The 144,179-nt window shown below is 34.0% G+C and overlaps 6 protein-coding genes across 6 annotated transcripts; 2 read left to right on the top strand and 4 right to left on the bottom strand.

Moving 5' to 3' along the window:
- Positions 1-41,894: 41,894 nt before the first annotated feature.
- On the bottom strand, positions 41,895-42,221 carry LOC137398064 (octapeptide-repeat protein T2-like). The gene has a single exon (XM_068084167.1). It carries the CDS (start codon positions 42,219-42,221, stop codon positions 41,895-41,897), a length of 327 nt encoding a protein of 108 aa, XP_067940268.1.
- A 563-nt stretch (positions 42,222-42,784) lies between these two features.
- Positions 42,785-43,885, bottom strand: LOC137398063 (germ cell nuclear acidic protein-like). Its single transcript, XM_068084166.1, has 2 exons — positions 43,706-43,885; positions 42,785-43,510 (listed from the first exon to the last, which is right to left on the bottom strand). The coding sequence occupies exons 1-2, from the start codon at positions 43,883-43,885 to the stop codon at positions 42,785-42,787; spliced, it is 906 nt and encodes a 301-aa protein (XP_067940267.1).
- Positions 43,886-61,408: 17,523 nt separating this feature from the next.
- LOC137398062 (octapeptide-repeat protein T2-like) lies at positions 61,409-88,046 on the bottom strand. The gene is made up of 3 exons (XM_068084165.1): positions 87,800-88,046; positions 86,933-87,272; positions 61,409-61,700 (listed from the first exon to the last, which is right to left on the bottom strand). Exons 1-3 carry the CDS (start codon positions 88,044-88,046, stop codon positions 61,409-61,411), a joined length of 879 nt encoding a protein of 292 aa, XP_067940266.1.
- A 181-nt stretch (positions 88,047-88,227) lies between these two features.
- On the bottom strand, positions 88,228-89,241 carry LOC137398061 (neurofilament heavy polypeptide-like). The gene is made up of 3 exons (XM_068084164.1): positions 88,999-89,241; positions 88,731-88,891; positions 88,228-88,432 (listed from the first exon to the last, which is right to left on the bottom strand). The coding sequence occupies exons 1-3, from the start codon at positions 89,239-89,241 to the stop codon at positions 88,228-88,230; spliced, it is 609 nt and encodes a 202-aa protein (XP_067940265.1).
- Positions 89,242-90,018: 777 nt separating this feature from the next.
- Positions 90,019-101,442, top strand: LOC137398060 (putative adenylate cyclase regulatory protein). The gene is made up of 7 exons (XM_068084163.1): positions 90,019-90,224; positions 91,919-92,059; positions 95,098-95,238; positions 97,132-97,272; positions 98,511-98,651; positions 99,841-99,981; positions 101,439-101,442. Exons 1-7 carry the CDS (start codon positions 90,019-90,021, stop codon positions 101,440-101,442), a joined length of 915 nt encoding a protein of 304 aa, XP_067940264.1.
- Positions 101,443-117,253: 15,811 nt separating this feature from the next.
- LOC137398059 (leucine-rich repeat protein lrrA-like) lies at positions 117,254-126,060 on the top strand. Its single transcript, XM_068084161.1, has 7 exons — positions 117,254-117,288; positions 117,836-117,976; positions 118,562-118,702; positions 121,185-121,325; positions 123,655-123,795; positions 124,505-124,645; positions 125,715-126,060. The coding sequence occupies exons 1-7, from the start codon at positions 117,254-117,256 to the stop codon at positions 126,058-126,060; spliced, it is 1,086 nt and encodes a 361-aa protein (XP_067940262.1).
- The last annotated feature ends 18,119 nt before the right edge of the window (positions 126,061-144,179 follow it).

Genomic DNA, 144,179 nt, shown 5'->3' with positions numbered 1-144,179 from the left:
TTTTTGTGCTGCTCATGGGACAACTGAGATAGTTGGTTATAAATAACTTCACTGTATTCTTATCTAGCCACTTGATATTAGCAAATAGATGCTCAAGAATTAAGTGAGCTCAATAAGTGAACTCAACATGTTAAATGTCCTAAGTCTTTCTATGACTTAATCTATTGAAATACTTGAACTGAATTGAAAATGGCCTTATTTGTAACACTGTGAAGACAGTCTACTGACTCTGTATTCTCAATGCTCGAATAAAAGACCACAACTTTATTTTTTGATATCAATGCTTGTTTTCGTAGTCTGGTGAATATTGCTATACTCGAACATACATACCAATAATGTATTCATATCTAGACTAACAATAGTAAAAAATGACTGATTGTGAATTAATCTAGACAATTATCACATGCTTATTGGCATGTAATAGTTGCTCATGGTGCACTAAACTGCTATAGTACTACTAATAATGAAAAAAATAACACGATGAGGGATTTTCTCCCAAAAGTTCTTGGATTTGGAATTCAACTTTTCATCTAATTCAAAATAGTGCTGATTTCTGAAATAGGATTAATTCGGGTATAGCTCTAGTCTCACCAGTCGCTTTGACAAACATTCAAATATAGTTTTTGTCAAATACATGCAGGTTACTCACATTTATGATAACAATTGCGGTAAATCAAATAAAACTAATGTTTAAAATTCAACTTTGAAAATTATTTGAATAGTTTTAAGAATTGTACAACCGTTCAGTTTTTTCAGATAGTATTATTGGCAGATACATAAAATGACACGAAGCGGATTATGTTATGTTTAATTTTGAAGATTCCCATATTTTGCTGATTGCCAATATTCAGCTTATACCCGGCCGTTCATTGTTTTCTGAGGTTGACATATCAAAAATGCAAGGGAGGAGAAGCCGACTATAAGTGAAGCTAATTGTTGGTAATGCATTCCCCAAGCAGTTTCAAAGGTATTGCTACATACAAAAAACAATGCATCATCGAGAAATATTGAAATATTTGCCATGGCTGCAATTTTCAGAGAAGCGTTACATAAAATGCGTTATACACTTTGATGCTAAAGACTGTTTTCATGCTCTTGAATGCTTTTGGTTTACTGATCTAATAAATTTATACAGGTCATATTTTCTATTGCATCCATTACATACATAATATTTTTATTTACTAGAAATTCCACTGTCATACAGCCCACGACCAAAGTGATATTGGAAAAAAGAAAGGGTACTGATGGTTGAGAAATGCAATATTAGCAGTCAAATAGGATAACTGCAATGGTAGCTGTAATGTACTGGGTGTTATTATATACAACAAATAGTAATAATGAAAGGAAAAGATTATATGTTTATATCTCTCCTCCTGCAAAAACAGAAATGCAATATTGGCCAATATTAGAAGTAAAATGCATTGATATTATTAGAATAACCAATATTATTTATATAGTAATAATAAAAAACCAATGCACAATTTTGTTTACATTTCCAAACGGCATAGCTAACAATATCACGAAGTTGTGATATTTATATAGATTTTTAGAAAATCTGTACTACGTAGTCATTGTCCTGTAGTCATCCAAACTTATAATTAATAATTGCAATAATCTCATTTGAACCGTTAGAAAAAATATCATCGTCATGCCTTTACTTGCGTTAGATTTTTAGAAAGTCTGTACTACGTAGTCATTGTTCTGTAGTCATCCAAACTTATAGTTAATTATTGTAATAATCTCATAAGAAACGATAAAAAATATCATCGTCATTTGCTTGCCTTTACTTATACTGCGTTGGACATCAGTTAGAATGTGAAAGTATTTAAATGTGTTGGCAAATGAAAATGAAAAAATTGAAATCAGCAAAAATGAAACGATTTCTGTACTCCTATGTTAATGGCCAAAACCTTCGGCAATTCGACAATGCTATAGACTGGTGAAAAGTGCACGTTATCTTTTCGTGAAATGCGCAAGACATCGTCATACTTCATCGTTCTGTTATCTGTTCCTCGGCGTTTTAATTTCCGGTCTTAACTTTTATTAAACCAAGCTTTTCAAGTGTTTTGTGGCGATTTTCGTTGAAATTAATCTGTCTATTTGTGTATAATCCGATCAGATGGGTAAGTTTTAAGATATTATCGAAGGTTTACAAAGACTCGGTAACATATTTAAATAGGTTTAAATGTGCTTTGTATTGTTATTATACTTTAACGACTTTACATTCCGATGCTTAAATTTTTTGATGAAATTTCTTGACGAGGGTTCGTCTCATTTTTGAATAATAATTTTCGTAAGTTGTGTGCGCATGCATTTATCATAAAACTCCCACACTTCCGCTCCGCTCGTGTGGTCGTGGGAATACTAAATAAAAATATGAAGATATATAATAAACAAAAGGGCAAAATTTATTACATACTACATGTACATGACGGCCTCCACAAGCAATTTACTAATAAATGCAACCACTCAAATGTATTAGGCAACAATAGCAGTTTACTCATACAGCAATCTTACTAATCTCCCATTTTCAATTGTTTTTCAATCAGCAGATAAAATGGGTTTTTAATAAAATGCTAAGACAAAATGCTAAGTTTCTTCAATTTGTTGGGTCCGAAAAATGGCGTCTCTAAACCGAGGTTTCTATACCGCTATAGTTTCTTCACAAGTAAAACATAGATAATTGCTTACACAGATATTTACTCTGTTCATTTTATTATTGTCAGCTTCTAAGCATTAATGGAGGAGTAAACTATAAGAGCTACACATACGTTTTTATATTTTGCAACGGAACTCACACATAGTAGTTTTTTGTTACAAAATAGACTACAAATTGAAAAATGAAATTCCAAGCCACAAAACTCTTAAAAATTAGAAAATTGATGGCGATTCACATGAAAAATGTTTTTGTGCTTGCAGTAGGCAGAAGTGACCACTACTTTGAGCTATGGCCAGCAAAGTCCCTGACTCGAATCCATCTGATGACTCAGATGACACAGAAAATGAATCACCAGGTAAGGATCTTTAGGAGACTTTATACCAATCTTGATGCATGCTAAGTTGTAGATTGGAAATCGTTCATTGTTAATTAAGAACTTTAGAAAGAGGTGCATACATCTATCGACTGAGAATAGACCGCAATCATTTCTATTTAGTTAGAGCTATAAAAGTTTAGAAGAATCAACACCTCCTGTAGGTTAAGAGTTGTTAAGTTGCTAGCAAAATCATATCATTGTTAAAGGAACAGTTATAAAAAAACTCAAAATGATGCAACTATGATAAATCATGAAAATAGCTCAAATATGCAGTGGCGGTTGAACTTGATGGATTTTTTCATTAAGTTGATTACCACAAAATTAAGAAAGTAAGGTTCTGATAGAAAAAGCTCGAATGTTTCCATTTCTCAAGTTTTGCTTGGAACTGTTTGGTCACGGTTTGAGTGTAATGTTCTCCTTCAGACTAGTAAGATTTGACTAATATGAACCAAACCACCAAAATTACTTTAAAAAAGTTTCATTGGACATTTGGCATAGAGTCAGTACTGCTTTTCCAGTTTTTCAAAGGTCATTTGTAATTTGAGTCGGTCACCCTTCTTAATCAGAAGATAAACTGCTGTTTTTAGTATTATTTGTGAATATTTCTCAGCTGAATGCAATATGGAGTATGAATATTTATGAACATATCACCTATATCTAGTTATTTTTGATAGACTTGCACCTGAAATACTTTTTGGCTTAAAAAATAGCGTAATAATAACAACTAATAATAACTGTTCAATCATTTTATCAACCTGATATTGTTTGAACCTAAAGTTCTTTCGAATAATTATATATCTTTTTTTTATTATGTATGGTATAACAATTCTAAAGAGATAATGGCTATGTAACAAATAATATAAAGCAAAGAAGTTGCTGTATGGTAATTGTTATTGATCTATTTTACAAATGAGCTCTTTGCTTGTTAATGAATAAATTAAATCTTTTGGCATCTGTGCTGCATAAAGAAGATGTTTCAAGTTGTATATTGTGGATAGTCTGTATTGTATAGGATCTTCCAAAGCTTCCATGCTTAAGCGTACTTTGAACTTTTACTAATTATGACTAATGCAAACAACCAAGTTTGATTGTTTTTCCAAATTGATTTGTTAGCTTAAATTTAGCTTTTATCATCATTACAAACCACTGCTGCCATCAGTCTTTGTTTAATTCCAGAGAACAATGTGCATAAAAATACTACTATCATCAAACATGAATTGACAATTATTTTTAATCTTTTTTACAGCACACGAACTTGAGGCATTCTCAATCGATGATGACCAAAATGTGGATGCCCCTTTTGAGGATCTCTTGCATGACTGTATGATTGAAGGTAAGTATCAATGTTTAATAGCTTGATTATGTAATCTTCTTAAAAAAAAAGTTAGTCGTGAAAATGTTAGTTTTAAATTAAATTAAATTTTTGAATAGAATAATGTTTAATAATTCACAAAGATCAATATGTCTAATTGAAAACAGAAAACCATCCATCAAGAAAGCTCTGCTTATATGTAGTTAACTTCAGGAACCAATATGTAGGTAGAACATTTTGTAATCAGAAACTGATTTTATCATATAAACGGTTCAACTGTTCTAAGTCTTTACAAAACTAGGATAACCATTTGTATAAACTATAATTGTATGTAAAAAATAAAACGCCTAATATATACATGTTAACATTGCAGTTTCACAGAATATTTAGGAAAAGTTGTTTTTGAAAAAATACTTAATTAGCAAGAAACTTTGAACGATTTGGTTGTTTGCTCACTTTTGTCATTGACCAACTATAAATATTATGAAGCTAAGAAAAACTTACAGAGCATTCGAGAATGGCATTGACAAGAAACTCGTATTGTATTATTGTTTTGGATTTGTTTTGTCAAAAATAAATTTATTTGGGCACGTTTGCAGAAAAACGTTTTGACCTCAACATAGATGTTATAAATATATCAGTTTGCTAAAACATAAGTGTTCCTGACAGTATGTGGTACTGGGTAGCCCTATATTACAAAATGAGCAAAAATAAACAACTTGCAGTTTACTGTCATTTGTTAGCAAAATCAATTAAGTGAGAAACGTTCGAAGTTGTATCAGCGAGTAAAAAACAAGCGCAAGAACAAAACAAACAGATCCAAGTATGAATGGCCTTTTGCCTTCTGTATCATTAAATATTGTAAATACATGTAAGTTGAAGCAAAGTTTCTTCCTAAAGACATTTTGTAATTTTAAAATTTGTTATGGAAAGGATTTGGTAAGTAGAGATGCTATACTGAGACAGCACTGTCATTAGCTAGGTTCATTTTTCATACAATTCTTTTTATTGATTTAATTTGTTTATTACAAAAAGGTGTATCAACATGACAAAGCCTAGGATTTTTAGCAAACATGGTTACAGGAGTGACTAACTTTTGATTATCAGAGTACTTTACTATTGAAACGAGTTATAAGGCTTGAGTTTATTTACTCTAGCAGTAGTCTATGTTTATGATAAGCAAGTCTGATTGCTGTTTTATGATAGTATGTCATCACCTACATGCCGTAAACCCTTTATTTAAACACCATGGAGCGCTATTTGTTTTACTCTTTGACACTATCAACGATTTGAAATCTTTGATTTTTCAGTACAAACTCTTCACTGGTTTTCGGGTTTATCGAAATACTGTGAAGTACTGAGATTATACCTCGTTACTGGCAGCATATATATATATATATATATATATATATATATATATATATATATATATATATATATATATATATATATATATATATATATATATATATATATATATATATATATATATATACCCATATACCCATATTTCTATAGTTAGGAGTTAAATAAATATATACCAGTTGGGAGGTTCCAGAATATAAGGGATTAGGAGTTAACGCAAATATATAAGGGCAAGCCTCCTTAATTGTGTAAATTATTCATATAGTAGATATATATATTTATTTACCTCCCAATTATTATATATTTTTATGGAAATTTTAGGAGAATATATAATCATACACTATATATTCATCTACTTATCATACTTTATATACTTGTATATAGATTTTAGAAAAACTGTCTAAACTTGGACATTGTCTAGAAAGTTATTGTAAGTTACCTATCACTTTAAATGTAAAATAATTCATACCTTAATGAGTATGCCAAAATAATGATTACCAGTTAGGTGGTTGCTATAAATTACACATAAATTAGAATGTTACTATTGTAACCTATGCATCAGAGCATGGCATAGCTTACATACCCTTTAGTAAGTTACTATAAATTTTATATCATTTAGGAGGTTGCTAGAACTTATATATTATTGCAGAGGCTGCTATGGATTACATATAATCAAGGATGTTGCTATCACGCATAGATCACCTAAGAGTTTTCTATAATTTGAATTTCATAGTTGGTAGCTATTATTTATATATCAGGTAGAAGGCTGCTATGTATTATATATTAATTAGGAGGCTGCTATTTATATATCATTTAGGAGGTTGCTATAACTTATATATTATTGCAGAGGCTGCTATGGATTACATATAATTAAGGATGTTGCTATCACTCATAGAGCACCTACGAGTTTGCAATAATTTGAATTTCACATAGTTGGTAGCTATTATTTATACATCAGTTAGGAGGCTGCTATGAATTATATATTAATTAGGAGGCTGCTGCTATTTATATATCATCTAGGAGGTTGCTATAACTTATATATCATTGCAGAGGCTGCTATGGATTACACATGATTTAGGATGTTGCTATCACTCATAGATCACCTACGAGTTTGCTATAATTTGAATTTTACATAGTTGGTAGCTATTATTTATATATTAGTTAGGAGGCTGCTATGAATTATATATTATTTAGGATGCTGCTGCTATTTATATATCATTTAGGAGGTTGCTATAACATACATATCATTGCATAGGCTATTATGGATTACCTAAAATTTAGGATGTTGCTATCGCTCATGATCACCTAAGAGTTTGCTATAATTTGAATTTCCCATAGTTGGTAGCTATTGTTTACATATTAGTTAGGAGGCTGCTATGAATTATATATTAATTAGGAGGCAGCTGCTATTTATGTATCATTTAAGATGTTGCTATAACTAACATATCATTGCATAGGCTGCTATGGGTTACACATAATTTAGGATGTTGCTATCACTCATAGATCACCTACGAGTTTGCTATAATTTGAATTTCACATAGTTGGTAGCTATTATTTATATATTAGTTAGGAGGCTGCTATGAATTATATATTAATTAGGAGGCAGCTGCTAATTATATATCGTTTAGAAGGTTGCTATAATTTACATATCTTTGCATAGGCTGCTATGGATTACCTAAAATTTAGAATGTTGCTATCACTTATAGATCACTAAAGAGTTTTCTATAATTTGAATTTCACATAACTCGGTAGCTATTATTTATATATCAGTTAGGAGGCTGCTACGATTTATATATTATTTAGGAGGCCGCTGGTATTTATATATAATTTAGGAGGTTGTAATAACTTACATATCATTGCAGAGGCTGCTATGTATTACATTCAATTTAGGATGTTGCTATCACTCATAGATCATCTAAGAGTTTGCTATAATTTGAATTTCCCAAAGTTGGTAGCTATTATTTATATATCAGTTAGGAGGTTGCTATGAATTATATATTATTTAGGAGGCTGCTGCTATTTATATATTGTTTATTAGGTTGCTATAACTTATTTGTCTGTAATTATAACTTAAACAACTATAATTTATATACCAGTCAGAAGGTTGCATGCAACTATATAACTTGTATTTTATAGCGATATACCTTGTACATATGTAAAAAGCTATTTAACTTACATATAAGTTCTAGAAGTACCTATGACATATACAGTGTACATACTTCAGAAGGCTATGATCGATTATGTACTATGTTAAGAAGGTAACATAACTTGCACACATTAGCTAAGAGGCCATAAAACCTTGGTCTCTTTTAGCAACTTATACGCAAAATGACTTCTCTGACTTAGGACATGTCAGAAAAGTAACAAAATTATCTAAAAACACTTACAATACTTTACTATAGAATCTACTGTATTTTTGTGACTATTGGTGCGATCATGAGTTGTGGGCAAACCGGCCTCTGTTGCACATTTCCTTGTATATTTGTTTTTTTCCAAAATAATTTAATTGTCGTTAAAACTTGCATATTGTATTGTATGTTAAATTTTAAGGTAGGATGCAATAAATACGTACATAAAACAACAACAGCCACCATGTTTGATACCAAAAAAACTCAATTAGTCAAGTACCATAGAGCGGTTGCTGCTTAGTCGCCAAACGGATTAAATTTATTCAGACATCAAGTTTAATGCAATATTACAAAAGCGTCAACAACATGAAGACCCTGCTGCCAGTTTAATTTCGCAGCTTTCTTGAGTAAGTTGTGGGCTTGGGCGTAAGTCATCACTATAATTTTCCAACACCATATCTTTTCAATAATATCCAATTGTGACATTGTTGGTAGTTTGCCTATATTTTCCAATCATGGCTTTTTGAACTCTCCAATTTTTCTAGGCTGCATAACTTTCTGCTTAGTAAAATAAATGAATAATGTAACTCTTTATTTATAAATATGTTTTATGTTATATTTTCTGATTTAGTCACATATCGCTGCTGCACTGCATACAAAAAGTTAAACAAGTTAGTTGGAAACAATGCATGGACACAGCTCAGTTACTGTGATTGTTAAAATGAAACACACACATTTTTTCCTTGCTGTGCATATTATCTACAGTAATAATATGAATTACTTGCACAACATACTTAGTTACTCAATCTAACATACAATAACAGCAATGTCTTTCTATTCGTCTTAAGCCACTCTTAGAAAGTTAAGTAAAAACATTTTCCCGCTCGGGAATGGAACCTGGAGTGTCAGGTTGCAAGACGTCACGATACCACAACACCATAAAGTGGGTAGACTCCAAACAAGCCCATTGTGTCTATGTAGAACCAAAGGAAACCATTGATTGGACATGTAGAGCAAATAAAAATACAATAACGTTCTATCCTGAGGGCATTTTCAAAACTTCCTTTTGACTGCAACTTATTGTTAGCAATGATCAGTCGGGCTGAACCCAGCACGGCACAAAGTTTTTCCTAACTTTAGATCTCTCGACTTTGGGTAGTTTTTTTGATCAATAGTAATACTGAATGCTATTACTCACATTTTGCCAGTAATAATAATGCCCTGAACTGTCAAGCAATTGATAAAACATTCTACTCAGACACATTCACTTAAATTTGGAAAATGACCCAGAAAGAGATATTTCTCATTGTGTAGTGAATTTCTGATTGTTTTTAGTCAAGCACAGCGTTCTAAGTAATTTTTTTGGGCTTGTCGGTTTGATAGTAAGTTGTCAGTAGACTGGCTGCTGCGGCATATTTCCTTATATTTTCGTTTTTCTTTAAAAAAATTATTATAATTTATCTTAGAGCTTGTTTCTTGAATAATACATCATAGTGTACAGTGCAGTACAACAGATAATATATATTGTCAATATCGTATTATTTATCATAGTCATTGTTTTATGCACATTTTCTGTACATAAAATAATAGCTAAGACTGCTTGATACAAAATAACTATACAAGTGCATTACTGCGGAGTTGGTCTCTTTCAGTCTCCAAAAAAAGCACATTTAATGAGAAATACAACGCAATGATAATAAGAAGGTTCAACAACATAAAAAAAATCAGCTGGCATTTTTTCTCGCAGCCTTCTTTAGCAAGTTGTTGGCTTGAGCCCAAATCACCATAACACATCTGTTAGGCAGCGTTGAGTGTATAACATCCAACACCGATCTTGTTAGCAGTTTGCCTGATTTTTCAGTCCAGTGCTTGTCAAATTCTGCTATTTCCTCTGCAATTTACCGTTTTCTGCTGACTGAAATAGTAATTAATGTGAATTATCATTTATAAAAAATCCGATAAGCTATGGATTTTGATGAATCACATATCATTGCTCAGCTTCATTCAAAAGTTAAGTAAGCTGGTTTATGTGCGGCAAGTCAAAACAGAATTGACGGTTTCTCAGATACAAGTGAACAATAAGGACATAAATGCTCGCTTGTGTCATTTCTCATTTAGTAATATCATACTTAATCGATGTATTGTTATTCAAAACACACATATACTGTAGAAGGTACTTTGATGACCACCTCTATATACTACTTTAGTAGCTAATTATGAAACTAAATAGTGTGCCACTTGTGTGCATGTGATAGAGCAGTTTGGATTTCTATTTGCTTCAAACTATTAGAGAGATTATCAGGATTAACATTCATTGAGCAGTCTCAATGGCCAATGTTCTGAACGATTGCTGCTAAACTTAGTGTGACCTGACTGGGTAGCTATTTATTGAGTCATTAATTAGGCTAATACTTGACCTATGGGGTCAAGCACTGTGGTTAAACACAGTGCTTGATCCCATAGGTCACCCCATAAGACACCCACACATTGTGCAGGAGTTCATTGAAACCACTAATGCCTAGATTGCTCTAGATACCTAAATGCCTCTGACTAGTAGAGCTACATATGTTTTGTAACCTGACAGCAGCAGAACACAAAGACTAGTGTCAGCATTTATGTAGGCAACGAATTTGACTGAAATACTTGAAAAGCTAGACACATTTATTTTTTCCACAGCATTTGAGCTACAGCAAAACAATCACACGTGGTTCCCATGTACATTGGGTTAGTTTAAAGCCACTTATCATAATATTACCTACATTTAATCTGATGTCTGAAAATTACTCTTCGGTATTGATAATCCATGTATGTCACTCTGCACTTATCTAAAATCAATGCACTTTTGATTAGATGCCACTACACAAAGAGAAATATACACTTGGGTTCTTTTTTAAATTCATGCATTAGTGATTTGCAAATATATGAAAGCAGAGCCTCATTTAAAACTAAAATCTTTTTGCGTCGATATTTCCAAAGTTATGCTTGCTATTTTAACCTTGACCCAAAACTCCAATATTATAACATTCTGAAATACAGTTGAATCGACATAAGGTAGAATCTTAATTTGAAGGCCATGTTCATTTGAGTGCTACTCTAGAAGTGTTGAAAACTAGAGTGTCACCCTTTAATTGACAACCACTTCCAGTTGACTGCCACTTCAACATTCTTTGATCTTTGGATCCAATTTTGGACATGATGGATAGAAAAATGTTGACAAATTTTTACCAATAATGACTCAGTTACAACAATAGCAATTAATACTTTTGTCAATGCATATCGAAGCGAGTTTTCTAACTTCTAAGCTTTACAATGTTTTCGTTAAAGCTTTGAAAGTAGCTCCATGGAAATAATTAATAACTCTATCAGGCTGATAATAATTTTATTGTTTAAGCGGTATTGATAGTTTGGCATATATGAAAAAACGGTTTAGCAAATACGATGAAATCTGTACTACTATTTGAGGCTAAAATTTCTTGTACATGCTACAGCATTAGAATAATCAGTTAACAATGGCATTTTGCAAGCTCAACCCCCAGTGTATATGTTATCACTGGCTCACAGCTTAGTTTTTGTGTTATATAGTTTTTTATGTGTTTTTCAAAAGAACCGTTCACTTGAACGGTGGCGTTCTATCTTTTACCATCATCTATTATAGTGCAGGTCTAATAGAGGGGCGTTTAAATGAATGGGGGTTCAATTAGAGATTCCATAATATTTTATTAACCCTTTCACCGCTACATGCGCATTTATGGTATTGAGAGTGTTGTCCAAAGATTTCCCTGTAAAATTACCCTAAACTCACGAAGCAATTTTAATTTTTTGTTTAGAACTTTTCAACATAAAAAGAAACATTTTTTCTTTCTGATTTTCAAAATATTTAGTGCTATTATAGCTTTCGCAAGTACATCCAGAATTGAAAACAGATAATTACTTATGTTGATGACATTATTGATGATTGTTGATGACGGATTAAGATTTTAGTGATTACACATATAATTAAAGTAGCAGCTCCAATAGTGACTCCAATGGTGGTCAAAGTAATAGTTTCGTAAGAGTAAGGCACATGGTAGAGCATTTTTTTTCGAGCTTCGAAGGGATCGTAGCTTCACATAGCTTTAGCAATGCATGAAGTGGGAATGCATTGAGTTTTTTGAATAGTACTATTTTTTAACGTGTTGGAAAAATAAAATCTATAACAAAAGTGTTTTAGATAGAGTTGAAGCTAATAAAGATTGAACATATATTATGAAGCACAATCGACAAATTTTGCCACTATAATTGGAAGGGTTAAAAAATGCAGTGCCATGGCATTCAAACAAAGGTTTTATAGTAATCCTATTTCTTATAAACTTTTTGAAATAAAACTTTTATTAATATGGCGCGCTCTTGTGTAAATTAACCGTTAATCAGCAACATTCCCCCCCTTCAAAAAAGCGTCCAGCTGTGCTTCGTACCATTTTCTATCTGGTGGATATAGTGCTCGAATGCGGTGACCAGGTTTCTACGAAAATAAGCAAAACAATTCGAATAGCCTAAACAGCTGTTATGCAGATTAGAAATTGATGGAAAGATGCCTGATGTTTTTAGGTTTTTTAGCAAATCCGTGTCCCTAACTCCCATTACTAAAATTCCATGGAGCAGTAATATTTTATCTCATGCGATATTCTTCTAGAAAATTGAAACATAGATTTTAAAGCTTCAACAATTTAAGGGGTTTCATTTACTCCAGTCACCTACTTATGACCCCGCCTCTAGTTTAAATCCGTATCAAATTACAACTAAAATGCATCAATTTGTTAATTACAATTAAAATAATACATTATCATAACGTTATACTGCCCTAAGCAAGCAAAATTCCATATCTGACAAGTTTTTAAAAATTCATTTTTTTGTGCTTATATGTAAGTTAGGTTGAGATCTAACATGTCTCAAAATTTCATATATCTGAGACTACCAGAAATAGCATTTTTCGCTATGTGGAAAATGCCCTATTCACATTTACCACACATAAAGTCACAATCAAAGCGCTCTATCCGCAGATACAGTGTTTTGATTGGCCTGAACATACACAAAGTTGAACATCATGAGCAGCGTTATTAAATCAAAGAGTATATAAACAAAGGGAAGCAAAACTGAAGCATATATATTTGGTTGCTTTAAAGCAGCTTATACAAGCTAGTGCACTTCTAAGTGCTCAATCTTATTGCTATATTTTTTATCATGATATATTTATTATGACAGGACGATATCTAAGTGACAAAAGTCTTAATTCAAATCTCTGACTCAGAGATTTGATGAAAAATTTGTTTTAATTACATGTCCATGAGAAGGTTTTGCTTTTTTAAAATCCTGACATTATTGCACTCAGTGGTTTGTTTTAAATTATTTTCAATAAAAGCGTTTGATCTTATTAAAACCACTATTTTACTTACTCCTTTCATTTCATAACATCAGGTTTGAATGAGACCTAGATCTTTGATCATCTGTTAACTTTTGAGCTAAAGGATGGCTATTACAAAGCTTTAATCCAAGTGTTGACTGGATGAGTAATAGGAATTGCAACATATCTCCTTAGTTTCACTAATTGCGGATTAATATCAAGATTTAAACTTGTAATCCTTTGATAATCCAGTCATAGCAAATGGTCTTGTGGCAAACTAACAATGAGAAACCAGTCCAAGTAAGCAATCAAAACGCCTTATCTGCTGGGATAGGGCGTTTTGATTGCCTAGTGCCAGCTTAGTAAATTGTCATTTTGAGCAAACAAAATGCTCCAAGTGAAATAACACCTTTGATTTTAAAATTTCCCGAAAAAAATTTCTGGTAAAGATTGTTGGATATCTCACCATAGTAAATCAGAAAAAAAACAATTAAAATACTGCTAATACTGATGCCAGGCTCGACCAAAACGCTTTTGTGCTTGCGCTGAACAATTTAGAAATATCAAGATAGGGCATTTTGCTTGCTCAGGGCAGTCTAGTACACTAATAATTTTACCTGTTTGCTGCTATCAATCTGCTAACACTACTAATCAGAATAAAAAGCATCCATAATTATTTTAATGCTTTTTAAAAAGTTGCAAAAGTTAGGAGCATCGACTGAGTCACAGATATTCATCATTTGCTGGCTACCATGCTATATGTTACCATAATTATTTTAATGTGTGTCGATTAATCTCACAAAGCTACCCTGGTGTATACTAACAAAGTTATCATTTTATGAAAATTAGTAATAATTTCATTCTTTTAGCATAATAAAGTTGGGGTTTCTTGAACTTTTTAACTTTAAAATATTACGATCCTGCAATTAAGGCAGTAAATCCAAATCGAAAATAGCTGTGAAAACCTATGCATTGTTGTTTGCCGTCGCAATTAAATGACATGAGTAAGTTGCTTAGAAATAGTATTTAAAGTGGCTCGCCCTAAAGATCAAAAATGGCCACTACTGGTCTAACCTTTTGAATTGGTATTGAGGTGAAGTAAAATACCCTTCATGATGCCTTTTCACCATAATATGGTACAATTAATTCAATGACAAAATTGGCAAAAGTAATATAAAACACTTAGCAAATGTGATATGCTTAGTCTGTTCTTCTGCTGCTGCAAAACCCTAAATGGCTAGACGCATGAAAAAAGCAAAAAAATTAGCGGCTACAATCTCGCTGGAAGGTTGAACTTATGTGATAAGTCTTTAGGTTGTGTAGGAATGGGAGGTTGACTTTTTTCTTACAATACATGTATATTTAATCAATTGACTAGCATGCAAGACGATAGCAAGCCGTGTCACATTAGGAGAATGAGTCACTTTAAGCACAAACCACAATTGCATAAGTACATAGGTCATTTCTGCTAGTGAGAAGACCTTGGAGAATAAGACCACATTATGCAATTCTGTGCAGATTTTATTACTGCAGTTATACTTGTGCTGCAATACTTCTAATAGAGTGAAAAGCAAATGAGCCACCCAACCACAACCTCCTTCATTATAAAGTTACCAATAATAGAATAACAACATTAGATCTCATTGGGAGGCTTAGGCTATTGAGAAGCAGAAAGTGAATTAGCTGAGCAGGCACTAGTAGAACACACATAATAAGAGCATAAGCATCATGTTTTACATGTATGCAGGCAATGAATTTATGTACAATTTCACTACCAAATTTTTTAGTAAAGCTAGACACCTTTGGCTAAAAAGTGCTAGAGATAGGTCAAACCTAGCCAGTGACAAATCTCATGTTATGCATCCTTGTTTGGACACTTTATTTCTAAAGTGTTTAATGCATTGGAAGTTTAACAAAAAAGTGTGCCAAGAATGCACAAAGAACATTGACAGCAATAATTGCATAGTACTGACAGCAATAACTGAATAGAACATGGTGTTTAATTAAAATGTAACATAAAAATAAACGTTTTATTTTGTTTTGGTAAGCTTGCAGCAAAAATCTTTGTTTTGCACATAAAATATTATTTTGCTCCAAATACTTTACGAAACAAGTTATAATAACTTTATTGATGTAAGTTGTACTGAAATTATATTCGCTACAAGCACCAATGGAAGTCAAAATAAGTAATAAAATTCGTACAGACCTTTTAAAAACAATGGCCTCTGCTGCTACAGAACAGTGAGTAGACCCATAGGACAAGAAGTATATGTTCTTATACTGCTAAAACTACCTTTTGTTCAGAAATCAGATTTGAAAAGAGCAATGAATTATTATATGCATTGGCAAAATGTTTGTGACGGTTAGTAAACAAAGCTGGGTATTGCACATGCTGGTAATTTAGCTAATGTAAATAGATTTCCTACACTATCTAATTGAAAGCATCAATGCAAAATCTAGATACATGTAAATACTTACTAGCCATAGTACAGCATGACCTTTTAATGTTTGCCAACATAACATGCGTACCACTTTGAGCATCTTTAAATTCTATTAAGGTGGATTTAATTATGAGCTCCCCTTGACATTTTAAAGTATTAAAATTGGCAAATACAAATTGCATTTTCAGAGAACTATTCAATTCAAGTCATATGCCACAAAAAATTCTTCTGTGTTGTTTGTAGTATATTGTAAAAGTGCTAACACTACATTTGTTTTAAATTTTAAAGTTTACACCAATAATTGAGCAAATTATGTAGCTTATTAGTAAAACTTTTATTAACATCAGCAAAAAAACTGCATACATTCTGTCTGTTACCGAAGGCCAAAACAAATAATATATATTGCTGTTTATATTTTTAACAATAATTTTGCAGTTTTGTGTTTGTATTGCAATTTGTATGAAACCTACTGCATTTCGGGTTTGAGCAACTATGAGTTTTAGTAGTGTTCTGACCCTTCCTATCGCGTGTTTTTAACATTTTGAGGTAATAATGAAAAGCCATGAGTTGAATTTCTAGCAAACTATTAAATGCAAGTCATTGCGCAACTTCAGCAGCATCTTATATTTATCATTCGCCAAACTCATTGTCTTGAATCATCAAAGTTCACCAAATCATTCAAAAGGAAATACATATATTTGTATCTTTAATTCTTCTATAGCTGAACCCTTTTACTGTCACCCATGTACAAATTAAGCTACCGGCCTACTGCTGGCCATTTCACCGAAAATTGCCAATTTATGTAGCTTCATGATATGTATACAATTTTTTCAATTTCAAAGTCTATCTAGAACTTTGTTGTAATATATTTTATTTTGTTAAAATGTTAACATATAGGGCAATGCAAAAAATCAATGTACCTTCGCTTTGTGCATTGCTTAAGCTATGTGAAGCTACAATCGGTACGAGGCTAAAACGATGCTCTACAATGTCCCTTACTCTTACAAAACTATTACTTTCACTATTATCAGAGTCACTGCTGCTACTTTAATTATCTGTGTAATCACAAAAATCTGAATCTGAATTGGCTATAATGTCATCAACATACGTAATTATCTGTTTTTTGACTTGCGTGATACTTAACAAAACTTACACAAAAACTGTCCGTTTTTAATTTGGAAATTCCCAAACAAAAATTTGAAACTGCTTCGTTATCTTAGACTAATCTTTCAGAGAAATCTTCAGACCACACTGACAATACCATAAAAGTTTTAAAATCATCGATTATGTTTTCAACAAATAATAAAATTAAGTAACCACGCAATTGTTGGAAAATTGACATAAATGTGCATACCGCAGTCAGTCATAGATTTAGCATAAATGTGCATACGGTAGGGAAAGAGTAAATACAAACAAACTATTTGTCCATCTCATGCCTCTAAACATGGTATCTCAAATCTGATAATTACTCTCAGTGTTGGCTGAGTAACTAAAAGTGGTGATGGGTAACTATAGAAAACTATTCATTTTATATAATTATGCAATTGCTAAGCTATTGCTACCGTATGACTCATAAAGACTAAGAAAAGCAATACTAGATCTCTTTGCTATGCTACATTCCTTTGATTGGTTTGTGCTATTTATATTATGTAATCTGCCAATAATAGATTAATAGAACACAAGAGTGGCGTAATGGTTTATGTAAGCGTTTGAAACAATACAATGCGTATAAAAATTGACAACTTTTCTTGCTGAAGCTATGGCTACATCAAATTACCATACTTGGCTCGCATGTATAATGTGCTAGTATAGAGGAACTTATTGCAATATCACATACCTTTAGTTTGATGTCTGCAAATCAATCTTTGGTGTGGGTCATCAATACTTCTCATCCTGCACCTATCTATAACTAAAGCATCATTGATTAGTTGCAACTATACAAAGGAAAATTACTTTTGGGCATGCTGTTACATTCTTATGTCAGGCATACATATGCTAGTTACTGTAGAATTAAATTTTTGAAAACATATTTGGTGTTGGTGTGTTTAAAGTTTTGCTTATCGTAGTAACTTTTCCAAAACATCAAATCTTACTACATTTCAAAATACAACCTTACTGATATAATGTTTTATAGTTTGTAATCTATAATTACCGTATATGTTCAAAAATATCATAAAATTTGGTAGATGAAACCTTGATTATTTTGACATATTTTTTTATGCAAACCAACGTGTAATTAGCAACATACCTTATCTAGAAAAGAACATCCAACTTTGCCTAATACTCTCTGCCATCTGATGAATATACTGGTAATAATGCTTACCAAGTTTCTACAAAAAATGAAAAGGTAATTCAAATAGCATGAACAGATATACAGACCAGAATGAATGCAAAACAAACATTTTAGTTCACTGGTTAGGTTTTTTTGGCAAACTTGAATATCTGCCTCTTACAACTGAAGCTTTATAAAACAGCTAAGCTCTTAATTACTACACAATTACCACACGATATTCAAACTAAATACTAAAAGTTTTAGAATTCAAAGGCTTCAAATACCCCACTTACTTGCTTATGCCTATGCATGTACTACTATTACTTACCAAATCATAACTGAAATTTGTAAACTCTCACTATTCATGATAACAATAATACAATAACATAATTATCATGATATTTTAATAACAGTTTTGACTGTTGGTAGAACCACATTAATAACTTTACTTATCATTATAAAAAGCATCAAAAATTATTATAATAATAACTGAAAATAGAATAAAGTTGGAGAATTAACTGACTCACTAAAATAACTATTAATTGTCAGCTGACTAGTCTGTGTTGATGTTACAAAACTAAACATTTGTGTAACAATAATTAGGTCTAAAATTAGGATTTTACAAGAACTTTTGATATTCTCCTGTTTATGGTATTATAATGCTGACCTTTCTTGACTTTTCTATGCAAAACAATATCAGCAGTTGGATGACATAAACGAGTGTAAAAAAATATATGAAACATTATATATGCGACATTCTTTAAGAATTATAATAATTGAAACATACATTTTTCACACTAGTCCTAATTTAATATTAAATAAAATTTATTCTGCTTTTCTACAACTGTATGTTTCAAGTAAATAAACTGTAAGTTGACTAAAATAGCATGAACAACTTACCAAATGTGACGTGCTCCCTTACATGTAGTTTTTCTGCTGTTACCAAGCTCTAGTTGACTACATGGGGGAAGAACCAATAGTCGTAACAGGAACAGCAACATTATAGCAGCCACATCTCTGCAGCTGAAAAAATAATCTCTCGGGTATTGCGTTTAGATGCAAAGTTTCAAAAAAAGATTTATTTTGTGACTGGATGCAACGGCAGCGAAAATATGAATTGTAATGATTATAGAATTACTTAAACTTTTACTACAGCCATGCTTAAGCATCAGTAGAAACCAAAATATGCAATTATTGTGAATTTTCACAAAAAAATAGCAGATCAATGAGAAACATTGCAAAAAAGGGAGTGCTTAAATGGCAGTCTTGAACACCATAAACAGGGTCAGCAAATAAATTGTAATGTATTGTATGTTGTTAATATATAACTTTATTTCTCAAATCTAATAAAGCTATCCAGAATATTAGCAAAACTGACTGTATCCGACATAGCTGCTAATTTCTTGTATTGGCTGATGCTTAGTCATAAGGTTATTGCAATATGTTTTTAAATAGATTGTGCTATTAACTGAAACGATACCAAAACACTTAAAAGTAAGTATATTTTAAAATTGTTATATATATATGCTTTCTAGTTCCATATATAAGAGCCTCCTAGAGTTTATAATTTGTTGATAGAAAAATACACATTTTTGTTGGATTTGTCTCCTCTTTTCCATATATATGAATATATATATATATATATATATATATATATATATATATATATATATATATATATATATATATATATATATATATATATATAAGGCAATTATGGGAATCATGTTTAAAATACTTCTATAGGGTTGTTAAGCACTATAATCACTGCTAGAATTAGGAGGCTCCCTAGACGCCTCCTAATTTTTCTGAGCTTCCTAACATGGATTGTATATTGACAGAAGCCTCCTAGTTGGGATATATGTATATATATATATATATATATATATATATATATATATATATATATATATATATATACATATATAGAGTGAAACTCGGATAACTCAAACTTCAAGGGACTGAGCAAAAGTGTTTGAATTATCAGAGCGTTCAAATTATCAGAGCACTGTCACAAGTCCATGTATTCACTTATTTATTAGTAGATACATGTACATATACAATCTATAATATAAATCAAAAGCACAAATGGCTTGTTTCAAATTAAATGCTTCTAATGTAAAGTTTAAACGTTTTTTTTTTCAAAAAGTATAGAGATTTTTCTATCACTTGAGATTGGTTCGTTGTTTGAGGTGATGTTATTGCCAGGACGTTTTTTAGATTGACATTGGCAAAACTTGATCGATGTTGAAATGCCCAAAAGAAAAGACATCAGTACATATACAAACTATAATATAAAGCAAAAGCACAAATGGCTTGTTTCAAATTAAATGCTTCTAATGTAAAGTATAAAACGTTTTTATCAAAAAGTATAAAGATTTTTCTATCACTCGAGATTGGTTCGTTGTTTGAGGTGATGTTTTGCCAGAACGTTTTTTAGATTGACATTGGCAAAACTTGATCCTTGTTGAAATGCTCAAAAGAAAAGACATCTTTTTCTTTTGAGCGTTTTACCCACGATCAATTTTGCTGATTTTCTTGAAGTTTATGCAAAGATTACCTCACTTTACCTCGCTTCCGAAGGGCGATCAATACGCAGATGTTTGGTATGAATCAAATTTCACCAAACCTTTAGAATAGTCGTTGACAAAAATATTTTGCTGATGGTAGTAATAACGACGCTTATGAATTACGAAAAGTTGAGGTTTACCTCTATGGCTTGGAATAAAGTGATTTCTAAAGCGATAGCAACCGTTTCGGCAGCCATTGCTCAAAAAACAGTTCGAATTAACAGTGTTGAGTTCGAGTTATATAGAGCCATTTATCATTGCATGGGAACGGACCAAGCAAATCCATTCGAGTTAACCATGTGTTCGCTATATCCGAGGGCGAGTTATCCATGTTTCACTGTATATATATATATATATATATATATAAACCTATATCTATTTTTCTCAAAGTATGTATGTGTATCCCATCAGGTATACATGTAGTTATTATTAGAATAGCTGTAGCTGGAAAACACTGACGCAACGTCATGGCATACTGTCATTACAAGTATACAGAGTATTAACTAGTTTGCTTGAATTTGCTATTGGCATTGTGGCAGGCTAACGGCAAGTGCTGAACAACTCTCATTACTTCTCATTGTGTACAAGTAGATTTTTAATATTATTTTTCCATGGCAGTGTGCCCGGCTAATAGAAAATGGTAGGCAACTCTCATTAATCATCATTGTTTATAAGCTGATTTTAATACCATTTTCCATTGGCAATGCGCTAAGCTAATAGCAAGCGGTAGACAACTATCATCACTTCTCATTGTTCATAAAATGATTTTTGATACACAGGCAACGCCGAGAGGCACAGCTAATGTATTTATATTTCTCAGAGTTAGTATGCCTTTGTATTCGTTCAGCTATTTGTTATTTTGGAAGAAAAATTTCGTACAGAAAAAACATTTGATCCCCAAACCTCTCGTTTACCACTCTGATGCTTTACCAACTAAGCCGCAGAGGTATTTGATTTTCCAGCAATATCTTTTGCTGTATAGGAGCAAATACCATGATGGAAAGTCATGGTGTACCGTCAATAGAAGCTGCATTTCTTATTAATAGGCTTACTCAAACTTTCCATTAGTAGTGTATCAAGCTGATGGCAAGTGGAAGGCAACTGTCATTACTTCTCATTGTTTACATGCTAATTTTTAATACCTGGCAACGCCAAGTTGCTCAGCTGAAGTTAATTAAAAGACATTTTTCTGTCCAAAAGAAATTTAACCCGGGCATTCAGGTAGTCTATTTAAAAGAACCTCAGCAAGTTCAATACAGTTATATAGCATTGCAGCTGTTTCCAGTCATTATTTTGCAAAGATCATGGGTTCTTTTCTGTATGTAATTGTTTCTTCGAAAATAGTTATTAAAGTTGGTAGTTGGCCAAATACCTTATCTAAATATTATTAAGTACTAATGTTCAATTATTTTTACCAATGCGTAGTGTTATATTTAACTGGAAATGTGAACTATGCACTATTGACAGCGTTGGAGTGCATAGTTTACATAATTGACAGCATCTAGGCAATGCGGGACATTCAATTAGTTCAAAGGTAAAATAAAAGCGTCGGAAACGCTGATCGTTGATATTAATCATCATTATGCGATTTTGCAGGACATGATTCAATAACGTCTGTGAACATCGTCCAAGAGGTGGAAGAAGTTTCTGCACCAATTATTAACAACGCGTATGCAAAGCCTTTCTTGAATGAAGGTGAGAAATAGACAGTTGTGTTCAACAATTGAACTTCTTGCAAGAATATGCCATAGCTCATAATTTAAGTATATCCACCTGCCCATGAAAGGTGATCATTTGCTGCAGGTTTTAGATTTTTGGTTCACAAAAGCCTAACATCATGAGTTTATGCCTCTTCAAAAGTTATGTTTATTCCAATCTGCTACATTCCAATCAGTGTATGTTTATTCCAATTTGTAACCTTGGCGACTGAAATACAAACCGACCGCAACCGTTCTCACTTTAGTGAAGATAAATATTAATTTTTTTAAATTTTAGACACGCATTATGTTTGTATTATTTTTCTTTCCAGTATAGACTTGGCAGTAAAGATGAACTTATATTGACCTTGAAGTTGTATAACAATTATAATATGTCAGTAATATATTGGTAATAAGTCAAATATTATCAGACCAGGTTTTATGCCAGCCAACTTTAAGTAGCTGCAGGCATTAGTATTTTGCTATTAAATTATTGAGTTTTTACTTTTTGCTCGATTTTACAAACCTAATGCATGCAGAAACATCATTTTTGCTGCTTCTGAAAACTTCTAATTTTCTTGTGTACAAGGTGATCATTTTGTACATTTGTGCTACTACATTATGCTAATACAAAGCATAATTTGAAAAACAAAAGTGTAAAACAAATTTTGCAGTTGATAGCATTTTAACATACCACGGTATAACAGGCAGGCTAAAAGGGATGAATCGAAACTCCAATTGGACATGAATATAAGCATATTTAAAAAAATGAGTTTGCATGAAAATTCAGACTATATTTCCTATATCACCTCTGTCACGTGTGCGCGCAACTGAACCTATATACTGAACATTTTAATTTGCCTGCATAGGATTATATTTTGCCTTTCTTTTTGTTACTGTCTTTTGTCATAGTCTTTTCAATGTCGATTAAAATTTACTATCAATGTTTAATTGACATACTTTATTCTGCATAGTTCTATGAATATCCTTTTATTTTTTAGTATGCCAAGTTACAGCACCTTTACAGGCCGGTTCAACTTTTCAAAAATTTATTTCAAAGGTTATTTGGGATACAATTTGAGCTTATATTACATAGTACTATCAAAACAGAGTCGTGTGAGCGTCGGTGATTTGGTTTTAGAGTTTCTGACACATCCTACGCAACTTCGGAATTCAGGTTGTTAGGGTTCAAAAGGTTAACGAATAAGAAGTTCAATTAAAAAAAATATAGATCACTAAATAAAATCATTGGCAGTAGTTATAGAAGTTTGCCAAATCAAAACAAGTTTTAGATGGATAACTATATAAAAAACAGTCATACGCTATAGTATTATTACTGTATTCAATACATTATTCACAAATACATTATAGCTTTAGTGTTTGATACTTTTAGTAAATTTAGTTTTACAGTTACTCAGGACACCACTTGAGCTTATATTACATGGTAATATAGAAGTATTTGTTGTACTAATTTTATGGCAAAAGTCTAATTTATTTAAAATGACTTCATGCTCATTAGTCATTTTGAGTGCTGCAATATCTTTACAGAGCTTCATGCAATATATTTAACACTAAAATAGTTTAAATTACTCAATGTGGTTAGTAATCATTACTGAATTTTGCAGATCATGTTACAATAAATTCTTTAATCAATGTGCAAGAAAAAGAAAAAGATTCCAGAACTTTCAATAACAACCCGTTTCCAGAACATCGTTCAACTGCTGGTGAGGATCGGTAATGGTATCTATTTGTAGAAATTTTTTTGCAAAAATATTATCTGGCTCATTTTTTTATTCATTTGTTCTTTATTGGCTAACCAGCTCACAATTCGTAGTGATGAGCAAGCCAACCGCAAGTAAAGTCAGAAGAGCTGTCTTAATACTGTCTCAAAAGATGCAATGTAGACAATATAGTTCTGTCTGTGATGTGACCCAAGCAAAATAATTTAATTAAAGTACTGATTTTAATAAGGATTAGAAAAATATAGAATAAAGAGAGAATGAAAAAAAGAGATGTGTCCAACCTAAGAGTTGCATTTGCTGTTTACAGGGAACTACATACCAGCAAGCTTTCAGGAGCTACTTGATTCTCCCATTTTCTTTAAACACCTGGCGGATCCTTCATCGTGCTTTGAAGCCCTAAAACAGTATGTTTTGCTCATTGATAGCAATTCAATATTTTTGGTTTTGGTATAACTTGGATTTCTGCAGAAAATATTTTTGTTGTTTTAAAAGGTTTTGTGCAAAATACAATTCACCCATTTTTGTTATTAAATTTTAAGGAATCCTGCTTGTTAGTTAAACTTTTGAAGCCTGACAACCAGTATACCAGCCTTTATTTGACTTGGCTTATAAATGTTGATTCTAAGCATCAACAGTAACCAATCGAATTAATTCTTACACAAAGCGGTAATCAAAAATTTTAATTCCATTTTCAACCAATTCCAAATATTTTATTTACTTGCTTCATTATAATAATCATACTTAGATGACATCTCAAAACAAGTTTATACTACTCGCTTGTTGGTATATGATGATTAATTGTGATGCAGATGAAGAATTATATGTTGATAGGTATGGTTTTGCAGCTATTTTCGAGTCATAAAACAATGATGAACATCAGTTTATTAGATATGCTGCTAGTATGAAGGTTTTTAAAAGTATTTAAAATCAAACAAGTTTTTATGGTTGTAGTCCAAATCACTCAAATAATTTTTTGGTTATCTGATGACATTTGCTTTATCTTGTTGGACTTTTTTACCAGTGTTTTACTATTAGATTATGAGCATATTTAGATATATTTGATGAAAAATTCAAAACTTGATATTGTTAGGCAATTTTTATAGGAATACTTACACCCATTGACAATCATGGACGAGATTAAAAAGATTAAACATTTTAAACCATTTGCCCACGTCTCAATACTCAAATAACTCAAAAAACCAAATTTGAAGATGAGTGTTTGGAGAAACATTCATCATGAAACTACAAAGGTGTCAATAGCCAAATAAATGAGGCAGTAACTAAATATGAATTATGGTTTTTAGTATTTTGCATTTATAAGAAGTAGTGAGATGGTATTTACTTTGAATACCATTCATTACTTTGGGTCAAACAAGTATTAATTTTGTTTGTTGTTGTATACTGAGAGGAATTAAATCATAATGACTTGTTTTAGATTAAAGATCAGACATGGAATCCAGCGCCTCTTTGTTTCTTCGGCACCTGGACAAAAAGTCTGTGTCTGTGGAGAAGATATTGAAAGATTCCGTCACGAGATTGAAAATGTTTTTTCAGGGTTTGAAGTCAGAATAAAAAACCAACCGTCTTGTGAAGAAATTCCATATATTTCATGGCTAGTTCGCCTCAGAAAAATTTTTGCAGAATTTCAAAATCAATTTTCAAAAAAAAGGCGAGTTGTTCAAAAAGAAGCTGAATGTGAACTAATAGCAACAGCTCAAGAGAAAAAGCCTGATGGAAGCCAGCTTGAAGTAATGTTTGCTATTGTTCCGGCACATCTGCTGCACAGTGGCAATGATGAAAGCAATCAACCATCAGTTTCAATAAACTTCGTTGAACCTGCCTCTAGGCCATTCATCTACACCTTTGTTGAAGATGAGACTCAAACTTGCAAACTCCAGACTACTCCAATTCTCAAGTACAGAATCACTACAGAAATCCAAAATGACCAACAAGGCAACTCTCATATGAATGACATTGCAGCTCTGAAGTTTGAACCAAAACCAGGACAAGCCCTGAATGCTGCTGTGAAGCCATTGCCTATTCCGAATCAATCTTGCATCAACTTTCTTGCTGAAAGGCAATCTGTAGTGATGGTGGGAGACCAAGTAGGACGGATCGTTCCTTCGCCAATAGTCATAGGAAATGATTGCTGGGCTCTTGGGCTTCACCTTGCCTTTGTGATTCCTTCTACAGAATCCAGCCAAATGCAGAGGTTTGTAAACAGAGATGAGATGATTTAAACAAAATTTTAATCGATTGGTTCAAAAACTGTGTAACAAACTAATTAGAGAACTTTACCTCCAATATTTTGGTAACTTTCTAACTTTCATATGATTCAATTTCTTGTTCAAAAGTCTTGACTCACACAGAATCTTAAATAGGCTAATACATGTAGTTTGTTTTACACAACTTCCTCATTCAACTTCTTGATCAAAAACTTAATGAGCAATAATTTAAGTTAATAAGTATCTCATCTGTAAAAAGTCGATTACTAAAAACTGAACTTATGTGTATCAACGAAACCATGATACTTTTTATATAAATCATTTTGCCATTTGTTTAACGCGTATTTACTAGCTATACAACTAATTCAATCACAGGAGGTAGTTTTGATATATCAGAGCCCAAGGTAGCTATGTAGCCACAATTTTAGTAGTTTATTTGTGACTACTACCGTACAACTTCTAATTGAACGCCATGGTGTTTAATTTTCAACCTGTCCGCTATATTGGCAGTATATTGAAGGTGGCGGTTAAAAAGAAACTGGTGTTGTATTTTTCAAATAGCTTTTCAAAGTTTTTGAAAGAAAAATTTACCCCTTTTTACAGGTGAAGAAATGTTGCCTATATTTTCCTTCTCATTTCCATGGAGCAATATTAAACCTTTTGGATGCAAAAAATCTGCTAACTTACTTCTAACTTGTCAAACATCGCTCCATGAATATGCATTAAGAAACCAAGTAATATCTCTACCAGTCAATATCTACCGCATGCAATTAACCAGCGATGATATTATAGCCTCTGTACTGATTTGCAATTAGTAGAAGCTTGAATTTCTATTTAATTTTTAGTTTGAAGGCATATTTTTATTTTATTACTATTTTTACTAATGTTGCATAAAAGCTCATTGCTCTCGTTAATATGTTTGTCGCAGTATGCAGCCAAAACTAGTTTTTATGTGCAATAGAAGATGGGTTAGCAGTGTCGATCAATTGTAAGATAAGATTACCGCGATGGTGCTATCAAAAACATGCTATACATTTGAAAATTTACAAGTTATATTGTGATGATCTACCATATGCTGCAACTATAGATTTATGAATAAACAGCATAATTGAATCATACCTATTATACATGCGAAAACAAAAATTATGTTGTTAAAACACATGTTTTCATTGTTTGTTCGGTAGCTGCACCCTGAATGTTGCTTTCAATAGATGGAACATTTTTTGGTTGTCCAGTATTTTCCACAATGTATTTGGACCTCAACACTTTTTGCCTTGCCGAATTAGTTAATATTAGTGTCTAGACAGTTTTTTGGAAGAGCAAAGCTGTTACGCGATGCATTAAGCGCAATTGCAATGCAATTAAGTTTTGCTCACTAGATATAACCTTGGGCATCAAACTAATTGTTCATCTACCACCGTAAATGTAACCGCTTTATGTTTTCATATATTTCAAAATATTAGGACCTCATTTAACAAAAAGCAACTTTGAGCCTGAAACAGTTATTAATTATTTCTATGATGCTGCTTCCAAAGATTAACCAAAAAAATAAAAAGCTGTAGAGTCGGGCAATGAGAGAATTACTTTTTGTTGGGGGAAATGATTCATTATTAATACGGATTGGTAGACAATTCTCTACTGATCAGATGATATTAAAGGTTCATAAAAATTTAAGTTTGTCAAAGCGGCTGTCAAATAGAAGTGGCGTTTAAATAGAAAATGACGGTCACATTTTTCACCCTTCTCTCAAAATGGCTGTCAAATAGAGGTGGTGTTTAAATAGGAGAGACATTCACTTAAAGGTTTTATGGTAACTGCTTTTACTTGTTGGAATAATCTTTCTCGAAAACTGAGAAAATGCATTGTAAAACCTAAGAAAATAGCTTGCTATGTTTATGGAAAATAATATATGACAAAACTGCCACATTGATCTAATCACCACGTTGTTTTTCATAGTGTTTGATTTTCTTAAATGTTAATTCAAGGAAGATAGGTTAAATAACTGACATTTTTATGCTGAGTGTAAGTTTCAAATCATCGGAATTTTTTAGAATATTGTTAGGTAAACTTCAGCCTGTTGTGCTTGACTGAGAATAGAATTATTGTCTGTCACTCAAAAAAGGATAACACTATGTATCAGGTGCTAGATGGTGCATCATGTCTATTGCTTATACATTACTAGTGTATATGTACATAAAGATTATGGTTGCTGACAGCAACATCAATCACTGATGAGAAAAAAAAGTGTTGTAGAGCTGATCTCTTTTTTCTTGATGGCTTTTTTTGGCACCATAATTTGCACTTCAGATGTTCGAAGAAGCAGATTCCAAAACTGTCAAAAATTTATTTCTATGATTTAATAAGAATGGATGGTCAGCTTTTGTCAGCCAGGTCAGTTTTTATGTCTTTGAAAATGTTTACTACTATGACAATCACAACAGCCAAGCCAATGTGTTTACATACGTATACATGTACATGCATATATATTGTATATATACACATATAAAAATATATATGCATATATACATGTGTATATGTTTATATGCAAAAGCCCTAGGTTCCCTTTATAACCCATTTACAAATGTGAGCACATTCACAATGACCTACTGGGTGTAAGAGTATTAGTATGTAAAAATCTTGATTACTTGCATTGAGATACTTTAGATCAACAACTTTAACTAAAACACAGATGTCTTGATTTGACTTCTAGATAATAACTTTGCATTTTTTGAAAACCATTTCCAAGCACTCTAAATTTATTTGGTTAGGCATGTATAAGCCAATTTACAATAACCAATATTTTTTAATTGATTTTCTAATAAAAGTTCGGTAAATATTATGACCTTACCACTAGAAGATAAACTTTACGTTTGAAGATGTACTAACACTGCTCAATACATTGATTTGCAGAGTGATACCTAATTGATTTAGACAATGTTCTCATAGGCATTTTTTAATTTGAAAGTTAAGATTTCTGACTTGTTAAAAAGTAATATGAGCCTTTTTAGAACAAAAATGTATTTAAAAAAATTGCAATCTTTTCAAACTATAGGTGATGTCAAAACGATGATATACATGTAGAATGAATCATCATACACATGGACATTCGCATAAACACATATACACCCACATAGACTCACACATTTAGGATGCCACCTCGCATTTACTGACACTCTTGCTTGCACTGTTATTGTGGTCATACAACCATGCTAAACCTGGCATTTTCCTAGTGCTTTTTTCTAGATTTATTTGCTAATGTATAAGTATATAGACGCTGAATCAAATATAAATTATATTTGAAGGTTTGAAGAAGGTGACTGCGGAAAGATTTTACACATTCGACACAAAAAGGGTCAATGGATGCCAATCGCTATGTTGGTAGGGAAATATACAGTAGAAATACCAGAGTATGGGTCAAATGTTTACATTGCTATTATTCTGAGTGAAGCTCTGAATGAAATAGAGAGAGACTTTGGAGATATCTTCACTGATATTCAGCTTCATCCGACATCATCTCTCTATTCTGGTATGACAAAAGCTTTTCTCAGCTTTTTTCTTGAACGATTCAACAAATACGATATGAACATAAACAACGTTTTTGTAATGAAAAGAATTTTGTTAGGAGATTAAGAGAAAATTAGCTGACCACCAACCTTTAGTTTGACAAACAGCAACTCCATCTTCGCTACTGGTTTTGAAGATAAGTATTTCAGTGTTTTGTACAATAATTTCTGAACTGAGAGAAAACATTCATCTTGTCATTTTTATTTGTTGTGGAATTAATTTTGGCATACAGAGTTTCTGTGTATCTGATATTTTGATGTTCATGATAAAGCACATACACTGCCACAGTTTAACTGGGGCAAAAAATTAGTTGATTTTGTATGGCAAAATAAGATTTGTATGGTGAGGTGAAAACATCATGTTCAACTTTGTAAGATAAAACCACTGTTTACCAGGGTAATCATACCCTGAGGGTGCACTATGTATACATTGCTAAACTTGTAATCAAATGCATCCTCAATTTATCTGTGACTGTGTATAAAAGGTTGAAAAATAGAAGAACACCCTTTAATTAAATGTTACTTATATTAGCCTGATACTGTTATTTAAACATAATTAGTCTTTACGAACCCACCGCAGGAAGTGATCAGTGGAAAAGTGTCCTCAAAATCAAACTAGTGAAGGCTTCAAACTATGTTTTCCCACTTGAAGCCTTCAGGCTTCTTCATTAAATACTGTGATTGCAACACCATATAAAATATCAGTAACTGTATTGAACTAGCAGTAGTTCCCTTTTTAACAGGGCTTTAATATTTCAATGCATATGAGAAAAAAGCTTTGGCTTTTACAATAAAAAATGTGCTACTCCGCATTTTAAGGCTAGAATTTTGAGGCTATTTTGATTATAGATAGTTTCTTTTTATTTGCACCATAATTTTTATTCAACAAATTTCATTAAGTGAAAGTTATGCTCTGATAATACCTGGTGATGCATGTATTAAAATCATGGTTTGTTCATGTCATTGTTTTTGAATATGTATTTGTAGCATTTGATAGACTTTTATTATTATAAAACTTAATTATTTGTCAATTTATAGCATATTATTTGATAGCGTGATCTTGGTAATCAATACTCAGACCACGATAGATTGAGGTTCGTCGCATCTATTCTATCGCACAATAAAATGCACTTTTGGCTGCAAACTGTAACAAACATTGATGAGTGCAATGAGCGTTTATACAGCTTTATTAAATATGGTTTTAAAAATAAAATATGCCTTCAAAATTAAAAAGAAATAAAAAGCTCTGAAGTTTCAAAAACTGTTACGCAGATCGTAAGGGTAGTGTGTGGTTTTGACTGTGTGGTGTGGGGTGCGTGGTACATGTACAGCATGTGTGATGCATGGTGCGTGGTAAGTGGTATGTAGTGCGTTTCATGTGATGTGTGTTGTGTGTGGTGTGGGTTGTGTGAGGCATTTGGGGTGTAGTGTGTGGTGTGACATGTGGTGTTTGGGTCTGTCTGCATGTTTACGTGTGTGTGCGTGCGTGCGTACGTACGTACGTACGTACGTGCGTGCGTGCGTGCGTGTGTGTATGTGTGTGTGCGTGTGCGTGTGCATGTGCGTGTGCGTGTGCATGTGTGTATGTACATATTTTAGCATTGTTTGTATGCAAGGGCGTGTGTGTGTGTGATTGTGTGTAAGGTTATGTATGCAGGCCCGTGTGTATGCATATGTTTAGTTGGAGTATGTTTATGTGAACTTGTGTGTGTATGTGTGTGCGAGTGTGCATTTGTGTGTGTGTATGTGTGTGCGAGTGTACATTTGTGTGTGTGCGCGCGCGTGCGTGCATGTGTGTGTGTACATGTGTATGTGTGTGTGCACCTATGCAAGTGTGTGTGTGTGGGTGTGTGGTTGTATCTGTGTGTACTGCCCTATGTTGGTAAAACTAGTTATCAGACGAAATTTTAGTTATTTCGCTCGCCACCCTAGAGTTTTTAACCAACTGAGCTAATTTTTACAACAGACATGTATTGCAAGACAAAGAATGTTCCTATTTATTTTCAATAATCAAAGTAAAACCTAATCCTCAATAATCCCATTAAACTAGTTATGCAAGCAGAATGTTGAGTGATTAGGGCTGGTATTATGCTGGAATAACTAGCTAGCAAGATTTACAGACTTATGAATGCAGTTATGCAATGCATGCAGCCATGGCATCTGCTGGTAAAACTAGTTAAAAGGTTTGCAAAAGTTTTTATTATCTAAAAACTAGAAAAGTTTTTGCATAGTCACTGTAGATGAAATTGTTTTCAGCAGGCAAAACTAGTTTCTGGCTAACTTAGACAATGTTTGTGCGTTATTGATATCAATTTGCGCTTGAGAAAGAGTCACACTAGTACTAATTTTCATAAACATTGAAATAATATTTGTGGTGGTTGTACTCACTAGCCAAATGTATATATTCATAAGAAAGTGATCTACTTTACTAAATGACAAGATTGTTAATATATTTTGTGAATAATGTAAAAGGTAGTATCATAAAAATTAATAACAGATGAAGATATTAACCAAGTACATAATATAATTACTTGGTTTGCAAATGCATGCTTCCCACATGTGATGATATTTATAATTTTAACATGGCATAACACATTTAGTTTAACAAACTTGCTATGAGGTTCACCTGTACTATCACTCAAGTGGTAGGTGCAATAAACCTAAAATAAGAATATACAATCTGCGTGTACATGTTGCAAATATTATATGCATTAAAAATAATAAAAAGCTGTTGAATGTCATCAAAATTTCCATTGACATGTAGTATTATTGCAACAGTTGGTTTGTCTTAGGTTGGATTGAATTGTGTTACAAAAATTCATTGTTGGCTAATCGATGTGCATCTATATTGTAAGCGCCAATCGAGTATTGTCAAATTTTTTTTGATGTTACGTGTTAAACAGCTACAAAATAATGACCGCACCGATTGCAAAAGTTGTTGCCTAGGAAAGTGTGCAGACTTGAGTAATGCTGTTGTAATAAAATATTGTAGAACAGAGTACTACTGATCTTTTGATTGTGCCACCTATCCTCGGGTTAGTGGACGTCTTGTCAGCTAAATAATGAATAAAACTTGTTTGCTCGATATAGGGAATGTTCAGAAACTCGATATAAATTTGATCTTTATGGCGCTGATTGATGACGGCAGTGCACTCTCTCCTCCCTCTCTCCCTCCCTCTCTCTCTTTCTCTGACACTCACTACGCACTCTCACTGCATGGCTCATTCAAACAGTGTGTTTCTCTTCCATACTGCAGCTTGCATGGGTCATATTTGCAGATTCACAAAATGCGATGTGACAGTGTGGTATTGCCTTAAATTTTATATACTGTGACTATGTAGATATTTAATACTTTTGTTATTTTTGGTTAATAAAAACTTTTGCAAACATCCTAACTAGTTTTACCAGCAGAAACCATGGCTTCATGCGTTGCATAACTGCATTCATAAGTCTGTAAATCTTGCTAGCTAGTTATTCCAGCATAATACCAGCCCTAATCACTCAACATTCTGCTTGCATAACTAGTTTAATGGGATTATTGAGGATTAGGTTTTACTTTGATTATTCAAAATAAATATGAACATTCTTTGTCTTGTAATACATGTCTGTTGTAAAAATTAGCTCAGTTGATTAAAAACTCTGGGGTGGCGAGCGAAAAAACTAAAATTTGGTCTGGTAACTAGTTTTACCAGCATAGGGCAGTGTAGGTGTGTGTGTTTTGTGGGTCTTTGTATGCATATGTCAATGTGCTTATGTATACTTGCTCATGTTTATGTATCCATATAGATTTATTTATATGTACATTATATGCGTATGCATACATTTTGTTCTGTTTTATTTTTTCAAAAGATAAGAAAAAAAAAATAAAATAAAATAATGATTAGGCCCAAAATGCGCAGTAGCATTGCTAGTCAAGGCGCTGGGCCACAAGTTAACAGTGAGCAGCCAGAAACCATTTACTCATCTACGCATATGTGTACTTGTCTTTGTGTAAAAATATTTGTACATCAACCTGCAAAATTATTTGTGTATTAATAATAAGTTACAATTAAAACTGTTGTGGAGCTACAAAAACTAATCTTCTAATCTAATCTAAGGGTGGTTTTATTGTTTTTGTGGCATTCGTCTCACATAGCTTTGTTGAGTCTGCCGTCTCTCCGGCTTTGTTTGACGCTGATATAGATTTTTATGGTACTTTATGGCCATAGGCAATCATTTTTTGTTACACTCCATGCCTATAACTATTATGATTTGTACACTAAAGCAAAAGATAGTTAAGGTACATCATCACTGTATATACAGTTTAATATGTTTGGGATAAATAATTACTTTTAAATATAGATGATGAAACTGAACAAAATTTTGAGGAAAACCTTTGCATATCAAGTGAGGATGAATTCAAACAGAACAAGGAAAGGTAAATAATCATCTCAAATATTTACAATGGTATCATAAAAATACAAATATAGAATTATTTGCAAAATAATCGAGCTAATTCGCAAAAGGCTTGTCTGAAGGTGCAAGTTGTTTGGCTTTGAAGCGTTTACTATTCCTTTGTTTACTATGGTCATTTGCATTGTTATTTTGAATGAAAGTCCTTAGGAATAATTCTAAGAGTATTATTTAACACTTTTACTGCCAACCATGTACAAGTTCTGATATTGGCCTAGTGCCAGGCATTTTACCAAAAGTTGCTGTTAGCGCTTCATTATATGCATACAATGTTTTTTTTCAATTTCAAACTCTATTTAGAACATTTTTGTTTCATATTTTATTTTGCAAAAATTTTAATCACCATTGCTATGCAAAAAAACCAATGTCTCTATCATCTCTGTGATCATAAAGCTATGTGAAGCGATGATCACTGCGAAGCTAAAACTGCCCTCCACAAGGTTCCTTAATCTTACAAAACTATTAAGTTCAACACTATTAGAGACAGTGCTGCCACTTTAATTTTCTGTGTAATCACAAAAATCTGAATCTGAATTGGCTGTAATGTCATCAACATAACTAATTATCTGTTTTCTGACTCGTGTGGTAGTTAACAAATCTTACACAAAAAATGTTTGTTTTAGGCTGAAAATTCTCAAACACAAACTTAAAATTGCTTTGATGTTTACGGCTATTTTTATAGATAAATTGTTGGATAACACTGTCAGTTTCATAAAAGTCTTGAGGACCGTGGGTGGTGTTGTCAACAAAAAATAAAATTAAGTAGCAACGCAGTTGATGGAAAAGTCGCAAAAATGCGTCTACGGCACTCGATCCTAAAAACCGCATGAATGCATCTTTGGCAGCGAATAGGGTTAAATCAGGAAATATTAATATAGAGTGACATTGCGCATTGTACACCTTCAGTCGTCAGACATGACTTTCTGCTACAGGTTTGCTTCACTAATCAATCTAAAGGAGTTGGAAGTCAAGGAGACCAAATTGGATAGCAGTGATGTTGAAGCTTTTGAAAGACTCACATCTTTGAAAGAGCTCACGCTGTGCAGATGTAAATTTCTGAAAATGAGGTTAGTTTGCAATCATGAACCAGTAGGCAGTTGATTGGTTGGTTTAACCCTTTTACTGCCAAGAATGAATTTATACATTTTCTAGGGTCGAGTGCCACAGACACATTTTTGCGATTTTCTCAGCAATTGGATAGTAACTTCATTTTATTATTTGTTGACAACATAACCCACAGTCTTTGAAACTTTTATGATTTTGACAACATTTTCTAAAGATATCTCTATAGAGTTAGCTTAAAATATCGAAGCAATTTTAAACTTTTGTGTGAGAAGTACTAACCTAAAAACAAACAGTTTTGGTGTATGTTTTGTTAAGTCCTGCACGAGTCAGATAACAGGTAATTACTTATGTCGATGATGTTATAGCCGATTCAGACTTATATTTTTGTGATTAAACAAATAAGTAACATAGCAGCAGTGACTCTGATAGTGATGAAAGTAATAGTTTTGTAAGAGTAAGGAACATTGTCTCTTAGCTTCGTAACGATCGCTTCACATAATTTTATTATTGCACAAAGTATATATACATTGAATTTTTTGCATAGCAGCGTTATTAAAATGTTGTTAAAATAAAATATGTTACAAAAATGTTTTAGATAGAGTTTGAAATTGAAAAAGTATTGTATACATATCATGAAGAAATATCAGCAATATTGGTAAAATGGCTGGCACTAGGCCGATGGCCTAGTTTGTATATGGTTGGCAGTAAAAAGGTTAAGCAAATGACTGGAGCATACGTTACTAAAGCAGCTTTCTCATTATCACAATGAGATAACAAATTAATTTTCTGCAAAATCAAGCTGTTTGGGAGGTTAAATTGTTCAAATTACAATAGTGATCGTAAGCATGGATCCATTTAAAATATACACATTATTTGTTATTCGTTTTAATTTCTTTAGTATAAACCCTTTTATTGCCATATGCACATTTATTTGAAAGATATGGGCAAATGCTGTATGCACAATTTTGACAACATCCGAGCATTTGTGTAGTAAATTAATTTTCTTATTCATTGACAACATAATCGACAATCTTTAAGACTTTTATGATATTGGCGGTGTTGTCTAAAAGTTTCTCTATCAAATTAGGTTAAAATAATAAAGCAGTTTAAAACTTTAGTTTGGGAATTTCCAACTTAAAAAGCAAACGCTTTTGTGTATGTTTTCGTAAGTACCTATTGAGTTAGAAACATGTAACAACTTATTTTAATGGCATTACAGCCAATTCAGATTCAGATTTTCATGGTTACACAGATATTCAAAGTTGCACCACTGGCTCTGATAGTGGTGAAAGTAACAGTTTTGGAAGAGTGAAAGACATTGTAGAGGATGGTTTTGGCTTTTTAGCAATCATAGCTTCACATGCATGTAGCTTCAGCAATGCACAAATATAGATACATTGATTTTTTGGATAGTAAGTTTTTGTTAACAATTTGGCAAAATAAAATATGTGACAAAAAGGTTATCGATAGATTTTAAAAGTAAATAATATTGTATACATATCATGAAGCAAAATCGGCAATTTTCGGAAAAATGGCTGGCAGTAGGCCGATAGCTAACATTGTACATGCATGGCAGCGAGAGAGTTAAGTAAATTATGACAAAACGCACACCAATATAAAGCTAAGGATTTTCTACACATAAATATTATTGAGTATCAACTCATATTCAATCAAGAGCTGGCTAGCAATAACTTCATACTATGCAAAAAATTCAGCAAAACTAGGTTAAAATTCATCAACAAAATTGGCCATATTTAACAGCTTTTTTAACTTATATGTACAAGTAACCGTATTAAAGGAAGTTGGTAATCTGTGAAGTATTAGCAGTGTCTCAATATTTCCTTTTTGAGCCGTTGTTCTCAACCACAGGTTTGGATAAAATTGGTGCCCAATAATCTGGCAAAAATTTTTGAGAATCCCTCTAATGGCAGAAAATGTCTACAGAACTTACTTATTAGATGGGTATACTTTTGGATGTGTATACCTGAGATAATCAAAATTAAGTTCACGAATACATGACAAAACTTCTAAGTGGTTCAATAATTATGATCACCACTTAACAATGTGATAATGAAACAATGGGCATTCGGTTAGTTTAAGCCAAGTTTTTTCAAGATTTAAAGCACAATGAATATGTACTGATCAACTCGCCTAGTCTTTAACTCCGGAAAACATTTCCCTTCAAGTACAATTTTGTAGCTAGTACTTCTAGATCAACTTGGCCACACAGTAAAACTTGTTTTATTGCTTTTGACAGATTATTACGGACAATAAACACTTTTTTATAATATTTAAATTGCTGTTCACTGTTAGTTAAAGAAGAACTAACTCATTGCAGTTCATGTTACTTAAGACTCTTAAATTACTTGTTGTTACTGATTAAAATTTGTCTTTATGTGTGGTGCAATTATGTTTATTCCTCATTGTTTTTATATATGGTAGTTGCCATAGTTTTTGTGACAGATTACCTGGGAAGATCCAACATCACAACAGTTAAAAATGGACTGTGATTTGAAGTCGCCAAGGTCTAGATTTGATCCAATGTTTTCTGTTTTTTCAACTTTGCGGATCAGTATCGGACCTAAAGATTTTAAGTCAATCTGATTAGCTAAGAGAATACTCTTCATTAACATGTAATTGCAGCCGCTGTTAAGGCGTATCATATTCTCTTTTCTTACTTCAAATATTTACATTATTCAATTAAACCTAGTAGTTTATTGTTAAACTCAGTCTGATATTTCGTTATAAATGAAAAACAGTTGAGCAAAGATTCTGAAGCTGACGACATCAATGTGTCTCTGCCTAAGGAAAAGTACATACACAAGTGGTGTTAGCATTGTGTCAAAAAAAAGGAAGTTTAGTTTTTCCAAAATTCTAATGAGCTAGTCAAAATCTAAAGTGTTGCCCTCTATGTCAACGCTATCTCTTAAAACATTTCATTTTTTGTAATAATAAATGTTTGATACGTCTTAAAGAAAGCAGAAAATCAAAACATTTTACAAAAAAACAGTACTAGCCATTCGTCATCTATCTGTATCCAGGGGTCAAAATGAGAATAAAAGAAAAAATTTGATGACACTCCTACTTGTGACATTCAATGCTTGACAAAAAACAAATGCAACCCTACTTGTGGCATTCAACATCTGTCCACCGATCAAGATTAGTGGACAGATGCTGTAACACCTGTGCAAATCTATCACCTCTTTATTTATGAAAAATACGCAGCTATCCTATTCTTGGCTTTGTGGACACATCTGACAATCTATTGAGATGAATTAGATTGATGCAAAAGTTGGATATATTTGCATAATAAGTATAACACTATACACCCATGGTTGTAATTCAGATTTCTCTGCTCATCCACACTTAGCTGTTGCCAGTTTAACACTACTAGATAATTCAACATGGTTATTTAATTGGGTTACTAAAGTTTATAATCAGTTAATAAAGATCTGGGGAACATATAATTTAATTTCCGTATAAACTTTGCAATGCTTGCAACTCATAATCACTAAGATATCTTTTTCAAAAGTTTTACAACACCCAGCTTTAAACTTGAGACACTAAAATTTTTCATAAACTACAAAAGCTTTATAATGTTTGAGAGTTGTTTGGCATATATAAACTAGAATTTCAGGCTATATAATTTTTGTGTATGTCATTGCTAGTAGGCAAAAATTATGCCTTTTTTCATATTTCAATCATTCTGTGTTGGCTGCTTTTTGATTTTGCTAAAATAATGAACAGGTTGAAAAGTTAAATATTTACATAAGGCAACTCCCTTGTCTATTTTGCAAGTAAGTCTTTGTTTTTCTTTTTACCTTACCAGTTTTTTATAATGCATTTTAATACTGCCTAATACAATGCATTTATTGGCATTATTCTCGTGTGTTTTTATAATGCACTGTAAAAAGAAATTATCAGCTTTCAGCATTTGATTATCCAAAGTACATTTTGTGTGTAGTAAGTATGGTTAGGCTTACAACCTGTAGAAATAAATCACAGAATCCATTGCATTATAGGTTTTGCTTCAACTTGCAGCAACTAACATAATCTTTCCAACTCCACTAGATTGCTCTGTTATAGAATATATTCACTGCCTAACCTTAAAGAACTGGACTTCTCTTACTGTACAATGCATTCGGTCAGCCCAGTTGCCATTGAAAATCTGTGTTCATTGGAGAAACTTGTCATGTGTCATTGCAACTTTGTCAAATCACCTCTCAGGTATGTAAAAGCATGAACAAAACTCCCCATAACTTACCACATAACCTAGCTGATTAATCTCTTATTAACTTTAAGTATATGACAATTCCATCCAGTTTTAGAAGGGTTTTTGGGAATTTTTTCTAAAATTGAATCTTAGTAAAATAGTTGGGAATATATCAGCAAATTAAATTTGATGAATATTTGTTATAATCTCACAACTTGCAGTTGGAAATTCAGTCCAACCACTTCCATTTAAAAAAATTCTGAAAATGTTCAAATATTTTTTCTAAAACATAATGATTACTCATAAATATATTACTCTTCGTAATTTATATTCTGAATAGCCAAATTTGATGATGCTCTACCTTTCTCATGGTCATGGTCTTAATTAATGTTTTTTGGCTTATATCTACACATACTGCTACCAGTTTAATGCACCTAAAAAATTGTTGTTCTAACTTTGTTACCCAGCGTTATATTAGTGTAACAATTATAATGTAAAAACGCTAATGTTCGACCTCTGTATGAGCTTCATAACACTTCCAACTCATACTCACAAAAAAGTTTTTGTCCAATACCTTGCATGATGTTTTCTGCCCTTAACTCTTCTTTTTGCACTGCTTAACTAGTCCATATTACCATCAAAGCAATTTTTCGGCAGAGCTTAATTACTACACAATGCATTTAGCTCAAAAACAGCGCGTAAAACCTTTACTCTCTAAATGCAACCTTTGGTCTAAAACTCGTCGTTTATCTAATGTCATAATTGTTAGCCGTTTTTATATACATGTACTTCGAAGTATCGATACTGCATTAAAAAGAGATTATTGTTAGCACGAGACAGCTATTAATTATCTCTATGGTGTTGCCTTTACCATTTTGGTAATGGTGCATCTTACGTTGGTAAAAATCGCATACAGTGTGCATAGAACGCATGTGCAACACACATACAAGGAACTAGCAATGCACATACAAGGCACTAGCAATGCACAAACATTGCAGATACAATGCGCATACACTAGCATCGCTAAGAAACAAAAGCACTCTTGGTTGCCATACAAAAGAGTTGTTATATTTTAGACCTCTTTTAAAACAGATAATATTAGAATATCTCGTGCAATTTTTTATACCTATTTTATTAACAGACTATAAATATAAATATTTGGTTGTTAATGCGTTGTTAATTAATTTTGTCGGCGTTGTATCCACAATGTATGTGAAGACTTCAGCGGAAAAACGATCAATGTCAAATTTGCTCAAACAGGAGATATAACCATTTTAAAGTTTAAAAACTTGGACATTGATCAGTTTTGCAAAGAGCTAGTTTATTTTAAGAGATATTCCTTGACCTGGATCATTTTTGCTGAAAGTTTGTCACAGAGACTAAACTTGGTGGCCGAAACTATCTAATGGAAATTGAACTCAGTATTTTGAGAAAATGTGACATTGATCGTTCTTGCGGTGAGGTCTTCATGTGCATTGCAAGTGCCTTGTGTGTGCGTTGCTAGTGCTTTGTATTTGCATTGTATGTGTGTTTTACCGATCTAAGATGCACTATTACAAGTTTAAAAATGACACAAAACTTTGAAGTACACACAAGATGAGATAATTCATTGTTATTGATGTAATCAGTTCATTATTAACATAATTTCGTGGACACTTTTTTCCTGATTACTTGATATCACGGGTTCATAAAAATCAAAGACTGTCAAAGTGGCGATCAAATGAAGATGTCATTCAATTGGAGGGTGGCTTTCTGTTTTTTCAACCTCTCACAATGGCGGTCAAATATAGGTGGCGTTCAAATGGAAACGGCATTCAATAAAAATATAACAGTAAATCAAAGAACACCGGTGTACGTGAAGTCGGGTAGACTCATTAGGCCATACACCACACCAAAGCTTGATCAACAACCAGTTTGGGTACTAGCTGTTTTCTTTCTTCAAGGCCACCATTTGACCAAAATTCAGCCAAGCTGATAGTCAATCTGGACACCAGGCTGGCTGGGTCCAACTGCATAGCTTTTATGAATTTTCGGTATATCATTTTAGCTTATCAAATTTTAGCCCTTTCACTCCCTCTTTCCCCCTCATTCTCCCTATTTCTCCCTCTTTTCCCCCTCTCCCCCCTCTTTCCCTCTCTTTCCCCCTTGTTCCCCTACTTTCCCCCTCTTTCACCCTCTCTCCCCCTCTTTACCTTTCCTTTCCCCACTTTCCCTCTATTTCCCCATCTTTCTCCCTCTTTCTCCCTCTCGCAACCGCCTCTTTCCAACTTTTAGTCCCTTTTCTCCGATCTTTTCCCTTCCCTTCCCCTTTTCCTCACGTTTTCCTTCCCTTCCTCTCTCTTCCCTCAATTCCCCCTCTCTCCTTCTGCCTACCCCTCTTTCTCCTCTTCTTCCCTTATCCCCTCTGGCCTCCTCTTTCATTCTCCTCACCCTCTTCCATTCTCTTTCCCACTCTTCCCTCTTTTCCCCTTTTTCCCCCTCCTTCCTCCCTTCTCTGACCTCTCTCCCTCCCCTCCTCCCCCTCCTCCCCTCTTTCCCCATCTTTTTCCCTTGCTCCCCCTCTCACCCCTACTGTCTCACTCTTTTCCCCTATTAACCATTATTTTCCCTATTTTCCTATATTTGCCTCTATTTTTTTCTTTTGCTTCCACTCTTTCTTCCTCTCTCCTTCTCTCTCTATTGTTTCATCACTCATTCTTCTCTCTTTTTATCTCGGTAACTCTATATATCTTTTGCATTATCACTTTCTTGACTTGTCGCTCTCCTGCTTTGTTGCTCGCTCACTCTTTTACTTTCTCTCTCTCTCTCTTGTTCTGTAATCTTCCCTTTGTCGCTCTCTCTCTCTCTCTCACTCTCTCTCTCTCACTCTCTCTCTCATTTTTTCACTCTCTTGTTCTTGCTCTCTTGCTCAATCTCCCCGGCTCTTTCTCATTCTCTCTGCCTTGCTGTCTCTATTGCTTTCTTGCTGTCGATCTTTTACTCTTTGGCTCTTTTGCTCTCTTTCACTTTTTCGCTCCTCATTGTTGCTCTCTTGCTATCACTCGTTCTCGTTTTCTCCTTCACTCTCTTGCTACACTGTTATGGCTGTCTCTTTCTTTGTCTTGTTATTTCTCTCTTTCGGTTATTCTCTCGCTCAATCTTTTGTTCTTTATTTCACTCTCGTTCTTTATCTCACTTTCTGTATTTATCTCACTCTCTCTCTTTGTTTCAATTTTGCTGTTTATCTCACTCTCACTCTTTATCTCCCTCTCGCTTTTTATCTCAGTGTCACTCTTTATCTCACTCTTTATATCACTCTCACTTTTTATCACCCTCCGGCTCATTATCTCACTTTCGGTCTTTATCTCACTCTCTCTCTTTATCTCACTTTCGCTCTTTATCTCAATCTCAATCTTTATCTCACTCTCGCTGTTCATCTCACTCTTGCTCTTCATCTCACTTTCACCCTTTATCTCACTTTTTATCCCACTCTTGCTCTTTTTCTGACTCTTGCTCTTTATCTCACTCTCGCTCGTTATTTCACTTTCACTCTTCATCTCACTCTCGCTTTTTATCACAATCTCACCCTTTATCTCACTCTCGCTGTTCATCTCACTCTTGCTCTTCATCTCACTTTCACCCTTTATCTCACTTTTTATCCCACTCTTGCTCTTTTTCTTACTTTTACTCTTTATCTCACACTCACTCCTTATCTGAATTTTGCTTCTTACCTCACTCTTGCTCTTTTTCTCACACTCACTCTTTATCTCCCTCTCAATATTTTTCTCACTCTCACTCTTTATCCCAATCTCACTCTTTATCTCACGTTCACTTCTTATCTTACTCTCGCTCTACATTTAACTCCCACTTTTTACGTCACCTTCACTCTTTATCTCACTTTCACTCTTTATCTCACGCTTGCTCTTTATCTCTTTCTTGCTCTTTACCCCTTTCTATTTAACTTTTCATCTCCATCTTTCATGCTTCTTCTTTATATGCCCACATTTCCCATCTGTCTCGCTTGGTCGCTCTGTTTGAGAATATGCATATCCGATACCAAAATTGTCTCGACAATCGGAGATGCCTGTTGGATTCTTTTTCAAAGCAACACTCAGCGATTGACTCAAGTCAAGGGTTTCATAAATTATTATCTCAAACCTGCATCCCGCCACACGGTGTCGCAGCCCAGTACAAACTATAGTCAGCATAAACTCCTTAACCACCATGTTGCCAATGTAACTACAAGTCCAGGGGCAAACACGTTCATCTAAAGACCGGAGCCTTGTAAGAATATCAGTCACAATTCTCAGGCATCTGACGGTCATTATCTATTTGTAATGCACGGCTTTTTATTTAATCACTAGTCACTTTCACAGATCCTTGAAAATGTAGACCTACACATAAGCCTTTAATCAATTAAACTAAAATAACACTCTGATTTTAAGAGCTCTCACTATATAATGTCTTTTTGTTTATTTCGGTCATGAAATACATTTTCTAAAAATTTTCAATTTTTGTTAAAACCTGAAGTCTAAATATTTATGTGTCAAAGCCACCTTCATAACTTTTGTCGTTATATGATAAACATGTCAGAATAGAGTTTAAACAATTTTACTTCTAGTTGAATTTAAATAAAAGTTATGTAAATTTGCACTAATTATTATTCTAGTAATTTTTACCTTTGATAAATGTTGGTAAGGATTTGATACTATGTTTTAAAACATACGTAACCAATTTGAACTTCAGTCTAACTATTCGCCCACATACTCAAATTTAAACCATCACAAAATTCATCACTCAATAACGGCATTATCAATTACTAAATTACCTATGGCTCCAATTCATTGTGAATAGGTGACCAAGAAATGCCTACATGGTACTTCTCCTTTACGCTTTTTATAATTAAGTGGTTAGTCTGATTGGGTCAGTTAAAGCCAGTTTTTTTATCTTGGTTATCTTTACTGTTTAGCTCTATGTGTACAGATTATGCCTATTCTCTTTATTTCATTTAATGTCGGTCTTGCTCCTGTATCTCTTACATTGATTATTGAAGATGCAAAACATTGTTTCTTAGGTCGTTTTGCCTAAAATTGAAAAAAATGAAATTACTCGTGTCACTCAAATAGTGTCTTAACTCGTCAGTACCTTTCTTTGTTATATTAATGTTTTCAGCAGTGTTGATTGGGAACTATTTGCGGCAGCTAAAAGCTTCTTGTGTCAACGATGATGTCATTCAGCTTTTTTTTTTACTAGCAATGCCTGACATGTACGGGTAATGAATACTGTCGTACCTTTGAAATACATAAAACAAAATTGATAAATAAAATTTGCCACTCAAGTATGTGTAAAATAGTATCAAAAACCCTTTTTTTAAGCTTTGTTTGAATTATGATTACTTAAAGTATGTATGGTAAACAACATAATTTGCTGCATTCTCAACAAAATCTTTGCTCCAATATTATTCAAAAAATATCTTTGAATGCAAGGTTTGACCCTGTTTTGATATTCTGCACTGTCTTTTTCAGAATTTCTTCACTGTCCAACCTAAGGGAGTTGAACCTTTCAAACTGTATAATGGATTCTGCTAGTCCTGTTCTTATCAAAAATCTAGCTTCACTAAAAAAAGTCGACTTGTGGTGTTGCAAACTAACTGAATCATCACTGAGGTAGGTGCAACATAGTATTTCAAAACAACTTTTTCCAACTTCGCCTTTTTCAAAAACCTTTTTCTAAAAATTACTATCGTTATATACTTTCCTTTTTCAATAATAAAAGTTTAGATTTGAAACGAAATAAGAAAATAGGTTGCTAAATATTTAGTTGAAAACTTAGTTCTATAGTTTGATATAGGAAATGTAATGTTATTCATCAGTTTCCTCCAAGTAAATATCACACTGAGCCATTTTTATCATTTCTACAATTAAGTAATTTTTCATCGAAATATCAACAAAAGTATTTGCAGTGGAACTCGATATTTTTTTGTTGAACCCACCAGAAAACTTTATGCATCAATCCTTTTAAAAATACCATACATTGAATGACTTGTACCGATACGCAGAGCTAGCTAGATGTACTAATCTATAAATTTTTTTTCGATATAAACTTTAAAATGTGGATGTGAAAGAATTAAACTGATGCTCTTAACTTTATACAGCTGAAACGGTACAATATATAATTTTTTAAATTCGCTATGAAGTTTTCAACAATTTTATTCACAGTTTGGTTAGCGTTCAAAAGATCAAAACATTTTTGCGTCAAAGCCGCTTTTATAAGTTTCATTGCTATCTGATGAACATGTCAAAATAGAGCTAGGAGAAATTTTAACTATAGTTTTATTATTACATCTTGACAATAATTAATACAACAGTCAGTAATTTGAAGCAGCTAACAGCTTCACATGTTGATGTTGTTGAGTTTTATTTTATTTTTTACTAGGATATCTAAAAATGTTTGTGCGATTAATCATTCCATAATTGACCTTTATCTTAATAAGGAAAAGAAAATATATTTTAAAATGTATTTTGAATAGCATAAAAGGATAAGAGTTTGATTAATTATGTTGCAGATTACGAAAAGAAATATTTGAACTTTTGTAGGTTCTTTGTGCATTCAGATATTTTCATATGAAATCACAAAACTTTGTTTAACAAGGTCAAGAGTTTTTTTAATTTGAAGTACGCATTGTATTACTATTACAAATAAAAAAAGTATTCTAATTTAAGCCATCTGAAGTTTATTCAAGATCATAAAACCTTTCTCAAGCATTTGTTTGTTTTTTCAGTCGACTTAGAAGACGAAAAGTGGTGTTTTCGTGAAAATGAAAAAAAAAAGTTAATGAAGCTAAAACAATGAGTTGAAAAATTTGAACCAGCAATGTACTTGTTTTAGTCCACACGCTGTGCCTCATTAGTCTGATGAAAAAGAATTTTCTGGATCACACCAGTTGACATTAATTTAACCCAATTGAATTATCTTTCATTTACCTTATTTATCACTAATGATTTACTTAAACAAAAATGTTGTACAGTTTTTAACAAACGTGAAAAAACGAAATGTTTTCCCCAAGTTCAGAATTTAAATTTTTTTAGTTTATGAATGTTTTGCTACATCACGCTGTCTCAACCTTTGTCTCCTGCACATGCTATCTGTAAGCTAAATTTTGCCAGTATAATTTTATGTTGTTGACGATAACTTATTTATAGGCTTGCAGGGTATGATTCGCAGAAAGATGTAAGATACACAACAAAATTTGCTGTATTTTTTCTAACAATATTTGCTTGAACATGAAACGTTGACCTTAAAATGCAAGATGTTACTAAAATTTATTTATTTGAGATTATCTTTAACAGAATTGCGACGCTTTCTGAACTAACACACCTGAACCTTTCTGGCTGTGAAATATATTCTGCTGGTCCTGTTGTCATTGAACATCTAGATTCACTAGAAAAACTTGATATGCGTTTCTGCCGCTTCACCAAATCATCATTCAGGTAAGTGTGAAATGACATCCAAAATTTTTTTTCAAACTTGTTCTGATCACTGAACATTTTAAGGTAAGTTTCTTCCCTTAAATTGTTGCTTGGCGCTGAGTGTAGAAATTGAAAACTGGTGATTAAAAAATAGGTCGCAGAGTAAAAAGTTTAAACATTCCCTGACTTTAAAGAAAAAACTTGTGCAGTCCGTTTCATTTAGTTTGAGTGTTTTTATGCATTTGTCAAAATGATTTGTCTTGTGTAATTAGTTTTAGTTTCTGTTCGGAAGAAAAAAGTTTTGCTATTCTTTCCTATGCATTTTATGTTATATTTTTAGTAATTAAAACTCCTGTAAAATTAACTTGTAAGTTACATTAAGTAACTTGTAAGTTAATTTACAAGGTAAATAATCCAGAAACGCTATAGGAAAGTTTATATTATGTATATGTTAGATGAACGTACACATTATCATAACATATATCACCTATAACATATATAGATGTAAGAAGTATACATACTAAGAGGTATACGATATAACACGACTGTATATAAATTTTTAAAGCCAATTTAAAAATTTCTGATAACACCAAAATAGAATGTAGGTGAGTTCCTATGATATTTTTAAATGTACAGTGGGTTGAGCCACTTCTGAATCCTTTCAGACGTGATGGTTTTTTGTTAAACGAAACCGAATGGTTTTTAATGAAAGTCAAAATCCCCAGCGGGATCTTGTCAGATAACAATGCTCATCACCAATATTAGATCAGATAAAAAATTGGTATCAATTCACACTTGAAACCCTTTCATGTTTACAGACAGCAAGACTGCCTCAGCTACTATTACTTTAAATATTGCTCTTTCAAATTTCTTTTAAAGCAAGTTTGTTTGAAGCTTGCAAAAAAAGTTAGTTTTAAGCCATTAAAACTTTTTTTAAATATGTTCATAATGCTTCGGAAGGACTTGAGCGAATTCAATTCTCAATTATTTTGCATCAAAGTTTGTTTGAAATAACATTTAATTTAAAATCTTTTGCAAAACAGCAAAACCCAATGCTTAATTTTTTGCCTTTCTTAATTTTAATAAATGGATTCGATATGATTCACCCAGACATGACATGAATAAATTTTTTTAAACTTTGCCTACACTTGACTTTTGGCAAAATATCAAATTAATAATGAGCCATAACTAACCAACATTTTTAACTGCATTAGCTCACTGTTTTGATCGACTGTATAGAAAATACCAAACTTATTCACTACAGGTTTTTTATTTTGAAATGAATTTACCCGTACCGATAATCTTTGATGACATAAACTCGGTATTTTGTAGTAAATGTTTGACTTCTTTTTAATAGACCTTTAACTCAAATTTTTTATTTAAATTAAAGGTTTTTTGTATCACAGTTCGTTCAAAAATTATTCAATTTGTATTTCAGTGCATAAACACTCAAGTGATTGTTAAGTTTTCACCTATAATTGACTTACGGCATTCATCAAAATAACATTAAACTACAACAACTGACTTAGTTACAAACATTAGCTCAGTGTTTCAAATGTTTGTGTAGCAAATACCACCTGCTTCCCAAGCAACTAAGTCACACTGACAATTTTTGCGGACAAAAACTCAGCAGTTTTGAGGTAAATCCTTGAGTTCTTTTTAACAAATTTGATTTAAAATTTATTTTTAAATTAAAATTTTTTTGCATCACAGTTCGTTCAAAACATTAATTAAATTTGCATTTCACTGCAGAAAATTTGAATGATCGTTAAAGGTTGACTTGCAATAAAATTCAGATTACAGTTATTTGGTGTCAAAAGACTCACCATGTCTTACTTTGTTGTGTTGTAAGTGCCAAATATGTGGAAATGTGATTAAAAGATCTTGAAAGCTCTAAAATAAAAAGCCTCCATAGATTGGAATTTCTTCATTTCGATGACGTAGCCAGGAACTTTGGTTATTGTCTTTTCCCGTATGTTCTCACGTGAAATGGAAGGCCAATACAAAGCTCATTGTAAAACTTTTCGTAGCACTAGTTTATGACAAAAACTTTGGGTCTCACCGAAGACCCCGTATCAAATATAGATGCTCGCTACTTTACAGTTTTGATTTGGCCTGGTCTAATCGACAAGTCGAAATCTGATCATGTGACCCAACACTTCGCAACTATTTTTTGCAGCACTTTTCGATTGTCACAGGTGACCAATAGACTCGTCAGGATTATCAGACAATGATATGTACTCCTTCGAGGTTAGGCTAAAAAAATAAACGAGTCTTTATGGCAAGTTATAAGATATCACTGCTAAAAGTGACAGCTTTTGCAACGACGATAAAACAGACGCGTAAGAATAATAGACATGGTTTTATTGAATGCGTGAAGTATGTTTGTGAAAATATTTCGACGACTAAGTTGCATGAAAGTGTAAACAGACACCATATTTCATACCTACGTCACATTTGAGGCGTTTTGGAAAGAGAATCCAAACTACAGCAGTCTCGTGTGGCTGCGATTAACTGTTCATTTTTTAGCTTTTAAGAGCTTGTAATCACATTTCCACATATTCGACACCTACAACACAATGGAGTGAGACATGGTGAATCTTTTGATACCAAATAGCTGTAATGTGAATGTTATTGTCAAGTCAACCTTTAGGTTTTCACATATAATTCAATTATGACAGTCATCAAAATAACATTGAACCACAATAACTAACTTAGTTATAGCCATTAGCTCGGTGTTTCAAATGTTTGTACAGCCAATACTGCCTCTTTAACAAGGAATTAACTCAAACCAACACCTTTTTGCTGACATAGACTTGGCTTTTTGTTGTAAATGCGTGAGTTTTTTTCATGGGCTTTTAATTTGAAGTTGTTAGGAATCTGCAAAATATTATGTTAATAGCAATAACCAATGCCATTGATAAGCAAAAAAAAAGTTTTAATTTATGTAGTTCAGTGAAATTGACTGCAAAAACACGCTACTGTCTTTTAACTTCATTTACCCTCTAAGATGAACTTTTTGTGGTCAGAAATATGCTAGGTTCAGCACTGAAATGTTTCACTGGCGGATATATGTGTAAGTCGCTGTTTACAATTCTTCTTTTATTCATCGTAATTTGGAAAAAAGATAGAAACCGCTATTTCATGCAGTGATTTTAGAGCAAAAGATAAATTAACTTTTTTGTGACAAAATGATAACCCACCATTCTCAAAATGTTGTAATAAGTATTGGGTGGATCTGTTAACTCGATGATTTGTGATCACTGTTGTGTGTTGATGCTAATGCAAGTCGTTACAAGAACATTCCTGCAAGTAAATTACGGCAAATATTCACTATTCTGGAAAACTAAACAATAAATACAGGCATGAGTAGTTTTGCATAAAAGATGTATACCCTTCTGGATAGCAAGTTGGCACAGTATGTATGTCTACAAGTTTCTACACTGCAATAAAACTACAGTATCAACAGTATCATACAGTACAACTTTATCATAAGTAAGCATACTCTCATCGTGCAGGCAAGTTATTGACAAATAATATATTAGCGCGTAGTACATATTTTTGACCAAGAAAATTTTTACAGTGGTAGCAAGGTCTTTAGGAGATGTGTGCAGCGGACAGCATTGGACTACATTGATATCTTTGCTTTGGCACGTATCAACTAACATATTGGCTACTTATGGAATGAATGTTCGAGTTGGGCTTTCATTCAGTGCATAATAATCATAAGGGTAAAAACAGGGAAGCATTAGTGTATTTTGATTTAAACCGTTTTGCTTACTAAAATGCAGAATCGAGTTGATTCATCCGCAGTGACAGTAAACCACTATTTAATTCTTACTGTTAACATGTGCTGAGTTAATGCATATCTACAGTAAGTTGAAGACACTGAATGCTCTATTCAACTCATCTGTAAGATTATCCTCATACACTAGCTTACTCAAGCAAACATGGTAATTGGAGTAGGCCTGCCCGACTAGGTTTTGTTTGGAGTAAAAATGTAATCATTACTTAGTTGTAATGAGCATATTAGGCAGTTTTATGAGCGCTATGGTCTCCAAAAGACTTGAAATATTCACTCTAAAATAAAGGTCCTGTAATAATACGAATAGAATTGCTACTCAAAATTGTTAAATATGATTCATTGTCGCTCTAGAACTGTTACTATTGTATTCATCATTGGTTATAAAATTAAGTTTCTATGAATTTGAATTACATTTTGGATGGCAACTAAGAGATCAAAATACTTTCGTGTTGAAACCGAGATATAAATTTCATTGCTATTTGGGAAGTACATGTACGTCTAAACAAAAATATAAAGATTTTTTATTATTGCTTGTTAATTATATTTAAGTTTAAATCAGTGCTATGTGATGGTAAACAAAGTTAGCTTCAATAAGTGTCATTAAAATTTTTTAACATTATTCTAAAACGTGTGTAATAAATCGAACTTTAGTCTAACAATTTACATTAAAACAAAAAGTCACATTTGAACATAAACGCATGTAACTAGTCAACAAAAATTCAGTTTCGCTCTTATAAAAAGGTTTAATTTGTTCCTGATTCTGTTTTTTTGATACTAACTTTAGATTATTTGATAGAATTACCGGTTCCCAATTTACGATTACCTCAATAATGTATTGTGAGAAACTTTTCAAAAGTAACGAGCTAACAGCATACGTTGTGTTCTTATGGAAATGTGTGCTTTATCTCTCAAGAAATTACTTTTGAGTCTGGTGTTTGACTCCATTTTACTACTCTCAAACATTTTTTATAGAATTTCCTCACTGCCAAACCTAAAAGAGCTAAATCTCCCTGGCAGTGAAATGAGTTCTGCTGGGGCTGCTGTCTGGGAAAATCTGCATTCGCTCGAGAAACTTCACTTGCATAGTTCAATCCCAATCACATCGGTTTTTAGGTAGGTGTGAAATAGTATCCTAAAATACTTTTTTCGTTAACTTCATTATCTTATGAATGAGTTTGCATAGGTTTCTGCCCTCAGAGCTTTACTTGGTACTAAGTATAGATGTTCAAGACCAACTAATATTTTACTATTCTATTATAATTAATTATAATACCATTGAATAATCTTAATTGAAATATATTAATATTTTAAAATGAGGTTACTGGATAAAAAGTTTATCCTTCAGTTCAGGAGATAAAATTTTATATTAATTACATTAAGTTTAAACTGGCTGTTAATTAAATCTTTGGCATTTTTTTTCTATCACTCTCAAACTGACAGAATTGGTTATCTTCATCTATTGGACTAGCATTAGCTTAATATCTTCAGTGCAATTACATTTAAAAAAACTCCTGTTACTTGTAAATTAAATTTGCAAAATATTTTACAACCTTGAATGGTCTTTGACAGATTATTAAAGTAGTTAGCAGTGATTTTCAATTAATTTTCTGTTGCTATTCATCGCTAGTTAAATAAGAACTAGATCATCATGGTTCATGTTACTTAAAATTAATACAGTACTTGTTATTATCCTTGATTCCTTGTATTTGTCTAAAACGTAAGTGTATATACTGCTCATAAATTACGTTGGTAAAATAAAAACATATGTATGATAAAACATATGATACAAATATGATATGATATAAACATATGTATGATTTATGTATTAACTAACACAATAAATACAGCATACTAATTTTATAATATAAATCAACAAAACATGAAAGTAGTTTACATCAAAGTACTTTAGTTTAACAATGACAGAATTGTCTAAAAGTGTGACTCAATATGTCAAGTTTTTTAAAACTCGTTTAGATATTTGGACAATCCTCTTTGTTTTAAACTTGGTCGTTCAAGTCTACTACCATTTTTTTAAGTTTACTAAACCAAATTTAAATCTTCTACTACAGACGAAGTCTGAAAATTTATAAAGACGCTATAGTGTGTTTTGTTGAGTGTTTTATAAGTTTGTATATATAGTTTGTATTTTATTAAAGCCATTCAACATTTTTGTGCTAAATGTAGGATGGTTCATAATTTAATTGGTAATAACATTTAAATATATATGTATTTAAATAAATGTATATATATATATAGTAAACATATATATATATTTATATATATACATATATATATGTATACATATGTATATATATACATACATATATAATATATTAGGAACTGAAAACTTTTAAAACTGTTTACTACTTAAAGTTTCATGGTGCTTAGCATTCATCAGGTAAAATTAAAAAGTTTTCAGTTCTTAATATATTTTGTATAAATGCTCTATTTTAATATTGAACACTCTCTTCTAGTAAACTGCAACCTTCTTTTTCATCAGTATATACATATATGGATATGCATATATATATATATATATATATATATATATATATATATATATATATATATATATATATGTGACCTCTCACTTGAAAAACTGCCAAAATGAGGGACTTTCAGATTTTGAGTTAGTAACACAGCCTGGTGCAGAACTCTGTCGAGAATTTAAAGCATTTTGATTTGTTGAGTTAGTTTAAGTAGTTCATGAGATGTCTCGAATTTTTGAAAGACGTTGTTGTAGCTTATTTTGTTGTAAATGAGCTATCTACCTTCAGTATTAGTATGAGTCCAAATCTCTTTATATATATGGATAGTCTTCACTTCAGTTGTGTTTGTCGTTAGGGCAGAGGGCTCTGGTTAGCTGGTGCTATAGTGTTATTCACCGTCTATGTGAGTGTCAATGCCGATATGTGGGAGGTAGTCTAGTGATGGTCAGGTTACGGTTCTACAACAAGGCTGATCCAATGCTATAGTTCATGTAACGATGCCTCATATATATACTACTGTACGTACACCTCCAACCAACCCTCTGAAGACTGGGTTGGGGTTAGATTAGCAGTCGAGACGTAAGATATTATGATACAATATACATGTTGATCGATCAACTATTAGTATACAATTAAATGATGTTGCTTCCTTAGTTGCTAGACATGGAATGAATATAACTATAAAGCTACATCTATATAAATGGATAGACTGAATAGGAGTTGTGTTCCTACTATAGTGTTGCTATGGACTGAGTAAGTAATTCCCAACTCCACAATCAAATGGTAAGAATATTGTACACGTATGCAGCATGTGAACAATGGTTGTTGATGCATACTTGTTTCCGTTAGTGGGAGATAATATATGCTGTAGGAATGTATTGTAACTGCTAAGTTTCCTACCTATTAACTAATCTCTTGACATTTACGTTTGTGGGAACATTGCTAATATACAGCTATTTAAAAACATGATTTTCAGCTATAACAACGTGTCAGCCAAAACTCGCAACATCTGAAACGAAAAAAATCGTGAATAAAGACTTGACGCACAGAAATATGTTGTTTACGTTAAGTTCTTCTTGGATATGGTTATTTGTATTTCACTGACTGAGGTGAAACTTGGTCTATAGGGTAAGTAAGCATACTGAAACAGCTGGTGTACACCATTTCAAGGTCAGAAAAAGATAAGACTAGTAAACCTTGCTCTCAAATTGCAAACAAACTGGACATTTTTACGAGTTCGTACTTTACCCTAACAACACATTAGGAATAAGATGAGAAGCTTTTAGGTATATCACCACTATCTGATATGCTTCAGGATTTAACATCACATCTGAAATCCACACTGAAGTTAATTTTGCTAAAACAGTGAGTCTAAAAACACCAAGGGTATCAGACCCAAAACCACGACTACATAACTACTCACATCTGACTCAGAAGAAAATTAAAATTCATGCTATAGTCAATTTTCACGTCTTTTACCATGATGCTTTGGGCAAACTAAATCTTCAGTGCCAGGACGGCAAAATTCTCGAATGTTAGTATGCAAGTAATTTTGGCAGTCATAGTCTAAACCTTCAGGCTTTATCACATTCGGCAGTCTATTGATGCCTTCAAGTCTTACACCATACATTACGGCAGGGCAGTCTAGATACCTCTGAACTTTTAATTTTCCTGAACAAAACAAAAGCGTGGCCATGCATCAAAGTGACCCTGTTAGCATGGTTAGCAAACAGTCTACACAACAGTCTATGATAATAAACTGTTATCCTACCAGGGTAAACTTAGCTGAATAAAAACTTGTGAAAGCTCTTAATTCCTTTAATTTAGAATTAAATTCTTAAACTCCTTTAAATTTAAATTAATTTATTTTAACTTAGAACGTCCTTTAACTTCTATTTAATTTAGGAAAAATCTAAAGAATGAGCTAATGAGGTGATTGGCAACGGAACCTGACTCTGAGACACCTTTACAAGTAAGAGACTTAGTGGCCTAGTGATCGTGTGATCAAGGGATTGATTGCTCATACCATAGGGCTAATGTGAGCAAGCATAAAAATAAACACACAAACATTGACATATCGAATAAGTCATGTGGCAACTGGCAATCAATTATGAGTGAAGCCACACCTTTATCATTCCAATAAGTACAACTGATCATTGGGTTATGTATTGTATGATGTAAGTTTATGTGACTCACGGAGGCATACTCAGGGACAGCAACTAGTAGGCTACTACCCCCAATTATTACTACCAAAAATAAACAGGGAAGATCAGAAAAAAATTAATAATACTCGCCATGATATCAAAAGTTGCATCATTGCCCTTTTTCTGATCTTCATCTTAAGCTTGAAAAGTTTTGTGGAGTTCCCATCATCTACACAAGTAGAAATTTTGCCCATGATAACCAATGCTAACTCTGTCTTTGAAATTCATTTATTGTGAGTCAGCTGACTGAACATCAGAGTTCTGTCAAACTTGTTGATGCAATCACACTTGCAACTGAAGCTAATAGGTTCATCAGACACCATAGGATAAGTTTATTAGCTGGCAGCAGGTGATTCTGAGTACTAGTGATTTGGGGTACTATTTGAGTGAGTAACAGTAAATCGTTCAATAGTTTCAACATCGTCTTCTTCATCATCAATAAATTTGGGCATCCGAGTTTGCAGGTCATCAGTAACATGAAAATCTGGATATCTAGACATTTTTTATCCATATTCAGCATCAATTTCATCGAGCAATGTGCCAAGTTCCTCAGATTCATCAAATTAGCAGAAAAAAATTTGAAGTTTTACCATCTTCACGAGTCGCCACTTTGATGACGTCACGATTGCATAGCAACAACTTCGATCCCAGAATTTCGGCATAAGGAGCCAATAAAATTATTTTTGTTTCAGAAATGAATTCTTCACACTCTGATTAGTCTAGGGTGCAAGAATAAAAAAAGTAGCCATGTGCTCCCCAATAAACCTAATGCAAACTTCGAAGCTCCATTACTAACAATAGTGAATGCCGACTTTTGGTTGATTTTAACGTGAGAGGTCACATATATATATATATATATATATATATATATATATATATATATATATATATATATATATACAGTCAAACATGGATAACTCGCACTCGGATAGCTCAAACACATGGTTGACTCGAAAGGTTTTTTTGGTCCGTTCCCATGTAATGATAAATTGCTTCAGACAACTCAACCTCAACTCTTTTAACTCCAACAGTCTTTTGCCCAACGGCTAACGGGACGGTTGTTATCGCTTTAGAAAATCACTTTATTCCAAGCGATAGAGGTGAACCTCAACTTTTCATAATTCATAGGGGTTGTAATTACCACCATCGGCAAAATATTTTTGTCAACGACTTTTCTAAAGGTTTAGTGAAATTTTATTTTTACCAAACATCCGCCTAGCAATGGCCCTTCGGAAGCAAGGAAAAGTGAAGTAACCTTCGCATAAACTTCAAGAAAAGTTGGCAAAATTGATCTTGGTTAAAAATATGTCTTTTTTTTCTTCGGAGCATTTCAACAATGGTTATGTTTTGCCAATTGTAATCTAAAAAACGTCCTGGTAATAACATAACTTAAAACAACAAACCAATCTCAAGTAATAGAAAATCTCTATACTTTTAGATAAAAAAATTTTAAACTTTGCATTAGAAGCATTTAATTTGATACATGCCGTATATGCTTTTGATTTATATTATAGTTTGTGTATGTACATGTATCTACTAATAATTAAATAAATAAATACATAGAATTGTGACAGTGCTCTGATAACTAGAACACTCTGATAACTTGAACACTTTTGCTCGGTCCTGTGAAGTTCGAGTTATCCATGTTTGACTGTATATGTATATATATGTATATATATATGTATATATATGTATATATATATATATGTGAATATATATATATGTATATATATATATACATGTATATATAAATATATATATACATGTATATATATATATGCGTATATATATGTATATATGTGACAGGGGCTGTCATTTTCAGAATTTGAGGTTAATAGGGTGTTTCTGAGTATGATATATAATCGGATGCAGAATTCTGTGAGGATTCCGAATGAATTTCAATTTTTAAAATTTAGCCATGTCACCTTGTCAGCTGTGTCTTCTGACAGCGAATGTCAGCGGAATGCGTAGTCCATTGCTCTGAGAACAAAAGAGTTTAAATCCGTAGAGTCAGCAAAGCGCTAACTTTTTTTGTTTGGTCCCTAGCAACGGCATCATCGACCGCATCATTCGGAATGAAAATTTGAGCACAGACTAAACTTGAAGCTGCAAACCTGATCAATAAATTTTCTAAAGTCGTGACCTTAGTATTGACCTTGATCTTTAGTGTGGCTACCTCAAACTCTATTCTCTATTTATAGCCTGTGTTACTTTTACAATAGCAAAAACCCCAAAACTGATATGAATGACCATCATTCCTATCTCAATAAGATAAAATCAGCCAATATTGATAAAAATGATTAAATGGTTGTAATTAAATTAAAAAACAGGTTGCGACCTGTTACGATAAGCATTCGCCTATGATTGCTATGTCTTTCTGACAATTATAACATGCACACATTCAATGGGTTTGGAACTTACTTACACATGTTCAGGTATGTTACGATAGAGGGATAGAAGTATTTAATTCAATCCTTAGAAAACTAATGCTTATTAGTACGGAGATAACTCCGAAAAACAGTTTTCAGGGGAGATAACTTAGACGGTCCTATCTTTGCCCGAGGGCACTTGGTAGGCTGGAAGTGTACTCATCAATCTCATCAATCTCTTTTGCCTCCTCTCTCTTCTTCCTGGCTTGTTTGACTATACTTTTCTTCACCATAGACTTCTTAGTAACGTCCAACGCAGACTTCGATTTCTTACCATGTTTGGATGTAGATGCGATTGGCTCATCATCTGCAATAGACCAATCCATAAGTTTTTTCAAATGTTATGATCACAAGACGAAATCAAGGCGACATAGCTTCAATACAAAAAAGGCAAAGGGACCCATTTAGCAAACATGGAACAGGAGTAAACTCACACGAGAGATGTTCAATAAGCAAGGTTACAACGATACCTACCTGGAACCAGTGGACAGACAAAGTCTCTTGTTTCTTCTGTACAAAACTTCCTAATGTCTTTGGCGAAGTACACACGTCTGTCATAGTCCAAACTTGGTGGTTCGATAGTCTCTGGCATGCCTTCTGGTATAGCTGACCAGATCTGATGAGATGTTGTCTCCACCGAAAATTGCTGCAACTTTGTTGTGATGATACCTTCAAGAAGACCAGATACACCAATAATATAGTTATTATCTGATTTATTCACACAGCAATGAACACAACATTGGAATGAAGACCATTAATACCTGGATTAGTAGCAGACATGGTGAACTGGTGTTGCTTGAGTAGCTGTTTAATATATTTGCCTTCAAGAAAACTGGACCAGTCGATAACTGAAACAATGACAGATCCATCTTGGGCTCTAACAAGCTGAGCTCTATTAGAAGTGGAAGATCTCAAAACCGTCTGTGAAGTGGGTGAACGAGCGATCAGGGACGCTTGTAAAATTAAAAACATCTAAATTGTAGCATAACTGTAATACAGTACAGCTGCGCCAGTGATATGTCATTTTACTATGTTACCCGCATTACTTACATGTACATTTTAAAATTCTCGCAGTGAAGACACTTGGGTCCTTCTGATTTGCTTCTTCAGCCAGACAAAACAGAGGTTGCAACAAAACTTTGTGTGTCCAGCCACTAAGAAATTAATTTTGACATGAGCATTCCTACCAGTTTCCACCCTCCACCAAAGAAACTTCATCATAGCATTATTTTTGTTCTGGCCACTACAATTCAGACATGCATATAACTTCATTATCAAACTTTTCAAGGATTACATACACTGAATGTTAGAGGGATCAGAATGTGAGAATGTGAGGGAATGTGAGAATCAGACCCTTGATAAAGACAAACCTGCAATCATCTGCATGAATCAATAGTTTCCTTTCTCCTAAGCCATAATTCTCAAGGAAATAGTAGAAGTATGATATAATAGGGTTAGCTCTGTTGCCGTTCATTACTTTCTCATCAATAATAAAGTTTACTTGTACTAGAATAGCTGGCATACACACCGAATATTCCACACTTGCGCAGTGTTTAAAAAAATATAGGACCAGTCTGGTGGGGAACACTTGGGTAGTGAATCTGAAAGAATAACAAGAAAAGGCTACATACAGTGGAAATTCAATATAAACTCTGACAAGAGGACACCACCACAGCAGTTACAGTGCATTTTACACACCAGTTGAGCATAGTCAAAGCAGTTGTGTGCTACACTTGGCCCAGTTAGAGGAGCATGTACTCCTAACTCTATATAATGATTCAAAGCTTCCTTGGCAGCTTGGGTGCATGCATCCATGTATTTTATTCTATCAGAAGCATGCTCTAGATGATCTTGGGGGTTTGAGACTGCTCGCTGCTTCTCCTCCACTGTAGCATTAGCCAATCTGAATTCAAACACGACAAATTTTCAAACACACATACAAATGTGCAATTACTAAGCATTCACAATGAAAAAACAGTAACAAAACTCTAAAACTAACTCTAGCTCAATTTGTATACTTGTAGGTGTGTTGTTGGCATGTCCAGCACAGATCAGATGAATGTTTTGAAATTATGAGCATGGGTAAAACAGCCTTCCAAATCCTTCGGAATGATCTTATACCTCTAGGATCTACATTCTCTGCTGTGCAACTAGCCACATAATCTTCATAAAACTAGAGCACAGTGTAGTGACAAGGCAGCACTTTAGTACCATATTTCCTAAATCCTGTGTAAAACAAAAACTGAATTGACGCAAGGGCCTTTGAGGAACACAGACAAAGCGTGATGTTTTCCTGCACACACCACACAATTGGAAAGCAATAGGCAGTTGTAGGAAAGTAATACTAGCTTACATATTCACTAGTGAATTTGATAAGCATTGACACCAGCACGATAAAAGACACACTAGAGAAATTTACCTGCCCCAGCATGCGACCTGTACAAGATGATGGAAAAGATTTCAAGTTGAATTATCATAACGCAATCACTGGTAATAGGGCCTCAATCTGATCCAAATCTGCACGTAGATGGATGGGTAGTCACTATTGACCGAATAAGTAGTGGTAATTTTTAGTGAATGCTTACCAGCAACTCGATCAGGGAGGGCTAAAGCATGGATGGCAACAAAATTTCTCAGGAATGTGACGATGCGGGTAGCTTCCTCGAGAGTGATAGTTTTCTTGTTGTGGCCTTTATACTTTAGATTCTTTGGTGAGCAACCATTCTCTTTATAGTGAGCTTGCAATGCCAGGAGTCTTGATTTACCAATAGCATTCAAATACATAAATCCGTTCCGGCATAAACTATGACTTGAATGAGAAGATGCACTCTGAATTGATATTGAAAAGTTCAGTAGTTCAGCAAGTGGTGCAATCCGTAGTTACAGCATTTCAAGGGTGATTGATACTGCTACAACTACTACCACTGCCATCACTACTACCAGGCATCGATGCTGTTGCTGGGTGAATGCATGATTACTAACAGAGAGATTGTGATAATAAACTACTGTTAATAGCATACTAATAAATTTAAGAATACTTAAACTACTACCCACCATACAATTACAATATTAAGCATGATTGACTACACACTCACCTCCATGTGTATACTGAGTTCTATTTATAGACCACGTTTTTAGCTGGTTAGTCATTCGATCCTTCACTTGATCTGTAGCGAGCTTAGTGGTAGAGATTTTACCAAGAATTAAAATATCTAGACTGTGTTTGACATAACTTTGGTTGACTGTTCTGCTGTCATCTATCAGTTTCACTGTGAGCCATTTTAAACAGAAGGTCAAGCATTGACAGCACGATAGTTCTTTTATGTCTTCTTGTTGCCTCTGTGGCTGATCATTCATGTTATCACCACCGTGTTGTTCTTCATCTTGTTGTGGGGAACAGCAACGCCAGCGCCGTCGTTGTTGTTATCATGATGATGATGATCATCATCAGCAACAACTACTGGTGCATTCTCTTTTTCACCTCTCACACATTTTCTCAAAGCGAGTACAGTAGCCATATCTTCCTTAATATCTTCGTCATTAGCTTCTTCTTCATCTTCGCTGCTTGAATCATCACTTACTGCGCCTTCTTCGGTGTAAAAGTACTCTTCTAGATCATCTGTGCTTACATACTTTCCTACATTCCTACATTTTCTAGATTCAACTTCACAGCTCTATACTGAACATATACTTGTAGATATATACCGCGAAGTCTGAAAATCACATATATGTATGTTGATTACACAGCAGCTTGCCATTTTACTTCTAATATTGCATTTTTCCTATTGCAGGAAGAGATATAAACATATAATCTTTTCCTTTCATTATTGTTGTTTGCTGTACATAAAAACACCCAGTACATTACAGTTACCATTGCAGCTACCATTGAAGCTCCCCTATTGCACTGTAGTGCCATGTGACTGCTAATATTGTATTTTTCAATCGGCAGTACCCTTTCTTTTTCCATTATCACTTTGGTCATGGGCTGTATTACAAGGGAAATTTTAGTTAGAAGTTTATTGTTTCTAAATGTCTAAAACAACGAGGTTAGCAACAAGATTTGGTTTAATTAAAAACATTTCAAAAGTTTGAAATTATACATTAAAAATAATTAGGTTGAAAACAAATTTAAAAAACCTTATCTTTGCTCAACATAATAAGCTTCAAAAATATTATGTAAAGGTGTGAACATATTTGACGCTAAGCTAAAAGTCAGTAAAGATTAATAGGTTGTGAAATTGAGAAATTGAATTGCAATACTAAAAAACATAATAAATAAGTTATTTCTGATCATTCCTTGGCATAGTTAACTACATTTCTATTACATTTCTCTGTCTCAACCTCTGCCTCCTGCAAGATCTGTAAATCACGCTAAGGTGTCTATAAAATAGTTTGACAATTAAACTCTTTTTTGAGATTTTCATTAATTTATTTGTTCATTTTCATCATTGTATCATTTGTCATTGTCTTTTGATTGAGAAAATATAATTTTAGTTTAGTGAGGTTTCGTTAGACTTTAGACCAGGAGAGCAAATTAACAAACTACGTTGGTTTTGACAACATATTAGCTTCAGCAGGCAGTATTTGATTTGAAATTTGAATGAGTTTTCACTTTATTGACTTGTTCTAAACTGCCTGTACAGAATCGCAGCATTGCCCAACCATGAGCTGAATTTTTGGACAGTATAATTTCAAGCAAATAAACCTGCACATTTGAATGCATCACATGTCTTGGTTGAGCTATTCTGTAATAACTGTTATAGAAGACAGTTACTGCTCCCCTTTGGCCACAAGGAATTCTCTGGCAATCAAACAGATTTTTGTTGTCCTATTGTAATTGAAAATCTCGACTCACTAAAAAAACTGGAAATGTGCGGGTGGAACCTAACTCAATCATCACTAAGGTATGCCTAAAATGTTATTCCAAAAATACTGTTTTAAAACTTTGTCTAAGTTATTAATACATTATTTCCATGTGAGCTCCCACTTTTAACTGTATTGCTCCTTGTTAATCATCTGCACCCTAGGGGCCTTTTTTACTGTTTTTATTGCGTGGGGTCGGTCAAAATTCCTAACCACCATAATTCTGGCATTCACATGGCTTTGTTTACAACAACTGTTTTTAATTAACAGTGCAAGGTAATGAAATTAATTCTTGCACAGGTTGTTTGACCATATATATCATTTCCATTTGTTACATTTTCAAATAGCTTTATCTATTTTCTTCGTTATAATAAAAATATTTATTTGAACTATACCACACAAAATCGATGCAGCTTGTTTTTTGGTTGGTTATAAATGATTGTGATGCAAATAAAACAGTTTATAATACTAACTATAGTTTTTCAGTATGTTTTGAGTTATGAAATAATAATGAACATGCGATCTATGGACATTATACTACTGTAAATGTTTACACAAGTTTTCAAAGTCATACAAACTTGTAGTTTTAGCCTGAACAATGGTGAATTACTGGTTTTCAACTTGATGACAATCCTTGTGGGTATTTAGTAAAACGCTAATACTTTTTGTATTAGCGTTTTACTAAATATCATTGTAATATGAGCTCATTTAGATATATTTAATAAAAGTAAGCAAAATTTAGACTGTTGGATGTATTATCCTGGGTGACCTACACATCTTGAAAAAAACGGCTAGGCTTCAAAAGCTTTAGTGTTGAAATGAGAGACGTGTAAATAGCAAACTGTTTTGCTAGATAAACAGTTAGGCCTACCGCTTTAATACCTACAAATAAAATTTCATGTTAGTAATGTTTAATTTCCATCATCAAAGTATATTTTACAATTATCTTTTCAATTTTTAATCAGTTTTAAACTCTGTGGGGTATAATCAAGTAGCGTTATTGTTCTATAAGTGTTATATGTTATTCGGACTCGAGGTGACTATGACTTTCATACAGTTAGTTTATAAGTCAGAGTTGAGAGTGTTTGAGAGTAAAACAATCACATTAATTTTCAATACTAGCCTAAGCCGTCATTTACCACAAGAAAAATATGTGGATGAGTTTTTATGAAACTTCTCCCTGTACTGCGAGTTGATTAAAAAAGCAAAAGTCGTAATGCAATTCTTTCAAAACTGTAGTCTAACAATTGAAATTTAAATCCAAATGAACCAAAGCCTTATCCCTATCTAGTGATATTAACAATATTTATAAACTCACGATTTCAACAAAAATAATTTGATAGCGGTGGTCAGTTGCAGCGGTCATCATTGTCCCCTTTTGTGAAGACACTAAATTTGCAGCATCAGAAACAATATACTTGAGATGTATAAGTCTCTATGAAAGAGAATTACCTTACCCAATGCGAATTGAATTTTTATAAAATTGCACTTTTCAAAAACCTGTTCTCTATAAACAACAAACAGATACCATAGCTGGAATAACAATTAACTAGTCAGTCAGAGTAGTGTTTAAGAGTAAAACAATCATATTAACTTTCAATGCTAGCCTTAGCTATCATTTAACACAAGAGAAAGATGCGGGTGAGTTTTTATGAAACTTCTCACTGTACTTCGAGTTGATCGAAATATCAAAATTCATAATGCATTTCTTTTGGTACTGTAGTCTAACAATCTACAATTAATTCAAAACAAACAAAAGCTTTATTCCATTCAGTGGGATTTACAATATTTAGAAACTGATAACTTTAATAAAAATTATTCGATTGCTGTGGTCAGGTGTGGCGGTCATCATTGTTCTCTTCTGCAAAGACACTAAATTTTCTGCATCAGAAACAATATACTTAAGCTGTATAAGTTTATGTGATAAGGAATCATCTTACCCAATGATGTTTAATTTTTTTTTATGAATACCAAACTTTTTGAAAACTTGTTTTCAATAGACAACAAACCGATACCGTAGGTGGAATTGCTGTGAAGACAAAACAGCAAGCCATTATGACACCAATATAGAAGTCATTGACATTACCACTTGCTCCAAACATGGCACATATCATGAATATACATGCATCTCATTTAAATTACTACGCTAGTAAAATATCCCCTTACCATTATATTGTTTTGTTGTTGAGGTAAAAAGCTGTACCTGATGTTGTTTGTCTTAATTTTGAATTACAACTCCACATTACAGTTATTTGGTCTCAAAATATTCACCCTGTTTTACCCTGCTGTGTCGTAGGTGAAAAGTATGTAGAAATGTGATTAAATTATCTCAAACGCTCAAAAACGAACAGTCAATCACAGCGATCACGATAACGCCGTAGTTTGGTTTTCCTTTCTAAAATTGCTCAAATGAAGGTAGCTGAACACCATGGCTTCTGTTTACACGTTCATGCAACCTCAATCGTCAAAATATTTGCACAAATATATTTCACACGTCCAATAAAACCATGTCTATTGTCTTTCAGCGTCCATTTTTTCAACATTGTAATGCTGTCTATTTGGGCACTAATATCTCAAAACCTACCTTAAAAGTTTGTTTTATATTTTACCTTAACTCGTGGGAGTGCATATTATCTTCTGATAAACATGATGAGCCTGTTGGTTGTGATATGCAAAAATGCCACAGAAAATGTTGGCCCTTTTGGCAGGAAGATTGGGTCACATCATTAGACTATCACTACATGATAGTCTAGATCAAACTGAACCAAACTGACCAAACTAGACCCAACTGAATTGAAACCGGAAAGGAGCGAGCACCTATATTTGATACAGGCTTTTTGGTAGAACCCAAAAGTGTTTGTCACACAAAAGTGCTACAAAACCATTTATATTGCGCTTTTTATGAGCCTATAATGTTACGTGATAACATCACATGTTAAAACACTAACCAAAATGTGTGAGTACGTCGTCAAAATAAAGGAAATCCAAACAACGACGGTGTTGTGATGAGTGTGATCACCTGTTCATTTTTGAGCTCTTAAACAGCTTGTAATCACATTTCCACATATTTTGCACGTAAAAAAAACAGAGTAAGACATGGTGAACTTTTTGATACCAAATAACTTTAATGTGAACTTTGTTGCAAGTCAACCTTCAAGCATCTACATCTACCTCAACTTTTACACATTCAGTATATTCTATCCATGCTATTTCATAATAGGGTCTAGTCATGTGACTATTTCTTTTGCGTTGAAAGTTAAAGATTATAGTCTTTTTTATACAATTATCAGTTGGAAAATAATAACTCAAATTAAATACTATTAGAGTTCTTTTTGTTTTCTTTTTGTAGTTAACTCATTTGTACCAACTAATTTTAGGGCAATTAGCTATAAATGCTGCTCATTTTTTGGAAAGTTGCAAGATTTAAAATCACTACTACCAGAGGCAGACTTGAGATAATTTGGTCATTTAAGTTTTGAAAGAAGGCGGCAGCATACCCTGTTTCAATCAATATTACATATATATATTTATAATAGTTTGCCATATATATATAAATATATATATATATACATGTATATATATATATATATATATATATATATATATGTCAGGACAGGACAGATAGTGCAGTTGGGAAGGTATCGGGATCATGATCATTAGGTTCTCGGTTCAAACCCCAACAACTGCACTTTTTTGGTGGTCCCTAGACAAGACCGTTGCTTGTGTAACGCCTACAACCTCTATGATGAGTGCAATAACCAAAGCAATTCTGGCTCGGACGTCGCCCGGTCAATAAAGGTCCGCGCTGCCTGTAGCTGAGCTAGGACAAGGCAGCGAAAAGTGGGTTACTGGTTCAAAACGGATGAAATGGACTCGGACCGATAACACGGACCTCATGCAGTGCTACTTTATGAGTGAACCTCAAAAGTGGGGCTACATGGGAAGGATGCTTCAACTGTAGATAAACATGCGCCCTGAATTGCCACTAACCGCTAAGCAACTTGTAGCTCAGAGGAGTAACACAATCAAGCGGCACCTCATATCAGAACTTGAGTAGATGAAATTAGGGAAAAGTTCACCCAAGTAACCTCGACAAATGATGAGTGCATATCAACACACACTGTCATACATACACGATCATGTGTTGACTCACGGGTGGAAGAAAACATGCACTTGGACTTTGGCCCAAGGGTGAAAGAGCTTGCGGAAAATATAATCAACAAGATGCCAGCTGCAAATGATTATGGAAGCAGGATACCACTACGAAGAGTTAGCAAGGCAATACCTAAGAAGCTGTTAGAAGACATTTACTTGGCACTGGAGTCCGAACTCAACTGGATCGATCAGTGAGACTAATGCCCTAATCTACAGTACAGCAACCGTCATCTTGGAGGAGATGGGTATTAAGCCACTGCCAACAAAGCTTCAATCCATCCTGGCAGCTAAAGCTACAAAATAAGATCAAGGACTTACGCAAGAAAGTTAGTAGGCTCAGTGAGAAATCTAACCACAGTTTGGAGCGTCCAAAAAGGAAAGCCATAATATAGCAGATTGTTTGGCGGATTCTAGAGTAGAAGCTCTAGAATCTGCCAAACAGCAGCTAGTAGCACTCTCGGCACGACTGACGCGGTACACCAAAGAGCGGGATAACAAGAGAATAAACAAACATTTTATCAATAATCCACCTAGAGTGTATTCCCTGTTCAAAGGTGAACTGCAGAGGCCAATGTCTGAGCCTCCCCGATCTAGCATTTCAATGTTCTAGAAGGACATCTGACAGAAAGAGACTACTCATAACACCACTGCAAACTGGCTGAAGAGGCTTAAAGAGAGCCATCAACACACTGTGGCTCAGCCAGGACTCACCATCAGCAAAGAGGACATCAAGTGCAGAGTGCAGCGTATGAAGAACTGGGCAGCACCTGGCCATGACATGATTTAAGCCTTCTGGTTAAAGAAATTGACATCACTTCACACTAGAATGGCTAAGCAGATAGAATGCCTAATAGAACAAGGTGACCATTCAGAATGGCTGACCAAAGGACGAACTGTACTTCTAATAAAAGATCCAAAGCAGGGGCCGATTCCCAAAAACTATCGACCAATAACGTGCTGGCCCACCACCTGGAAACTGCTCTCAGGAATAGTTGCAGACAAACTGGATGAGCACATGAGTCACTATATGATCAGTGCTTAGAAAGGATTTGGGCGCAACACCCGAGGAGCCAAACATCAGTTACTGGTGGATCGGACGGTCTGCCAAGACAGCAGGAGAAGGTATACCAATCTTGCCATGGCTTGGATTGACTACAAAAAGGCCTATGGCTCAATTTCCCATAGTTGAATACTTGAGTGCATCAGTATGTACAATGTTCACCCTGCCCTTGTGGCATTCATCAAGATGTCAATGTCCAAATGGAAGACGGAACTGGAGGCTAATGGCAAAAAGCTGGCGAGTGTAAAAATTAAGCAAGGCATCTACTAAGGTGACTCTTTATCACCGCTGCTCTTCTGCATATGCCTAAACCCTCTAAGCAATATGATGGAGAAGACTCAATATGGGTACCAATTTAAGAGTGGTACTAAGATAAACCACCTCTTCTACATGGATGACATCAAGCTGTACGCTAACAAAGAAAGGGACATTGATTCGCTAATACACCTCACTCAGATATACAGCAAGGACATTGGAATGACCTTCGGTATTGAGAAATGTGGAAGGCTAATTCTTAAGAAAGGCCATTCTATGCTCACAGATGGCCTAAGAATGCCAAATGGTACCATCAAAGATATAGAAGAAGGGTACAAGTACTTGGGGATTATGCAAAGCAACATCAACCACGAAGCCGAGGTACGTCACAAAGCCATTACCAAATACAAGAAACGCCTTCGGCAGGTCTTACGAAGCCAGCTCAATGCCAATAACCAAGTCATGGCAATAAATACCTACGCACTGCCAGTAGTAAGATATCTAGCAGGCATAATAAAGTGGACAGAGGAAGCCATCAAAGAGACAGATATAGCAACTCGTAAACCGCTGACCATGCATGGAGCACTTCACCCAAAATCTGATACTGCTAGATTGTATCTCGATAGAAAATATGGGGGTAGGGGACTCAAAAGTGTACAGCAGACAGTGAAAGAGGAGGAGAAAAGCATCAAAGCATATGCAGCCTCCATGGCTACCTCAGATAAGTTGCTAGCTGAATTTCAATCGGCTGCTCTTACAACGGACCTACACCCTGATGATGAGGAAATTGACTGGCACACAAAACCTCTTCATGGTGCTTACCACCAACAAATATCTAAGGTTGGCGATCTTCACCAGACATATAAGTGGCTGAACAAATGAAACCTAACAGCCAATACAGAGTTGCTAATCATGGCAGCCCAGGAGCAAGTGCTCCCAACAAGACAACTCCAAACAAACATCTATCACACTAGAGACGATCCTAGATGCAGACTGTGCAAATATGCACCTGAGACCATCCAACACATCATCAGTGGATACAAGCATGTAGCAGGCAATGCATACACTGAACGGCATAATCATGTCGCAGGTGTTGTGTATAGAGGTCTATGTGATGAGTATGGCCTTAATTAACCACAACACTGGTGGGAAGCTTCTGGTAAGGTCAATGAAAATGAGCGCACTAAGATCCTCTGGGACTTCTACATCCGAACTGACAAGCATGTCCTAGCAAACCAACCAGATATAGTGGTGGTAGACAAGGAGAACAAGAGGGCTACTATAATAGATATAGCAGTACCCAATGACTACAATATATCCAGCAAAGAATAAGAACAGGTAGAGAAATATCTCCCTCTTGGAGAAGAGATCAAAAAATGCTGGAATGTAAGAACAACTGTAATCCCGGTAGTCATTGGGGCACTGGGCGCAATAACACCGGCGCATAAAATGTGGCTTGCCCAAATACCAACAGCAATCAACTCAGGTGAGTTGCAGAAAAGTGCACTATTGGGAGAAGCTAAGATCTTGAGGCGAGTGCTCAAACTCCCAGGTCTCTGGTAGGAGACCCGAGTTAGAGCAGAAATTACCACCCATACGGGGTATCCGGGGTGAGGAAAGAGTTTATATATATATATATATTTATAGAAATATATATATATGTATATACAGATAATGGTTGAGACTTCACTTATATAGTGCTCAAAGTGGTCCACCGAGCCTGTATAAATACAAACATGGAAAAAGATTCTAGCAACAGTTTATGACTAAAAGTTTCATACTGCATGCAGTAATCATCAGATGCTAATGTGAAGTCTTCACATTGGCGTGTGAAGGATTAGCCCATTATCCTTCACATTAGCATCTGATGATTACTGCATGCAGTATGAAACTTTTAGTCATAAACTGTTGCTAGAATCTTTTTCCATCTTTGTACTTATATATGTATATATATATATATGTATATATATATATATATATATATATATATATACATATATATATATATTTATATTTATATAAATATATTTATATTTATATTAACATATATACTATTTATATATATATATATATATATATATATATATAGAACTATATTTCCCAACTAGGAGGCTTCTATCAATATATAATCCATGTTAGGAGGCTCTGAAAAATTAGGAGGCGTCCAGGGAGCCTCCTAATTCTAGCAGTGTTTATAGTGCTTAACAACCCTATAGAAGTATTTTAAACATGATTCCCATAATTGCCTTATATATCTATATTCATATATATGGAAAAGAGGAGACAACTCCAACAAAAATGTGTAATTTTCTATCAATAAATTACCAACTCTAGGAGGCTCTTATATATGGAACTAGGAGGCATATATCAATTTTAAAATATTCTTACTTCTAAGTGTTTTGGTATCGTTTCAGTTAATAGCACAATCTATTTAAAAACATATTGCAATAAGCTTATGACTAATCATCAGCCAATACAAGGAATTAGCAGTTATGTTGGATACAGTCAGTTTTGCTAATATTCATGATAGCTTTATTAGATTTGGGAAATAAAGTTGTATATTAACAAACTAAAATACATTACAATTTATTTGCTGACCCTCTTTATGGTTTTCAAGACTGCCATTTAAGCACTCCCTTTTTTTGCACGGTTTCTCATTGATCTGCTCTTTTTTGTGAAAATTCACAATAATTGCACATTATGGTTTCCACTGATGTTTAAGCATGGCTGTAGTAAAAGTTTAAATAAGTGTATAATCAGTACAATTCATATTTTTGCTGCCGTTGCATCCAGCCACAAAATAAATCTTTTTTGAAACTTTTCATCCGAATGCAATACCTGAGAGATGGTTTTTTAGTCGAAGAACTGATTTTTTAAATTTATTGAAATAAAGTGGCAAAAGTATAACCACAGTATATAACAGCTAGCGAGATGTGGCTGTTATAATGTTGCTGTGGCTAATAGGACTATTAGTTCTTCACCCATGTAGTCTACTAGAGCTTGGTAGCAGCGGAATAACTACATGTAAGGGAGAACGTCACATTTGGTAAGTTGTTCATGTTATTTTAGTCAATTTACAGTTTATTTACTTGAAACATACAGTTGTAGAAAAGCAGTATAAATTTTATTTAATAAAGAAATAGGACTAGCGTGAAAAAAGTATGTTTCAATTATTATAATTTTTAAGGAATGTAGCATAGAACACGTTTGATATATATTTTTTTACACCTGTTTATGTCATCCAACTGCTGATATTGTTCTGCATAGAAAAGTCAAGAAAGTTCAGCATTATAATACCATAAAGGAGAATATCAAAACTTTTTGTAAAATCCTAATTTTGGACTTTATTATTGTTACACGAATGTTCGGTTTTGTAACATCAACACAGACACGCCAGCTGACAATTAATAGTTATTTTAGTGAAGCAGTTAATTCTCTAACATTAATCTATTTTCAGTTATTAATATAATAATTTTTGATGTTTTTTTATAATGATAAGTAAAGTTATTAATGTGGTTCTACCAACAGTCAAAACTGTTGTTAGAATATCATGATCGTTATGTAATTGTATTATTGTTATCATGAATAGTGAGAGTTTGCGTATTTCAGTTATGATTTTGTAAGTAATAGTAGTACATGCATAGGCATAAGCAAGTAAGTGGTGTATATGCGGCCTTTGAATTTTAAAACTTTTAATATTTAGTTTGAATCTTGTGTAGTAATTGTGTAGTAATTAAGAGCTTAGCTGTTTTATAGAGCTTCAGTAGTAGGAGGCAGACATTCAAGTTTGCCAAAAAACCTAACCAGTGAACTAAAATGTGTATTTTGCATTCATTTTGGTTTGTATATCTGTTTATGCTATTTGAATTATCTATTCATTTTTTTTAGAAACTTGGTAAGCATTAATGCCAGTATATTCATCAGATGGCAAAGAGTATTAGACAAAGTTGGATGTTCTTTTCTAGAAAAGGTATGTTGCTAATTACACGTTGGTTTGCATAAAAAATATGTCAAAATAATCAAGGTTTCATCTACCGAACTTTATAATATTTTTTAACATGTACATAAGTATAGATTACAAACTATAAAACATTATATCAGTAAGGTTGTATTTTGAAATGTAGTAATGTTTGACGTTTTGGCAAAGTTACTATGATAAGCAAAACTTTAAATTCACCAACACAAAATATACTGTACAAAGTTTTACTGCAACTAGCAAATGTATACCTGACGTAAGAATGTAACAGCATGCCAAAAATTAGTTTTTCTTTGTATAGTTGCAAATAATCAATGACGCTTCATAATCAAATTAATCAATTAGTTATAAATAACTGCTGGATGAGAAGCATTGATGGCCCACACCCAAGACTGATTTGCAGACATAAAATTAAAGGTATGCGATATTGCAATAAGTTGCTGTCAACTAGAACATTATACATGCGAGCCAAAAATTAGTGTGATAATTTGATATAGCCATAGCTTCAGTAAGAAAAGTTGTCAATTTTTACAGGCATTGTATTATTTCAAACGCTTACATAAACCATTACGCCACTTTTGTGTTCTATTCATCTATTATTGGCAGATTACATAATATAAATAGCGCAAACCAATCAAAGGAATGTAACATAGCAAAGAGATTTAGTATTGGTCTTCTTAGTCTTTATGAGTCATGGTTGCAATTGCTGAGCAATTGCATAATTATATAAAATGAATAGTTTTCCATGGTTACTCATTACCACTTTTAGTTACTCAGTCAACACTGAGAGTAATTATCAGTTTTGAGATGTCATGTTTAGAGGCAGGAGATTGACAAATATTTTGTTGGTTTTTACTCTTACCCTACCGTATGCGAATTTATGCTAAATCTGTCAGCAACTGCCGTATGCACATTTTTGCGAATTTTCCAACAATTGCGTGGTCACCTAATTTTATTATCCGTTAAAAACATAACGGATGATTTTAAAACTTTGATGGTATTGTCAGTGTGGTTCGAATATTTCTCTAATAGATTAGTCTAAGATAACCAAGCAGTTTCAAATTTTTCATTGAGAATTTCCAAAATAAAGATGGACATTTTTGTGTAAGTTTTGTTAAGTATCGCGCAAGTCAGAAAACATATAATTACTTACATGTATGTTGATGACACTATAGCCAAATCAAATTCAGATTTTTGTGATTACACAGATAATTAAAGTAGCAGCAGTGACTCTGATGATAGTGAAAATAATAGTTTTTTAAGTGTAAGGGACATTGTAGAGCATTGTTTTAGCTTCGTAGCGATTGTAGCTTCACATAGCTTTAGCAATGCACAAAGTGTGAAGGTACATTGATTTTTGCATAGCACTATATGTTAACATTTTAGCAAAATAAAATATATTACAAAAAGTTTCTAGATAAACTTTGAAGTTGAAACAAAATTGTATACATGCTTCATGTACATATCATGAAGCTAAATTGGCAATTTTCGGTGAAATGGCTGGCGGTAGGCCGGTAGCTTAGTTTGTACATGGGTGGCAGTAAAAGGGTAAAGCTATAACAGAATTAGAGATACAAGTGTATGTATTTCCTTTTGAATGATTTAGTGAACTTTGATGATTCAAGACAATGAGTTTGGCGAATGATATATATGTAGATGCTGCTGAAGTTGTGCAATTCAACTCATGGCTTTTAATTATTACCTCAAAATGTTGAAAACACGCGATAGGAAGGGCCAGAACACTACTAAAACTCATAGTTACTCAAACCTGAAATACAGTAGGTTTTATACAAATTGCTATACAATAACAAAACTGCAAAACTATTGGTTAAAATATAAATAGCAATATATATTATTATTTTTGGCCTTCGATATCGGGCAGCATGTATGCAGTTTGTTTGCTGATGTTAACAAAAGTTTTACTAATAAGCTACATAATTTGCTCAATTATTTGTGTCAACTTTAAAATTTAAAACAAATGTAGTGTTAGCACTTTTAGAATATACTACAAACAACGCAGAGGAACTTTTTTGTGGCATCTGACTTGAATTTAAAAGTTCTCTGAAAATGCAACTTGTATTTGCCCATTTTAATACTTTAAAATGTCATAGGGAGCTCATAATGAAAGCAACTTTAATATAATTTCAAGATGCTCAAAGCGGTACGGATGTTATGTTGACAAACATTAAACGGTCACTCTGTACTATGGCTAGTAAGTATTTACATGTACATGTATTTAGATTTTGCATTGATGCTTTCAATTAGGTAGTGTAGGAAATCTATTTACATTAGCTAAATTACCAGCATGTGCAATACTCAGCTTTGTTTCCTATCCATCCCAAACATTTTGCCAATGCTTATAATAATTCATTGCTCTTTTCAAATCTGATTTCTGAACCAAAGGTAGTTTTAGCAGTATAAGAACCTATACTTCTCTTCCTATGGGTCTACTCACTTTTCTGTAGCAGCAAAGGCCATTGTTTTTAGAAGGTCTGTAAGAATTGTATTACTTATTTTGACTTCCATTGGTGCTCGTAGCAATTATAATTTCAGTACAATTTGCATCAATAAAATTATTATTACTTGTTTGTAAAGTATTTGGAGCAAAACAATATTTTATGTGCACAGCAAACATTTTTGCTGCAAGCTTACCAAAACAAAATAAAACGTTTATTTTTATGTTACATTTTAATTAAACATCATGTTCTATTCAGTTATTGCTGTCAGTACTATGCAGTTATTGCTGTCAATGTTCTTTGTGCATTCTTAGCACACTTTTATGTTAAACTTCCAATGCATTAAACACTTTAGAAATAAAGTGTCCAAACAAGGATGCATAACATGAGATTTGTCACTGGCCTGTTTTGACCTATATCTAGCACTCTTTAGCCAAAGGTGTCTAGCTTTACTAAAAAATTTAGTAGTGAAATTGTACATGAATTCATTGCCTGCATACACGTCAATCATGATGCCTATGCTCTTATTATGTGTGTTCTACAATTGCCTTCTTAGCTAATTCACTTTCTACTTCTCAATAGCCTCAGCCTCCGAATGAAAGCTATTGTTGTTATTCCTATTCTTTGTAACTTTATAATGAAGGAGGTTGTGGTTGGGCAGCTCATTTGCTTATCACTGTTTTAGAAATATTGCAGCACAAGTATAACTGCAGTAATAAAATCTTCACAGAATTGCATAATGTGGTCTTATTCTCCAAGGTCTTCTCACTAGCAGAAATGACCTATGTACTTATGCAATTGTGGTTTGTGCTTAAAGTGACTCATTCTCCTAATGTGGCATGGCTTGCTATCTTCTTGCATGCTAGTCAATTGATTAAATAGATTGTAAGAAACAAGCCAACCTCTCACTCCTACACAACCTAAAGACTTATCACATAAGTTCAACCTTCTAGCGAGATTGTAGCCGCTAAACATTTTGCTTTTTTCACGCGTCTAGCCATTTAGGGTTTTGCAGCAGCAGAAGAACAGACTAATCATGTCACAATTGGTATATTTGTTTGTCACATTTGTTTGATATTACTTTTGCCAATTTTGTCATTGAATTAATTGTACCATATTATGGTGAAAAGGCATCATGAAAAAGTATTTTACGTCGCCTCAATACCAATGCAAAAGGTTAGACCGGTAGTGGCCATTTTTTTACCTGTAGGGCGAGCCACTTTAAATACTATATCAAAGCAACTTACTGATGTCATCAAATTGCGACGGCAAACAACAATGCATAGGTTTTCGCAGCTAATTTGGATTTGGATTTTACTGCCTTAATTGCAAGATCGTAATATTGTCAAGTTAAAAAGGTCAAGAAACCCCAACTTTATAATGCTAAAAGAATGAAATTATTACTAATTTTCATAAAATGATAACTTTGTAATTATACACGAGGGTAGCTTTGTGAGATTAACCGACACACATTAAAATAGTTATGGTAACATATAGCACAGTAGCCAGCAATTGATGAATATCTGTGACTCTGTCGATGCTCCTAACTTTTGTAACTTTTTAAAAAGCATTAAAATAATTATGGATGCTTTTTATTCTGATTAGTAGTGTTAGCTGATTGATAGCACCAAACAGGCAGAATTATTAGTAGCCTATACTTTACTGCCCTGAGCAAGCAAAACGCTGTATCTTGATATTTGTAAATTGTTCAGCACAAGCACAAACGCGTTTTGGTCGAACCTGGCATCAGTATTAGCAGTATTTTAGTTGTTTTTTTTTATTTATTATATTGAGATATCCAACAATCTTTACCGAATTTTTTTTTTCGTGAAACTTTAAAATCAAAGGAGTTATTTCACTTAGGGCATTTTGTTTGCTTAAATTGACAATTTACTAAGCTGGCACTAGGCAATCAAAACGCCCTACCACTGCAGATAGGGCCTTTTGATTGCTTAATTGGACTGGTTTCTCATTGTTAGTTTGCCACAAGACCATTTGCCATGACTGGATTATCAAAGGATTACAAGTTTAAATTCTGATATTAACCCGCAATTAGTCAACAAAATAATATATGTTGCAATTCCTATTACTCATCCAGTCAACACATGGATTAAAGCCCTGTAATAGCCATATTTAGCTCAAAAGTTAAGAGATGATCAAAGATCTAGGTATCCTTCAAACCTGATGTCATGAAATGAAAGGAGTAAGTAAAATAGCAGTTTAAAAAAAATCAAACGCTTTTATTGAAAATAATTTAAAGCAAACAACTGAGTGCAATAATGTCAGTATTTTAAAAAAGCAAAACCTTCCAATGGACATGTAATTAAAACAAATTTTTCATCAAATCTCTGAGTCGGATCTTTAAATCGAGACTTTTGTCACTTAGATATCGTCCTGTCATAATAAATATATTATGATAAAAAATATAGCAATAAGATGAGCACTTAGAAGTGCACTAGCTTGTATGAGCTGCCTTAAAACAACCAAATATATATGCTTCAGTTTCGCTTCCCTTTGTTTATATACTCTTTGATTACATAATGCTGCTCATAATGTCCAACTTTGTGTATGTTCAGGCCAATCAAAACGCTGTATCTGCAGATAGCGAGCTTTGATTGCCACTTTATGTGTGGTAAATGTGGATAGGGCATTTTGCACATTGTGAAAAGTGCTATTTCTGGTGGTCTCAGATATATGAAATTTCGAGACATGTTAGATCTCAACCTAAATTACATATAAGCACAAAAAAGTGAATTTTGAAAAACTTTTCAGATAGGGCGTTTTGCTTGCTTAGGGCAGTATAAAGTTATGATAATGTATTATTTTCGTTGTAATTAACAAGTTGATGCATTTTAGTCGTAATTTGATACTGATTTAAACTAGAGGCTGAGTCATAAGTAAGTGACTGAAGTAAATGAAATCCTTTAAATCGTTGAAGCTTTAAAATCTATGTTTCAATTTTGTAGAAGAATATCGCAAGAGATAAAATATTACTGCTTCATAGAATTTTAGTAATGGGAGGTAGGGACACGGATTTGCTGAAAAACCTAAAAACATCAGGCATCTTTTGCATCAATTTTTAATCTGCATAACATCTGTTTGGGCTATTAAAATTGTTTTGCTTATTTTGGTAGAAACCTGGTCACCGCATCCAAGCACTATATCCACCAGATGGAAAATGGTACGAAGCACAGCTGGACGCTTTTTTGAAGGGGGTATGTTGCTGATTAACGGTTAATTTCCACAAGAGCGGGCCACATTAATAAAAGTTTTATTTCAAAAAATTTATAAGAAATAATATTACTATAAAATCTATGTTTGAATGCCATGGCACTGCATTTTTTAACCCTTCCAATTATAGTGGCAAAAATTGTCGATTGTGCTTCATAATATATGTTCAATCTTTATTAGCTTCAACTCTATCTAAAACCTTTTTGTTATAGATTTTATTTTTCCAACACGTTAAAAAATAGTACTATTCAAAAAACTTAATGCATTCCTACTTTGTGCATTGCTAATGCTATGTGAAGCTACGATCCCTTCGAATCTCGAAAAACAATGCTCTACCATGTTCCTTACTCTTACGAAACTATTACTTTGACCACCATTGGAGTCACTATTGGAGCTGCTACTTTAATTATACGTGTAATCACTAAAATCTTAATCCGTCAGTCATCAACAATCATCAATATTGTTATCAACATAAGTAATTATCTGTTTTCAATTCTGGATGTACTTGCAAAAGCTATAATAGCACTAAATATTTCGAAAATCAGAAAGAACAAATGTTTCTTTTTATGTTGAAAAGTCCTAAACAAAAATTTAAAATTGCTTCGTGAGTTTAGGGTAATTTTACAGGGAAACCTTTGGACAACACTGTCAATACCATAAAAAGTCTTAAAGACTGTTAGTTATGTTGTCAACGAATAATAAAATTAAGTTACTACGCAATTGCCAGGAAATTCGCAACATGCACATATGCCGGTCGTCCATTGATTTCACCTAAATGCGCATGCAGCGGTGAAAGGGTTAATAAAATATTATGTAATCTCTAATTGAATCCCCATTCATTTAAACGCCCCTCTACTAGACCTGTACTATAATAGATGACGGTTAAAGATAGAACGCCACCGTTCAAGTGAACGTTACTTCTTTTGAAAAAAACACATTAAAACTATATAACACACAAACTAAGCTGTGATCCAGTGATAACATATACACTGGGCGTTGAGCTTGCAAAATGCCATCGTTAACTGCTTATTCTAATGCTGTAGCATGTGCAAGAAATTTTAGCCTCAAATAGTAGTACAGATTTCATCATATTTGCTAAACGGTTTTTTCATATATGCCGAACTATCAAGGCCGCTTAAACAATAAAATTATTATCAGCCTGATAGAGTTATTAATTATTTCCACGGTGCTGCTTTCAAAGCTTCAACGAAAACACTGTAAAGCTTAGAAGTTAGAAAACTCGCTTCAATATGCATTGACAAAAGTATTAATTGCTATTGTTGTAACTGAGTCATTGTTAGTAAAAATTTGTCAACATTTTTCTATCCATCCTGTCCAAAATCGGATCCAAAGATCAAAGAATGTTGAAGTCGCAGTCAGCTGGATGTGGTTGTCAATTAAAGGGTGACACTCTAGTTTTCAAGAGTAGTTTTCTAGAGTAGCACTCAAATGAACATGGCCTCCAAATTAAGATTCTACCTTATGTCAATTTAGCTGTATTTCAGAATGTTATAATATTGGAGTTTTGGGTCAAGGTTAAAATAGCAAGCATAACTTTGCAAATATCGACGCAAAAAGATTTTAGTTTTAAATAAGGCTCTGCTTTCATATATTTGCAAATCACTAATGCATGAATTTAAAAAAAGAACCCAAGGGTATATTTCTCTTTGTGTAGTAGCATCTAATCAAAAATGCATTGATTTTAAATAAGTGCAGAGTGACATACATGGATTATCAACACCGAAGAGTGATTTTCAGACATCAGATTAAATGTGGGTGATGCTATGATAAGTGGCTTTAAACTAACACAATGTACTAGGGAAACAAGCGTGATTATTTTGCTGTAGCTCAAATGCAGTAGAAAAAATAAAGGTGTCTAACTTTTCAAGTATTTCAGTCAAATTCGTTGCCTACATAAATGCTGACACTAGTTTTTGTGTTCTGCTGCTGTCAGGTTACAAAACATAGCTCTCCTAGTCAGAGGCATTTAGGTATCTAGAGCAATCTAGGCATTAGTGGTTTCAATGAACACCTGAACAATGCGTGTTTAACCACAGTGGTTGACCCCATAGGTCAAGTATTAGCCTAATTAACTTTTAATTTAAGATTAATTTAACTTTTGAATGGAGCTGAGCAATGATATGTGATTCATCAAAGCCATAGCTTATCAGATTTTTATAAATGATAATTCACATTATTTACTATTTCAGTCAGCAGAAAACGGTAAAGTGCAGAGGAAATAGCAAAATTTGACAAGCACTGGACTGAAAAATCAGGCAAACTGCCAACAAGATCAGTGTTGGATGCTATACACTCAACGCTGCCTAAGAGAAGTGTTATAGTGATTCGGGCTCGAGCCAACAACTTGCTAAAGAAGGCTGCGAGAAAAAATGCCAGCTGAATTTTTTATGTTGTTGAACCTTCTTATTATCATTGCGTTGTATTTGTCAATAAATGTGCTCTTTTTGAAGACTAAAAGTGGCCAACTCCGCAGTAATGCACTTGTATAGTTATTTTGTATCAAGCAGTCTTAGCTATTATTTTATGTACAGAAAATGTGCATAAAACAATGACTATGATAGATAATACAATACCGACAATAGATATTATCTGTTGTACTGCACTGTACGCTATTATGTATTATTCAAGAAACAAGCTCTAAGATAAATTATAATAATTCTTTTAAAGAAAAACCAAATATAAGGAAATATGCCGCAGCAGCCAGTCTACTGACAACTTACTGTCAAACCGACAAGCCCAAAAGATTACTTAGAACGCTGTGCTTGACTAAAAACAATCAGAAATTCACTACACAATGAGAAATATATCTTTTTGGGTCATTTTCCAAATTTAAGTGAATGTGTCTGAGTAGAATGTTCTATCAATTTCTTGACAGTTCAGGGCATTATTATTACTGGTAAAATGTGGATAATAGCACTCAGTATTACTATTGATCAATAAAACCACCCAAAGTCAAGATATCTAAAGTTAGAAAAAATTTGGTACTGTGCTGGGTCCAGCCCGACTGATCATTGCTAACAATAAATTGCAGTAAGAAAGAAGTTTTGAAAAGCGAAAATGCCCTCAAGATAGAATGTTATTGTATTTTTATTGGCTCTCTATGTGACATTAAGTTTTTCCCTGGGTTCTACATAGGCACAATGGGCTTGTTTGGAATTTACCCAATTTATGGTGCTGTGGTATTGCGCAGGTTTTGCAACCTGACACTCCATTCCCGAGTGGGGAAATGTTTTTACTTAACGTTCTAAGAGTGGCTTAAGATGAATAGAAAGACATTGCTGTTATTGTATGTTAGATTGAGTAACTAAGTATGTTGTGCAAGTAATTCATATTATTACTGTAGATAATATGCACAGCAAGCAAAGATGTGTGTGTTTCATTTTAGCAATCACAGTAACCGAGTTGCGTCCATGCATTGTTACCAACTAATTTTTTAAAGTTTTTGTATGCAGTGCAGCAGCGATATGTGACCAAATAAGAAACTATAACATAGACCATATTTATAAATATTGAGTTAAATTATTCGTTTATTTTAGTGAGCAGAAAGTTATGCAGCCTAAAAGAAAATTGAGAGTTCAAAAAGCCATGATCGGAAGATTGAGGCAAACTACCAAAAATGCCAGAGCTGTATACTGTTAAAAGAAATTGGTGTTTGAAAATTATAATGATGACTTATGCCCGAGCCCACAACTTTTTCAAGAAGCGGCAAAATTAAACTGGCAGCAGGGTCTTCTTGTTGTTGAGGCTTTTGTAATATCGCATTAAACTTGACGTCTGAATAAATTTACTCCGTTTGGTGACTAAGCAACGACCATTCTATGGTACTTGACTAGTTGAATTTTTTAGTATCAAGCATGGTGGCTGTTGTTGTTTTAAATACAAATTTATTGATTCCTACGTTAAAGTTTAACATACTATACAATATGTAAGTTCTAACAACAATTATTGTTGTTTTATACAGATTTTTGTTTTATTGTACAGATTTTAGCAGACTCTTAGTTGATCTATAAGTGATAGCAACATCCCAAATTATGTGTAAGCCATGGCACCTCTGCATTGATATGTAAGTTATAGCAACCTCCTAAATGATATATAAATAACAGCAGCTTCCTAATTACTATATAATTCATTGCAGCCTCCTAACTGATATATAAATAATAGCTATCAACGATGGAAAATTCAAAATATAGCAATGTCTTAGGTGATCTATAAGTGATAGCATCATCCTAAATTATATGAAACTCATAGCAGCCTCTGCAATGATATGTAAGTTATAGCAACCTCCTAAATGATATATAAATATCAGCAGCCTCCTAATTAATATATAATCCATAGCAGCCTCCTAACTGATATATAAATAATAGCTATCAACTATGGGAAATTTAAAATATAGCAAGGTCTTAGGTGATTTATAAGTGATAGCATCATCCTAAATTATATGTAACTCATAGCAGCCTCGGCAATGATATGTAAGTTATAGCAACCTCCTAAATGATATATAAATATCAGCAGCCTCCTAATTAATATATAATCGATAGCAGCCTCCTAACTGATATATAAATAATAGCTATCAACTATGGAAAATTCAAATTATAGCAAGGTCTTAGGTGATCTATAAGTGATAGCAACATCCTAAATTATATGTAACTCATAGCAGCCTCTGCAATGATATGTAAGTTATAGCAACCTCCTAAATGATATAGAAATATCAGCAGCCTCCTAATTAATATATAATCCATAGCAGCCTCCTAACTGATATATAAATAATAGCTATCAACTATGGAAAATTCAAATTATAGAAAGGTCTTAGGTGATCTACAAGTGATAGCAACATCCTAAATTATATATAACTCATAGCAGCCTCTGCAATGATATGTAAGTAATAGCAACCTCTTAAATGATATATAAATATCAGCAGCCTCCTAATTAATATATAATCCATAGCAGCCTCCTAACTGATATATAAATAATAGCTATCAATTATGGGAAATTCAAATTATAGCAAGGTCTTAGGTGATCTATAAGTGATAGCAACATCCTAAATTATATGTAACTCATAGCAGCCTCTGCAATGATATGTAAGTTATAGCAACCTCCAAAACAATTTATAAATAGCAGCAGCCTCCTAAATAATATATAACTTATAGCAGCCTCCTCACTGATATATAGATAATTGCTACCAACTATGTGAAATTCAAATTATAGCAATTTCTCAAGTGATCTATAAGTTATAGCAACATACTTTATTATATGTAAATCAGAGCAGCCTCTAAAAGAAACAAGTTATAGCAAACTCCTTAATGATATAAGTTATGGCATCTTACCAAAGGGTATGTAAGCTATGCCATGCTATGTAATGTTTCCATTGTAACTATTACATAAGTTACAATGGTAACATTCTAATTTATGTGTATTTTGTAGCAATCTGCTAACTGGTAATCATTATTTTTGCTTACTCATTGAGTTATGAATTATTTTACCTTCAAATTGATATGTAATTTACGACAACCATCTAGACATTCTCCAAGTTTTGATAGTTTTTCTAGTATGCATATATACAAAGTATGATAAGGCAATGAATATATATTGTATGATACCATATTCTCCTAAAATTTCCATAAAAATATATAATAATTAGGAGGTGAATAAATATATATATATCTACAATGTAGATAAATTAGACCATATAGGAGGCTTACCCATATATATTTGCGTTAACTCCTAATCCCTTATATTCCGAAACCTCCTAACTGGTATATATTTATTCAACTCCTAACTTGGAAATATGGGTATATATATATATATATATATATATATATATATATATATATATATAAATAGTAAACTTATTTCCCTTGCATGTAGATCTATTCCTCAAAGAAGGGAGTTGCAGAAAGTTTTCTATTTTGAAAAAGTTTCTGGTTGTTGAAACCAAGTTAGACTGGCACCATAAAAATTGCAAAATATACAAAATTCGACTAAAATTACTTATTTGTTACATAAAATACACAGTTAGGACTTTTATTTATACATATACAGTTAACCATGAACATGAAAATCATGAGACTCTAATTTCGAACTTTTCAAGTGGGTATCATCCTTTAAACCAGAGCATAGTATGCCTACAACGTATATGCTATATGTCTACAATGTATATAACTTAAATAAAATGTTATAATCAGCTCTCAAATAATAAAATCATGTTTATTAACTCTGTTCTTGACTTTTCAGACTTCATAGATGGCTTTTAGAGTCAATATGATTCTATGCAAGTTTAATAATAGCGTTAGTCTGACCACGGCTGAGAGCCTGAAAGTGCGTTTTTATTTGAGCACAAATGCAAATTGGCAAAACTAAAAGGGAATACAAACTTTGAAACATCAAATAAAATGTTTTAATTTGATATATGCAGTTTTTCACTGTCTTAACACTTTCTAATTCGCTTATTTACTTCAGCAGTTGAAAAAATTGATTGTGAATGGTAACATTTCAAGCGCCATGAAAATTTCTGGTTTAGGTTAATGTCAATATAGGCGTAGTATTTGGTTATAAACTTTGCCAGAGATATCAATGAGGCATTATTGTACATTTGCCTAGTTAACCAGAGTTTTTTCTTTCTACTTAATCAAAAATTACTTTTTTAACTTAAAAATAACAATGTCGGAGTAGATAAATTTCAGAAGCAAGATAATTCGCATCAGGTGCCTAGCAATGATATAAATACCCGAGTTAATTTGCGACGGGTGTGGATGAGTTGACTTGCAAAAAATTGTATAAAAATAGAGGATAAAAAGCTTAAACGATCTCAATTGACAGTGACCTATATAGTCATAGAATCATCCTTTGAAAAGTTTGAATATGTTAGAAAAATAAGAACTTAAATAAATACAACACCAAAGACTTGATATTGGTAAACTGGAGGTCATTTTGCCGATTCTTATTTGTGATTGTGTCTAGGCTTTGGAAAATCTAAATTTTAAAAATTGTACAGTTTAGAAGATTTTAATACTGTTATAGAATTTTTGAAAACCTTACATTTCTTTCCGGATTCATTTGCTTTAAATATCTTTTTGGCAGTTGTAAAACATAACAATAAATGCTTGTGACAATTATTGCTTACACATGAGATGGTTACTGCAAACAATACATTTATGTTGCAGACTCATTGTGATAAGGTAGCCTTAGTAACCTCCTTTCTTTAATTTAAGCTAGCTTCCTTCTTTTAGTGATCCATCTCCATCTGCTTTGTTTGATATAATAGCATTATTTGCTTTCAATATGTGATTAACAAAACTGGTATGGCAAGACATTTGACACACAGAACTAAATAACATATTATCTTGTTTGTACAGAAAAAAATTAGGGATATGCCAGAAATGACTTCAAATGTAGGCCTGACTCCAATTAATTACACCAAACTATATTTAACAGAATTGCTCAGATACCAAACCTTGAAGAACTGAACCTCTCTCATTGTCAAATGGATTCTGTTCATCCTGTTCTCATCGAAAATCTGGATTCACTGGAAAAACTAAAATTGCTTTTTTGCCAACTGACCAAATCACCACTCAGGTAGGCAAGAAATGTATCCCAAAACACTTATGCAAAACTTTATTTCTTCTTTGACAATTTCTGGGTAGATGACCCATTTTTGAATAGACCAACAACTTATGGACTAAACTCTTATCAATTTGAAATGGACTGTGAATAAAAACACAAAATGTGTCGTGGTAGATAATGCATTTTATAACCTATTCAAAATGGTCAAATGTTCCATGAGCAGAAAACTACTGTGAAATTTTACTAAAAAAACAATGAGTCTTATATCAAATATGTAAAGTAGTTTGAAGCAATAACTTAATTGTTATACTTGATGCACTCTTGTTCACTAAGGCAACAATGGAAAACAAACGTACATCTCTCCCTGGATCGCAAAAGCACAAATATGTCGACTCAGCCATTAAATCTCTGATAAACTGTTTGACAATAAAGATCAGCGCACTCCAAATTTTAGTATTTTTATCAGAAAGAATTAATAATCGTAATTGTTTTTTTCTTTTTAATGTTTGAAGTGATCTGTTTGTCAGAATATTTTAAGACTAAAAGAAAAAATATTTGATCACAATAAAAATTTTCAGATCTACAGAATGTATGGTTACAGAATCATTAATTGGAAAGGGGCGGACAGAGTCAAGACGCGTAGGGCTGCAACATGAACTATTTGTTGGTATATATGCTAAGGTCCCCCATGGTAGTAGTGACATCGAATCAGCACAGATTTTTATGTAAACGTTTGAGGAGTTAAAAAGTTTGTCAATTGTAATTATGAAGCATCTTAACCGTCAGATCACTCCGAACACCAAAAGCAATTAAAGGTCCTCTTCCTCTCTTCCCTCTCTTGCCCGCTCTTGTCCTCCTTTGCCCGCTCTTGACCTATTTTGCCCTTTATCACCCTTTCTTGCCCTATATCAACCTAATTCGCCCTCTCTGGTCCTCTAAAGCCCTCACTTGTCTTCTCTCATTTTCCCTCTCTTGCCTTCGCTAGCTTTCTTTGGCTATTTTTCGCCTTAACTGGCCCTTACCTTCTCTCGCCTTCTCACGCCCTGTTTCGCCGTCTTTCGCCTTCTCTCGCCCTTTCCCCCTTTCTCGCCCTCTCTCACCCTCTCTTGCACTACCACGCCGCCTTTTGCCCTTTCTCGCCTTCTCTCGCTCTCCCTAGCCCTCTATCACCCTCTACCACTATCTAGTTTGGTCTTTCTCTTCCATTCCCTTTCAATCTCATTCTTTCCCTTCTATTCCTTCGTCCTCCTTCTATCCCAATTCATCCAACTCCATCCCGTTTTATTCCTCTCTTTTTTACTCGAACACCTTTATCCCCCCCTCTCCCTTTCTCTCTCTCTTTCCCCTCATTACCACCTTTCCCCCTCTTTCTCTCTCTTTCTTCCTCTTTGCCTCTATCTCCCCTTCTCTCTTCCAAATCTTTCCCCATCTTTCCTCATCCTTCCCCCTGTATCTCTCTCTCTCTCTCTCTCTCTCTCTCTCTCTCGTCCCCTTCTCTTGCTCTCGTTCCCTTGCTCTTGTTGGTACTATTTTTGCTCTCTCACTCTTTTGCTTTGCCACCTTCTCTCTGTCTCTCCCTCTGTGTCTCTCTCTTTTTCGTTCATACTCGCTGTTTTTTCTTTCCCGCGGTCGTTTTTGCCCTTTTGATCTCCACTCCTTTGTTATGTCGCTCTCTTGCTCTCTTTATCGCCCTCTCTCTCGCTCGCTTGCTTTTCCTTGCTTTCGCTCTCTTGCTCCCTTTCGGTCGCACTCTCTTGCTTTATCTCAATCTTTCTCTCTTGCTCTCTATCTCCCTTGTTTTCTCTCTCTCGTTTTCTCAATCTATTGACGTCCGTCTCTCGCTCTTCTGCTCGCTCTATCACTCTTTGTCTTGCTCTTTTTTATTCTCACCAACTCGCTTTCTATCTTTTGCCCTCTTTCCCATTTTTTCCTTTTGCTCTCGGCTATCGCTTTTCAACTCTTTCGCTTTCTTGCTCTCTTTGTCACTCTATTTCTTTCTCCTTCTCTTGCTCTCACACTCTCTCACTGTCTTCCCGTAAAACTCTATCGTTCTTTTGTTCTCTTTATCTTTATATCTTTATCTATTTCATCTCACTTCTGTTCTTTTAGTTACTTTCACTCTTGATGTCTCTTTTGCTCTTTATCTCACTCTCACTCTATATCTTACTCTCCTTCATTATCTTACTCTCACTCTTTATCTCAATCTCACTCTTTATCTCACCTTTGCGATTTATCTCACTCTCACTCTGTATCTCACTCTCGCTCTTTATCTTACTCTCAATCTTTATCTCACTCTCAATCTTTATCTCCCTCTCGCTCTTTATCTCACTCTCATTCTTTATCTCACTCTCACTCTTAATCTCACTTTCACTCTTTATATCAATCGCACTCTTCATCTCATTTTTGCTTTCCATCTTACTCTCACTCTATATCTCACTCTTTATCTCACAACCACTCTTTATCTCACTCTCGCTCTTTATCTCAAAATCTCTATGTATGTCAAATTGCTCTTGATCTCACTCTTTATCTCACTCTCACTCTTTATCTCACAATCACTCTCTATCTTACTCTTGCTCTTTATCTTACTCTCACTCTTTATCTCAAAATCTCTCTGTATGTCAATTTGCTCTTTATCTCACTCTCGCTCTTTATCTCAATCTCACTCTTTACACCAATCTCACTCTTCATATCATCTTTGCTTTCTATCTCACTCTCACTGTCTATTTCACTCTTTATCTCAAAACCACTCTTTATCTCACTTTCAATCTTTTTGTCACTCTCACTCCTTATCCCACTCTCACTTTTTTTTAACTCATTTTTTATGTCAATTTCGCTCTTTAATTCACTCTCACTCTCTATCTCACTTTAGCTCTTAATCTCACTCTCGCTCTTTAGCTCACTCTCACTATTCGTCTCACTCTCGCTCTTTATATCAATCTACACTCTTCATCTCATTTTTGCTTTCCATCTTACTCTCACTCTATATCTCACTCTTTATCTCACAACCACTCTTTATCTCACTCTCACTCTTTATCTCAAAATCTCTATGTACGTCAATTTGCTATTTATCTCACTCTCAATCTTTATCTCACTCTCACTCCTTATTTCTCTTGCACTTTATCTCACTCTCACTCTTTATCTCACTCTGAATCGTTATATCACTTTCACTCTTTAATTCACTGTCACTCTTCATCTCACTCTTGCTCTTTATCTCATTCTCGGTCCTTATTTCACTCTCACTCTTTATCTCACTTTTGCTCTATATTTCACTGTCACTCTTTATCTCACTCTCACTCTTAATCTCACTCTCACTCTTTAGCTCTCTCTCACTTTTATTCTCACTCTCAATCTTGATCTCACAATTACTTTTTTCTCACTTTCGCTCTGTATCTCAATCTCACTCTTTATATCAATCACACTTTTTATCTCATCTTTGCTTTCTATCTTACTCTCACTGTCTATCTCACTCTTTATTGCAAAACAACTCTTTATCTCACTCTCACTCTTTGTGTCACTCTCACTCTTTATCTCAATCTCACTCTTTACATCAATCTCACTTTCTATCTCATTTTCGCTTTCTATCTTAATTTCACTGTCTTTCTCACTCATTATCTCAAAACCACTCTTTATCTCACTCTCGCTCTTTGTCTCACTTTCACTCTATCCCACTCTCACTTTTTATTTCACTCTCGTTCTTAATCTCACTTTCGCTCTTTTTTTCACTCTCACTCTGTATCTCACTCTCACTCTTTATCTCACTTTCACTTTTTATCTCACTCTTACTCTTTATCTCACGCACAGTCTTTATCTCCTTCTTTATCTCTGTCTCACTGTTTATCTTGCGCTCACTCTTAATCTCATGCTAATTTTTTATCTCCCTCTTAATCTCACTCTCACTTTTTATCTTGGTCTCACTCTTTATCCCACTTCCACTTTTTATATCACTCTTGCTCTTCATCTCACTCTCGCTTTTTATCTCACCGTCGATCCTTATCTCACTCGCACTCTTTATCTCACTCTTGCTCTTTATCTCACTCTTTATCTCTTTTCCCTTCTCCTCTCCCTTGTCAAAACCTTTCACTGTCCTTCAAATATTTTCCAAATAATTAATAAAAAAATGTTTGTGGGAGCTGCTTGTGCCAATGATGATGACATGCGATCTGTTTTTTTTTTACTCAAAATGCCTGACATGTATGAGCAATAAATTTTGTTCTATTTTTGAAATACATAAAACAAAACGAATAAATGAGTTTCGCTATTCCAGTATGTGTGAAATAGTACCCCAAAGCACTTTGTCGATACTATGTATGAATTATGATTACTTGAAGCATTTATGGTAAATAACAGAATTTGCTGTATTCTCGAAAGAAAATTCGCTTAAACACGATGCAAAAAATATCTCCGACTGCAGGGTTTGACTCTGTTTTGATATTATGCACTGACTTTTACAGAATTGCTTCACTGCCCAACCTAAAGGAGTTGAAGTTTGTAAACAGTAAAACGGATTCTGCTAGTCCTGTTCTTTTTGAAAATCTGGCTTCACTAAAGAATCTCGACATGTGGTCGTGCGAACTAACACAATCATCACTAAGGTATGTGCGACAAATCATTTCAAACTTCCTCTGCTAACTTCATTTGTTGTAAGGACATTTTCTGTAGGAATTACCTTGCTTTCTCAACAACCTAATGTTTAGATTTGAACCAGAATAAATAAATAAATTGCTAGACTTCTAGTTAAAAATTTAATTTTATAGTTGAATATATGTGGTGAATATTCATTAATCAGTGTCATTCAACTAAATTTCACACAGCCTTTTTAATCATCTACACTATTGGATAATTTTCTGTTGAAATGTAAAACAAAAATATTTGCAATGGAACTGTTTTTTTTTAAACCTATCTGACAACTTTATGCATCAATCATAATAAACAAAATATTATATATCGACTGACTTGTACCATGCGCAGAGCTAACTAGATTAACTAATATATAAGCTTAATTTTAATGTAAACATCAAAATGTAGATTGACATGCATGAATTAAACTGACTCTCTAAACTTTATAAAACTAGAACTATGCAATATGTTTCCTTTAGTCTGCTTTGAAACTTTCAACAATTTTTATTCACAGTTTGGGTAGCTACCAAAAAATCAACAAAGTTTTTGTTTCAAAGCCACTTTCATAAATTTCATTGCTGTCTGATGTACATGTAAAAATAAAATTAGGATAAAATTCAACTTTCATTTTTTTATTAAAATTTAATAATAATTATTAATATAGTGTGTAAACAGAGTCTTATTGGGTCAATGATGTTGAGCTTTAATATTTTTTTCGATCTGGCAGAGCCTGGCATGTATCTGCAACGAAATATTCTGAACATTTTATAATTGACTTGTAAATTATGAAAAAGTTAAAATATATTGTGATATTTATTGTGATTAAGTATAATAGTGCAATTGAATACTAATACGAAAAAAAAAATTAACTTTTTGTACATGTTTTCTGTATTCAGATATAGATCTGAAATAGCAAAATGTTGTTTAAACAGTCAAAAACATTTTTTTAATTTGAAGTATGCATTGTATGACTATTGAAAACACGAAATGCTTTTTTTGTATTTACCCTTTTAGGTAATTTTTTCAGGATCATAAAACATTTATCAAATGTTTGTTTCCTTGGTCAATGGTTTAATTGATGATAAATTTATGTTTTTATTGGAATTACAATAAAAACGTCATTGAAGCTAAAACAATGAGTTGAGTAACGTTTTTCAGCAATTCACTTGCTTTAATCCACACGCTGCGCCTCAAAAATCTGGTGAAATAAAACAATAAAGAAACAAATAGCTTTTCTAGATCAGACCAGTTGATATATTAACTCAACGCAATTGATGTATCTTTCATTAACCTTATTTATCACCGATGATTTACGTAAAAGAAAATGTTGTAAAATTGAAAAAAGGTGAAAAAACGAAGAATAGTAACCAAGTTCAAATTGTGCCTTTTTTTAGTTAATGGGCATTTGGCTACATTGCTCTGTCCCAACATTTGCCTTCTGCTCAACGTACCTTTGTAAGCTAATATTTGTAACTGTTTTGTTTGATTTCTCAAGATAACAACAATTCGGACAATCATACATAGGCTTGCAATCTAAGATTAACAAAATCATTTAAGGTGAACAACATAATATTTTGTATGCTTCTAATTATATCAGCTTGAACATAAAAATTGGTCTTAAAATAAAAGGTCTTTCTACCATTGATTTATTACATATTATCTTTTACAGAATTGCTACACTGCCTGAACTGAAAGAGCTGAACCTCTCTGGCACTACAATCAATTCTGCCGGTTCTGTTGTCATTGAAAATCTAGATTCACTTGAAAAACTCAACATGCGTACTTGCAACTTGACCAAATCATCATTCAGGTAGGTGTGAAATATTATCAAAAGTAGTTTTTTTCAAACTTGTTTTGAACTAAAAAATATTAATGAGGCTTTTTGCCCTCAAAACGTTGCTCGGCGCTGGGTATAAAAGTTGAAGAAAGTGTTATAAAAAAGTAGGTTAGTGGATAAACACTTAAAACATTCCATGATTTGCACACAAAACTTTTTAGTTCATCTCATTTAGTTTAAGCGTTTTAGTTTGTCTTTTGAAATTATACGTCATCTTTAATTCAGTTTTAGCCTCTGGCAGAACAAAGTTGTGTTCTCCTTCCGTATGCATTTTATTTTACATTTATATTGATTGAAACTTTCGTACAATCTGCTTGTAACTTACAGTAGGTTTTAACACTAAAATATCTACAGAAAGCGATTCAACAAGGTACGTAGACATTTCAAAAAGGCTATAGGAAATTTCCTATAATGTATGTACAATAATGTATAATGTATAGATGAAAGTACACATTATTATAACATATCTTTCATATAACATATATAGGAGATATACATACTAAGACATAAACGTTATAAGACTATTGTATATAAATTTCCAGGGTCAATTTAAAAACTTCTGATAATACAAAAATAAGAGGCAAATAGGTTCCTATGATATTTTTAAATCTACCGTAGGTTGAGCCGTTTTTGCATCCTTTAAGGCAGGAAGATTTTTTGTGAAACCAAACATAATGGTTTCCAATGACAGTGACAATAATTCTTAGCTGAATTTTTCCAGATAACAATGCCCATCACCAATATTAAATTGAATGGAAAGTTGTAATCAATTCACACCTAAAACCCTTTTTCTATTTACATATCACACTATTTTGCCTCAGTTCAGAGCTACTTTACGTATTTGCTTTTCCAAATTTATAGTTGATTTGAGGCTATTTTACCTGTTATTTTTCAAATAATTTTATTATGCTTTGAGAATGACTTGATTCAAATCGTTTCTCATCAAAAGATCAACAATGCACTTCTCACGAACTTTGCATCATAGTTCATTTAAAATATTATTTCATTCACAATCCAATGCAAAACACCACGACTCAATGCTAAATTCTTCACTTGTCTTAACTTTAACGAGTCGACTCAATATGATTCCCCAGATTAAACAAAATAAATAATCTTTTAAAAACTGCATGAAATTGAATTATGGCAATATATTAAATTAACAATGTGCCATAATAACTAAATTATCTAATTTCATTGGCTCAGTATTTTGATAGTCTGTATTTTAATAGCAGAGACCAATTCTTTCATTAAAAATATAGTGCTTTTGACTTGATTAAATAATGTCAACTATTTCTGCTGACATAAACTCAGTATTCTTTTGTAAAGTTTTGAGATGTTTTTAATAGACCTTTGAATTAAATTTTTAATTGGTTTTTTGCATCACAGTTCATTCAAAAAATATTCAGCTCACATTTCACTGCAAAAAATAAATGATTGTTCAATTTTCACGTAATGTTGATTGATCGCAATTTATCAAAATACCAATGAACTACAATAACTAACTTAGCTAAGTCATTAGCTCATTGTTTCAAACGTTTTCATAACAAATACCAACTCCTCTGCAGAGAATTTACTCACACCAACATTTTTTGCTGACATAAACTTGGTATTTTTGTGGTGAATGATTGAGGTTTTTCATAGGCCTTGGACTTGAAGTTTTAGTGAATCTGCAAAAAATATTTTAATGACAAGAACCAATGCACTTGACAAGTAAACAGAAAGTTTCAGCTTATTTGTCAGTTTAATGAAACCGACTGCAAAAAACACGCTATCGTTTTTTAAGTTCACACACCCTCTAAAATTAACATGTAATTGTCAGAAATATTTCAAATCAGCGTTAAAAAGCTTTATAGGCAAAAATAAGTTTAGGTTGCTGTAAAAATTTTTTCCTCTATCCTGACTTAAAAATATAACTAGAACCCGCTGTTTCATACAGTGATTTTAGAGCAAATTATAAAATAACTTTTCAAGTGACAAAATAATAACCCAGCAATCTCACAATTTTCTTACAAAGTATTTGGTGGATATGTTAATTCGTGATTTGTGAGCAATATTTTGGTATAAATTCTAAAGCAAGGTACTATAAAGATGTTCGTGTAGGTAAGTTATGGCAAATATTCCATTCATGGAAAAAATAAATACAGGCATTAAAGGCTTTTGCATATTTAGACTTAGCTTTCTGGATAGATAGAAAGCGCAGCAAAATGCATTAAATTACTTTACTGCAATAAAAATAGCATTATTAAGCTTAATTTCAGTGCAGATGCACACCATTGAAAATACAATATAATAACAATCAGTAAGTATATTTGACAAATAAAATTATAACATTGATAGCAAGGTCTTTTGGAAAAGTGTGCGGCGAACCACATTGGACTGCACTGACATCTTCGATTCAGCACATATCAACTAGTCGATTGGCTGCTCATGGTATCACGGTCCTAGCTGGACTTTCAGTTGGGCATAATAATCATAGAAGTAAAAACAATTAGGGAAGCATTAGAACTTTGTTTTTAACCGCCTTACTTTGATTAAATATCTGATAATCTGAAATAATAAATTATCTAATTATTTAATTAAATTTATCTAATTACTTACATGTATTTATTTTCATCGAGGATAAATATTCGTGAAAATTTTAAACATTATTTTAAAACAAGTGTAATAAATTGAAATTCTGTTTATTTATCTACATTCAAATATAAACTTTTACATATGAACATAAACGCATGTATTTAGTTTCCGGCAATTCAGCTTTGTTCTTACAAAAGGTTTTAATTTTTTCCTGATTCAGTTTTTGTAACAAAATCTTTTGATTATTTGATAGAATTACCGGCTTCAAATTCGTGATTATCTCAGTAATGTTTTGTGATACATTTTGTAAATTTGACATGTTGAACGAGCTAACAGAATATTTTATAGTCTTATGGAAATGTGTGTTTTATTTTTCAAAAATTACTTTTAAGTGTGTTGGCTGACTCCATTTTACTAGTACCAACCATTTATTATAGGATTTCGTCTCTGCCCAACTTGAAAGAGCTAAATCTCCCTGGCAGTGAAATGTGTTCTGCTGGGGCTGCTGTCAACAAAAATCTGGATTCACTGGAGAAACCTGGCTCACACAGTTCAAACCCAATCACACAGTTTTTCAGGTAGGCTTGAAATAGTTTCCCAAAATACTTTTTTCCCAAACTGCGTCTTTTTGTTCGAAAGTTAGCATAGGTTTCTGCTTTCAAATCCCTCCTCGGGACCAAGTGTGGAAGTTCAAGACCAGCTAATATTATAATTAATTATAAGGAATAATAATTATCATAGTTATTATAGTAATTTTAATTATTATTAAATGTATCATATTATTATTTTGACATTATGTTATAGGATAAAAAAATTGGTCCTTTTGTTCAAAAATGAAGTTTAGAGTCAATTTCATGAAGTTTAAATTGGGTGTCAATTAAATATATGTCAAAATCTTTTTTATCGGTCTCAGACTAACATAATCGATTAGCTGCATCCAGTAAACTAGTCTGAGCCTAAAGTTTTTAATATAATCATCTTTTTAGGAAAAAAGTCCTATTACTTGCAAATTACCCTTGCAAATTACCCTTGCAAAATATTTTACAACCTTTAATAACTTTTGGCACATTATAAAGGTAGTCTTAATTTTCCATAAATTTTCTGCTGTAATTCACCGCTCGGTAAATATGAAGGAGGTAACTAATGTTCATGTTACTTGAAACTCTTTCAATACTTGTTCTTATCATCGAAACATTGTATTTGTGTACAATATAATTATATGCACCACTCAAAAGTTTTGTTGTTATAATACTAAAATTTATACGGAGACATATTATTTTTGTATTTAACTAAAACAATAAATTCTGCATTCAAAATTGTATAACATCGATAAACCAAGCTTGTAAGTAGTTTACATCCATTTTACCGCGCCGAAACCACTTTTAAAGATTTTACCGCTACCAGATGAACATGTCAAAATGGGGTCATGATAAAATTCAACTCGGGTTTAATTATTAAAATTTTATGATAATTAGTGCAATAACCAGTACTTTGAAACAGCTAACAGATTAATATGTCAAGGATGAAGAGTTTTAAATTTATTTTTTATTAGCACTCTGACGTGTATCTGCAAAGGATTATTCTGCACTCTTCATCATAGTCATTTATCTTAATAAAGAAAGCAAAATATTTTGTGATAAAATTGAAACATCATAAAAGTATAATAGTGTGACTAAACATGTAAAAAATTAAAAAAATCGATTTTAACATTTGTTCAGATATATTCAGATAAATTACAAAGTTTTGTTGAAGCAGTAAAAAGTTTTTTTATAATTTTGAAGTACACACTGTATGACTATTAAAAACACAAAACATTTTTTAAACAAAGCCTTTTTGGTAACGTTTTCAGGATAGTGACACTTATCTCAAGCGTTTGTTTGTTTTGATAACTTGGTTAAACTGATAAATTGGTGTTAACACGAAATTTCGATTAAAAGCCGAATAAAGCTAAAAACATAAATTTAGGGACTTGTAGCAGCAATTTACTTGTTTTAGTGCGCATATTGTGCCTCATTAATTTGGTAAAAATAATTTTGGTTTATCTAAATATCACACCAGTTGACATCAAATTAACTCAATTGATGTTTTTTCATTAACCTTATTTATCACCGATGATTTACATCAAAGAAAAAGTGGTAAAATTGAACAAACGAGAAATAACGAAACATAGTAATAAAGTTAAAAATTTGTATTTTCTCAGTTTATGAATGTTTAGCAACATTCATAAACATTCATGCTGCCTCAAACTTTATCTCCTGCACAAGCTACCTGTAAGCTAAATTTTGTCAGTGTATTTTTGTGTTGCTGACGATAACATATTTATTGGCTTGCAATGTATGATTAGCAGAAACATTTATGTTAAACAACAAACTTTGCTGTATTTTTCTAACAATATTTGTTTGAACAAGAAACATTGTCCTTAAAATAAAATACCTTACTACAATTTATTTCTTTGAGACTATATTTAACAGAATTGCCACGATTTCTGAACTAAAACAGCTGGACCTTTCTGGCAGTGAGATAGAGTCTTCAGGTTCTGTTGTCATTGAAAACCTAGATTCACTAGAAAAACTTGACATGCGTACCTGCAACTTAACCAAATCCTCATTCAGGTGGGTGTAAAATGTTATTTCAAATTTGAAATATTACCCAAAATAGTATTTTTGCAAATTTGATATTTCCATTGAACATTTTAATGTGAGTTTCTGTCCTCTAATGTTTGCTCGATGCTGAGTGTAGAAATTGAAGTCTGTTTAACAAAAACTGGGTTACTGGATAACCAGTTAAAACATTCTTTCACTGTTTTGAATGCATAAAATAAGGGAAATTAAAAACGTTTCATATTAGCTTCCTCAAAATGCTGTGTAAACATCTGAGCATCGACTACCAATTCTACCAGTTATACCGGTTTACGGTGATTAGGCCATTGATTTAACTTATTTCATCGCGGTCTTTGCATCAGCGGAGTTCTCAGTTGCTACCTACACCGAATACCTACACCTAAGCAAGCCACATCTTTGAAAAGAATGTTTGAATATATGGCGAAACCAAATACATCCTTAAAAATCATTTATCGTTAATGATATCTAGTCATTATTAGTATCAATTTGTTGAAAAATAACTCATTGGTTGATTTGAGTATTCAACAAACTGTTTTATGAGTTGGTAAATATAGTGTTACCGTGTTAAAATTAGTGAGTTACCAAAATAGTGAACATAACACTCCAATTTCTACGAAATGAATTCAATTAACCCACCAATTCTGGTAACGGTTTAATAAAGCCATCGTTGTACCTGGTAGGCAGTTTGTGGATTCGCCAGTTTTCACTTGATGACGTAACTTTTTTTGAGCTGATAACACTTTGTAGATCCATCTATCAGAGAAGTTGAAAGAAACCAAACTACTTGTGTCATTCAAATATTGTTTTAACTTGTCATTACATTTTACTGTCAAATAAATACTCCCTATAAACTTCACTATAAATATTTTAAGCAGTATTAATAAAAAAAACATTTGCAGTCGCTAACAGCTTCTTGTGTCAATGATGATGGCATTCAATTTATTTATTTAATAGCAATGCATGAAATTTACAAGCAATGAATTTTTTTGTACTTTTGAAATACATAAAACTAAAATAGATAAATGAATTTTTGCCACTCGAATATGTTTAAAATAGTATCCCGAAACGTTTTTTCTATACATTGTTTGAATTATGATTAATTAAGGCATGTAATGGTAAAAACAGAATTTGCTGTATTCTCAAAAAACTATTGGCTTCAAAACTATGCAAAATATATCTCTGAATGCCGGGTTTGACTACGTTTCATTACTTTGCACTGTCTTTTACAGAATTGCTTCACTGCCTAACCTAAAAGAGCTGAACCTCTCAAACAGTAAGATGGATTGTGCTAGTTCTGTTCTCATAGAAAATCTGGCTTCACTAAAGAAACTCGACATGCGGTGTTGCAAACTAACGCAATCATCACTAAGGTAGATGTGTCAAAGCAATTCAAACCACATTCACCAACTTCACTGGTTGTAAGAACATTTCCTTTAGGAATCACGATCAGTACATTTCTTTCTCAATAATAAAAGTTTGGAGTTGAAACATAATAAATAAATAAATTGCTATAAATCTAAATGAAAACATTGTTCCACAATTCGAGAAGTGAAATGTAATGTTATTTATCAGTGTACTATTTGTAAACTCAACCCTGCGCCTTTTTTATCATCCACCACATTTAGTAACTTTTATCGAAATATTAGCAAACGTGTTGGCAATGGAATTCAGTGATTTTCAGTTCAAACTCATCAGATTACGTCATGCATAGTTCTTATTAAATGAAATATTATATATTGAATGACTTGTACCAATATGAAGAGCTAACTAGATTTACTAATATATAAAATTAATTAATATTTAAAACTCAAAATGTGGATCTGCGCTCGTGAAGTATATGGATGTTCTTGAATTTTTAGAACTAGCACTATACAGTATATTATAGTTTAGTTTCATCATGAAATTTTAAACATTTTTTAAACAAAGCCTTTTTTGTAACGTATTCAGGATAGTGAAACCTATCTCAAGCGTTTGTTTGTTTTGTCATTTTACTTGAAAACTGATAAATTGGTGTTCACACAAAATTTCGATTAAAAGCGGAATAAAGCTAAAACCATAAATTTACTGACTTGCAGCAGTAATTTACTTGTTTTAGTGCACACATTGTGCCTCATTAATTTGGTAAAAAGAAGTTTGATTTTTCTATAGATCCCTCAGTTGACATCAATTCAACTCAATTGATGTTTTTTCATTAACCTTAATTATCACCGATGATTTACATCAAAGAAAAAGTTGTAAAATTGAACAAACGAGAAATAACGAAACATAGTAATCAAGTTAAGAATTTATATTTTCTCAGTTTGTGAATGTTTTGCAACATCATGCTGTCTCAAACTTTATCTCCTGCACAGGCTACCTGTAAGCTAAATTTTGTCAGTGTATTTTTGTGTTGCTGACGATAACATATTTATTGAATTGCAATGTATGATTAGCAGAAACATGTATGCTAAGCAACAAACTTTGCTGTATTTTTTTAACAATATTTGCTTGAACATGAAACATTGTTTATAAAATGAAATACCTTACTACAATTTATTTCTTTGGGACTATCTTTAACAGAATTGCCACGATTTCTAAACTAAAACAGCTGGACCTTTCTGGCAGTGAGATAGAGGCTGCTGGTTCTGTTGTCATTGAAAATCTAGATTCACTTGAAAAACTTCACATGCGTACCTGCAACTTAAACAAATCATCATTCAGGTAGGTGTAAAATGTTATTTCAAATGTGAAATATTATCAAAAATAGTATTTTTGCAAACTTTATATTTCCATTGAACATTTTAATGTGAGTTTCTGTCCTCTAATGTTTGCTCGATGCTGAGTGTAGAAATTGAAGTCTGGTTAACAAAAACTGGGTTACTGGATAACCAGTTAAAACATTCCTTGACTGTTTTGAATGCCTCAAATAAGGGAAATTAAAAACTTTTCATATTAGCTTCCTCAAAATGCTGTGTAAACATCTGAGCATCGACTACCAATTCTACCAGTTATACCGGTTTACGGTGATTAGGCCATTGATTTAACTTATTTCATCGCGGTCGTTGCATCAGCGGAGTTCTCAGTTGCTACCTACACCGGAAACTAAATACTACATAAAATAAGCAAGCCACATCTTTGAAAAGAATGTTTGAATATATGGCGAAACCAAATACATCCTTAAAAATCATTTATAGTTAATGATATCTAGTCATTATTAGTATCAATTTGTTGAAAAAAAACTCATTGGTTGATTTGAGTATTCAAAAAACTGTTTTATGAGTTGGTAAATATAGTGTTACCATGTGAAAATTAGTGAGTTACCAAAATAGTGAACATAACACTCCAATTTTTATGAAATGAATTCAATTAACCCACCAATTCCGGTAACGGTTTAATAAAGCCATTGTTGCACCTGGTAGGCAGTTTGTGGACTCACCAGTTTTCACTTGACGACGTAACTTTTTTTGAGCTGATAACACTTTGTAGATCCATCTATCAGACAAGATTTCAGCACCGGCTGCAGCAGGGCCATTTCGTATTAAATATAATCTGCCAATAATATTTTGCACAATTTCAACAATACTGTTATTTTATTTAATTTTTACAAGCGAAAAGTTTTGTGCTTGGTATAAAGTTTTTACTAAAAACATTCATCCAAGTCGTAGCTGCTCATATATTTTAGCTGATATAATTGGAAAAAATAGTCTGCTGCAGCAAACTCAAACAAAATTTCATGGTTTGTGTAGCACAATTTCATGCCCCTCTTTTCTGTGTGGCAGTTTCAACACTGTTGCAAATGTTCCACCACTGGTATGGCCAAATAAACATCATCTAATCAAGAAAACAAATGTAATAAATATATGTCATTCATAGAGATGTCGTTCAAATGCATAGCTACTGAAAGCTTTTAAAGTGAGAGTTAGATAGATTGCGAGTGTAATTAAAATAAAGGAATAAATGTATAACTAAAGCATAAGTATATCAAGACAACAGTCGAAAGCTGTTTTTCTGGAAATTAAAGATTAGCATTAATAAATTGCCTTTCCACATTATTTAAAAGTGGGAAGTATGCTTAAATTCCAATCATAAGTATAGATTACTAGCTAAAACTGCCCAATCGTTTGAAGCAAAAATTATACCTAGGTGAATACCTAAGTATAATATTTTTTATCACCTAGGTGAATACCTAGGTGATAAAAAGCTTATAAACAATGATTACTGACAGCAAAAATTTATAATTCGCTGAATTAGTAAATGTATTCATGAATACTAAAATCATAACCTTCAGTACTATAATTTACACTGTAGAAGTCGTCAACTTAACAATAAACACTGTTTATTTTGTTGCACAAATGCACTGGAAGTGACATTATAGTCTCAAACAGAGAATTATAATCTAGAGTAAACACAACAGTATAGTTCGGCTCCCTCACGGGCATACTCTCCATAATTGCAACAACCAGTGCAGAAGAGGAAAACTCTGGTGAAGGAGGGCAGATCCGTCTCCTTTTGGTGCGTATAGTAGCCACCCGGCACTTCTTCTCTTCTTCCTCCGGCAAGGTTTCGTTTATCAGGGCCTCAACTCCTCTTCCGTAAGGGTTGCATCCAGCAGTGTCTTTGCTCCCAATTCTGTAATCTCCAGTACGACTGAGTCCGGTCATCGTGCCATGTTGAATTTCGTACTACCCCTGTTGTAGGTCACCAAATTTGCCAACATTGGCCTATCCATCCCTTCTTCGGCTTCTTTCAAGCTAATTGTGACTAAAGTCAGTAATTCCTATAGTGTTGTGTTTCCTTTGCTATCCATCTTCTCAAACGCTCTAACAAAGTCCAAAAAAATTGAGTGCTTCAAAAGGACAGCTTTGGTTGCGTTAGTTAGAGCTGTTTCACTGTTATCTCGTACTTTCTCCAGACCATTTTCCGGAAAATCTATGTAGCAGCATACTCCATCCCAGGCCGTTCCAGCTTTCTAGTGGCCTGGGCCGGAATCAAATGGTGACAGACTGGAGCTAAAGGGATTTTTGGAGTTGCTGGGATTTCTAGCGTTGGGTTTTTTCTGGCCTCCTTCGGGTTTGATTCTGGTTTTCTTAAAACTTCTTCTCTTAGTGGGACCGAATATATTTTTACTGAACTCGGTCTTTGGCACTCGCCTTTCTGCGGTCCGGCTGGGTTTCTTTGGGAGTTGTCTCCTGTCTTCATTTTTCCGCAGACTCCATCTGCAAATTTTCCCAGTTGGGGGCGGCATCATTGGCACTGAGTCGCTTCTGACTTCCTCCGGCTTTCTCTCCGGCCTGCTGGGTTGAGCCCCTTTCATGTTGGGTCCCATCATTGGCTCCAGAGTGGCCAGTGCTTGTCCCAGTCTTTCTGGGCAATCATGGAAAGGCTTCAAATTTGCCTCGCTCTAGATTGGAGACTGGCCTTGTTGCTCTACCAGATATGTATGGTTGCCCCTGGCCTTCAGGGTCTGGTATTGTTCCACAAACCTCTCTTGCCGTTTGGGTTTTTCTCCCCTTTTTTTGACATTTGTTCATGAGCCATACCCAATTGCCTGGGGCATACAGCGATGGCTCCTCTCGGTTCTCTTGTTTCAAAGACAGGAGGACCAAGAGGAGGGAAAAAAGGGGAGACAGGTCCTCATGTTTTAAAGACAAGAGGACTGGGACATTTGTCTATATCTGGCTCTGACATAGTGCCTCGTGTTCCATTTGTAGCCTTTGCTGCACCTTTAGGGCGTGCTCGAGCAAAGGAAAGAACTCGGTCGGTGAGGGTTGACACTTCAGCTGGTCTGGCTACCTCAGCTCTTGTCACAACATCAGCATGTTGGCATTTTTTCTTGGCTGTGGAGGGGGTGCATCGGTATGCCTTCATCAGCTTGGGAAGCAACATATCCCATTCGTCTTATCCCCGGGCCAGTAGTAGTGCCCTCATAGAATCTCCTAGTCTCCGGTTATTCTATTGAACGGTTTCGTTGGCCTGTGGGTGGTAAGGAGATGTGTGTGTTCTCTACACTTTTCCGAGTTGGCACTGTTTGGCAATCAGTTGGCTTTCGAACGGCGTTCTCTGGTCTGTGTAAAGCTGCTCTGGCAATTCCAGGTAGCAGAACACCCGCTCGTCCGGCAGGCAGTGTCAGTGCGTCCTGCCAATGGTGAAGTGGTTAGTGAAGACCATCACCCTCTTGTTTCCATTTGGTGTGACTGGATATGGCTGCACCAGGTCCATGGCCACTTTCTACCAGGTTCGATTGGCATAGAGCCTTCATTTCCCTCTAGCCGTCTTTGTCTGTCCATGATAGAGTTGCCCCGATTTCAATATCGGAGTCCGTATCGGTGCCGATATGGGTATTAAGTATCTGAATCAGTATTGGACGATCTTTTCTTAAAATATCGGACACTTCAGATACATTTTACATATCAACTATTTAGCAGAAACCTGTATTTTAGCCTGCTACTTTAATAACAAATCATCAGCTGCAAGTTCCTTGCTATTATTTAATGATTTCCGAGTCTGTCAAACCATATATTTCATGTCTATAGCCCAATAAACATCCACACAGCTGCGTAATATTTTGGCTTTAGTCAGGACGTAATCACCAAGTGCGGTATTTCTCAATTACAGTGATATGGTTTGTTGCAGCCAATCACGAACAAGAGAACCATAACGAGCAGCAAGAATGCGGTTTAATGTTTCTATTTACTAGCATTGCGAAAGTAATTTGAGCAGTTGATGCGTAAAGTTATCTATCTCTCTCTTGATCCTAACGATATGATGTATGATTTGTATTGCATAAAAAAACCTCAGTGGCTTATCAGTGTTTAGCCCGCTCTCCATCGTCTGTAGCGTGCGAGTCCTTCAGTATGACTGGCTACATCAATAGTGATAGAAGATAAAGACGTCTCACTGAGATAATTGAATCACTAACGTTAATTAAAAGACGCATTTATTTGCTTTAGACTTGTACAGGTGCAGCAGTTTTTTTCAGCAGTAGAAGAGAGACTTCATTATCACAGAGAAAACTGTACCACTAACTGTAATTACTATTAATAATAACATATTTCAAGATACATGGACTGTTTTGTTATTAGATGCACGGTATGTCAGTATGTGAATATATATACGCGTATATCTTATTTCATAAATACAAACAAATAAATACATTAATATTTATATTTTCTTTGCATTATATTTATACTTGCATAAAAAATGAACAACTATCTATGCAACACAAAAGAATCTGAATCGGTATCTGAATCAGATTATTTTTCATCAAGAATCGGTATATCGAATCGGTATCTGAATCGGCTGGTGAAATTAGAATCGGGGCATCTCTAGTCCATGCTTTGTGGCCTGGCACACCTCACAAATCTTGATGAGCCATCTGACTGTAGGCAACAGTCCGGGCCAGTTCCTAGTCAGCTGGAGGCAGCTTGTCGTGCTTCCCACCCTAGGGTAAACCAAGGCGTGCGTTTACCACATCATGGTCTCCTGCATAGCCAGAAAGCAGATGGCGCACCATCTAACATTGCCCTGCGGAGCCTCGCGTGCTTCAAGCACGCTGTTAGGTCGTATGCGCAGAGATACCCGCATGTGGTGCAGTATATCCAGCTTTCTTCTTCCGACTTCTAGGTGTTCCGCTGGCACTTCCTTTTCTGGCGCGATAGCACAGTACCTGATGGCCACTGCTCCGTGTCCAGTAGCCTGTAGCTTTGCCAGCTCGTTTTTCGATCCTGGTTTTCTTGGCGGGCTTGTATCTCCTCTGGAAAACCACTGGAACTCGGATTGAATCTTGCCATTGTTGGGGCGGAAGTCCACTGCATGTTGCCAGCCAGCCCCCGGGGCATGAGACATTGCCCAGGGTCGCTCCAGCCTTGTCAAGGGCGGGAGTCCCATCCAAGCAACTGGTCGATACCTATGCAGACAGCGGCTTGAGTTCCTTTGCCAACTATTTCCATGAAGGGCCTTTGTTCCTCTGCTCAATGATCGCGCATTGCCGGCAGTCTCCGCAGGTTTTCCTACTCAGCACATCTGCGTTTCTGTGACGAGTTCTTGACCGGTGTTCCGAAATGTAGCAGAACTTCACCAAGATCTCGAACCATGTGGCCACCTGGTTTAAAGGTTCCTTCTTCCTGCACAACCACCGGAGCGAATCGTAGTCTGTCCGTAGAAGAAACTCTTTTCCATACATATAGAGCCGAAAGTGCTTCACTGCCTTGACTAACGTGAGCACTTCTCGTCGCAGTCCTGTTGCAGTAATTGCGCTCTGAAAGATGAGGGTTTTTCTATAATACTGCCTTTTGTTCGTAAAACGTGTTATCTCTCTTAATTTCGCAAGTTATGCCCGCCACTGCAAGGTTTTGCGTTCTGTGGCTTTGAAATTGTGTATGCGTACTTTTAAACCTGTAAACTAACTAGTATGAAAATTTCTGAAAATCATATTTTCCTAATCTCTAGTAATCCTTTGTTAACTTGTTATACCATCACACTGAATGTTAGAAACAGCGGTGTAATTTGCTGATAAAACGTGTTATCAGCTGCTAATAGGTTTTGTCTGCAACTTTGCTCAACAATGCTGGTGGTCCATTGTGTGTAGTGCATATTTCTATCTCTTAACATCTCACAAAAATCCATGGAATTAGGGGCTGCACTCAAATATATAAAACTTTCAGTAGTACACTCATCGAGTTACATTCGAAGGTAAATACGGCAAATCGAGTTGACACAGATGTGCGGTCTTCTCAGGAGACCTCAACACAGACGTGAAACAACAAAAAACAATGCGCACTAGACGAAAGGCTTACTCATGAGCGCACAAAACATCCAATGCATGATTCTTGTAGCTTCTCTACAAACTGCATTGCACTTATAAATAAGAGACAGTACATTAAAATTATTTTGCATTACTGGAGTGTTAGCTCTCTGGAGAAGATAAGTTTCATACACCGTCTGGTTCAACACCCATATGCCAACATGAAACGTTTTTCTTCGCTTCAATGAGGAGTGAGTATCAAATTTTATTATGAGATCATTTAATACTTTAAGAAACATTGAAATGTTTTCTTTGAGACAGTTTGTAGCTGTTCCGTTAAGATCTAAAGTTATATTTTATGTTTTTTTGCAAAAGTACATTAAGTGTTATGTTCCCATTATGTGAAATAGGCAAAAAGTAATTAATGGTTTAGTTTGGTGTACTTTGGTTTTAATTTATGGCTCATTTACTTTTAAGCTATAACAAGAGTAAAAAATGTTATGGTTATTTTAGGTTCGCTACATTTATCGTTTGTTGGACGACCAAACATGTGAGAGAATTGTTAGCAAAAAATTATTTTTGGCAACTCATCGATATACTGAAACTTCAAGCGTTGTAGTGGTTGCAAAGGGATCGAGGGTTGTTATGGCTAGCCCAAACAGCATGAAAACCAGGATGACACAACTCACTTTAACCAAAAAATAGATGAGCACATAATAAATTTTAGCCCTGTGATATCTCGTTACCATAGAGAGCACGCATCTAAAAGAAATTACCTAAACCATGAACTGTCAATTAAAGATATGTACAATGACTTTAAGGCAAAAAATGCAGAAATAAGAGCTGTATGAGAGACAATATATAATTTGTAACCAGCATCAGACCAAATTAACAAATATATTTTGCTTTGCTTTCCTGTCACATTTTGTGTTTCATATTTTAGAACATTTGATGCTCTTTCAACTTATTGCTTTGTTCTGTTTCCGTAATAAACTATCTAACTAGATCTAACTATCTAACTAATTATTGTGTTTTAGTAAAAAGTTGTCATTCCAACGTAGAATAGTAGAGTTAGACATTACACACAATAGACCATCAGCATTGTTGAGCCAAGTTGTAGACAAAACCAGTTAGCAGCTAATAAGACGTTTTACCAGCAAAATTACACTGCTATTGCTAACATTCAATGTGATGGTATACCAGGTTAACAAAGGAATACTGGAGATTAAGAAAATCTGGGATAATCGGAAAATTTCACACAAAGTATGTTACAAGTTAAGAAATACACATACCAAATTTCAAAGTCATAGAATGAACATCTTGCAGTGGCAGGCAATATTTGCAAAATTATGAGAAATAACATGTTTTACCGACAATGGGCAGAATAGGCAATGACCCTGTCACAGCCCCCATGTACTTGAGACACCAAAGTTCCTACTCCACATCCACTCGCATCCGTGTCCAATATGTACTGCCTCCAAGGGGTCCGGGTACCACATGATCAGGGCGGTGCTGATACTGCCTTTCAGCTTGTTGAAAGCGATCTGTTTCTCTCCCGTCTAATTTCATGACTCTCCCTTCGCAGTCAGCTATTGCAAAGGATGCGCTATAGCGGCAAACTCTGGGATATATTGTCGGGAGTAGCCGACTGTCACGAGGAATCCTTTGAAATCCTTGGCCATTCCGTGACTGCATTTACCTTGTCAGGGTCCGTAGTGACTCCGTCCTGGCTTACGATGTGACTCGAGTAGTGAACCTGGAGTTGAAGTAGTTCACCTTTAGACGGTTTCAGTTATAATCAGGCCTTGCAGAGTCTCTGGAAGACCTCCTCCAGCAGGTGTAGGTGTGTATCAAAGTCTGGTGCAATGACAATAATGTCATCGAAATAAAGCAACAGCGTTCGCCAGTGGATGCCATTTGGGACGCATTCCATGAGCCTTTAGGAAAGTGGCTGGGCTGGACCTCGATCCGAAGAGCAACACCTTCCACTTCCACAATCCAAATCATGTTGAGGAGGCTGACTTCTCTTGTGCTTCCGCATCTAGGGGTACTTGGCAATACTCGCTCACCAGGTCCAACATGCTGAAGTAAAAACTCCCAGACAGCATGTCCAGGCTGTGGTCAATATTGAGTGGGGGTAAAAATGCTGCTCGGTGACTGCATTCAGCCGCCGATAATCGATGCAGAAATGCCATTTCCCAATCTTGTTTTGGACCGGCACCACGCAGCAGCTCCAAATTCTTCCAGCTGGTTCAAGGAGCCCCTTCCAAAGTAGGTACTGAACCTGTCTTTCGGCCTCCGCCTCCTTTTCCGGCCTAAGCTTATGGGGGGCTGCCAGATCGGATGAGTGCCCTCCTTGAGTGGATTGGAGTGTTCCACCTCGGAAGTCCCACCCCGTACTGAACACAGTAACATACCGATTCAGCAGGGAGGCCAACCTCGCCTTCTGAAATGCCCCTTCACAGTGCGGTCAGTTAGACTGTAACAATTCCCTAAGGTGAGCCGGCTCTCTATTGGATGAAGTTGGACCAGCTTCGTACAGTAACGGGTCATCATCCTCAACCTGCGGGGTTTCCATCCCATGTGTGTGCCAGTGGCTGAGGATCCCATGGCTAAGAGAAACTGGATTGGCCGCCTCGCCTCTCCACTCTTCCTGGGATGAAATAGCTGGTTAAGTGATATCGGCTGAGGGCTCGCACCCCAGTTGTATCTTCCAAGACATCTGCACTGAGGCCTGAAAGACTTTCGTTTGGCGGTGGGGCAGGACCAGTGTTTTGGGCCGTCCCATGTCCATGGTAGGTCTGTGATTCCTGCGATTGCCACTCCCAAGGTGGAGAAAGTGCCAGTCCTGCCGCTTTTAAGGCAGGCTTCTGACTGTCCTGTCTGATTGGATGGTTCTCGATGTCTGGGGTGGAGGGGATTTGGGGGCCAACCTCCTTCATTTTGAGCTACATTCTTGCTGCTTACACAGCGGGGCGTAGGCGGTATCTGGAATCGAAAAAGCGTCTGGGCTGACCTCACCCAAGAACTGATAGTAATTCTGTGTCTTCACAGGTCCTCCTTGTGCACAGATTTTCCTCGGTCTAGTCCTTGCTGGTTAAGACTATCTGTCAGCTTCCACCAAATCCCGTGTAGCTTTAATATGTTTTCGGGAATGCCTAACTTTGGCACAGTCAGTAGTCGGAGCTACTGCTGTGGTCGTTCCTCGTTTCCCGAAGCCGTTTTGAGTGGAGAGGGCAGTTCTTCTGTACCTGCCCGGTCAGCCACAACGCCAGCAAAAGGTAGCTGGCTGGTTCCGCCTTTTAGTTAGAGCGTGGACTCGCTTCTGGAGCTAGCCAGATTTTGGGCTAATCAGGCTAGTCGTCCAACAACAGCGGTTTCGACCGAGACTATCTGGGCAGAGGATCCTCCTGCCAAGGCTCACTCCGAAAACCCGACGGGTTTGCGCTTGCTTCCCTGAATCTGGAAGTAATCATTTCTGGCCCATACCTCATCAGCTAGTGTGGGCATGTGTACAGCCAACATATGTTGCTGCAGGGCAGGGTCTCTTAGTAAGCTACAGAATGTCTCCATAGCCATGCTATTCCAGTGACGGTTCGGCAAGTCTTTGTTCGCAATGCGTACCATCCTTTCGACCTCTATAGCTTGCTCCTGAAATGTCGTTCTTTCCTCCCGTTTAAGGGCATTAAGCTGGCTTAGTGCCTGCTTGACGGATAGTCCAAATCTTGCCTAGACAGTGATAAAGATAGCCTCCTGATCCTCGGTTTGTTCGAAGTTCTCAGCCTGTTCACCCAGCGCCTCTCGGAGGTGCAACAGGGTTGCTCCTTCCGTCTCCCAGTGTGTGTGGGCTACCTCCATAAAGTGAGCAATAAAATACTCCTCATCCCCTTTTCTTGTGTACTGGTGAGTCCTGAAGCGCGGTGCCGGTTCCTGAGCCTTTGGCGTCAATACAACCCGTTCTAGTGCTTTGACTAGTTGGTCAGGTCTTGGATCGGCGCTTCGGGCTTTCCTATTGGACATGTTTTGCTTTCGGTATGTTTCTGCTCTCTCCAGAGCAGTACCTCTACTGATTACGTGGCAGTCGACTCCATCCTGGGTTTCCTCCTGTCGACAAGAATTTTTTTTAGTGGAAGTAGTGCAGCCTTCTTACGTAAGTCCGGTCGGAGCCTTCAGTAGGTTTCTGCTCTCAGAGCAGTGCATTTACTGGGTCCATTGCTGCAGGGCTTTTTACAGCTCAGGTTTTTCCTATAGCCAGGAAGTTCTTTCAGTAGGAGCAGCGTTTGCTATTTTTAAGGCAAGCCCACTTCATGCAGAATCTAGTGATCCAATGTGAATCTTGTGGTGAAGTTCCTTGGATTGTCAAAGATCCCACTGCTGCCACCAGTGTGAATTTGTTGTGCGACTTTCACTTTTCTTCCACAAGTGCAAGACTCAGTGCATGATTTTATACACATATTTCAGTTTAAATCATAAGTTGTACAATAATGATCAAGTAACATACAATGAACAGGCTCAGAACAGCTCTGCCTTGTAACTCAAATGTTGATGCTTAAATAGCAGGTAAGCTTCGCCTCTGTTCTACTTGGCTGGTCCCAGCTTGGCTCGGCTTGGCTCTGGCTTGGCTCTGGTTTGACTCGACTTTGGCACAGCTTGGCTCGGCTTGGCTTTGGCTTTCCTCAGCTGCAGGTGAACGCAATTAACCGCAATATGTAGGAAACTCAAAGTAAAGATTACTTTGAGCACCCAACATTAACCACCTGATGCTCAGAAGACTGTTGAGTCATCTTTGCAGGAGCTGGACACATTGTTACAATTATGTTGCTTGCTTATAAAACGTATTAATTCAATAATTCAGTAAAATAATGATGTCAATTAATTCAGTGAATATCGATGTTGATGTACAAATCTAACAAATGAGCAAAATCCCTGTTTTACTAGCGATAACACTTATTATGACCCATATAAAAATTTCCTGCTGATGATTGGTTAAAGCAGATATCTTACATTTATCGCTTGTGGACTCTTTTCTCGTGTGTCACTCGTTACAACACGAATGAAACACCAGCGCGAATCTGAGCTTTCTAAAATATGGCCTCATTTCAACGCCTATATCTCTAGACAGAGTTAGTCTACTGAGTGAGACAAAGATGACATTCAACTGTAGCTGGTGTTTTAGCATTTTATTGGTCTTAATTTAAATTGATGGACATTTTTGACACAATCTCATCTTTAACTCTTCTAAGTCATGGTCTGCATTGTAACTGTAGTGCCATGGATTTGCATCAGAAACTTTTTTAATTTTATGATCGATTTCAATGTTTTTAGATGATAGTTGTGGCAATATTATAACAAGTTGATGGAAACTGCACATTTTTGACATTCGTTTACAACAATTTGCTTATTTTGTCCAAACGACAAAGTCTATAAATCTGCATACTAAAACTTATGACCAATACTTTGGAGAAGTTGCTCTCCGTACAATAAGAGAGAGCAGCAAAATAGTTTTACTATAAAAAATAAGGTTTTCATGTTTGCTGTCTATTTATTTCTAAGGGTACTAGAAAAACAAAAAAGAGAACTAGAATATTTTGAAAGTTATGTGTAACTGATAAAGGACTTTCATTGTGCTTGTAAATATCATACACATGGCATTTAGCATGGCATTCTTCCACAACTGCGGTGAGATAAACTAACCATCAAATCCAACTTGCAAACTCGCCTCACCTGACAGTTCATGTTATAAAAAGTTTTTTACGTACTAGGAAGCTAAAACTTCACATATATTTTTTACATTATTTGGAATTTCCAATATAAAAGGTATACATTATGGATATAATGTATACCTTCTGTAATGTATACAGGCGGTAAAGGTCATAGGAGACATACGTTATAGCACTACTGTAAATAAATACACAAATTCGCTTTAATAATCTTCTGACAACACAAAAAATGGATGAATGTTAATTATTATGATACTTCTGTGGGATACTGTGCGTTGAGCCTATTCTGAGCCATCTAAGATGAGATAACTTTTTTGTGAAACCAAACAAAATAGTCGCCTATGAAAGTCAATATTTTCAGCCAAACCTTGGCATATAACCATGCCCATCACCAATATTAAATCAGATGAAAAGTTGTTATTAATTCAAACTTGTAACCTTTTTACGTTTACAGACAGCAACATTTTGTTTCAGCTTACAACTGTTTTACATATTTGCTTATTCAAATTTACAGTTTGTTTCAAGCCTTAGATTGTTTTAAAAAAAATGTTTATAATGCTTTGAAAAAGAATGGAACCAATTCAAGTCTTATCAAAAAATCAACAATTTCATTACCAGTTCTTTTGCATCGAAGGTCGTTTAGAAATTATTCTATTCGCACATCACTGCAAAGCACAACAAACTAATTCTCATTACTTTACCTGTCTTAATTTTAACGAATCAATTCAATTTTATTATCTCAAATACAGAGAATTAATTTTCAATTCTTATTTAATATTGAATCATGACAACATGTCAAAATAACAATGAACAACAATAACTAACTTATATTCCAGCATTTGTCCAGTATTTTGAAAGTCTGTGTAGCAAAAACAACTTTTTCATTACAGGTTTATTGCTTTTGATAGGATTAAGTCATGCCGACTATTTTTTGCTGGTAAAAGTGGGAATTCCTGTTGTCAAGGATTGGGTTTTTTGATAGACCTTTATTTTAAAAATTTTATTTTAATTTTTTGCCTTTTGCATCACAAGTCAATTAAAAATTTATTTAATTTTCACTTCACTGCAAAACACTACAAGTCAGTTCTCAACTTTTCACCTGTAAGGAATATATAATAACCTTTCGATATTGCTTTAAAAATATAAATAATACTAAAATGTATACTTAAAATTGACCTATGTCAATACATCAGAATAACAATGAACAACAATACCTAACTTACATTATGTACAAACAATAGCTGCGTGTTTCAAATGTTTGAATAGCAAATAGCAACTCGTTCAATATAGATTAGTTAATGCCAACCAAGATTTGTTGAAATGAACTCAGTATTTTTCTTTAAATGTTTGAGGTTTTTTCATAGACCTGTAATTTGAAGCTTTTGAGAATCAGCACAAAATTAGGTTAATGACCAGAACAAATGCAATTGAGAATCAAAAAGAAAGCTTTAGATTTTCTGTAGTTCGATGAAATCAAATGCAAACAAAACACTATTGTCTTTTAAGTTTATACACTGTCTAAGAAGAACTTGTAAGGGGCAGAAATATTTTAAGTTCACTGTTGAAAAGTTTCATCAGCGGAAATATGTTTAGGTCACTGTTTAAAACTTTTCTGTCATCCATCCTGACTTGGAAATAAAGATAGAAACCATTATTTCACGCAGTAATTTCCGAGCAAAATATAAACTAATTATGTGTGTGACAAAATGCTAACCCAACATTATGAAAATTTTCTGGGAAAATATTGGGTAGCTACATATATGTTCATTTGGTAATTTGAGATAAACGTTTTTGCATAAACACAAATGCAATCCGTTATAAAAACTCGCTGAGAGTAAAATAAGGCGATTATTCAATTGTCCTGAAGACAAAACAATAAATAAAAGCATCACAGTTTTTGCTCCAAAATACCAAACCTTTCTGAATAAATAGCATGAACAGTATATATCCATAAAAAACTGCTGCACCACAATAAAAGTATCATAAATAAGCTTACTGTCAGTCTGCTTATAATCCACTTAACTATAATATATTAGCAGGTAGCACATGTTATTAACCAACATAATATTTACAAGGTAGCAAGGTTTTGTAGAGCCGAGTTTGACGGACAACATTGGAATGCCCTTATATATGTATTTTAGCACATGTCAATTAATAGATTGGCTACATAAAGAATCACTGTTGGTGATGGATTTTATAGCAAAACTTAATAATCGTAGAAGTAGAGACAATTACAAGAAGCATTGGTGCATTTTGACTTGAGCAGTTTAGCTTCTTAAAAATTGAGAATCAAGTCGATCCATCTATAAAAAAGAGTATGTTTAATTCTTACTGCTAGGATGTACTGAGTCGATTCAATTTCACAGTAAACCAAATATAGAAAGAATCCACTTAATTTTATCTGTAAGATGAGCCTTATAGCATATTTGAGCAAATATGTTAAATTGAATAGATTACCGCGGTTTTATTTTCATTGAAAATCTTCACTCAAAAAAAACTGACATGTGTAGATAGAATGTAACCAAGTCGTCACTAATGCAGATTTAAATTATTATTTAAAAACAGTGTTTTAGGCCTTTTTTGGGTTAATAACATTTATATATGAGTTCCCACTTTTAACCGTATTGCTCTTGATTAAGGGTTGAAATGTGCGAAATGCGGATAGAAAATCGGGTTGTCAAAAAATGTTATCCCTATCACATAAAAATCTAAAAATATAAATTTAAAGTTATTCTAATTTGATTCCACTTTTTAGAGTGTTTTATAAATTATCTGTCTGATTCTCTTCCAGTGTTAAATTTGAATTTGTATAAGCAAGTATCGTTTTTCTTCTTTAAGTGTTTTATACTAGTTAGAGCTATAGAGATTAAAACTTTCATAAAATCATTAAGTTAGATTATTATTCAAGTCTGAAATACATTGCTGAATTATCAATGTCAGTTTAAGTCATCATTGAATGTAAGAATAAGTATGGTGGTGATATGTTATTATAGGATCAATGTACTTCAAGTTGGTCTAGCAATGAGTTTTAAGGTCAAAGATGAGATATAGTTTTATCTCTTATGAAGACAAACTGAATAATATACTATACAAACATCAATCTGTGTGTGTACATGTTTGCCCACCTTTTAGAATACTTTTTCCTTTCTTCATCGTATGAATTTTGTTTGTAGCAAGTGAACTGAATTAATATGAGTAGTAATAGAAAATAAATTGTAGATCGGTCATATTTTTCCATTTTTTCCTTTTTTATTTGTCTTTTAAAATTATACGTCTTCTTTAATTCAGTTTTAGCCTCTGGCAGAACAAAGTTGTTTTATCCTTTCGTTTGCGTTTTATATTTCATTTTTTTATTGAATTTTTTGTAAAACCAACTTGTAACTTACAGTAGTTTTTAATACTAAAATACCTACATAAAGCAATCCTACAAGGTTTGTATTTCAAAAACGCTATAGGAAATTTCATATAATGTATGTACAATAATGTATAATGTATAGATGAAAGTACACATTATTATAACATATCTCTCATATAACATATATAGTAGATATAGCTACTAAGAGATAAACGTTATAAGACTACAGTAATACTTCAACTTATGAGTGCTCCTACGTACGAGAAACTTGAGATACGAGCCAGCTTTCAAGCAAATTTTAGCACTAACATACGAGCCATGTTTGAGATACGAGCTTTGAGTCAGTTGCCAAGTATGCCGGAGGGTTTTTAATGAGAACAGCATCACTCTGTATTTTTCAACTGCTCAGGTTATGCTGTTGTACCATGTTTTTTGTGCACGATTTTCTGTGCAGAATTATGTGAATTAAACATACTGTGCGTAGACCGAAAGTTTGCCAGTAAAATGAAAGATAATACAAAGAAAAAGCAAATGATAACAATTGATATTAAACGGAAAAATATTGAAAAATATGCGCAATGTGTATGCGTGATTAAGCTAGCTCGGCAATATGACAGAAATACCTTCATAATTATCAAACAGAAGGATTATATTCAGGGCATTTAGTTCGCAAAAGGACTAACCATAGTTTATAAATGGTGCAGCGATCTTCACGACCGCTGATGGCATTGGACAAACAATTGGCCGGTGAGAGCGTAACTGAAACGATGCTATGTGAAAAGGCCGACGCTATCTATCTAGACTGTTTAATAGACATTCGGACAAGTTGGCTAGTGGTCGTGCATTAACCATTTGTGACGACACCTGTGTTCGTCCTAATCGCAACATGTTGCAAGATAGGTTTATGTTAAAACGGTCGGCTAGTCTTGAAAGCGAAAAAAAGGAAAAAAACTTTCTCGCTAACTAGCGAGAAACCTGGAACTATGAACGCCAAAGAAATTTGCGCGATTTTCCTGCAACTACATGCAAAGGGTATTGAAGAAAATTAGATTTGCATTATTGAAGTTTTTTTGGCAGTACATATATCTAACGCGGCAAGCCGGACCTGGTCTAGACATACTCACATTTTAGGGCTGCTAAAACTGTGATCCAAAAATTGGTTTATCTATGCAGGCAGTCGAATGTGGCCGTGCACTTTTTTCAGAAAATTCTGCTCATGCTCTTTGCTCTGTGTTTTTTGAATCTTGCATCCAAACTCTCGCTTAGATCTGGTTTTGCCAGCCTTTTTGTCAGCAATTTGACCTATGATACAGATTGTATCGACCATTTTGGCTATTCAATAATAGGTACAAGTACCTTACTTAATACCTATAATACAGACTATATTGGACAGGCCGTACAGCAAATTTCAAATCAATATGATGCATTTGCAAGTGGAAAAAATGTGGCACTGAGGCATTTTGCACATTTATTAATGTGGAAATCAAAGAGTTAAAGTTTCTTATTTTAAAAAAAACGAGTTAAGGAGATTGTAAAAACTTTTACTCATGACCAGTTTGACATGGAAAATTTTCAGCACATGAACTAAATCAGTAGCAAAAGTTTGCCTTTACCGAAAGTCATTTCTAACAAAAGACATAAGTCGGGGCTAACATGTGGGTGTGCATTTGAAACAGAAGTTTCTTCAACGAATAGAAAAATGATGCGACGATGAGCAATAGAAAAACAAAGAAACAGAATGAATAAGTTAGAATTGTACCTGGTCTTTATTAACCAAAGTTTTTCTGTATCTTTCTGTAACAATTTTACTTCTTTTTTTGGCACTTTCATATTCTGCTAGGGTGTTTTTACAACCATGCTTTTATAGTGCTCAATATAAAATTTATATTTGATTTTTAATGTATGATTACCAAAATTGTTCATGCTCAAACTTTTAGTATATAAAGCAATTGTAATTTATATATTCCATAAATATAGTTTTTTTTTCTAAATATTTGCTTCAACATACACCTTTTAGATTTGAACGCAGTTTGTGACTCCTTTTCATTATTGTGAACTCTATTTTACAGACTTACTTCACTGCGTAACTTAAAAAAGCTGAGCCTTTTTCATAGTGTACCAGACTCTGCTAGTTCTGTCATCATTGAAAATGTTGATGCACTAGAGAAACTTGACATGGTTGACTGCAACCTAACAAACTCGTCACTGAGGTAAGTGTAAAAACATCCAAAAACAACTCTTTCGTCGGCTTGTTCTATTTTTGAACATCCACATACAATTTTATACTTTATTTTTTTGCTCATCAATGGGCGTTGAACTTCAAAACCTGTGAACATGGCTTTAGTTTGCAGGATAAACAGTTGAAAATCGTTTCTTAGCATCATAAATATTAAACCTAGTTTAAAATTAGTTTTGAAAGTGTCATTCACGATGGCACTCGGTAACCCATGTGTTAAAAATTTTCATAATCATTATAATTGGTAGAAACAAGAATATGTATTACTGCAGTATTAAAATTAAACTATTTCATTTTTAATTAAAGTAGTAGATAATAATCTTTATACGCCTCTTGGTAAAGGCAAGTATACTTACCAAGGTAATAGATCAAAAATAACCTAAAAAGACCATTTCGGTAATTATGTCTATACTTTATAGTAAAAATATAAAATCAAAATAGCAGTTTTCCTATTGACAACATTATTTACTCTAGTCTTGTTCAACAATATTATGATGGAAACCTATGACTTTCTATTGCAGATTTGTTTCACTTACCAAACTGACAGAATTAGATGTCAGTAGAAGTGAGCTGGATTCTGATCTTCTTACTGGCATTGACCAGCTGCTGCTTTTAGAGAAGCTAAACTTGGCTTTCTGTGACCTGACCAAACTACCATTTAGGTATGTTTATTTATAAAGTCTATGCAACGTTTTGCAAACAACCCAGGCTATATGGAATTTTTTTAATATTCATGCATTCACTATATGGCTACATTAATATTCTGCTAGGCTGCTGCAGATTATTATCATTGCGTTTTTCAACGGCTTACTCAGCACTCTACTTAAATTTTATTGACTATAGATCTGACAGTTTTTTTGTGAAAGTCTCCTGATTCAGTGGCAAAATGACTTTAATCGCTAACTTTAGCATTTGCTCTTACTATTTCTTGTGCTATTTGTGTGGCTGTCCAAAAAAAGATCGCTGCGAAGCTTCAACTCCATTTTTTTTGTAAAAAGCTATATTTTTATGATTCTGGCAAAATAATTAGAGCATGTCCCTGAAAAAAAACCTTTAATAATTTTTGTAATTCTTTAGAGAAGCTGGTAAGATTCTCAACGCATCAGAAACATTTTGATTAGACCAACATAGGCTTCCAAATCCTGATAGCAGTCCCGGTTTTCCTAAAGGTATCAGCAACATGATTTACTGTGGTTTTGCTGAATAATGTTAGCAGTAATATGGTCATCTATGACTGTTTGTTGCAGATTTGATTCACTGATCAATCTGAGAGAGTTGGATATCAGTCACAATAAACTGCATTCTGATTCCCTTGTGGGTATTGACAATTTAGCTTTGCTAGAGACGCTCAACTTGAGTTCTTGTGATGCGACAAAACCTCCATTCAAGTCAGTCTGTATACATTCTCTCTTCAGCATTTTATGCCAATGGCATTTCGTTTATATCTTGAAGAAGCACTTGGCAGTATGCATATTTTGATGTGCAGTTTCACATTATTTTCCTAACATCAAAATGTATTCAAAAGTAGAATAAAAGTGGTTATGGAAGTTTTAGCTTTTATATTGTCATAAAAACAAATTTTAGTGTTACCTTAAAGTATTTTAAGCAAACTGATCGTAGAGGTGGAAACCTTATGCCAATTAGACGTTAAAGAGCACTGACCTTTGTAAAATGAGCTCTCTACTACTTATAGAGTGTTTGGAAATAGTGCCATTTTGTTGCTTTCAACTCATCATTGAGGCAGTGAAACCAGGTTTGTGTGAGTTCTCTGTTGCAAATTACTGCGGGTTGGCCTGTTACTGTTTATGTTACTCAAAATGCTTGAAGTACTTGTTCGTATTACTCTTATTGAAGGTGGCTAAAAACCATGCCGGATTCATTTTTCATGTACCGCTCATACATAGTTTTGATCAGAAGAAGAAAAGAGTTACCAAAATAGATAAGTTCTATTTTTACAAAGACTATAAAAAAACTTTTTTTTCCAAATCATTAAAAGTTAACTTGGTGAGCCTCTGCTATAATTATTCTGAGCATAACTCAGCAGCGTAATATGCATATTATAGTTTTGTATCAAAATTAAATCGTGCGCATGATAATGGATCTTTTACAAATTGAATGGATTTACTAGCTATTTGTTTTAACAACAAGAACTAAAATTAACTTGACTATTTTGCAGAATGCACGATAATAAAGTTAAAAAACAGATTTGGAACAACCAATATTGATTTTGATTTGTCTATTTGAAAGCTATGTAGTTCCTATATTTTATATCATTACCACTGACCTGTTACACAATCCATAATATTTTACTGGACTCAACAACTCAGCGTTATTTTGTTCTAAGGATCAACTAAGAGAGCCTATTGCTGCTGTCGAATTCGTTTACTTTAAGGTTTTTTGATCATTTTACATCTGATTGTTATTTAATCACTTGCAATTAAAATGTTTCCTTTCAAATAAAAGTTTTAATGGTAAATATTTAATAAACCTCATGAATAAAAAACCTCAAGATATAGAATACTTGGTAATTTTCTTTAAGTACATTTGGTCCAATATCAATAATTAAGCATTGATAAAAGGAATGGACGTTACGGGTACTATATATAATCATCTAAAACTGCTAGTGCAGTTTTTTGAAAAAAATTTATCAATTTTTCAATCAATAATCTCTTCCTTGTGCCACTTCCTTGTGTCACAATAAGGAATTACATCAGTGGTACGACTGTTAATTTTTTATCCAATTAGATTCTCATAATTTTGACTACCAAAAACCAAGGAAACCACTTTTATTCGGTCAAAATATCATATATCATTCGCTTTGATGTTTGAGTATTTCAGCAGATTGCAAGCAGCCGTCAGTCGAGGTGTTGCAATCTCAACAATAGCCTTGCGTATTGGCTGGCTAAAGCTTTGCTTATCCTTGAGCGCGGTAACTGTGTAACTTGATGGCTAAATTAGATTGTGCCCAGAGTATCGGTGTTCTATCCATCTCTGACTGGTATGGCTACGGCGTGTAAAAACCGCATCAAATAATTTCCAGTGAAATGAGTGCAAGTGCAAACTTTATTATTAGTGTTACGTCTATTGATCTAGTCGTTGTAACCTCATTGTAAAATCATTGCCAAATTATTTAATGATTCCATTTGCTCCAACTAAAGAGTGCTGATCTGTGCTGATAATAATATTTAGTTAGTCAATCTATCACGGTTTGGCCATCACTATCATAAAAACTGCTAATCTTTAGTCTGTATTTACTTATGTTCATTGTTAGTTTTATCTAGTTTATTCTAATTGTGGAGAACAATGCATAAAACTCTGGTGAAACTGACGTATACTTGCGCTCTGGCATTTATGCGTACCATAAAAGGACACCATGTGTAGTAAGTATGTGCACAATCATTCTAGCAATATTGTCCAGCTGCACAGATAATAGCTTGCTTTGCCACTACGCTGAATATCCAGGTTTGGTTCACAGACAAAACAATATGTTTTCCTAATTCCCTTAGTGTGTCTTCAAGCAGATGGACAGACAGATTAGTACAACTTTTGTCTTAGTGAAGATATTCAAATGCTGCATTTTTCCTGCCAAAGACAAAGTATTTATCTAATAGTGAAACACGCTACCAGTAAAAAACGTTGTTATCGCATGTAGAAAATTTGTCCTAGTTGTCTTTGACATCTATGACTCGACACAAACTATTAAATGATACATTTACCTTGACAAATAATGGAATAATTGCACTCCCATTGGTAAAAAATGTCAAAAATGTAGCGATGACAATTGTTTTAGAACAATTATCAACATGAGTTATGTTATACTGATAATAAAACATTAGTAGTATTGTGGTTACCCAATACTTTTTGTTACAGATTTGATTCACTGCCTAAACTTAAAGAATTAGATGTCAGTTACAATAAGTTTGATTGTGATTCTCATGTTGACATTGGAAAGTTGGGGTTTTTGGAAAAACTCAACTTGCACTTCTGTAATCTGAGGAAACTTCCATTCAGGTCAGTATCTATATAAACTTGGTGAAACATTTTGACAGAGTTTCTTGCGGACATAAATTAGTTGATGCATGTATACACTGCATGAATACACCGGTAACTTGCTGCCCAGATAAATAGTTATCACATTGTATTGCTTAATGCCCTACTCAGTACTGTGTTGCAATTCTTCATGACAACTGTTGTAATTATTTGCGAATTCCAATAGTATTGAACTATTCCTAAAATTTAATACATATAGTCACTAAATAAAATTTGGTTATACTTAGGTTTGTATTATTTTCATAGCTACATCAACATTTTACTGCAGCTGCAAGCAAATTGGTTTTTGCAAATACTTGCTGAGAATAAAAATCAACTTTCTCATGATAAACTCATCAAAACTATTGAAACAACATAAGTCAAAGTTTGTTTGATTAGACCATGGGTGTCAAACTCATTTTAACTGAGGGCCACATCAACATTAATGGCTGTCCTCAAAGGGCCAGATGTAACTTATAATTGTAACGAAATGTAATCAACTAATTTACAATTGCTTTAACTAGTCTTAAATATTAAATAACTCTGACTTCATTACTTAACGTTGCAAACAGAACGGTTGCACAGCAAAACATGCAGAACACTTGTTTTCGAAGAATAATCTGAAAAATTACACAATACCCATTAACATGGGCATACTTTCAGTAAAATCAAAAATTATGACCTGGTAAGAACATGAATTTGTCGCATACAGACATTAAACCTGCAAACACATAAATGCAACAGCAGCAACACACAATGTGTACGCAGCAAAAAACAAAAATATTTTTGCTATTTGCTGAAACAAAGTTAGGCGTAAACAAAAAAAATTGCAAAATATACCGTGTTTGACAAAAATTACTTATTTATTACATACAAAATAAAGTTATGAATATTATTTATACATATACGGTTAGTCACAAACATGAAAATCTCGAAACTCAAATTTCGAATTGTTTCTCACGAGTTATATCCGTCAAAGCATAGCAAATCTACCTCATAATTTAACTCAAAAAAACTGTAATAAACATGTTTGAAATAATAAAAAATATGTTCAGTAACTCTGTTCTGGACTTTTCAGAATTCAGGGGCAGCTCTAAGAATCAATTTGATCCTAGGGATATTGAGTGATAACTTTAGTCTGACAGCCAAAAAAGGGCATTTTTATTCGAGCATATATAACGATTCAATTTGACAAAATTTAAAGTTAGAAAAAACTTTAAATATAATGTTTCAATTTGATTTATGCTGTCTATCACTTTTTTACCCTTTCTGAATCACCATAGTTACTTCTGGAGTTAAAAAAATTATCGCGAACAATAAATTTTAAAATTACTGCAATGATTTTGGGTTTAGCCAGATGTTGAAATGGGTGTAGTATTTTAGTTATAACTTTTGCCAGAAAAATCGTTGAAGCATATTTTTACGTTCGTTTGATTAGCCAAAGGATTTTATTTCTGACTAAGTAGTAAGACTACTAAGACTAGTAACTTAAAAATAACGATACAAGAAATAGATAAGTTCCAGAGGCAATATAACTCACGTTAAGTGCCCTGCAATGTTATAAATACCGCAGTTAACTCTGTTGTGTGCGAATGAGTAATTAGGCTCTCGTAGGCCACATAAAATGACATGACGGGCCAAATGTGGCCCATGGGCCATGTATTTGACACCAGTAGACTAGACAGATGCAGACATCCATGTTTCATGTTGATAAATATTTCTATAAAATAATTGAGTAGAATATATGTTAGCTGACAACTTATAACTAAATGGACCCCTTATAACCAGACGATTCGACATTTTTAAGCCGCACTTGGTTGGCTTTTAGTTACTGAAAATCCATGTCAGCTTCTCCATTAGACTCTTCTGGTTATTTAATTGAAATCACAATAGCAACTTTTCCATTTTTAATAACGTCCTTAGAGAAACCTTCCATTTGAACTATTTTTTGTAGAGCTGATATGTTTATTAATTTTATAGTCATCAGAAGACAATTTTCGATCCAGTTCACTTGCAGCGCTTTTTATAGCTTTTTCATCATTTTCCCTCCCTACTTCTATTCCTACTATATATTTCCATATTTGATTTTTACTATAACTATATCAGTCACATTACATGCAAATGTAAACTTTTAAATATAACAGCAACCAGCAACAAACGCACCTCAGTGAACAAGAACTTCATACTAACAGGCAAAAAAACCAATGATATACTTACAGCAGTTGTTGTGACAGGGTAATCATTATAAGTTACTGTGGCATTGTAAATTATGTGGTCAATATTGAAAAAAACATGATTATGCTTGTTACAGATTTGAATCGCTCAACAATCTGAAAGAGTTGGATGTCGGTGAGAATAAACTGGCTTCTGAGTTTTTCAATGACATTGAAAAGCTAGTATCTCTAAGGAAACTCAACTTGAGTTGTTGTGAGCTGACAAAACTTCCCTTCTGGTCAGTCTGCCTATAAATTCAGTGTAAAATTTTGACACGGTTTCACCCCAATGGAAGTTTTTTAGTGCTTTTGCTTTGTTGTGGTTTGCTGATGAAAATTGAAATTACATAAGCATTTCGCTGTATAACTGCAAATTAAGTTCTTAATCACCAATGCTATTAAAAATAATGTTACAGAATGAAAAATGTTATGAACTGGCACTATGCTTTGTCTTTCATTCAAGTTGCTCTGTTTTATGTTATGTACTATAGATTTTGCTGTTGGGCCATCAACGTGTTTTACAATTCATAACATAATAGCTGACCCCTTGGCAGAATTGTTAGTTGGTTATCAAAATTACCAAAGAGAGCTTAATTTTGCTATCATGTGTGTCTACCTTTTGCGTTATTTGAACATTTTATGGCTGACTTTGTTAAAAGTCATTGACTTTGGCTGACTTAAGAAAATCCGGTCAAAATTGATGCTCTTTATAGAACAGTTTTGATTACAAATAATAACATATTTTAACAAAAGTGCAGGAAGTATCTAATGCTTTGCCATTTACCTTTGGTAATTTAGAATAAAGTATCAAGTAAATAATTTGGCATTTACGCATATCGGTGGATGAAGGATGGTAAAAATGAACTTGCAGCTGTAAAAAATTAATGATGTGGTGATAAAAGTTACAAGAACATATTATCAACATGAGTTACTCGTGGATTTTTTCAGCTTTGATTCACTGACAAAGCTGAAAGAGCTGAAAGTCAGTGGCAATAAACTGGATTCCGGTTCGCTTGCTGGTATTGACAAAATAGCTTTGCTAGAGACCCTCAACTTGAGTTCGTGTGACCTGACAAAACTTCCATTCAGGTCAGTCTGCATCTAAACTCACTTCAACGTTTTAGCATGATTTCAAATGAATAAAAGTTTATTCATGAAAGAGCCACTTAATAAATAGGAGGTAAGTACATGTATTTTTAAAAAAGTTTCATAAAAAAGTAGAAGACTAATCTTTTCCAAAGTGTATATAATTTTCATCACTTTCCTTTACACATGTGGCAGTCATCAGATTAAAAATTTTGGCTCCACAAGACTGAATCAAGAACCATGAGTATCCCTGATTTCTGGCGGGTCATGAGTTGGGAACAGTGTTACCGTTCTCTAGCGGTTGTCCTCCTCATTAATTGTAAAGACCAAATAAGTCTTTGTTGTGAGCCCATTAATCAGGGCGCCTTTCTTGGGATGCCCTTTTAATGGCTTACAAGGTGCCATAAAGTTTAAGGGGCCTGTGATCTCCGTTGACAATCGAACCGTCTTGCACGGACCGGCATGGGCAATTGTGACCGGATGAGGTGTACGTGGTACTAGACACAATAATGCCAGCTATTACCAAAAAGAGGGAGATCTCAGGCAAAATAAGGGCTGCACTGAAGTTAGCATAACACAGGGCTAAGAACCCAGAGTTTAGCCAAAAACATGGTACCAGCTAAAAAAGCTTCAAAGGCAGAACCAAAGTAAATTGATGTATGATGTCTCTAGTTAATTTGGGGTTTTAGATGGTTTTTGAAATCTGTAGAGATATACTCACCACCGCGATTAGAGCGTATTGTTCCTCGGCCACATACTTGTTTTTGTGGGTTGTTAATCCAACATCGACTATGTACAAATTGAATTATCAAACCCTTGCAGGCTACAGCGTGAACAGAGAACAGGTTTGTGCTTAGGTCAGGTATGTACAGAACATCATATAATTGTCAATATAATCTCCATCAGACTGCTGACTTTGTACATGTATGTTGCGCAATCGTTCAATAGCCGATGTTGCAGTGCGCAATAGTTAAATGGCTGATGAAGTATTGCGCAATTCATGATTGAGTCATGCTATTTCTTTGTTAACCCGGTTCACTTATTCAGTTGTTACGCAATATTCTATTTTTAGTACGTTAAATCGTGAATGTGCAACCGCAGTCATGTATGGAGATCAACTCAGCACATCTGAGAAAAAAGAAGTATATAAATTTGTGAGTCAATTCAAAGAAGTCTTCAATGATATACCTGGTAGTACAAGTATATTAGAGCATAAAATAAATCTTATGAGTGAGGAACTGATTAAACGGAAACCATGTCCGGTACCATACGCTATAAGGGAGCAGCTACAAAAATACCTAGATGAAATGGAAACTCTAGGCATCATCCAGAAATCACAGTCTCCTTATTCCGCGCCAATCGTACGCGTTCCTAAGCCTGATGGATCTAACTGCATCTGTGTTGATATCGAAGATTAAATAAAGTAACAGTGTTTGATCTTGAGCCGATGGCAACAGCAGAGGGTCTATTTCAAAAACTCGGGAAAGCAAAGTACTTTAGCAAAATTGATCTCCCGAAAGGTTATTGGCAGGTTCTAGTGCAAAAACAAGATGTGCAAAAAACAACATTCACTACCCATTATGGAGGGTACAAGTTCCTCAAAATGGCCTCCGGAATGATGAACTCAGGCGCAACTTTTGTAAGGGCAATGAGAAAGCTGTTATACGGCCTCAAGAATGTAGATAATTACATTGATGTTAATTTATTTTACACTGAAACGTGGGAAGAGCATAAGCTTGCCTTGATACAGTTTTTCTCAAAATTTAAATGGGAGAAATTCACAGTAAAGCCATCTAAATGAGTCATTTCTTCTTCCAAGTTGGACTTCATAGGCCAGCATATATCTTCTGGGGAACTAACTCCCACTCAGCAGAACATGGAAAAAATCAAAAGGCAGCATCAGCCTAAGACCAAAAATCAAATTCGTTCGTTTCTCGGATTGACCGGCTATTATAGATCTTTCATTCCTAATTACTCAACAATAGTAGTTCCTCTTACTGACTCTACTTGCAAGAGAATGCCAAACGCTGTAATTTGGAAAACGCTGCAAAAAAAATCTTTAAACTCTCTCATGCATGCCATTCTTACTGCACCAGTATTAAAGCTGCCAGAACCAGAAAATATATGTATCTTGAGAACAGATGCATCAGAGCTAAGTCTAGGTGCTGTCCTCATGCAGGAGCATGAGGAAATTTGTCACCCTGTTAGCTACCCCAGTAGAAAGCTTTTACCACGAAAAACCCGATACACTACTGTTGTGAAAGAATGTATGGCGATATTTTGGGCTAGCAAAAAGTTCGAACTTTATCTGAGCGGACGAGAGTTTGTGCTACAGACGGATCATCACCCTCTGGCCTACATGAATAGCGCAAAGTTTGACAACAAACGTATCATGAGATGGACGATGGCAATACAGGAACATCACGTGCATATTCAATATATCAAAGGACAGGATAACATTGGAGCCGGTTTCATGAGCCGCGTGTGTGTCAAGATTATGATTATGAAGGATTTCTAATTCTAGAGCAATCCTCATAAAAAGGGGGATGTCCATATAATCTGCATCAGACTGCTGACTTTGCACATGCGTGTTGTGCAATCGTTGAATAGCCGATGTTGCATTGCAGATAGTTAAACGGCAAATGTAGTATTGCGCAATCAATGGTTGAGTCACGCTAGTTCTTTATTAACCCAGCTCACTTTATCAGTTATTACCCAATATTCTATTTTTAGCAACTGACTAATAATGCTATTTGCTGGAAATTACTGGAATAATGTTCTAGGTATATAACGGCTGACATGCTGCTGGCTTGGGGGCGTTTGTTATTCATTTGTAATAAAGAAAACGTCTAACGAAAAGTTTATTAGAATATTGTATTGGTTCCTGCGACCAACACGTAGAAGCGACTAGGTCGGCTTACTCTACCGGTCTGCATTCACCCTTCACAGGGGCTGTGTACTGGTTTCCCGTGACCAACACGCGGAGGCGACTAGGTCGGCTTATTCCACCGGTCAACATCAACCACCTTACACAAGGGATTGCACCCAGAGGGGTTTTACACTAGGTCGACAAGGTCGACCGGAGGTCGACGAGGTCGACAGTGTTTTTACGAGTTTATCCCCACAGCACAGTCCATAGACTAGGTCTTTGGAGATAGCTATATGCTTGGGGTGGTTCTGATATCACGCAAGGTAGCAGAAAGAGTATGGTTCCAAATGCACTGCATATATTGAACGAACATAAGGAGCCGAGGCCCTGCCTTAAGTACATTAAATTATGTAAATGAGATGCAAGGACCAGCCTCCTTTAGGGGCGTGGTTACAAAAAGATAAAAAGGGAACATAACTCCAGTTAGAAATTATACAAGAAGGATAGCAACTTAGTGTTCCACCACAATATATATAGGCCGTATAAGGTCGTATATAAGAACTTGGGGTGTCACCACACCTACTGTGTGACAATAACATGGCTTTGCGATTTACTCTACCATCTAACTGCATTGATACTTTAATGTTACCTATCCCAATAGCGTCTACAGAGCTTCCATCAGCTACTTCTACTTTATGAGGTTTAACAAATTGAGTGAACTCGCTGAAAAAACTTTTATAAGGAGTCATGTGCTTTGTAGCACCTGAATCTATCAGCCAGCATTGATTAATTTTATCGGTAGAGTCACAACCCGTACCAGACAAAAAGGCTGACTCACCCGTGTCAGGATAGTTATCTGCTGCATGCTTAGCTTGGTGTGGAACATCTTTGGGTTCCGCATTTTTTCTTTCTTCGTTTTCCTTTCTACAGAAACGTTGAGCGTGCCCAATTTACTACAGTACCAGCAGGTAACCTGGCGTCTTATTTGCGGTCTGGTAGCCAAGAAAGCAGTATCAGGGTTGGCGACAGCATTTCTTCTACTAGAGGCTGATACCGAGCTATGTTCTTTTTGTTTCTGTTATTCGTTTAGAAAAGTTTGTTGAACAAATTCAGGCGATGGCGAAAGTTTGTCTACACTCCATTTATTGTCCATAATGATCACAGATGACTAATCTAACTAGTTACACAGTACATATAACGTTCCTGAGCCAATAACTTGTAGAAATTGACTAGTTAATTAAGATTAGGCTCTCATAGTCTTGTATTTGTTCAAACAGTTAAATACAGAGAGAACAGGAAACAGTAAAGTAAAAGAGGTTTGCACAAATAAAAAAACATAATATCATAGGCAGTTGTCTCTCTATCGATTAACATGAGGAAACAACTTCAAACTGTGTGCATGATATGATTTCCATATAAAACTACATAAACAATAGTCTCTGGAGAGTAACTCCGGTCAGTGAGTTTTTTGCCGGTACGACCATCAAACTCGGGAAAAAAAACACCTGATGTCCCTAGGCACTGCCCTCTGCCACCTGACCGATATGAAGAATGGACATAGGTGTCAGCCCTAAAATCCAATGATGAAAAAGTAAAATCTTTTGGCTAAGAAAATGAGACAGAACTCAAGCTATGATTAAGATATAAAAAACCCAAGAGTTAATCTTTAAAAGTCAGACTCCTAGCGTACACACTCTTTGCATATCTTTGCCACTTAACACATGGTTTTGTTATTTGATGGTCTTGTGAATGGCAAATGGAACCAGGTGTTTTTCCTGCATTATTTTACAATCTTTTAATCTTGGACCCTTTACTAACTTGATGAGTTCAACATAATGTTAGTTTTACATTTAAAGTTTAGTTTATTAGTTATGAGTCATAATGCTTCATTTATGGTTAGGTAGCATTGATTAAAGCACTTAAATTACATAATCTTTTTATTATAATGTTCAATACATCAGATAAGAGTCTTGGCCTTTGAATGAGCCTATATTTAAGACACAAAGAATAATATAACTATAAAAAACAGGGTGTCAAAAGTATGTCCAGCAATTATAAAACACTTGGTTGCGGTTCCCATAATATGATGTCACAATTATTATTTAGCCTTAGGTAGTCGATCCCTTTTGCTGCCATTGAGGCTGCACTTCTCTGTGAAAATTGGTGCTGTTAAACCCATTAAGCGCTAATAATAAAGTAGGATTCTCGATACTGAACAATGGCCGGGGATCGTGCTAACGCTCGACCACAAACAAACTGGGTTAATTAATTATGCTTCAATAAATATAGTGTCGTTTATAAAGGTAATGAGATCACATCGATTAAATTGTGACCTGCAGTTGTGTGGCCCTAGGACTACATGTCATTCGCACATTTGCGAAATCACGCAATACTTGAAACTAATTAATCTCAGTCGCGACCATAAACATCACAATAAAATGAGAGCTAGTGCATAATATTATCGGGTAAACATAGTATGATGCTTGTAATCTGAGTTATTTATCATAGAAATAATCTGTACATAGAGAACTAATGACACTGACTTCTTTATCGCCTTCACTGGTTTTCTGGAGTTGTCCTACCTTTGCCTGACACAGGTGTAGTTATCGTAGTTGATAAATATAAGCTGGAAGCAATAAAATAAGCGGTAACTGCACACAACACCACATATAAAAGTAGCGACGTTCCAATTTTCGAGACAAAACCACTGAACATTTTTGCGGTAAAGCTTTGGGGAAATTTCATAAACACCAACCAACGTGTGTCTCATCATGTCAAACAATGACTCATTCAAAAGCCAATACTCTGATGCTTTGAAATATATGATAAAAAAATTATGTAATTGATTTGCTTTAACCACATGTTCTAGTTGATGAAACTGAGTATTTCAGGTGTGAGTTAGATTTAGTCGTTTTACCTGGTTTTCTGGTCCCGTCACACCCAATTCATATTTGATTTTGTTGAAATTGAGAAATCACTTATTAAGGAAACCGAGTTGGAACTTTGGCTAGCACTTCAATTTTATTGTTCCAAAAGATATATCTTGACTGTTACGCTGTGAGCAAGATTAAACACTATAAACTGGTGTATGAAAATACCACAACAACATGATAGTTCACAATTTGATTTTGGCTCAAGATTTATGTTTGACAATAATGTACATCATAGTAAATCATTTGAGATTCATAAAATCAGTAAAGTTTGCTAGACTCGTTACTTTTTAAAAATCTTCTACTGGGATCATAATCAGTAGAATAGTTATTCAGCTTCATAATGAGATATTATCAAAGAATTATCGTTATTAGTAACAAATAAGTATCACCATCAATTACTCTTGTATTGGTAAATGATGTAAGTGATACCACGGTAGCCGTTGACTGTTTTTTTGCAGATTCGATTCACTGCTCAATCTGAAAGAGCTAGATGTCAGTGAAAACAACATGAATTCTGACGTTCTTGTTGGCATTGACAAGCTTGTGTCTTTAAAGAAGCTTAATTTGAGGTCTTGTAACTTGGCGAGACTTCCATTTAGGTGAGTCTCTATATACATTCTGAGCAACATTTTGGCTTGATATTAAGTCGATGGACATTTATTTGTATGTGTATGCACTGCCTGGGTACTCAATATTTTGTTGTATTACAAATTAATATCTTAGCATCAAAGAGTTGAAAAGTGGAATCAAAGTTGTTTTAGGGTTTTTTAGTTTTCAAGTAGCCGCAAAGCAAACTGAACTTTTTTGTAAGCTTGAAATTGCAACAAGCTCACCTTGATGAACTCACATAATAGAATCTCTAGAGAACATTCAGTTGTTTAGAATAATCTTAATAGTTTTTTGTTTCAAGACAAATTACAAGTTTTTGCTAGTACAAGACAGTGGTGATTTGACACAACGACCAATTTAAATATTTCAGCAAAGCTATGCTGTGACTAATTATTTTTTAGATCCATATTGAACATTCAGGTAATTTTGCAATCTATCATAATTTTGATGCATCAATAAAGTAGTAAAATTGATATTGTCAGCTTAAACTGATATCTGGTAGTTAGTTATAAATGGACTACCTTTATGCTTCATTCAGCAACACCTAAGTATTACTTGTTCCAGGTGATGAAATCAATTACTCATGTGTTAAGCATTTTTTTGCTCAACTTATAATTAGTTGTAATAAAACTGGAGAAATATATATTGTCTAAATACAGTTTTTATTTTACCTAACAGCTCAATTTCATTGTTTCAAAAGACATATCATAAATTCAAAGTAGTGAGATAGTTGTAAACTTCTGAAACTTTTCATCGAAGTACCACAACGAGATTTTAGCTAACTCTTTGATATTTTGTTAAAGGCATTTGCTTGAGACTATGTTTGTTAAATCATCTGAAATGTGCAGAATTAATTTGACTCTTTAAACCTTTCGAAAATCTCTCAAGGTTGTAGTCAAAATCTTTATTTTATAAAAAATGATTTAGAAGTTAGAGTGAACATTACTTGACAACTTTTGCTTCATGATATGAGATTAACTTGGTATTTAACAATTGAAAGTAGGTAGAACTTAACTGTAATTAAATATGACCTTTAGTTTTTCAGGGGAATTTTATTAGCTTAAACATTTAATACTGAGCCGATATCTTTAGTTTTTTTATTGTGTATTGAGAAATAGTTTACATTTTTTGAAAAAATATCAATTACAACATTACTCAACATTTTTGCACATTGTTTGATATGCAGGTCAAATCTAGTAAATATATAACAATGGGGTTTGTCTCAGACATATTATTGACAGACTGTACCCGTTTTGAATAAAACTAATGGTTTTGTGATGAACTATGACTGTTTTTTACAGTTTTGATTCATTGACCAATCTAACAGAGTTGGATATCAGCTGTAACAAGCTTGATTCAAATTCTCTTGCCAGCATCAGCTGCTTGAAGTTGCTAGAGAAAATCAAATTGAGTTCTTGTGAGCTTACAGAACTTTCATTCAGGTATGTTTGGATATAAACTCATAATTGTTTGTTGGTATGTTTTTAAAAACAGTTTGAGTTTTTGGGTGAGCACCCAGAAAAAAAGCTAATTATTAGGTGTTTGCAAGTCTGGAAAAAAAACTAGTGTATTGTGGTGAACTCAAGGGAAGACTTGGTAGTTATACTACATAAATTTTCCACTGTTTCTGATTCACGTTAAAAAACTTCAGTAGTGTTTGCATCCCTTTTGTATATTGTTTTAATACTGTCTTTTTTTTTAATTAGTTGAGTTTAAATTAAATATTATATTCAATTATTTAGTTTGAATTACAAATTAATCACTAGTGAGCTCGCTATCTACCACCCGTAACAGTTTACAAATGCTAGTCATACTATTATAACCTCTGTACTGGAAGCATAGATATCAGACGGTCTACAGCTAGATATGGTTGAAACATATACACTTTACTTATTTCCACCAACTCTGTAGTTTTCCAATAAAAAGTGGATGTGTTTTAAATCTGTAACCTTTCATAACAATAATGCATTCATAGCAAAATACCAAGGTAAAGCATTTAGGACACCATCATAGCTGCTCTGTTGTCATGGGCAAACATCACCTTTGTGTATGGTGCTTCTTTGTTAGGCTCTATTCGTTTGGTCTCACTCAGCTGCCCGACATTTGGGTTGGGGCATGATTGAAGAGTATTTTATTATGTTCTGCTTGGCTGCCAGTTCTGCCTTTCTTCTACAATATAGGAGCAAGCTTTATTATTGTCCATTTGGTTAAGGAATGGCTAGCCTTGCCCAGAACAATTGTTGCCTTGTGTCATGCTGTAGCTAAAATGCTTTGGGAGGTAGTAGTTATTTTTTAGCCGGTTCAGTCCCTCTCAAATTGTTAGTATTTTTCAAATTAGTTTGTAAGTCATCGGTTCTGAGAATGCTATATTTTTGAAGAGGCCAGGTTTTTCTGCATTGTGTTTTCTGAAGAAGCCTGTTTTCTGGCTAAAATTTTTAAAGTCCAGTCAGACATCCGTTTGCTGGGCATGGCTGTCACTCTTACTTAGAGTGTACCAAACTGATGTGTTCCACCTAAGGTGCTCCATTCAAAGCTCACAATATGAGTAAGGCGCCCCCAGCTGGCCGCCAAGCAGGTTTTTGCTACTTTCTGGCCTAACAGATACAAGAACCTGTATCTTCCTTCGTTAGTTACTGTTTTATCTCACCATTAAACAGGTCCATTTAGCTAATTCTGCAAGCTAGAAAATCTGCTGGTGTCTTGCTTTTTGGTGGGCCTTTTTGTGAAGCATCAATTGCTTGCTAGAGACATGCTAGAATGGATACAGACACACAAATACAGTAACGCTGCAATTTACGTGTGGCATACTTGAGTGGCTGTCATATATCAACCTAAACTGCACCAGCCCCGACATTGTTTTCTAGCTGAAGTGATCTGGTTCGCAGTATCTGCAGGGAAATATCCCATGGTAAAAATTTCCTTTTTTAGTTTGTGGCCATTCGACTCGACCGTTGCTGTTTTTGTGTAAAGAGAGAAGGTTTTAACGAGAGCGATTCACTACCATATTTTTTGTCAGTAAGTGGTTGGGTGTCTTTACATAGTAGGACTCTGCATGGCACTAGGCTAGTTCAAGCTGTCACTTCTAAGGTAAGCACCTTTACCTGTTGATTTTTGTAAGTTTCAGCTTAATATAGTTGCTACTTACCTGCCACTTTCCGGGAAGACAAACTTGGCTGTGGCTGTGGTATTTTTTCTGAACCCTTCTCTCATTGAAGCCAGTCACCCTTTTTAAATAATTGAGTGGAGTCGGCTCTGTATTAGAAGGTGTAATCATCTTTTTCACAATCTCCTGACTGTAGTACACCGTTAAACCGTTAGGTTTTACATTCTTCTTCAGTTTTTTGTTTGCTGCTATCGATTTCTTTTATCCAGTTCATTTCGTCCAACATTTCAGTTCTCAAATCCTAAAGCAAAGCTAAGCAAATCGTAAAGTTTTGTGAAGTTAGATTCATGACGTGTGAAGTTGAATGTTGAGTATTGGTGCTTGAGATGTTAACTCCTGTTTTCCAATATGATGGTTTTATTATGCTAGTATATTTCCTAAAATAAATTTGTCAAAACATTCCTCTAATTTGTTGATTGTGCAACTTCCTGGCCTGTCCAGCCTCTGTACCAATTCAGCTTTATTGTAGTGCCGATGGTATTGGATTGTGCCAAATACATCCTATAGCCAAGATTGGCATGATGGTTTAGGATGGAAGAAACAGGACATCCATTTTTGAGATGTCTGTGATGCCACCTGTTTTTGTTGCCAAGGCGATTGGAGGTGCAGTCCACCTGCCTCGTTTATTAAATCAATCAAATTTCGCCTAGAATTTTTTTGGTTTCGTGTATTTTGACAAGCATCAATGCCCAGGTAGCTTTGGGTAGCCTATGTAGTTGTGTTGTTGTACCTCAACGCAGCTAATGGCCTTTATTGTGGGTGATTGCAGCTTATTCCAATTCTTCTGCAGAGTCATGGCATAGGGTCAGTTAATTTAGCTTTGTATTGACAAACACCTCTGTTTTTACACTTTATATGTGCTTTTGCTAAGCCTTGATTATTTGGTGGAACTCAAACTTCACCTGGTGTCTGAATGTCTCTTCTTCCTTTTTTTACTGCTGTTTACTGTCCACACTTATTCTCCATGCGAATAAGTGGAGTTTCTTATCGCCTTGTTGCCTGCTGGTCATTTGTGCTCATCTGAAGGTGCTGTGGAACAATTCAAGTCTTTTTAGTGTATTGATCACATACTTGTTTATTGAAACCAATTTCTGAACCATTAAAACAATCTTTCCAATCAATTTTTTTGCTCCAATCCGTACTTGGCTTGGTTTGCAGTCCTCTGCATTTTTACTGAATCCTAGCTGTATCCTTGTAAATTTTTGTAAGCTTGTATTTTAACTAGTCTATCAATTTCTTTGTTTACAAAATATAAAGTAAATTTAATGTGGTTCGACAGCTCATTGCTGTTAAAGTTTTCTATTAAAACACTGCAACTGCATGATAATTAAGAGCTGTATATTTTTGTAGTTATCTGAGGAAGCTACATACTGTAGATAGGTCAGAATTGTATTTTAAGATGACGATTAGCTTTTTACCTAATATTTGATTGACAAACTATTCATACCATTCTGTTTCTGATTTTCAATTTCAATTGAAATACTATACTAAAAAATTGGAATTTAAAGTCAACATGAAATACATGTACATCTAAAGATTTTGACTTAGATGATACCTTATAAGTAAAATATCAATAAAATAGCTCAATTTTCATGCAAGTCCGCAGATAGATAGCGTTAAAATTGCAGCGCGAGTTTACTAACGTGCACAACTTGCATAATGTTAGCAATGTTACACATGAGTATTTGTTCCTTTGTTATTGTGTTGCATACTACTGTTTTTACAGTCTTAGTCCACTCACCAAACAGAAACAGTTGCATCTTAGTTTGATGATTGTTTGTTGCAGATTTTCTTCACTGATCAATCTGCAAGAACTGGATGTCAGTGGCAATAAACTGTCTCGCTATTTCCTTCAAGACATTGACCAGCTGTTGTTGTTAGAGAAGCTCAACCTGAGTTCTTGCAACCTGAAAAATCTTCCATTCAGGTATGTCCGTGTATAAACTTACAGCAACACTCAGGCATCATTCCGCATTGCTGAACATCGTTTCATGTATAGCCGACACATGTACATTTTTATTTTTTTATGTTAGCTAAATATTATCAAGATAATTAAGTGTTTACTAAAAATCAAAATACTACAATTCAGGCTTTGTGTTGTTCATATTTATTATAAATATTTATAATGGTGGTTGCTATCTTGGTGGTAATTTCGGTTGTGTTTAAAATTGTACAAACTATGTGGTGGATGGTGGGACATGACTTTGTATTTCTTGCAAATATTTTCATATGTATATATTGTGTATGCTGGGTTGTTGTTTTTATTATATCGTTATTGTTTGTTTTTATACTTTATCGCTAATATGCCTTCATTTATCGCTGTCTGATAACCATGCCAACGCATTAGCAATTTCATTTATTACTATTGTTATACAGTTTTTACTTGGTTCCGTTATTCGGAATAGGTGAATTTTTTGCATATAAAGCCGCGTGCTGATTGGGCAAAACAAATTGTCGTAAGCTCTTCGGCAAGCGAATTTTGTTTTCGAAATAAAAGCAAATGAAGCTCTTACTTATTTTCCCTTCTGTATGTAATAGTCTAGATCGTGGGAAGTAAAGGCTGGCAAATTCCTTTACTACTGTATATAATGATTGTATTATAACTTAGAAATTTTAGACAGGAAGAAAGCATACAAATAAATTGCAGTCATAAATTTACATATTTTTCATTTAGCTCACAATGGTGAATGGCCTATTTCAAGCGAGTAGCTGGTGTGCCAATTTACTGTAAAGGTGTACAGTAAAAAAATTTTAATATTTAATATCATGTTAAATAGTCGGCATCAGAAGTTTGCATTGTTGCCCATCCTGAGGTAGATTTGGCAATCATTGGTAGACGCTGGATATCTCAGCATTTAATGTTAATCTTTAACTCTCTGCTATTCTTTATTTGACATAAATATCTAAGTTTGCAGCAGTTTTCTTAAATTTTGCAGCAGTTAATTTAAATTTTTTTTTACTGCAATAATTACTGTGAATATGATGCAGCAAAAAATAAGCATGCATTTTTGTTTTGCAGAGTCAAAATATGTGATTATCAGTTAAAGTATGATCTAGGACTATTATCTTAAAATAATATCATTGAAGTTCATCGATAATTATTTTACGATTCTTAATTGACATAAACGTGCTTGATATTTTACCAGTTGAAATAAACTTGTCACTTTTTACATAAAATGTCAAATAGATAATTTAACCTTGTTGCACATTTAATGATAAAGGCTGGTATAATTCTAGAACTAATAAACTTTGTCACATTGATATTGGAGATCTTGAATTATTTATTGGCTGTCTGTGCCCTGATTAAACAATTTTATCGATATTTTGGTTACCTGTGAGTGTTTCTTATTTCCAAGACAAGTATAAATTTTCCATATTTATAGATGTTGCCTTACATAAATTATTGACTCGTTGCGCTCTGATTGAATGGTTCCCATATTGTGGTTACCCGTGACTGTTTTATACAGATTTGCTTCACTGTCCAATTTGAAAGAGTTGGATGTCAGTTATAACAAACTGCATCGATATTCCCTTGATGAGATTGACCGGCTAACTTTGTTAAAGAAGCTTAACTTGAAATCTTGTGACCTTGAGGAACTTCTATTTAGGTCAGTATTTATACAATATAAGTGCACTGTCTTGAAATCTTTTCATGCTGATGGATATTTGTTGAAGCAATCACTCGATGCTATATCATCATTCAGTGCATGTTACATCAATGTTTCTTGCATCCTAAACCAATATTTCCTGCAAGCTACATGAATGTTCACTGAATGTTGTATAGAGATTCACCCTAAACTAAATCAATAATCACCGCATGCTGCATCAAGATTAGCTACATGTTACATTAATATTCACCACACACTACACCAAGATTTGCCACTGTAACTCGCTACATAGATATTCACTGCTTGTTACATCAATATTCACTACACGCTACTTTAAATATGTGGTTGCTTCAAATTTGAGTTGATCTTAAAAGAAATAATTTTATTTTTTCTATCAGTTGATATGTTGTTTGTTGTGTTACGCGATCCCATTGCCAAGATATTTGAAGATTGAAATCGAAAAAATCTGATTGCGGTAAAAATGTTCAGGTCACAAAAACATGCCCAGACTTGCCCAAAATGATGTCACGCGTTATACAACATGTCTCTATCTCTTGTATTCAAATTAGCCATTTGCAATAAAAGTCTAGTCCTACGCGGCTCTATTGGCATATATCTTATTTTATATTTGCTCGTGTTGGATAGAATGAAATTTTAAATCTAGCTACAGATGCATTAATATGAATGTTTTAGAGGCCTCAAATAACAAAAATTGAAAGTTTGTTCTACTCACTTTCTCAAAATGTTGTGTAAACATTTGGGTACCGACTACCAATTCTATCGGGCTACGGTAATTCGGTCAAGCTAACTATGTAGAATAAGGTCTTTGTAGCGGCACAGTTCCGCCGCTACCCATGCTAACGATATACAGCCTCCCATGAGTCCCGCCCACATTATGTCCGTCGCCTATCCTTGGGGCGAGGCTGTATATCATTGCCTACACCGACTACTAGTTTCTCACGACCGAAGTAAAATAAGCAAGCCGCGTATTTAAAAAGAATATACATAGGGATAGAGTTCCAAGGATGAGAAGTCTGCTGCAAACTGGATTTGAACTCGCATTCTCCTGTTTTGTGGAAATCCATATACCATATCCAATTCACTACAATATTCTGCAAATCATGTTTGGCATTATCTTCAACAATATTATTTTATTACATAATTTTTACAAGCAAAAAAAAACAAAAAAAGCAAAAAGCTTTTATTAAAAATATTCATCAAGTCGTGGCCACTCACATAGTTTTAGCTGATACAATAAGACAAATTCATCTACTGCAACAAACTCAAACAAAACATCATGGTTTATGCAGCACACATTTAAGTCTCTCTTTCCCCTTTAAGGCAGTTTCAACAAATATACATTCTGTAATCAGTAAAACAAATGCAATAAATATGTCATTCATAGATATGTTATTCTAAAGCTTATCTATTGAAAGCTTCCGAATTGGGAGTTAAATAGATTGCGAGTGTAATTTTAAAAACGAATAAATGTTTAACAAAGGCACAAGTACGCCAAGCCAACGATTCGAAGCTTTGGTTCTGGAAATTAAAGATTCGCATTGATCAATCGATTTTCTTCATTTTTTACAAGTGAAAAGTGAACATCTAATGTCAAATCAATCTAATTTACTAGATAAAGCTGCCACAAAACATTTGATGCAAATGTAGCTAGGTGAACCGATAAAAAAATATAAAATGATGATTAGTGATAGCAATAAGTTATAACTTTATTAATTAGTACATGTATTAATGAGTACTAAAATATTACCTTTAGTATATTCATCAATCTAAGCCATTGGTTAGCTAGATGCTAAAAATTAAAAAGAAGCCGTCAAGAACTCACTGTACATGCGTATCTCGCACACGCAGGAAATGTTATTTCAACCTCAAACAGGGAAATATAATCTGAATGTAAACTCAACAGGAATCTTTATATAAGACTCAACGTAAAAGTTAAATTTACTTCCAATCTCCAAGCTTCCTCCGTAGAACTTTAAATACCTGATGCCAAGAAAACTCGTAATCATCTTCGCAGTAACTTTACAGCAATTTTACAATTACATGTATGTTGTTCGCCAATAAAACGTGTCAATCGAGTAATTCATTAAAGCAACGATGTTAATTAATTTAGTCCAAATATCGAAGTCCATGCGACTGCATAATAGAGTAAAATCCCTAAAGTTGAGATCACAGACAACGCGTTTTACGAGTGATAACATTTATTACGGCCCATATAACAATTTCGCACTGATGATTGGCTAAGGAAGCGACCTCATATTTATCACTTGTGGTTTCTTTTCAGATGTATTGCTTGTGAGGTCATGAAAGAAGCACACGCTCGAACGTGAGCTTTTTAAAAGAGGGCCTCATTCAAAAGCATATATCTCTGGACAGGGTCAGTCTACAAAGACAAAAATGGCATCAAATTGTAGCTGATGTTTTAGTCTTTTATAGATCTTAATTTTATTAGATCAATTTTTTTGACGGAACCACATCTTTACGACTAACTGCATACTACTCAAATATTCCCTGGCATGTTTCATCATAATTCCCTGAAAGTTACATGAATATTCACAGCGTGCTACATCAATATTCACTGATCGTTTCATCAATATTGCACAGTTTAGCAACCACTTCATATCTAATTATCCATTGTAATATAAAGCAAAATAAATTTTTCAAGTTCTTTTTGTTCTCTTGTTTTCATCTGGAAACAAGGAAACTGAACTTTATTGGTGTTTTGTGATTTTTAAACCACGACAAATTTACTGTGATAAACTCATTTAATCTTATTTTATGGGAAACATTCCCCTGTTTTTACAAATAACTCAGTGTTTCTTTTAAGTAATTTTAACAAAATTTTAAACTCAGATTCGGCTCATGCGGTGTTTTCATTGATGGCTCATACAATCTTTGGTATCCTCTGTATTTCTTCATGCTGGCTTTTTAAACTATTCGAACTATAGTTAAGTAAACTTATGATTTGCCAAATTTGCAAAAAAGTGGATGATATGTGCTGTTTTTATTACCATTCACAATTTTGTTCTATGTCTGGTTTGCTAAAAATGTTATAAGTCTTCCAAACTATTGACACACAATGGAGGTGTTGAAATTGGTGTTTTGCAAGTTTTTACCTTCATTTTTTTTGTTTCTTTGATTCGACTCACTCCATATTTTGACAAGGAACACTGATGAATTACTTGCTTTGCTTGACCATATCAAATGTTTGTATGATAGCCTATAACATTCAGCTAAAAACATGTATAAATACAGATGAAAAATTGTATAGAGAACATAGATATTTATGTTATGAATTAATCACAGACTTAAAACCCAGCCACTTTTCATCGGAAAACTACACAGAGTTGGTGGAAATAAGAAATCTGCATATATTTCTGAAGGACTTTTTGAAGGCTGCCAAAACTATGGGGGTCTTTTAAATAGGGTGCAATAGTATGACTAGCACTGGTACATTCATTTTAGGGTGATAGAAGACAACCTCTCAAATAATTGAGCTTCGCTTCAAACTACCTAAGTGCAAAGTTTTTGTCATTTAAGTTTAACCTATTGAAAAGACAGTATTGAAAAATATAATAATTTAAATAACATGGTTCAAGTCCTTCAGCCTGAAGCAGAAACATTAAAAAACTTATGTAGACTAATTAACGAGTCATCTCTTGAGTACACCACAATACATTAATTAATCTTCACTTCTGCAAACACCTGAAATTTAGTTTTTCCGATCACCACAGAGAAATTAAAACTGTTTTTAAAAAACTGCTAATAAGCAGTCATGAGTTTATATAAACATAAAGCTCTAAAAAGTCTAAAAAACTTGTAACCCTTTATATTTATTGTTTCAGATACAAAATATATCAGATAAAATTAATGAACTTTCAAGACTGTTCACAGCTGTTGAATTTTTGCATGGAAATGCCACAAAAATTCAATAGTCATGGTTCGATCTTGTGAGGAACGCATGCACTTGTTAATTAAACATATTTAAATTAGCTAATTCTTGCAGAATTTTTTAACTCATGAAACTTTTTTTATTTTTTCTGCAGGATATGTCTTTAGTAGACTCAATATTGTGCTTTGTGACAAATAGCCTGGAGGTCAGGCTAAACCTAAATTGATAAAATTTCTAGTGTTTCATACTTAAAACAAACTTGGTAATTTCAGTTGTGGGGTAAATAAAAAAGAATTGTATTAAAAGTTAATTAATATATTTACTCTATCACTTGATTAGCCCAAAATATTCAATACTGTTCCAGGTTCCTTAGACAGCCTCTAAATAAAATTTATATAATAATTGGCTTAAATTTTAAGCCAAAGATCCGTTTCTAGTTAGGAATTAAAGTGTGTTAATATTAGTTGGAACTTGATAAAAAATATCATCAAAGCTGTTCAATTAAACAAACCAATACAATATCAGATGAATAACTACAACTTACTGCACATTACTTGATATCGGCAGGTATATTTTCAGCTCTATTTACCAGCTGAAATGTTGATTGAGGGCGACATAGTCCGCTGATACCCACCAGTTGTTTTTAAAGTAACAAGTGATTGTGTCCTGATTAAACATGGTTAGTAAAACTGTAGTAACCAATAACTGTCGGTTACAGTCTTGCTTCACTTACCAATCTGAGACATTTGGATATCAGTTGCAACAAACTGAGTCGATATTCGCTTAAGGAAATTGACGAGATGGTGTCATTAAGAAACCTCAACCTGAGTTCTTGTGGTCTGACAAATCTTCCATTCAGGTGAGCTTGTACATAAACACTGAGAAGCAGCTTGGTATCATTTCATACCGATAAAAATTTACTCATGCGTGTATTTATTGCATAGCTACATTAGTATTTGGCTAAATAGATACAAAATGATATCGTCTTAAACAGTGTTTGAAACAAAAGTAGAATGAACAAAATTTCAAAATATTTACAGTTATTTGGTGGTTACAAGAAAAAACATACATTACTCATGCTTCTTCTTTTATTATTGCTTGCCAGCAAAACAGCACCATAAATTTGCAGTAATACACTCACTTATTATTTGTAAACTCAGGAAAACATGTCAGGATGAACAATGTCATTATTCAAGATAAATTTAAAAAACCTATAAACACAGCTTGAGAAACTATTTTAATTTTTTGTTTATGTCTCTTTTCATACTAGTATTTAAAGTGTTTGAACTAAAACATTAACTCAGTTCAAAACATAAATTAAAAATGAAACTGATTTACTGTTTGTAAGAAGTTCTGAATATTTACTGTTATTTTTGTTTGTTGTTATGCCAGCATAACAAAAGAGACTTAGCATTGGGTCATTGTTAACATTGTTCTAAAACTGCCAGACAATTATATTTACTGATAGTTCAACACTTACCTTAAACCTCTAATTGAATGACAACTTTATTTGAATGCCACCTCCAATTGACCGCCACCCTGAGAGGATTGAAAAAATAGACTGCCACCCTCCAATTGCGTGCCACGTCCATTTGACTACCTCTTGGATATTATTTGATCTTCACAAGCCCATAATATAAAAAGATCTGTACAAAAGCGTCCACAAAATGGATATTGATAATGAATCGTATATATCAACAACAATTAATTATCTTGTTGCCCGATTCCGAAGCATGTTGCTTATTTTTCGTAAAAACCTTGAAAGAAACACCATAGCAATAATCGTGAACGGTCTTTGGCTAATGGTAACTCTCTCACAGTTTTTCTACTTTGACGTAGCTTAAACACGTATAAAAAAAGCTTAAATGTATGATGTTAGATAAAATTTCAGAGCAACGGCATAGAAATAATTACTGCCTCAGGCTAATAATAGTTCCTTGTTTAACGCGGTCCAGATACTTCGAAGTACGTGTAAAAAAGAATAAATACGGTTGAAATTTACGATGTTAGATAGAAATTTTAAAGCAATGCCATAGAAACAACTACTAACTTTCCTAAACTAATAGTAGTTTTTTGTTAACCGCGATCTTAATACTTTGAAGGACATGCATATAAAAACCGGTTCGTAAGTTTTGGACGAAATGTTGAATGTATCGCGAGCATTTTTTTTTACCCGATGCATTAGTGCTAAATTCGAAGCAAGAAAGTTTTTTCTTTCACACAAACTGTTTAGACACTAATATTGACTGTTTTTGCAGTGCAGAAATAGAATTGAGCCAAAAGATATTTTTGAAGGTATTGGACAACTAAAAGATGATTGTTTCATCAAAAGCAACAATCAGAACGCAGCTATCCGAGCGAATAATAGAAATAGTTTTGTTTCAAAACATAAAATTTGGTTTCTGCATGTAATATAAGTATAGTTTTTTATGACACTTGTTCATG

Source organism: Watersipora subatra, chromosome 6, assembly GCF_963576615.1.
Source record: "Watersipora subatra chromosome 6, tzWatSuba1.1, whole genome shotgun sequence".
Classification (NCBI taxonomy): Eukaryota; Metazoa; Bryozoa; class Gymnolaemata; order Cheilostomatida; family Watersiporidae; genus Watersipora; species Watersipora subatra.
This window is presented reverse-complemented; position numbering and strand designations above follow the sequence as displayed.

Bases quoted from the DNA above. Each gene is read 5' to 3' on its own strand.
- LOC137398062 (XM_068084165.1), bottom strand. From the start codon at position 88,046: ATGGAAAGCAAAAATGAGATGAAGAGTGCGATTGATATAAAGAGTGAA. The intron at 87,273-87,799 runs GTAAGATATAGA...GGAGATCAAAAG, and splicing joins GAGTAAGATAATGAAGGAGA to GGCAAAAACGACCGCGGGAA. The intron at 61,701-86,932 runs GTAAAAAAGAGA...TAGAAAATGTAG, and splicing joins GGGGGGATAAAGGTGTTCGA to GAATGTAGGAAAGTATGTAA.
- LOC137398061 (XM_068084164.1), bottom strand. From the start codon at position 89,241: ATGAGTGAGAAAGACAGTGAAATTAAGATAGAAAGCGAAAATGAGATA. The intron at 88,892-88,998 runs GTAATTGTGAGA...AGTGAAATATAG, and splicing joins AGAGCGAAAGTGAGAAAAAA to AGCAAAAGTGAGATAAAGAG. The intron at 88,433-88,730 runs GTGAGAGTGAGA...GTTAAAAAAAAG, and splicing joins AAGTGCAAGAGAAATAAGGA to TGAGAGTGGGATAAGGAGTG.
- LOC137398064 (XM_068084167.1), bottom strand. From the start codon at position 42,221: ATGGGGAAAGAGGGGAGGAGGGGGAGGAGGGGAGGGAGAGAGGTCAGA.
- LOC137398060 (XM_068084163.1), top strand. From the start codon at position 90,019: ATGCAAAAAATATCTCCGACTGCAGGGTTTGACTCTGTTTTGATATTA. The intron at 90,225-91,918 runs GTATGTGCGACA...TATCTTTTACAG, and splicing joins CTAACACAATCATCACTAAG to AATTGCTACACTGCCTGAAC. The intron at 98,652-99,840 runs GTAGATGTGTCA...TATCTTTAACAG, and splicing joins CTAACGCAATCATCACTAAG to AATTGCCACGATTTCTAAAC.
- LOC137398063 (XM_068084166.1), bottom strand. From the start codon at position 43,885: ATGGTGGTTAAGGAGTTTATGCTGACTATAGTTTGTACTGGGCTGCGA. The intron at 43,511-43,705 runs GCATATTCTCAA...AGTTAAATGTAG, and splicing joins ACAATTTTGGTATCGGATAT to AGCGAGAGTAAGATAAGAAG.
- LOC137398059 (XM_068084161.1), top strand. From the start codon at position 117,254: ATGGTTGACTGCAACCTAACAAACTCGTCACTGAG. The intron at 117,977-118,561 runs GTATGTTTATTT...TGTTTGTTGCAG, and splicing joins CTGACCAAACTACCATTTAG to ATTTGATTCACTGATCAATC. The intron at 123,796-124,504 runs GTCAGTCTGCCT...GGATTTTTTCAG, and splicing joins CTGACAAAACTTCCCTTCTG to CTTTGATTCACTGACAAAGC.